Source organism: Chlorocebus sabaeus, chromosome 21, assembly GCF_047675955.1.
Source record: "Chlorocebus sabaeus isolate Y175 chromosome 21, mChlSab1.0.hap1, whole genome shotgun sequence".
NCBI classification, from domain to species: Eukaryota; Metazoa; Chordata; class Mammalia; order Primates; family Cercopithecidae; genus Chlorocebus; species Chlorocebus sabaeus.
In genome coordinates this window covers 47760833-47905011 of record NC_132924.1, presented here as the reverse complement: position 1 = coordinate 47905011, position 144179 = coordinate 47760833, and the positions used below count along the sequence as shown (strand labels likewise).

The following is a 144179-nucleotide window of genomic DNA, read 5'->3' as shown; positions in this document are numbered from 1 at the left end:
AAATACACCAATCAGCACTCTGTGTCTAGCTCAAGGTTTGTAAACACACCAATCAGCACCCTGTGTCTAGCTCAGGGTTTGTAAATACACCAATTAGTACTTTGTATCTAGCTAATCTAGTGGGGACTTGGAGAACTTTTCTGTCTAGCACTCTGTGTCTAGCTAAAGGATTGTAAACGCACCAATCAGCGCTCTTTGTCTAGCTCAGATATTGTAAACACACCAATCAGCACTCTGTGAAAATGGACCAATCAGCTCTCTGTAAGATGGACCAATCAGCTCTCTGCAAAATGGATCAATCAGCAGGATGTGGGTGGGGTCAGATAAGGGAATAGCGGCAGGTTGCCCAAGCTTCCAGCGCACTGTGGAAGCTTTGTTCTTTCTCTCTTTGTGATAAATCTTGCTGCTGCTCACTCTTTGGGTCCATACCTCCTTTACAAGCTGTAACACTCACTGCGAAGGTCTGCAGCTTCACTCCTGAAGCCAGTGAGACCATGAACCCGCCAGGAAGAACTAACAACTCCAGACGTGCTGCCTTTAAGAGCTGAGAGCTGTAACACCCTGAAGGGGTACCGTTTCACTCCTGAAGTCAGTGAGACAACGAACTCACCAGAAGAAAGAAACTGTGGACACATCTGAACATCTGAAGGAACAGACTCCGGACACACCATCTTTAAGAACTGTGACACTCACCTCGAGGGTCTGCAGTTTCATTCTTTAAGTCAGTAAGACCAAGAATCCACCAATTCCGGACACAAATGTATCTATAGTACAAATCACAGTAGTGGAGTCTCATTTCTGTATGTTGAAGGCCAACACATGTTTAACCACTGTTGAGAGATTCCAGCCAAAGTGTCAAATGTTCTCAAGGTTAAATTGACTTTGATTGCCTTACCCAGCAGCAAATGTGGTAACAATCTGCTTAGAGAGAGGAGGTACAATGAGAAGCTGTGGGTTGGCTAGCGGCTGGGAAAGAACAAGCTGTAAATTCAACAGAACTAGTTACTTCAATAGGACTTCCTAGTTCTAAATTACGAAAGATTCGTGTAGCCGTCAGAGTTCAGTTAATAAAAACAGAAGTTACCCATTGCATTCTAAGTTCGAAGGATTACAGTAAAGGAAACTAAAGATTTAAACAATCATTGGGAAGGGTGGGGAGCTAAGGTCAGGAAAATTGGTACATTCAATCTCAAACTAAAGCACCAAAGGTATGGTTCTCAAAAACTCTTCCAAACGGTAGTGTAATTCTCAAGACTCTCTGGAATGTTCTCACTCATTTCAGCTGCTATGGATTCGGGGTGTGCCCTCAAAATTCACATGTTGAAGCCTTAACCCCGCAATGTGATGGTTTTTAATGTGGGGCCTTTGGGAGATAATTAGGTTTAAATGAGATATGAGAGTGGCCCACATGATGGGGTTAGTGTCCTTCTAAGACAACACAGCTTTCTGCCTCTCCTTCAAGTGAGGACACAGTAAGAAGGCAGCCATCTGAGAGCCAGGAAGAGGGCCTTCTCCAGAGCTTGATCATGAAGGTAGCTTGATCTTGGACATCCTAGCTTCCAGAACTATGTGAAATAAATGCCTGTTGTTTAAGTCACCCAGTCTATGACATCTTGTTCTGACAGTCGGAGCAAACTAAGACAATCATCCAAGCTGCAGGGCGAGTAACATCTGTCCATGTGTCTGGCTGCTTCTTCCTGAGAAGAATAACAGCCACTGCTCTTCACATTCTAAATTTCAGTCAAGTGTTTCATGTTGATAAACTCTAACCTGGTGCCTTACAGAAAAGGCAATTTTGAAAAATATAGTTCCAATCTTCTTTCTGTGATAAAGTAAGCAATTATGATGCTGTGCTAATAGCAGATAATCCAGCCAAGCCAGATGATTAAACTAGCAAACAGATAATAATAAGTGCCACACGAGTATTACAAACTAAGTGATATGAGATTGATAATGAGATAAATGTACTTCTGTTTCGCCCACGATTTGGGATAAACTGTGACATCGTAGAGCAGAGAACATAGTTCAAACTGTGACTGATACCACTCTCTAGGCCCTTTGCACAAGGAGGATGGCTCCTTTGACAAAGCTGAAGACTTTGGTGGAACCACAAAGATGGGAGAATCTTCCAAGTCACTCTCAGAAATATCAAGGGGACAGAAGGGAAGGAAAGTTTTCAGGAAACTTGGGTCCTTCACCGGCAGGTAGTGGCAAGCACTGTCGAAACATTCATTCAAAAGTAAAATAATCCAGTTAGATTTAGTGATCCATTTAATGAATTACTCTACTAAAAAAAAAAAAAAAAGAAATAAAATAACAACTTTATTGGAAATGATGGGAAATGATGCTAGAAAGATGGTTTGTGAGATGAGTAAATTTGGAGGAGCAATGAAGGGCTAGGTTAAGGAAAATAATCTTTAATCTGTAGGAAAATGGGGAACAATTTAAGATTTCTGAACCAAGGAATGGCCCAAGCCAAGCAGTATGCAATGTGAACTGAGAAAAGAACAGATTTGAGGCAGAGAAATGAGATAACAATTTGGCTATTATTTTATTAAAGTGCATGATAATCAATGTTTGACTGCAATGATAACAAGAAAAGGGCTGAAGGGATTCTTGGTCAGCATTGTGACGGAAGAATCAACATAACTTAGTGATTTGAAAAATGACTTTTTCTGAACTTTAGAATGTCCATCTTCTAGTCTTAGAAACTTGTATTCATGGAAAGCAGTCACTCCTGATCTTAGATTTCAAATCCTGTTAACCACGATAGTGGCTTCATTTTTAACAGGATTCTCCTTCAAACACAAGATAGAAGCAGACTAAGCATTTAGCATTTCCACACAGATGTTATCTCTGCTTGAGTAGGCTGAGCTTATACTTGATCATCTCTAGATCTGAATAAGGCTAATAAATTATTTTTCAATTTCCCTAATATTTTTCTCTAATTACATATGTTCATGGTTTTTTTTTTGTTTTTTTTTGTTTGTTTGTTTGTTTGTTTGTTTGTTTGTTTGTTTTTTTGAGATGGAGTCTCCCTCCATCACTCAGGCTGGAGTGCAGTGGTGCCATCTCCGCTCACTGCAACCCCCGCCTCCCTGGTTCAAGCAATTCTCCTGTCTTTGCCTCCCGAGTAGCTGGGACTGCAGGCACATGCCCCCACACCCGGCTAATTTTTGTATTTTTAGTAGAGACGGGGTTTCACCTTGTTGGTCAGCCTGCTGTCCAACTCCTGACCGCAGGCAATCCACTCGCCTCGGCCTCTCAAAGTGCCAGGATTATAGGCATGAACCACTGTGCCCCACAAAGAAATTTTTTAAATTTCTTTTTTAAATGTATGGTGGTAAGAACACAGCATTAATTCTACTCTCTTAACAGATGTTTAAGTGTACAAAATAATTTTGTTGCCTATAGGAACAATATCGTACAGCAGATCTCTAGCACTTATTCATCTTGAATAACACAATTTTACACCTATGTATTAACAACTCCTCATTTTCTCTTTTACCCAGTCATCTGCAACGACTGTTCCACTCTTTGATTCTGTGAGTTTGACTGTTTTATATAACTTAATACAAGCGGAATCATGTAGTTTTTGTCCTTTTGTGATTGACTTATTTCACTTAACACAGTGTTCTTAAGGTTCATTCATGTTGTTGCATATAGCAAATTTCCTTCTTTTTGAAGGAAAAGTTAATATTCTCTTGTATGTATATAGCATCGTTTGTTTCTACTCATTCATCTGTCAGTGTACATTTTGGTTGTTTCCACATCTTGGCTATTGTGAGTAGTGCTGTAATGAACACAATAAGAGTGCTCATATCTCTTTGAGATCCTGTTTTCATTTCTTTTGGATACATAGTTAGAAGTGAGATTGCTGAATCCTATGGTAGCTCAATTTTTAATTTTTTGAGGAACCTCCATGCTATTTTCCATAGCAGCTCCACCATTTTGCATTCTCATCAACGATGTCCAAGGGTACTAATTTCTTCATATCCTTGCCAACACTTGTTAACTTTTGACTTTGGGATAGTAGCCATACTAACAGGTCTGAGGTGATATCTTGTAGTTTTTATTTGCATTTCCTTAATGATTAATTGACATTGAGCATCTTTGCATGTACCTGTATGGTCATTTTTTATGTCATTTAAAAAAAAAAATGTCTATTCAAGTCTTTAGCCCATTTTTAAATCAGTTTACAGGTTTTTTTTTTCTATGAAGTTGTAGAAGTTTCTTATATATTTTAGAAATTAGCCTTTTATCAAATATGTAGTTTGCAAAAAAATTGTCTCTTTGTATAGGTTACGTTTTCACACTGTTAACTGTTCCCTTTGCTATGCAGAAGCCTTTTAGTTTCATGTAGTCTCGCCCATTTATTTTTGTTTTGGTTGTCTGGGCTGTAGGTGTCCATGGAACTCATTAATCAGTAAGTGGTTACTGTAGCCACTTAGCCAGACACTGTGCTAGGTGTTAGGTATGAAAACATGTAAGAGGCCTGGCCCTGGCTTTGAGGGGGCCCACATTCTACAGCCAAGCACAAAAATATATCACATAATATTGTAAATAATATAAAAGAAGTGTACTTTTAGCACAAAGATGAAAATTATCAATGAGGGCTATGGGATAATAATTTGGGAAGGTTTGACAGAGGAAGTGATTCTTAAGCTGTACCTCAAAGGAAGAATAGGATTTGTCAAATAGATAAGGTCTGAGCAAAAGAAAGCCAAGCAGCCACAAAGGCAAGAAGAAATAAAAGAATATGGATTTAGATGCAGGGCATTTGCACACCTGATAATTCACACATTTCTTGCATACCTAACTCCAATTTCCATTGCTAGATAGTCCATTTTCAGATTAACTCGGGTCTAAAAAAAAAACAAAAAACAGTAACATTTGTATGAATCTTTGAAAGCATCTGTATATTAGAAGTGTCTATTATTCAGAACCATATGAAAACCAATAGTAATTGGTTTGAGCCCACTGCAGAATTGGGACACCCTAATGCTCTATTCCAATATTTAGAAATAGGGAGACCAGCTGAGATGAAATAGGTAACAATCATAGACTATTTCAATAGAGAACAGGTTTAGCTATTTTTCCATCAGATAATTTATAGTTATAGATCTAAATTATTGCTGTAGTTTTATTTTTATTCTTTTGGGTGCCATTTCTATGATGTCACATAGGAATATTATTTTAAATTTGAGGTTTACATTAAATCCAACCTTTACTTATTTTGTTTTGGTCTTTAATTGTCTGTAATTCCCTCTCCCCAGTCACCACCACCAAACCCCTAAATATTAACCTTGTTCATGTCACCAGAAAATTAGCGAACTCATTTTACAACCAGATTACTTTGTTTACTTTTTTCTTTCTTTTCTTTGTTTTTGTGGTCCTCTTCCTCTTTTCCTTAGTGTATTAGGGTTCTCTAGAGAGACAGAACAAATGGAATATATATATATATATATATTCAGGAGAGTTTATTAAATATTAACTCACGTGATCACAAGGTCCCACAATAGGCCATCTGCAGGCTGAGGAGCAAGAAGAGCCAGTCTGAGTTCCAAAACTGAAGAAATTGGAATCCGAGGTTCGAGGGCAGGAAACATCCAGCACTGAGGAAAGATGTAGGCTGGGAGGCTAGGCCAGTCTCTTTTCAAATTTTTTTGCCTGCTTATATTCTAGCCTGGCTAGCAGCTGATTAGATGGTGCCCAATCAGATTAAGGGTGGGTCTGCCTTCCCCAGCCCACTGACTCAAATGTTAATCTCGTTTGGCCATGCCCAGCCCATTGACTCAAATGTTAATCTGCTTTGGCAACACCCACACAGACACACCCAGGATCAATACTTTGTATCCTTCAATCCAATCAAATTGACACTCAGTATTAACCATCACACTCAGAAAGTTGTTTTATGTTTGGAGTCTCTCATTCCTCTTAGGCTATGTTACATTTTAGATTCTCCGTTTATAGCACATCGTCTTTTTCCTTAGAGTTTCTCTATTTATATGGCTGTACTGTTTTTCTAGAGCTGATGCAGAAAAATGCCAGAAACTAGGTGGATTAAAACAACAGAAATTTATTTTCGCACAATTCTGGAGACTAGAAGTCCAAAATCAAGGTGTTGGCAGGACCATGATCCTTCTGAAGGGAAGTCCTTCCTTGCCTCTTTTTACCTTCTGGTGGTTTGCTAGCAATCTTTGGTAACCCTTGACCTATAGCTATATAAATCCAATCTCTGCCTCGTTTGTCAAACGGCATTCTCCATTCGTGCCTCTCTGTCTTCACATGGCTGTCTTCTTATAAGGACACTAGTCATATTGGATTAAAGATCTACCCTACTCCACTATTACCTCATCTTAACTAATTACATCTGCAAAGAACCTATTTCCAAGTAAGGTCACATCCTGAGATGCTGGGGATTAGGACTTCAACATGTCATTTTTTGTGAGACACAATTCAATAATTACTGATATTGAGAAACAGTACAGGCTGTGCTCAAAGGCAAGGGCTTTGGAATGAAAAAGCCCTGGTTCAAGGCCTTGTTCCATCACGAACTGTGACCTCAGGCCATTTCTGTAATTTTCCTATTATAAAGTAGAAATAATGACAATACCTCAGAATTTTTAGAGAATTAAATAAGATAATACATCAGTGTGATTAGCACCGTACCTGGCACATAGCAAATGTCCAGTGAATATTAGCAATTGACATTATCTTAAGGACATAGGGGACTATTTCTAAATATATTCAGGAATCCCTATTTTGAGTAGTATAAGATCAAAAACAGTAGGAAGTGGCAAAAGTGTCACCACCTTTAGCCTAGGCTGTGTCATCTTTTGAAATTCTGGTATTTTTGGTACTGTCTGCCAAAACGATAAAGAGCAACTAGGAACACTCTGCATGGAGAACTGAGAATGTGCCACATGAAAACTCATTCCGAGAGAAAAGGGAGCTATCAATGACCAGCTTGATTCCATACTACATTTTATTTTCAGAAGGGAAGAGTGATTCTTAGGCTAGCCTCCCGTCAGACTGTCTCTGGCCGCACACTATGAATTTCTACCTAGGTCTTAATGGCTATATATGACCCTGAGTTAATACCCACAGAGCAATGTCACTGGAAAGGGGTACAATATACATTCTTTGGGTGATGAGTACCATAAAAGCCCTGACTTCACCACTATGCAACTTACACATGTAACAAAATTACACTTGTATCCTCTAAATTTATGCAAATTAAAAATAAATAAATAGAAACAAAAATTTGGAGCACAACTTGTAGTGTTTTGGTACGCATCTAACAAATTCTGAAACAAGATGATGGTGTGAGGCATTCTATCCTAAACTAGTACAAATATCTGGGGAATTTTGGAACTTTGAGGATCCTTGTAATGCCTGGTGGTCACAAAAGTATCTCTGAAGTGTCAACTTGGTTGATGGAAACTGCAGCAGTCCCTGGGAGAAAAAAACATGGAAAGAAATCAGTAGCCTAGATAGATGTGTACGTGAGCACAGCGGTGCTTAGATTGCTTAGATTCTTTAATTGGTCCTAGCAAGAACTCTATTCGTGAAAAACGTTTATTGTATCTGTTTTATACATGAGGAAAACTAAAAGTTGAAGAGTGATAAATATCAAGTCCAAGACCACAGAGTGAGTAGGCAGAAGAAAAAAGTATTTTTAACCCAAGCAGTTAAATTCTAGGTGCTGAGAATTTTCTAAAAGGTTTGTTAGAAACCCTCTAGAGCAGTGGTCAGAAGTCTTTCCTGTAAAAGGCCAAATAGTAAATATTTTCAGCTTTTGGAGCTGTATGCCTTCTTTTGCAACTACTTAAACCATTTTTTGCCATCGTAACACAAAAGCAGCCATAGACATATGTACACAAATGGGCACAGCTGTGTTCCAGTGAAAGTTTATTTCCAAAAACAGAAGTCAGTCAGATTTGGCCCACAGGCCCCAGTCTGTAATCCTTGACTCCTTTTAACTGCTATGGCAAATGATTTGTTCAGTCTTATTAAAGCATCACTTATGAAAATAGCATTTAAGGCTGCATCACCATTTTCTCTTCTATTGCTGTTAACCTCTCTTAAATTGGTAAGGTGTTAGTAATCTGCACTGATGTATTTCACTTAGTGCATCTAGTCTCCTCAGGTAACAGACACAAAAACAGACCCTTGATGTGACTTTTCCATAATAGATCGTTCATTTTTGCACCTCTTGCTGCACCTGTTCATCGCCTGCATGCCACTTGCTTACACTGACCTTCATCGTTTCCTACACCTGTACCTTTTTCTTCTTAGTTATCCTCTATCTATTTTTTTTCTGAAAGGTTACTTTGTTTCTGAACTTTTTACTTTAAAAAAAATTCTGTGACATGTACTTCATTTGTTGTCTTTCCCTTTTTCTGCTCTAATTTTAACACATTCATGTATGCTTATAGCATCTGTGACTATGGCCACACATAAATTCTATGAGCACTTCAAATGGTTAGGAAATGCAGATTTAGTGAGAAAATTATGAGTTCAATGTTATTCAAAAGTTTGTTTGCACTAATACAGAATAGAAACACTGAGAGAGAGAAACAAGATGAAACAGCACACATCTAAAGTGGAAGTAAGCTTACCACATTCCTTAAGACTGTTTATTAGAACTGGAAGGAATGTTACTACCAATACATCCACCATTTTCTTTCATTTTTTTAAAAAAAGAACACACACTGGGGTCTATTGGAAGGTGAAGAGTGGGAGGAGGGAGAGGAGCAGGAAAAATAACTAATGGGTAGAAGGCTTAATAATACCTGGGTGATGAAATAATCTGTACAACAAATCCCCATGACACAAGTTTACCTATGCAACAACCTGCACATGTACCCCTGAACTTAAAAGTTTAAAAACAAAAAGGAAAACTGAAATCAGAATATTCAGTCATTTATTTAACTGGTTATACAGTTCTTTGGCGAGCTGATTCTAAAATCCAGATCTGCTGATTCACCATCTAAAGGATCTTTCTAACTTCATGAGACCTGAACATGTGGAACAAGACAGGAGCATTTTCAAAGCATTTCTTCTTCTGTTGATCTAACATATTGCATCATTAGTCTTGGTTCTGACCCCTCAGGTAAAATGACTGGAACCTGTTTTCTCATCTATTTTCCCGCCCCCCTCCAGTGGTTTACAAACATAAAGGTCAGAGTTGATTAGTTCTTTAAAGAAAGTTCAGTTTTAAAAATAATTTCCTCACATCAAGCATCCTTCCCTTCGTTTTCACTAACTTGCAGCTACAAAACAGTCTCAAGGTGAGCTAAGTCTACCTTTGCTGGTCTTCCTACTTGTGATGTGAGAGTAACTTCACTAAAACACAGTTCTGAAAATGCCACTCTGCTGCTTACTCATAGACATTCAGAGGCTTCTTACTGCCTCCTCAGACTACAAACATTTCCTTGTCTTCAAGTTTTCCTTGTTCTTTCTTTCACATAAAAGCAAACCAAAACAAAGCTCTGCATCTCTCTCTCTCTCTACCATTATTCTTATCAAAACCCTTTCATTGGTTTGCTAGAGCTGCGGTAAGAGAGGACCCACAAACTAGGTGGCTTCAAAACCAGAAATGTATTGCTTCACAGTTCTAGAGATCAGAAGTCTGAAACCAAGGTTAGCAAATTTCCAGAAGTCTATTTGAAAGAGTTGGTTCCTTCTGAGGGTTCTGAAGGAGAATCTGTTCATACCTTTGCCTCAGTTCCTGGTGATTTGCTGGTGATGTTTGGCATTCACTGACTTATGGCAACATATATCCAAGCTTCACATGGTCTTCTCCCTGTGTCTCTCTGTCCAAATTTTCCCTTCTTATGAGGACACTAGTCAGACTAGGTTAGAGCCCACCTTAATGACTTCATCTTAATTTGACTACATCTGCAAAGGCCTTTTCTCCAAATACAATCACTTTCTGAGGCAAGAGGAGTTATCCTTTCAACATATGACACACATGTGACTTCGCGATGGATTTGTAAACAGACACAATTCAGCCCATAACAGCCCTCTTTGTATTTCTAGGCTTTATACAGAAGCAATACCTTCCACGAAATATTTCCTACCCCTAGGCTGAGATGTTTTCCCCCGCTGAGCCTCTTAGTAACCATTCCTTCTTTCCACTTCCTGACTAGTTTCTTGAAATCAGGGATTGTATATTTCTCAATTTGTTACTTTACCCTAAAGTCTATCAAGTTGCCTGATATTCAACAGACATCAAAAAATGTTTGCTGTAAGATGGGCACTGTGGCTCATGCCTCCTGTAATCCCAGCCTTTTGGGAAGCCAAGAAGGGCGGATCACTGGGCTCAGGAGTTTGAAACCATCCTGGTCAACATGGCAAAACCCTGTCTCTACAATTAAAAAAAAAAAAAAAAATACAAAAATTATCTGAGCTTAGCAACCCAAGCCTGTAGTCTCAGCTACTTGGGAGGCTGAGGTGACAGGATGATCTGAGCCCAGGAGGTCGAGGCTGCAACGAGCTGAAATAGCACTACTGCACTCCAGCCTGGGCAACAGAGTGAGACCCTGTCTCACAAAAAAAAAAAAAAAAAAAAAAAAAGTCTACTGGGTTGAAGAAAAGGTTTTGTCTTCTATACTCTAGTTCTATATTCTAGAGGTGACAGGGATTTTAATGCAGGTTAAGATCCAAGCAAGGCGTCTACACTTCTAGGTCCTATTTTCACCATAGTGATGAGAAATAGTACAGTATTGATTAAGAGAATGGACTTGAGTCCAAATTCTGATTTTGTCACATACGTCCATGTTTATATAACCTGATAAAATTAACCTTTCAAAAATTTCCCTCAAATTTTCTCATTTATAAAGTGTGACATGTAATCCCTACCCTAAAGTATTTGACTGAAAGTTGATTAAGATAATATATGCAATGTCCTAACCAGTGATAACTAATAATATTGTTGTCTAGGACACCTAGATAACCTATTGTTATATATAGTGCTGACAAGCTTTTTAAAGGCTTTCAAGAAGTTTTTAAAGACTTTCATATGCTTATAGATCACACAGAAGTCTCCCTACACACAGAGAAACTATTTGAGCTTGATTCATGAAGAGGAAAAAAACAATAAGAGACACTTTATATAACCTTAAAGAAACAGTGGTCACTACTGGTCAAGGAGAACAGATAGCAATTGTGCAGAATTAAACTACAGATCCTACCTTTGACTATTTAGTCACACCTCACAATTAGCCAGAAGAGCCATTTTCAAATATCAAGGGCAATACAAATAGAGTTATTATCATTATTCATTCTTCAAAGCAATGACCTTTACTTTGGGCTAGTTTCCTTGGCAAGGAAGTTTGGCATGAAGCTACTAAAGTAACATTAAATGGCAAAAATCTGTTCTTGTGACTATGCTATCTTAATGGCAATTTAACAGAACACCTAATTTCAGGCTCAGAGGTAAAAATGCTTAAGCAACCCACCTGAGACTCCCAAGCGGCATATTTATCAAAACAAGTTAAAGTCACCTTCTGAATAATTGTTGTGGAGGGGTTTTCACACAGCAGAGAGACACATTTTCTGTGGATTGAACGATTGATCACTAAGTTCTAGTAACAGGTGCATCTTGCTTCTGGGGCTTTGAAACATGACAGGCTGTAGAAAGACTATTAAAATCGCTTGCTAACAAAGAAAAATCAATTGTTCTCCACAAGGAGGTGCCCTCTGGCGCAATCAATATACAATAGTACAATGCTGGGCTGTAAAGCCTGTGAACAGATTTAAGCTTTTGATTAGGTAAAAGGTGGAGAGGGGAGCAGTTTTTTATCTCTGATGAACTCAGAAAGATAAAGATATATTTTGGTATAAGTTGCATTTGGTTTTTCTTCAGTAGATCAACTTGTTAAAAGCACAGCTGAGTTTTCTTTCAGTATAATGCTTTGTAAAGTATCATCTTACCTGTTTTCAGGTCAAGGTATGTGGTAGAGAGCTGGAGTTGGAAAGGGGCATACTTATGAGACTAGTCTAAGAATCAAAATGGAAGGACAGATGGGAACAAGAACGCTATCAGTTCCATTGTTACAAGTTGAAGAGTATATAATGTCTGTTATTTTTCTGCTACATATAAGAAATATATGAGTTTATGTGGCAGTCAGGTCTTGGAACTTTTTGTGCATTTTTCCACCAACAAATCAATAATCATCTGTCATTTACAGACATGTTTCAAGAATAGAAAAATGGCATTTACAACCTCTGTATTTTCATAAAGCTTTGCCTGTGTGCCAACAATATTTGAAGCAGATACAAAACTCAAAATAAAACTCAATTCAGGCTATTCAGACATGGGAAAAGCACACTCTCAGTAATAAAGAACTTTATGCTGAGAACATGAAGTGCTTTTTCACTCAAAGGAATGTTATAACTGAATAGTGTAGACAAAACCCATTGAACAATTGTCAGTAACTTTTTGTACTTAGAATGTGTATACATTGAACATATTTGAAATTCAATCTTTAAAAATGTTAAATGGTCTAGATTTTATAAAATCAGCAACATAATTCAGTATTTTCACAGAAAATTAATTTTATGTACTAATGAATAATTTGCATGGTGTTGGAGAATTTGTATTATTTAGAAGGTAATTTTTGTTCAATATAAATCATCTCACAAGTATCATTCACTAAAACTTCCAATCTTTTGAGTTTAACCAGATTAATCTTGTCCCTGTGAGTTTGTTTCAGCCATAGAGAAGTCAAGTAAATTGCCAGACATACAGCCATGCAATTTTCAATCCAGGCATCTAAAATAAAGTCTGGGAGTCTGACAGGGAGTATTAGGGACTAAGGCCAACATTTAAAGATAGCAGTGTAGTAGAAAGTCAAGAGCCACAAGAGATTCAAATGAGGGTTTGGCTGTGTGCTGTTGCCCACTCTTCAACTGGAACAGCTTAGACATAGGTATCAATGATCCCTCATCTGCATCTCCAGAAGAGGGCTGTATTCACTTCTGACCCACACTCTCAGAGTCCATACATTTTCCTAGTGAAATACTACAGAAAGTTCTTAGGCAGATGAAACTGATGAAAGAGGGAAGCATAGAAATGAGGAAAGAGTACGTAGAAGAGCAGCAGTAAGGATAAAGCTGTAGGGAAACCTAAATGAAAGAAATCCAATGTTTAGGTTTGTGTGTGTGTGTGTGTGTGTGTCTTTGTGTGCACACACACACATGCATGTGTGCAGTTTGGAAGTCATTGGTTTGTCTGAAAATAGTAAAAGTCTTAATTTACATTAGGCTTTCATTAGAGAGTATCATAATCTCTAGATGGATATTAATTTGTTAAGGAATGTTATAATAGTAAAAATAATAAAAGAATGTGTCACTAATAAGCAAATGAGTATAGAATTTAATAATTAATTTAAAAATGCATAGAACAGATGACAGAAATAGAAAGCAAATTGGAAGATGCTAGATTTAAACACAGACCATATAAACACTTTCAATATAAATGAACTAAAATTACAATTTAAAAATGAAGATTATTTTAATCTTTTTTATGCTTTTTCAATGCTGCTTTTAAGAGATGTTTTCAATTTTAATATTCAAAAACATTTAAAAAAAGATGACAAAAATTACTGAGCAACACTAAAAGAAGCTTGAAACTACACTAATATCAGACACTGTAGACTCTAAGCCAAGGCACATTATTAAAGATCGAAGAAATACTTCAAGGCACAAGGAAAATATGATTCTAAATGTGTATACGCTTAATAACATAGCCTCAAAAGATGTAATGCAGAATTTTACAGACCTTCAAGAAGACACAGTCAGTTTCACAAATACGTTGAGAGATTTTAAGACACCCCTCTCAGCAACTGATAGGACAAGCAGATACATCAGTAAGGTTATAGAAGAGTTGAATAATATGATTAACTAACTTGACATAATTGACAAATACAGTGTACCCAACCCAACAGTTGCAGAACGCAGGCTCAAAGTGAAGGGAGTTGATTTGGCTTAGTATAACAAGGAAGTCTGGACTTACATCTTCAGGTTTCAGATATCCTTGGACCCCGGGGTTTAAAAATATAATATGAAATTTAAAATTTTGTTCTGTCTCATTTATCCTTAATTTGGATATTGAATCTCATTATCTCCTATACAAACAAGCTGTCTTTTTAAGACCTGAGAGTATGGTGTCAAGCAATTGTAAGTTGCTCCTCATTTTTGTATGTTGATTCTGGAGCCTGCAGCTTTACTGAGTTTGTATTAGTTCTAACAGTTTAACAATGCTGGACATTTAGGTCACTCTTTTCTTTTTATATTCATTTTGATCCTATACCTTCTGTGTCTCTCTGTATACCTTATTAGACTATTGTTCTTGTTGCCTTCTGCTATTTCCTGCTCTCATTCTTTCTCTGTGTTGCTGCCATCAAATCTAAACATGTAACTGCTGTTTCCACTTTCTCCTGCTATAGCTACACCACTATGTTTATCCCCTTCTCATGCCCATAGTTATGCCTAGGTCTGCATGTACACTGGCTTTCTATGACTGTCTGGATATGAGATATTATATTCACTCTAAGAAAAATTATGTTTCCTCCAGGAGTAGAAAGAAGACAATGTTCCGAGGCCTTTTCCAGTGTTTCCCCTAAGCCCAGAGTATATTTACATCTCCCTGTAGCTAGAAATAAGTCAATGACTCTAATATTCAATAAACCACCCTGAACTTCCATAGTCACTTACTTTAACTAAAAAGATTTCATTGATTTGTTTTTGCATGGTTACCTTTTATTCAGAGATATGGCTTTGTTATTTTCCTCTAAAATGACCTTGACATGATTTGCCTCCTGGTTGATTGAACTTCAGCAAAAGTTAAATAATGGTACAGCAGCTTATTCTGTGACCCAGAATATTTCCTCCTAAAATTTTAACCAAAAAACTGTAAGATAAAAATACAAACAAATATATATTTTATAATGGTGCAAAATAAATAAAAACAACCCAGAAAAAACTAAATGCCAAACATTAGAAAACTGGTTAAATAAATTGCAGGACATTGGCTGGGTGCGGTGTCTCACGCCTGTAATCCCAGCACTTTGGGAGGCCGAGGTGGGTGGATCATGAGTTCAGGAGATTGAGACCATCTTAGCCAATGTGGTGAAACCCCATTTCTACTAAAATACAAAAAAAAAAAAAAACAAAAAAAAAACCTACCCGGGCATGGTGGAGCGCACCTCTAGTCCCAGATACTCGGGAGGCTGAGGCAGGGGAATTGCTTGAACCCAGGAGATGGAGGTTGCAGTGAGCCAAGATCGCACCACTGTACTCCATTCTGGCAACAGAGTGAAACTCCATCTCAAAAAAAAAAAAAAATTGTAGGAAATCTATGCAATTAACTTTTATACAACCTTTAAAAATTATACCAGCCAGGCATAATGGCTCATGTCTGTAATCTCAATACTTTGGGAGGCCAAGGCAGGAGGATTGCTCTGGCCCAGGTGTTCAATACCAGCCTAGGCAACATAGCCAGACTCCATCTCTACAGAAAAATAGCAAATTAGCTGGGCATGGTGATGCAAACCTGTAGTCCCAGCTACTTGGGAGGCTGAAGTGGGAGTATCACTTGAGCCGGAAGGTGGAGGTTGCAGTGAGCCATGATTGTGTCACTTCATGCCAGCCTGGGTGACAGAGTGAGACTCTCGTCAGAAAATAAATAAGTAAATAAATAAATAAAATTTAAACTGTACAACATTTAAGAACATAGAAAATTGTTCAGGTCAATCAATCAGGTTGTCAGTTGGTTATTCCAGAATTACTCCTAGGTTAGATAGCAAAAGTTGGGACTAGATAGAATTTCTTCCTCCAAAGGCAAAATGAAAGCAGAGACAAAAGCAAAAACTAGAAATATTCTTGAGGGAAACTGCAGACAACGTACATGGATTTGAAAATACTTTTCTGTTTTTTACCTTTTCAGGGCCAAAACCAATTTGACACAGTGCCTTGCATATTAATAACTTTACATAACATACCTTTATAAGAAGAGCCTCCCCATGGCCACTTCCCAGGTTCAGAGCTTCACCATATTCAGCCTCCCTGCTTGTCACACTAAGGATTCGAGCCAGGACCTTACCAAGCTCAGGGAGGAGCATCAGACTCTTTCAGCAGTGTATACAGTTTATATTCCTATTCTGTAGCCTATCGCTGTGGGCCAACTTTCTTAAGTCATCTAGCTGTCCATTCCAAGCAAAGTGATGAACCTCACACAATCTTCCTTTTACTTCCTCCAGCCCATGGACAAAGTTGGGCTATATCTTATGCCAGAGACAAAATGATTGAGTTCTCCCGAAGCTGCATGAAGAGGCTATATTACAGCCTATGCATAAGAGCCTTAATATACCTGTGAAAGGTAAAGAAATGCAAGTTAGATCTGAAACACCCAGTCAACACAGCCCAGGATAATTTTGCAATTGGTTTTCATGGCTTTTATCTTCTGCATCCAGATGACAAAGATAGGGGACAGTAACAGACCCTGTATTAGTCAGTGTTCTCTAAACGGACATAACTAATAGATTAGATGTATATAAGGGGAGTTCACTAAGGAGCATTGACTCACACAATCACAAGGTGAAATCCTACAATAGACATAGTCCGCATGCTGAGGAGGAGGGAAGTCAGTCCAAGTCCCAAAACCTCAGAAGTAAGGAAGCCGACAGTGCAGCCCTCAGTCTGTGGCAGAAGGCCAGAGACCCCCTGGAAAACCACTGGTGTAAGTCCAAAGTCTAAAAGCTAAAGAACTTGGAGTCCGGTGTTCGAGGGCAGGAAGCATCCAGCATGGAAGAAAGGTGAAAGCCAGAAGACTCAGCAAGTCAAGTCCTTCCATGTTCTTCTGCCTGCTTTTATCCTAGCTGCACTGGCAGTGGATTAGGTGGTACCCACTCAGATTGAGGGTGGGTCTGCCTCTTCCCGTCCACTGACTTAAATGTTAATCTCCTCTGGCAACACCCTCCCAGACACACCCAGGTAGAATATTTTGTATCCTTCCATCCAATCAAGTTGACACTCATTTTTTTTAAAAAAAACAGAATCTCGCTCTGTTGTCCAGGCTGGAGTGCAGTGGTGCGATCTTGGCTCACTGCAAACTCCACTTCCCGAGTTCAAGTGATTCTCCTGCCTCAGCCTCCTGAGTATCTGAGATTACAGGCGCATGGCACCATAGCCAGCTAATTTTTGTATTTTTAATAGAGGGGTTTTCACTGCGTTGGGCAGACTGGTCTTGAACTCCTGACATCGTGATCTGCCTGCCTCGGCATCCCAAGGTGCTGGGATTACAGGTGGGAGCCACCACTCCTGGCCAACACTCATTATTAGTCATCACAGACGCATAGTACCCTTCCTGGGCCATATGCAAACAAAAAGATTTACTCTAAACTGCCAATTGATTTATACCTTCTCCTCTTCACATCTATACACACAGGAAATTTAGAATTCCATTGTTCCACTGTCCTCTTGTGTGTTTATCAAACTCTTACTGGAACACAGTTCTTCAATTTGCTTGATATTTATTTAGTTATTTTTATTTTATTTTATTATTTTTATTTATTTTTGAGATGGACTCTCGCTCTGCCACCCAGGCTGGAGTGCAGTGGCGTGATCTCGGCTCACTGCAAGCTCCACCTCCCGGGTTCACACCATTCTCCTGCCTCAGCCTCCCGAGTAGCTGGTACCACAGGTGTCCGCCACCACGTCCGGCTAGTTTTTTTGTATTTTTAATAGAGATGGGGTTTCACCGTGTTAGCCAGGATGGTCTCAATCTCCTGACCTCGCGATTCACCCATCTCGGCCTCCCAAAGTGCTGGAATTTCAGGAATGATATATTTATTTTATTAAAGTATATCTTGTAACTGGTCACATTTAAACAACTTATTATTTCAATCAGTTATAAGACACCAATGCAGAATATAGATAAAAGAGGGAGATACAGTTGAGCATGAATTTTAGAAGACTTTCCAGAACTGTGTTACATGTTCATTTCTGCCACTGGAGATACCTCTGGATATTTGAAGGATCCCTATCATAAGACACTGGGTACTCATGCTGACCTGCTCAAGGTGAAGGTCACAAGCAAGTTCAAGAAAAAAGTTACTGTACGCTTACCTGTATTAACTCTTACGTTCATTCTACTCATATTCTTTAGTTGTGTTTTCAAAGGAGCTAACTAATTTCTGTAAGTCTCTTTACTTTCATTCTCAATTCAAATTCCTGGTTGAAAAACACTCCTGGAGCACATGTTTTATATAATTCTGTGCAATTAAAATTTTAATTTATTCTCTAGCAAGAGGTTTTTAGTAGCTGAACACAAAATGGTAACTGACAAACTACAATCAACAAATTCACATTTTATCTCCACTTCTTTGCATCTGGTCATTATAAAGATTATTAAGAAATTCAACTTACATTGTCCATCTTTTCATATCCTACAATTGGGACTCCCGTGAAGCTTTATACAACTAACTAACACAGGCATCTATGATTTTCTCCAGCTGGACAGATCAGTTTTAAGATCTATGGGCTTGGGGGTAAAGTAGATTTGCTGCTCTCTGGTTACCAGCTTCTCTGAGTCAAGTGAATACCGTCCCCCCCAACACACACAACAAATTATATGAAGAGAGTTTCTTACAGATAAGCAACAAAAAACAACAGAAACCTAGAATTCCTCATATTTTAGTCCCCCAATGCTCAGAAAACCTGTCCAAAATGGATGGAGTGTCATCTGCCCATACCCTACCTGAACTGCAGCTGAGGAACCCCAGAAAGCAGCCCACCTTGTGTTTTATAGCTCAGGGTGATGGGATGTGCTGGGCTGAAGTGTTGAAGACATCGTGTTCTCCTAGGGTACTGAAACAGAGCCCAGGCTGTTCCAGCCAATCCCTTGCTACCTCAAGATATTGCATTCCCAGCACATACTAGGACTAATTTTGAGAACCATAAGCAAGAAAGTGGGGAGAGCTGGATCAGTCCAAGATCACTTAGAAAACTATCTTGCAATCACCACTTACAACTGAAGTTGATTTAATTGACTTCTTTGTAAAAGTAGATCCACTTTTTTCATCTTGTTAATTTTACTCCTGATGATATTTGTAAATCTTATTACAGACTCCCATGATTTTGAATAACATTAATATTAGTAGCCCATTTGGCAAATTCTATTAGTCATTAAAATTGTGGACTTTCCTGACCCTATTCCTATAGACACCACCAATACCTGAATTTTCATTATATTCCTTAGAATGTATTGGTCATATTTTGCTCCTTTTAATATTTTACATCTAAGTGAACCAACTTTGCCTAGCCAACCTCATTTACTTTCCTGAATTCTAGAACTTAGCAAATGAGTTCATTTTCATTTGCTTCACATGTCCATGTTTTTGATCATGCTCTGTTTAACTACCAGTGAGTTTCTATTCATAACTCAGTGATTAGCTCATATATTATCTTCCTCACTAACTGTCAAAGAAGAATCATTCACTCCATTTATAGTCTTGTACAGTTTTTTTTATATGATAAGTTGGATGCAGTGCTTCCCCTGTTGCATTACAAACTCTGAGAGCAAGGACCTCATCTTATTCAGCTCTGTGTTTTGAGCATCTACTACACTGGATGACACAGAGGTGAAGATACACAAGTGTTTGTTAGAAATGAATAGATACACATTTTGCGGCCATCACCAAAGCAGGAGCAGCCAAAATGAAGTTCAATCCCTTTGTGACTTCCGACCAAAGCAAGAACCGCAAAAGTCATTTCAAAGCACCTTCCTATATTCGCAAGAAGATTATGTCTTCCACACTTTCCAAAGAGCTGAGACAAAGGTATAACGTGTGATCCATGCCATCCGAAAGAATGATGAAGTTCGGGTTGTATGAGGACACTATAAAGGTTAGAAAATTGGCAAAGCAGTCCAGGTTTACAGGAAGAAATATGTCATCTACATTGAATGGGTGCAGCGGGAAAAGGCTAATGGCTCAGCTGTCCATGTAGGCATTCACCTCAGCAAGGTGGTTATCACTAGACTAAAACTGGACAAAGACTGCAAAAAGATTTTTTTTAAAAAAAAATTATTATACTTTAAGTTCTGGGATACATGTGCAGAACGTGCAGGTTTATTACATAGGTATACATGTGCCATGGTGGTTTGCTGTACCCATCAACCCATCATCTACATTAGGTATTTTTCCTAATGCTATCCCTTCCCTAACCACCAACCCCCTGACAGGCCCCAGTGTGTGATGTTCCCCTCCCTGTGTTCCACAAAAAGATTCTTGAACAGAAAGCCAAATCTCGCCAAGTAGGAAAGGAGAAGGGCAAATACAAGCCAGAAACAATAAAAAAGATGCAGGAACAAAGTAATCTTATATACAAGTTTTGATTAAAACTTGAAATTAAAAAAAAAAAAAGAAAGAAATGAATAGATGCTCTACCCTGAAGCCAGTTAGGAAACAGGTAATTACTGATCTGGAAGAACACATGGTTTGGAGACTTCTTAATGTTACCACCTTATTGAGAGGTAGTGTGAAGGATCAGGATTGTTTCCCAGGATTTATTCTGAACTTGATGCATATGCATTTCAGCTTATGCTGATCTACTCTGTTAGACTCCTGTCCTAGTCCGACATTGCAGTGTTTCCTTTTCCCCATGGGAATCAAGGATATAGAGTTGTGGAAGAGAACGTACCAATCAAATACAAAGACTGTAAATTCTGGCCAGGATCTGACACAAAGTGTATTCTTAATAAATATTTGACAGTTTAATTCTATTCCCATAGGGTTGTCAAGCTGTCTAATAGTCCTTGATATATGACAAATAGAAGAGCAAAATAACACAGAGAGACCTTTGAATGCTATCTGAGCCATACTTTCTTCCAAACTGCTACTAAATAATCAATTTTTAAAATACCAGTTTTATAAAAGAAGAGCAAGAAAATACCTTTCTCCTGTGAATCAATAATATAAATAGCATTTGTGATTTTTCATTTCTAAACTGAGCTCAGATTCTATTGACCACTAGTAAAACACTCCTCGTAGGTAATGAACTCATTGGCTAAACTTGTAAACCAAGTTAAAGCTTAACAATTAGTTGATTACCTTCTACTCATGTTTCACTAGTGGCCAATAGAGTCTGAATTCCATTTGGAATTTAAAAATCACAACCATTTATCCTAAAAGTGTTGCAGTTCAAAACCAATACATGTGTCCAGTGCACCAGTCACCTAAAAAAAGAAGACATTTTGAAGCACATTTATGAAAAAACAAATATGAGGAGAAGAAGAGAGACATTGTGAAGAGACATTGTGAAGAACAAAACTGTTCTGTTGTCATTTTGTTTTCTTTTGAAATGTTGCTTTCTTTTAAATTTTATTTTAAGTTCCAGGACATATGTTCAGGACATTCAGGTTTGTTACATAGGAAAATATGTGCCATGGTGGTTTGTTGCATCTAACAACCCATCACCTAGGTATTAAGTCCTGCATGCATTAGCTATTTATCCTGATGCTCTCTCTGCCCCCGCCCGCAACCCACAGCATGCCCAAGTGTGTGCTGTTCACCTTTCTGTGTCCATGTGTTCTCATCGTTTGGCTCCCACTTATAAGTGAGAGCATGCAGTATTTGATTTTCTGTTCCTGTATTAGTTTATTGAGTATAATGACTTCTAGCTTCATCCATGTCCTTGCACAGGATATGATCTCATTCCTTTTCATGACTGCACAGTATTCCATGACTTACATGTACCACATTTTCTTTGTCCAGTCTATCATTGATGAGCATTTGGGTTGATTCCATGTCTTTGCTGTTGTGAATATTGCCAGAATGAACATATGTGCATGTGTCTTTATAGTAGAATGATTTATATTCCTTTGGGTATATACTGAGTAATGGGATTGCTGGGTCAAATGGTAGTTTTGGTTCTAGGTGCAAAGAAAATAACTTTTAATGGGAGAAAAGATAGAAACATGAAGTTGGTATCTGGAGTTGATCTATTATTGTATCAACCTACTAATGAATGAGCCTGTTTTTAGTAAACTTATTATATGTGACTTTTACTAATGCTTCCCCTGAAGCAACGAAACATCTTTCTTTACCAGGTCCAATAAGTAGCTCTCTGAGTTCAGCAGTTGACCTCATTTTAACATTCACTTAAAATTTGTATTCTTCTTTATTTTGTTCTCCTTAAATTTTACAGACTTCACTGACATGAGCCAGCAGAGATTTCATTCACAGATTTCTTTGTGTGTCCTCAGTGCAGAACGTGGAAGGAACTTGACAAGCTAACCAGGAGGTGTGTAGTCCCCCCAGACTGAGTAAAGAAGACATGACACGAACTCAGCAAGCCAATGATGGTGAGACACTTCTACTGCTTCAAGAGGGAGCTCAGAATTCAATTAGAGATGCCAGAAATAGCTTTCTACTACAACTAAAGTACTGAGTGGGAAACTACATGTCTCGGCACACGAGTGAAGGTCTTGCTATTCCTTTGTGTCATGGATAGAACAGAAAAAAAGAGAATATGGAGCAATGAAAAGGTAAATGTGCAAAAGTTTCCTCAAGGAACAATATTTAGTTTTCTACACTTGATAATGAGTGTCAAGATATATAGAAAGCAAAATTAAAAAGAAATATGAGGAATTTTCTTAAGAAGAGTTAAGAAGAAAGAGGTTAACTAAACCAAGCAAAGCATTGAGTGAGGACAAAAAGTGAAACAGATTTGCTGCTGTCACTGCTACTATATACCACAGAGTCTCCAAAAAGAAAAAAAAATGATATGGTTCAGTCTTTCATAATACAAACCACAGTCTTGGCAAAGGAGCAAGATATAGCAGTGCTGGGAAAACTTCAGTAATTTGCACAACTAAATCAACAGCTATGAACACATCTGCTAAACTCACAGTACATAAAACTGTCTTTTTTTTTTTTATTCTGAGAAAAGCATGTCTCCAGTAGATAGAGAGAGCAACAAAATAACAACTCTCTAAATTTGATTAAAACAGTAGTAATAATAACATCAGCAGCTATCATGTGTTCACTTCTTGCTACCTGGAAGGTGCTATGCCAATCCCTTTATGTGTATTTTCTTATTAATCCTCAAATTCCTCTACACATCAGGCACTGTTAAATATATTTTACAGATGGAGAAATCAAGCCTCAGAAAAATTGAGCAATTTAGGTAAATTTACACAGAGTGTTAGAACCAGGCTCTGATCCCAGGTCTGCCTGATTTCTAGTTTGTGCTCTTTACCATTATGCTGTACTGCACAGGGAGACAAAGTGCTTAATGATGTAAAATCAGAAGAAACATTTGAAAGAAAGTGGCAATACTATTCTAGAATTTCTTCTGGCCAAGGAACACAATTATGAGTATGCCCTACTGTATTAGTCTGTTTTGACATTGCCGAGTAAAGACATACCTGAAACTGGGCAATTTACAAGAGAGAGAGAGGTTTAATTGACTTGCAGTTCAATGTGGCTGGAGAGGCCTCACAATCACGGCAGAAGGCAAGGAGGATCAAGTCACGTCTTACATGGATGGCAGCAGGCAAAGAGAGAGAGCTTGTGCAGGGAAACTCTCCCTTAAAAAACCATCAGATCTCATGAGACTTATTCACTATCATGAGAACAGCACAGGAAAAGCCTACTCCAATGATTTAATTATCTCCTACCAGGTCCCATCCACAACATGTGGGAGTTCAAGATAAGATTTGGGTGTGTACACAGCCAAACCATATCATCGATAACATAGAAAGGCAAATTTGCTCTTCTTTGGAAGAGGTAGCTGGATGAAGACAGGCAAAACCACCTAATAATTATGGTTTTGTCTTAAAACTGGTATTATCCTATATTGATGTCTTAACTTAAAGGTACAATGCACTGTCTACAGTAGAAATAAACATAGGTTCTAACAGCACAGGCCCATCTCAAGTAAACAGTTATGTATCCACAATTTCAAATTTCATATAACATAGTAGATATATATTGTGGGTACCTACACAGCATGCATCTTACCCCCATTTTTCCCCAAGGCTTTATTGACAATCAATTTGGTTAGAATTAACCATCCCCAGTTCCAAAAATTGGCTGTAACTGGAATAAATTAATCAGATAAATTCCATTATCATTGCCTCAGTGATTCACCTATGGCAGAGCATGTGACCCAAGTTGGTCCAATCAAGGTGTACTAGTCTGTTCTCACGCAACTATAAAGAAATACCTGAGACGGGGTAATTTGTAAAGAAAAGAGGTTTAACTGGCTCACAGTTTTGCAGGCTGTACAGGTAGCATGTCTGTGGGGGCCTCAGAAAACTTCCAATCATGGTGGAAGGTGAAGGGGAAGCAGACATGTCTTATGTTTCAGGAGCAGGAGGAAAAGAGAGAAGAGGGAGGTGTTACACATTTTTAAACAATCAGATCTAGTGAGAATTCACTCAGGGTCATGAGAACAGCAAAGGGGAAATTTGCCCTCATGACCCAGTCATCTCTCACCAGGACCCTTCTCCAACACTGAGGATTACAATTCCACATGAGCTTTGGGTGGGGAGACAAATTCAAACTATATCACAAGGTAAAGCCAAGGATTTGTGTCTGGAGATTTGAAGGGAGACAAGAGTTCTTTCATCTGGGCAGTCCAGTGAAGGACAGTGAAATCTTGAACACTAACAGACATTTTGCTACCATAAGGGATGCCAACCTGTGATGGTTAATATTGAGTGTCAACTTGGTTGGATTGAAGGATGCAAAGTATTGTCCCTGGGTGTGTCTGTGAGGGTGTTGCCAAAGGAGACCAACATTTGAGTCAGTGGACTCGGAAACACAGAGCCACCCTCAATTTGGGTGGGCACCATCTTATAAGCTGCCAACATGGCTAGAATAAAACAGGCAGGAGAAGTTAGAAGATGCAGACTTGCTGAGTCTTCTGCTCTTCCTCTATTTCCCATGCTGGATGCTTCCTGCCCTCAAACATAGGATTCCAAGTTGCTCCACTTTTGGACTCTTGGACTTACACCAGTGGTTTGCAAGGGGATGTGGGACCTTCAGCCACAGACTGAAGGCTGCACTGTTGACTTTCCTACTTTTGAGGGTTTTGGGACTCGGACTGGCTTCCTTGCTCCTTAGCTTGCAGATGGCCTATTGTGGGACTTCACCTTGTAACTGTGGGATTCAATATTCCTTAATAAACTCCCTTTCATATAACATCTATCCTGTTAGTCCTGTCCCTCTAGAGAACCCTGACTAATACACAACACAAGGACGAAGCTGACACAAAAAGTAGGACAGTACTGGAAGAACTGCAGAACTAGTCATCTTGATCAAACCATGCCTGAATCATGCATTTCCTATTAACTCTTTTAATTCTCTATACCAACAAACTGCCTTTGTTTAAACTACAAGTTAAATACAAGTTAAAATCTGTTTAATACAAGTTAAATTTAATACAAGTTAAATTTGTATTTGTTTAATACGAGTTAAAATCTTGTATTGTTTTGGTTAATCCAGTCCGATGTAACAATATAAAGTGTTAAGAAATCAAGCTTATTACCATTCTACATGTTAAGAACTCAAGTTCATATTCCATGATGCTAACTCCTCTTCCTTAGCGTTGATATTCCCACTTTAACTGCTTCATAGGAAATAATAATCAAACACTTCCCACCACACAAAATGGTGGTTGTATCTACCTATAAATATCGAATATTCTAGCCAAGAACGAATTTTACCTCCAGTGGATGTCTGGTAGATATCTCAAACTTTACATGTCTGAAACTGAGTGCCTGATCCCTACTCAACATTTCAATTGTTGGCAATTACATCTTTCCAGTTGCTCACTTTCTGCTACTTTCCCCAACCCTCATTCTACTTCAGGCATACGGGCCTCCTTGTTCTAATTATAGGGCAGATATTCACTGTCTTAGCCTCTTTCAACTGGTTGCTTTCTTTTCCTGATATTTACCTGATTAAGTCATTTTCTTGCTTCAAGTATTTTCTGAGATGTCACCTTCTCCATGAGACTTATTCTGTCTACGCTAATTAAAATTGTATCTGCCTCTCACACACACACCCTTCTCTGTTCTGTCTTTTCTCATGTGACCCAACACTTTCTAATATACTGTTTAATTAATCTATTCATTTCATTGCATATTTTCCATGTCTTACCATTAGAATGTAAGACTCATGAGCATGCATTTTTGTCTCTTAACTGATGTATTCCAAATACTAGAATATACCTGACATGTGAATAAATCTTTGTCGTCTGAATGAGTGACTCACTCTGCCCTCAGCAACCTGGCAGTTATCCTGTCCTAAGGAGTGTAGGGCACACTAAGCTATGAATTTAAAATCTTTCCACAAAAATTGATTTGTGATTATTTCCTTTGGAAATTGGACCAAATATATGAAGAATTGAACTTAGAGATTCCAAAATCCCGTAAGCAGACACAATGAGATTCAGATGACTGAGTAACCCTCATAGGTTAGTCCCTGATGGCATATTAACTCATAAGCCATCTTCTCTGAATCTAGTGTGCTCTCTCCCTTCAATTTGGGTTTGCTGTAGCAAATAATTTAGAGTTTACAACATGGATCTCATATATTGTGCTAGTCCAACATATGGGTATGCATGGGATCATCCTGGATGTCATTTGTCAGACTGATAAGGTTTGGCTCTGTGTCCCCATCCAAATCTCATCTAACAGCTCCCATAATCCTCAAGGGTTGTGGGATGGGCCCAGTGAGGATGACTGAACTATGGGGGCAGGCCTTTCCCGTGCTGTTCTTGTGATAATGAATGACTGTCATGAGATCTGATGGTTTTAAAAATGGGAGTTGCCCTGCACAAGCTCTCTCTTTGCCTGCTGCCATCCATGTAAGAGGTGACTTGCTCCTTCTTGCCTTCTGCCATGATTGTGAGGCCTCCCAGGCCATGTGGAAGTATAAGTCCATTAAACCTCTTTTTCTTCCCAGTCTCAGGTATGTCTTTATCAACAGTGTGAAAACAGACTGATGCACAGACTACAAAGTGTTTCCAAGCCAAATCCATTGGCTGTGATGTTCCATCAATAATCTATTACTTAGTTCACTCAATCTTTCATTTGTTAATTCAAGAATATTTTTTCTGTGCATTGAGAGTGCTAGATTATATGATTGATACAATACTTAGATTCATTTATTATAATAATGTGTTTAGACTTTGATAAAACTAGCTAATGCATAGTTTCTAAAGATTAGTTGATCCATCCTGGAGATGAGGTCTGAGAGGAAATCTCAGATGTAGTGAAAATGTCTTAAAAGATGAGTAGGATTTAGAGGATAAAGTATGAAGAATTGCAGACAGAAGGAAGAGCATGAATGAAAGCATTAGGGAAACTAGGATATATTCAGGAAGCCACGACTTGTTCTGTAAGACTGGAGTGAAGGCGAGTGTGTGTGTGTGTGTGTGTGTAAAATAAAGTGGATGCCTCTAGAAACATAGTATAGGTCCGATAATGAAGGCCTTCAAATAATATCCTAAGGAATTTGATTTAGCTTTTGAGAATTATAGCCATTGAAAGGTTAAAACAGTGGAGCTACAGGATTATATGCTGATTTTAGAAAAAGTCTCTGAATACATTTCTGAAGAACAGATGAGAGAAGAGCAAAACTTCAGGCAAGGAGAATAGTTGGGAAGATATCAGAGAAACCAAGAAGATAATATGACAAGGGATGCTCTAAAATGCTCCTCAGATTTCTGTATCTGAGAAGGGCAGGTTGCCTATGGGAAGAGGAGTAAACATAGGGTGAGATAAGGGACCAACACAGTAGAACAAAGAGTGTGTTCAAAGATGATTGTTGAATTCTGTTTTGAATACACTAAATATGAGAGACTTGTGGGTATTGTGGAATATCTAGTTTGAGATTTCAAACTTACTAGAAGTTTGAATTAGAATTTGGAGGTAAAGGGTAGGATTTAGGTTTTTACAACATGTCAGAATAAGTGGTGGAATGCATGAAGTGAAACTAGGAGAAAGCCAAGGATGGGCACCAGAGAAAAAATGACTCACACAGGGACCTGAAGGCAGTGACTCAAAAGGCAGGACAAAGCAAAACCTGGGCACCTTCTAAAAGTGGAGAAAGGAGCCAAGTGTTACAAAAAGGCTTTGTCCCTAGATCCCAAACAAGTCATCCTAGAATCGAAATTTCTGTTAAGTGCTAGACACATTTTTGTCATAGCATGCCTTATCCATGCAGAGGAGAAACTGCCTCTTATGTTCTGAAGTATCTGGTACATGGCAAGAAGGTTCCTTCCATTTTTTCTTGGTGTAACCTGCTTGCCTGTGTTGACACTGGCTATAGTCAGTCTTTAGGCCCTGTTGTGAACCTTCCTGTTCCACTGGTTTCTATTCACCCACGATGAACCTTGGCCAGCTACACTTTTGCTTTGACTGTTCCACACTTTGTCCAGCCCCTATTCACTCCTGTTTATTCTGGAATGCCAAGAGTTGTGAGTCTATCACTTACATATTTCTATTGAATTGCTTCTGTGGTTCACTTTTTAGGTGCCAGATTACTTATTCTCTCCTGGATTTCAATTTTCACAGTTGCCACAAGTGATTTTTTGATCAAGCAGTTTTGGGAAATATTGGCCCAAATAAGTGATTCTTAAACTATGTTGTTCTTAAAAACTATCTGAGGACTATTATTAATGTATCCCAACTCAAAAGAGTCTAATTAAGCACATAGTCCTTAAGAAATAGACTATAATCCCTGCTCTTTACCTTGCCATTAAAAGACTTTTAAACTTTAGTCTCAGCTTTCACTAGTCTCCTCCCATGACACATTTCCCTTAATGACCCACTCACAATCAGCGAGGTCAATGAATCACCTATAGTAGAATTATGTGAGATAGTTTCCTGAACTTCAACCTAGGGATAAATCTGAAACTCAAGAATTTCTATTTTAAAATAAAACCCCAAGTAATTTGAATGTTAAAGAGCCCAGCCAGCCAGGCGCGGTAGCTCAAGCCTGTAATCCCAGCACTTTGGGAGGCCGAGGCGGGCAGATCATGAGGTCAGGAGATCGAGGCCATCCTGGCTAACATGGTGAAACCCTATCTCTACTAAAAATGCAAAAAGAAATTAGCCGGGCATGGTGGTGGGCACCTGTAGTGCCAGCTACTCGGGAGGCTGAGGTAGGAGAATGGCGTGAACCCAGGAGGTGGAGCTTGCAGTGAGCCGAGATTGCCCCACTGCATTCCAGCCTGGGGGACAAAGCAAGATTCTGTCTCAAAAAGAAAAAAAAAAAAAGAGCTAAGCCCAGAACTCCAGTTCAAAACATGCAGTGGTGGTGGCATTCATACAGGTTAAAGATTAATTAGAATCATCTTGTAAGTTTGATCAGAACAAGTGTACCTCCAGATTTCTGTTGTCTTTGGAGTTGGGGATTGGTATACATAGTTTAAGAAAGTTTTCCAGAAGAATCTGAAAATCCCAGATTTTCTCCGTTTTTCTCTCTCTTCTTTCTGCCTGCCCGACCCCATTATCCACCTGAAATTGTCCATCAAATTTATAGCTTCAGGTCATATATCAACTCATCTATAAAGATGTCTACATATTCACATTCGAGCAAGATTAACTGCTCTCATAACTGTACTCAAATACTTATTAGATATTTATAATACAAAATTTCCCACATTGAATTATAGTTGATGGCCTCTGTGTCTTTCTTGTCTACTTAACCATGAATTCTTCAAGAGAAGGTGCTATCTTCTTTACCTTTGTTATGTCCAGAGCATGCTCAGTAACTTATATTAAAGTAATTAAGAATTGCATGTTTTATCAACACAATAAAACAATTCTCTCAGTAAAAGTAATAGATAAGTAAGACAAGTTTCAGTTTTGCAATGTTGACACCCTTGTCTTCACCAAACTCTGTGTGGCTAGATGCAAAGCAGTTCTATCCATGTGTTCCTAAATTTCTAACTATGAATATTGGTGTAGTCATCATCATCTCCTTTAAAGGTGTCATCTCCGCTATGGGAAACTTTATGATGAATTCCAATATTATTTTCTTTTAAACTCAAAGAGAGTTATTAAAGGCTAATGGCAGATTTTTTTTTTCACATATTAATGCCCATTCCTGCAAAAAGATTGCATATCCCCACTCACTTCAACTCAAACATAGTCATGTGACATTCTATGACCAATCACTGTGAATGAAAGTGCTGAGCATTAACTTCAGAGCAGAAGCTCTAACAGCCAGCAGGTGATTACCAAGTTGCTTATTTTTTCCCCCATGCTGCAAATATCATCAGTGTTCTGGGTTGATACTGTACCATCAAAAGGAAAACTAAAACAGGACTGCAGTTGAGTCATGTGGATATGTAAAGAAAGAACAAAATACACTATGCTTTTGCAAACCACTTAGCACAGTTTGGTATATCCTGCCTGAGAAAATGCTCTTGTGACACTGAACTCTTGACTAATCATAAGCATCTTAGAGTTTCCCAAGCAGATATGACAATTAACATGAACATGGAAACCTCAGCTACTGGGTTTGCTATGGTGTATTCAACAGTGTTTTGAGCTTTTTTGTGGGGAGGGCGTGAACACGGGTACATTTAGAATTCTGTGTGTGTGTGTGTGTGTAGGGGCTTGGCTGTTATAGTTATGGGTGAAGTACTGTCATGTGGTACCTAGGGGCTACAGATGCTATACATCCTGCAATCCAAGAGAGAGCCCAGCTTAAGAATTGTCAAGCCCAAATACCCATTGCTTTGGTGGAGAGACACTGGCCCACGCAAACCAGTGACAAATGTGCAGATTCATTAGTTACTTTTATAGTGGGTTTATCAAAAGTGTGCACTAGAATTTAACCTTCATTTAAGCAGATTATTGAATCTACTAGTTTGTCAAGAATACTCTCATGTATTTTTCCAAACCCTTGTTCAGAAAGTCATTGCATTTCTAATGTTATGGTAAATTCTTGAGGCAATTCGTTAATCAAAAGGTCATGTATGAAGACTTTTTTCCTGACATATACTGTTCTCCCTCCCACCAAGATTTTTAATTGTTACTAATGTAGGTATAAATTTATTTATTCCCAGTTTTACTAGTTCTACGTTTTCCTGCCCTTTAGAAAATACTATCTTTTGCTGCTATCCTTAACAGATGTTATATTTCTGCAGACTGACGTTATAGCTCCTTTCCCCTTTGTTTAACAATACCATACATATTTTGATTTTTCATCATAAGCTGATCCTGCCACTTCATCATCATTCCTGTTGCTATGCTCTGATTTTCCTCTGTACCTTTTTGTTATTCTAGGAAGAAATGATTCTAAAGAGAATAAATTCTGCCTTCCAGAAGAAAATTTAATATTATACTCAGAAACTGATGAATCTTTTTCGTCTTCTAATAGATCAAACATTGTGTTATATCTCTTGGGTGATACCTGACACTGTAAACTTATATGCAAGTTGCTGTTTTCTGTCAGCTCATTGCATCCTTAGCATTGCTACTGCATGTTTCTCTCCCTTCCAAGTTACTCTTGTGCATTGCATTTAATATATGTATTTCTTACTTGTGCTGGGACATTGGTGTAATTTTACTGGCCTCACTGCTTCTAGCAGCACCTTGTATCAACTGTGAATTTGGTTGGAATACTTCTACTCCCTTCTCTTTATTTAATTAAGTACCACATTTAACTTTCACCTTGAGGGCAGTATCTTACATAAAGTATCCACAGACTCTGGTGGAATCCAAGTATACTGACCACTAAGAAGTCAAGAAACCAAGAGTGCCTGTCATCTTTTCCATGGATCCTTAGTATTAGACCAGGAAGATTGGATTACTGAAAAAATTGGCTTGTCCTAAGACACAAGAAAAGACGAATAAAGGTATCCATGACCAAATTTTAGAGCATGAAGCGAATAAATAAGTTAGTAATATAAGTAACTTTCAAAAACAGCAGAAGTCTTTGGGGCAAAATCTATTTTCTTCTTTCTCGAAATCTGGATTGATTGTGTATATTGTCTGTCGTCATGGGGTGCATTCTAAGTCCTTTATTCCATTTCTTTTTATCAAGCCCAAGAAAGCAGTGTGAATGTTAATAGGTACTGAATAAACCCTGTGATCACTGTAGTACCTTATAATGATGTGTTCCAAAGTTGCCATATCATGGTTCTTTTTCTTTGCAATCCTTCATTTAATTTCAATTCCTTACCTTGCTGTTAATATTCCTGACTATTTGAATTCGTTTTAGAGTGCATGAGATGCTGTATCAAATGTTTTTGCTGAAATCCAAATGTATTACATCTCTCACATTGCATTCATCCACTAATCTTGTAATTCAATAAAAAAAAAGCAATCAGATTTGTTTGGCATGATTTGTTCTGTGTAAACCCATGCTGCTTATTGCTCAATGGTGCTTAAATGATAAGTAGTGCTCAACGCAAATTTCCTCATCTAACTTCTCATTTTAGCTCAGAAAAGTCTATAATGTTTTCGTTCATAGATTTCTTTCTGGCACATAGCTAGTTTCTAGGTCCTAAAAACCAGAGAACAGAAAGACTACACTAGCTTTATTAGAGTATATATTTTTTTGCTTTTATATTATTCCTTTCCCAATTTATTATTCCTACATTTTCTTATTAGATTTTCATTAAATTTACTATGTGAGTAATTTCTTTATTATTATTTTCATACAACATCTATTTAAAAAAAATGTTAGTGAAGGTGCAAGAAGACTATGAGAATACAATTTATTTCAAGAATCTCCATCGAGAATAACGGACGATGCCTTGTTATATTTATACAATTTTTTTCTCCATATTAGTCATGTAATATAAGAAACATAGATTTGCAATTCATCTCTTAAACTCAAATGTACTGGTGGTAGTCATTTGATTATTATGGATCATTTTCATTTGGCCATAATTTAAGAACTTATCACTGCTTGTATTGTGTCTCTCAAAGAAGACACGTTGGAGTCCTAACCCCAGTACCTCAGAATGTGACCTTATTTAGAGATAGGGTCTTTATGGGGTAAGTTGAAATGAGATCATTTGGATAGGTCTGAATTGGTGTCCTTCAAAAAGAGGGAAATTCAGTCAGAAACAGAAATGCGTACAGGGAATATGAGAGAGACAGAGAGAGGATGTCATCTACAAGTCAAGTAAAGAGGCCTGAAACAGATCTAGTCCTCAGGAGGTACCATCCCTGCTCACACCTTGATTTTGGAATTCTAGCCTCTAGAATTACAAGGTAATAATTATCTGTTGTTTAAACCACCATCTGTGCTACTTTGCTACAGCAGCTCTGGCCATCCAGTGTAGTACCTATCTTTTTTTGTTGTTGTTGTCGTTGCTGAGACAAAGTCTTGCTCTGTCCCTCAGGCTGTAGCGCAGTGGCCGGATCTCAGCTCACTGCAAACTCCGCCTCCTGGGTTCATGCCTGTCTCCTGCCTCAGCCTCCCGAGTAGCTGGGACTACAGGTGCCTGCCACCTCGCCTGGCTAGTTTTTTTGTTTTTGTTTTTTTTTTTTTTTTTTGCATGTATCTCTTTTATTTTTATTTTTTATTTTATTTTTTATTATTATTATACTTTAAGTTCTAGGGTACATGTGCATAACGTGCAGGTTTGTTACATATGTATATTTGTGCCATGTTGCTATGCTGCACCCATCAACTCGTCAGCACCCATCAACTCGTCATTTACATCAGGTATAACTCCCAATGCAATCCCTCCCCCCTCCCCCCTCCCCACGATAGGTCCCAGTGTGTGATGTTCCCCTTCCTGAGTCCAAGTGATCTCATTGTTCAGTTCCCACCTATGAGTGAGAACATGCGGTGTTTGGTTTTCTGTTCTTGTGATAGTTTGCTAAGAATGATGGTTTCCAGCTGCATCCATGTCCCTACAAAGGACACAAACTCATCCTTTTTTATGGCTGCATAGTATTCCATGGTGTATATGTGCCACATTTTCTTAATCCAGTCTGTCACTGATGGACATTTGGGTTGTAGAGACAGGGTTTCACCGTGTTAGCCAGGATAGTCTCGATCTCCTGACTTCGTGATCCGCCTGTCTTGGCCTCCCAAAGTGCTGGGATTACAGGCTTGAGCCACCGCGCCCGGCCTGTAGTACCTATCTTACATGTACATTATTTTGTTATCATCATTATTCTGCTTAGATTACACTCTTCTACAATGTGATAAATATTTCTGGTTCTTACTAATCACTGCTTTTATGCACATGTACCACTATAGCAAGCTTTAAGATACTTTAGGAATCAAAATATTCTTGAAAAAAATGGAAGAAAAAAAGGATATTATATATCCAGCATTTTTCCACTTCTAAATTTGGATGATATTATTTTTAGTGACTTTGAGAAAGACTTGACATCCAGGAGTTAATTCTATTTCTTTTTAAGTTGTCAATTACTTGGGGGAAATACCTGTCATCCGTTGGGCAAGGGCTTAATGAAACGGTAAGATAAGATCTCACATCTTTTTATAGGTATGGGATGGGGACACAAATCAAGAGAAAATTTTTGGTTTCTCTCTTTTGGGTTCTGAATCTTGTGAGAAGTAATGCAAGAATGGAAAGATAGTTGGTGATCACTGATTTCAGCAACGGTAACTTAAATAGACCTATGATTTTTCTCCTGCTGGAAGAATCAATAGTAATAATCAATAAAAAAGAGTTTTTAAAGCAAAGTTCTCTATTATTCCATCAGTTTTGCCATCTATTCGCATCCTTCTGCTATTCTCCTTTTCTACTTAAAGCAGGCATGGCCATGCTACATTCATTTTCATGAAGATATATCCAAAATTTATAAACCTTAAAATCTACCCAGTTCAGCCTCACGCAAATTCAGATGCACATGTCCTTAATTCCTATAAATTTCCACAATTGGTTGGCTGATAAAATAGAAGATGAAAGCTATTATGGGACACCATAGATATATAAGGGGAAAAAAGGTTAATTTTACCAGATATAGAAAAGTTTTCCTGTTTGGGATATTTGTTCTGGAAGGATGTTGTGATAATTTAATCATAAAATTTCTCCTGCAAGGCGACTCATGAAGAGCATTTCAACCAGGTTATCCGATCTAGGGTGCAGGTAAAGAGTCCATTTATTTTCTAAACTTTAAGAGTAAGAGTGGGCACTGTTAGCAATATGCTGAAAAAATAGATGTAAACAGGAACTGTCCTGAGACAAACTGTTGTACATAGGCAGTACCAAGTTAGGAGCTTCCTTTTACAAAATACTCACTGCAGTGGACAGGTAGATCAAGGATTGGAATCCCTCACTGTCGGAAAGATCCTGTGACTCACTTCTGGTGCCCTTCCTGAGCATCGATGGTGGTGGGGTTGGGGCAGGGGGCCAGTTGTTTGGTGTGGTCCACGGCATGCACCAAATGGGGCCTCTTGGCTTCGAAAACCTCCTAACCAGTTGCTAATTGTTGCTTAGAACCAGCAAACACTCATTAATACAATGACCCCTTTAGAAAACAGTGAGGACTCCTAGTATGTATGTGTGCACAGCAAGTGGGCAGTTGATAAATGCTTTTAATCAAGACGCTCATGATCAAGGCAGTCCACAAGTTAATGAGTCAGTGATCTGCCCTGCCTTGATTTTAACTTAAATTTTCAACATCCTACTGCATTTTATGCCATATAGACCTACCTTAGTGATTAATTACTTTATTTGATAGTAACTGGTATGATTGAACTTAAACTCTCATAAATTTGAGTAAAAGTATCCAGCCTTTTCACTGCCATCAGCAATCTTAAAGCTAGTTATTTACTGTACTCCTTTTATATAGGGTTTAAACCACATTGTTGAGCACTAAATGAGATATGACATTATATATCATCCAAGTGTGTGTTAGATCTACGTGGGTTAGTCTCAGTTTGAGGACAGGGATCACTTTTTAATAACTCTATTATATCTTCCATAGAATCTACCTATGAATTTGGATCCAGAAAATACACAGTCCGCTGATGCTATGGTGGTGTTTAAAACTGATTAGGAAGATATTCCTATTTGGAGATTCTGAAGGATTGAGTAAACGGATTTCCTAACATAGAACAAAGTGAAATGAATAATCCAGAGTATGTTCTAATATGAGTGAATTAATACCCATTCAATGAATGAATCAGTGTTCAGCTTTTCTCCTTTAGGATCTAAATTATCCAAATATTTATTTTCATATTTCTCCTTGTTTTGGTTTTAGAAACACTGCCTCAGTCTTTCTACAGAATCACAAATTCTTGTGAAAATAAGTGAACAGTAAATGCAGGGGAAGAAGTCTTTTTTCACTTGATTCTGTTTCATAATTTTCTTGATACTGCATTTCAGAGGTAAGCATGTGAAATAATTTGAATGGCAATTTTATGAGTTACATTTGTAATATTTACTATTTATATCTGAAAAACAAGCTCTTCATAAAGCCAACAAGTCAGAAACAATGAACACACTTGGAATGCATCTCATTAGGGGTTGGTATCACAGGTGTCCCTTGGTATATGCTAGAGATTGGTTCCAGGACCTCCACATGTACTCATATCTGGGCATTCGAGTCCAAAAAGTCACAGAAAAATATTCAGTTTCTGTTTTAATTTAGCACGTTCTTAATGTTTAAACCAATAATATGGTGAGAGGATAGTGTAGAGAGGGCCAATTTGTCTTATTAGCCTAATTTTACTTTAGTTAAACACTGTTGTTAGATCTAGCATGTTTCTGTTTTGGAATTTTTTTTCCTAAACAAAGTTATCTGAAATTATTATAGTCCTAAAGAGTTTAATAATAATCTATAGTTGCAATATGTTTGTGTCTTTATGATACGTTAATCGAATCTATTAATTCAAACTAAAGAAACTTGAATTCAAAATATCAGTTTGTTGTTTGATGTAGTTTGTTTTAAGGGGCTGCTTGTAAATACAAATATAAAATGCTGAGTGATTTCAAAATATTCAACATGCTACTTAAACTTTTTTTCTTGCAATGTCTATTGGAACTATGTAAAATAGTGTTTTACACAACACTATTTATACACAATGTTCATTTTTTTCCTTAATAAAGCTATTAGGCCAGGCATGGTGGCTGACACCTGTAATCCCAGCACTTTGGGAGGCCAACGTGGGTGGATCACGAGGTCAGGAGTTCAAGAGCAGCCTGGCCAAGATAGTGAAACCCTGTCTCTTCTAAAAAATTAGCCGGGCATGGTGGGGGGGGGCGCCTGTAATCCCAGCTACTTGGTAGGCTGAGGCAGAGAATTGCTTGAGTCCAGGAGGCGGAGATTGCAGTGAGTCGAGATCTCGCCACTGCACTCCAGCCTGGATGACACAGCGAGACTCTGTCTCAAAAATAAATAAATAAATAAATAATAAATAAATAAATAAACAAACAAAGCTATTAAACTACAGTATAAAATCAAGACCAACCTATGAGTAAATAAATTACAATTAATTAAAATTATTAGAAAGCATAAATTTGCATATTTAAATTACTAATTGTAATATACAAAGAAGTAGTTCTCTGACCATTTTTATTTTTATTTATTTTTAGTTAATTTTTTTTTTTTTTTTGAGATAGAGTTTCACTCTTGTTGCTCAGGCTGGTGCGATCTTGGCTCTCAGCTGATGGCAGTGGTGTGATCTTGGGTCTCAGCAACCTCCATCTCTCAGGTTCAAGTGGTACTCCTGCCTCAACCTCCCAAGTAGCTGAGATTACAAGTGCCCGCCACCATGCCCAGCTAATTTTTTGTATTTTTAGTAGAGATGGGGTTTCACCATGTTGGCCAGGCTGGTCTCGAACTCATGACCTCAGGCAATCCACCTGCCCCAGCCTCCCAAAGTGCTGAGACTACAGGCATGAGCCACTGTGCTCGGCCCTAAAAAAAAAATTTTTTTAAGACGGAGTCTTGCTGTCACCCAGGCTAGAGTACAGTGGTGCAATCTCAGCTCACTGCAACTCCGCCTCCCAGGTTCATGCGATTCTCCTACCTCAGCCTCCCGAGTAGCTGAGAGTACAAGCGCATACCACCACACCAGGCTAGTTTTTGTATTTTTAGTAGAGACAGGGTTTTGCCATTTTGGGCAATGTGGTCTCTAATTCCTCACATCAGGTGATTCATCTGCCTCAGCCTCCCAAATTGCTGGGATTACAAGCGTGAGCCACTGTACCTGGTCTCCTCAACCATTTTTAATAATACTTTATGAATAAAAAAATCTAAACACTTTAGAAATAGATAATGGTGATGATTACATAACGGTGTGAATGTAATTAATGCCACTGAATTGTATACTAAAAAACGGTTAAAATGATTAGTATTTCATATACATTTTACCACATTTTTTTAAGGTATAAAAATATTTGTTTAAAGAATGTAATGTTTGCAAATATTTTTAAGAATAAAGAAAAATATTTCTGTGGTCATTGAAAGTAGAATAGAATTTTGCAGTTTAAAACGTAATGGCCAGGCATGGTGGCTCACATCTGTAATCCCAGCACTTTGGGAGGCCAAGTCAGGAGGATTACTTGAGTCCAGGAGTTTAAGACCAGCCTGGGCAACATAAGAACATGGGGAGACTCCATCTTTACAAAAAAACAAAAACTAAAACAAAAAATGACCAAAAAAATTGTGAGACCTCACCTCTGTAACAAATACAGATATTAGCTGGGAATAGTGGTGCACACCTGTGGTCCCAGCTACATGGGAGGCTGGGGTGGGAGGATCACTTGAGCCTGGGAGTAGGTCAAGGCTGCAGTGAGCCATGTTCGCATGAAACTCCAGCCTGGGTGATGGAGCGAGATCCTGTCTCACAGAAAAATAAAAATAAAAAAAGTAATGTCACATGTGTAATCTTAATTTTTTTCTTCCCACCAATCTTGCCAATTAAATTCCCACATTAAACTTTCTATAAGACAAATAATTTTAATGTTACCTAAATGTGTACGAGAATGCCATAGTCCCCTTTGCAGAAATATATCATTTAAAACAATTAATATTCTTTCATACAATATGAAATTGTATGAAACATACAATAATTTATATGTTTCTAGTCTTTCTTTCTTTCTTTCTTTTTTTTTTTTTTTTTGAGACAGAGTCTCACCCTGTCGCCCAGGCTGGAGTGCAGTGGCACCATCTCAGCTCACTGCAAGCTCCGCCTCCCAGGTTCACACCATTCTCCTGCCTCAGCCTCCTGAGTAGCTGGGACTACAGCTGCCCACCACCACACCCGGCTAATTTTTTGTATTTTTAGTAGAGATGGGATTTCACCGTGTTAGCCAAGAAGGTCTCGATCTCCTGACCTCGTGATCTGCCTGCCTTGGCTTCCCAAAGTGCTGGGATTACAGGGGTGAGCCACCGTGCCCTGCCTCTAGTCTTAGTTTCTATTTTAAAAACCATTTTTTTGGCTTTTTCTGAATCATTTGACTTGAATCTTCCATGCTTTAAAAGTTTTCTGAAAATTCTATTACTTTCAGAAGTCCTGTCTAATTATGTAAATTATGGGGATAGTGTATATAACTTTCTGAAGAGTTTGATTAGTATTTCTGTTCCTTCATTAAGCTGTACCAATCTCCGATAGAAAAAAACAAAGAGGTACTTCAATCAGTTCGGTTTCTAAATGCTTAAAGACACTTTTAAAAAACTCAGTTTATTGTTGTTGTTGTTTACATAGTGCTTGATTTCTTTTTAGATTTTTCTACAAGGACTATTCAAAAATGATAAAAAATATTAACACTGTGTTTTAGCAGAATGTGTTATTATTATAGATATTTTTGTCATTAGAAATTAAATCAGAGAAGCAGCTAGGTCCAAGTTCCACAAAAAAGGTAGAGTTCATGATTTGCCTGTGACCACGACATCTTGACACAAAGACAATCTGGTTTTGCCATTGGCTTCAGTTTCTCATCAGACAAAACCAAGCAATTTGGAGGCAGTAACATAAGTCACATATCTGTGCTGCCTGGCATGTGGGAGTCACTGAAATAATTTAGTTAGTTCCCTTCCCCAAATTTCTCCATGATATATTTATTGAAGGATTTATGTGAAACAAGGTATTTAAAGATATTAGAACATAGAACTGAAAAAGGATTTATCAGGTGTCCTGGTATCTAAATTATCTAAAAAGAGAATAATATATGGAAAAGTAGTACAAAGACATTACTTGAGTGCCGTGGTCATAAACTATTAAAAATGACAGGATGATTAGAAGGCAGTCAAAAATTTAGATGACATTTATCAGTTTTAGATGTGCCAACTTTCAGAGTGATCACGACAGTCCAATATTTTCAGTTTCTGGGCTTTTATTTTAGATTTAAATTTTGAGCATATTTAATTTGCTATAATCACGATTTTCATAGCATGTTTTCTCAAACCATAAGTATAATTTTAATACAACCAAATGAATTAAAAATGTTCGCCCCCATAGAAGCATAAATAAAATTTTAGAATGAAAGTAAATAAGAATATTGGAGTCTATATGCAAAAAAGGCCCTACCTTACATATGAATCCATAAACAACAGCTACGGTATATACACTTTTAATTGAAAATTCTAAAATCATTGATATTTCTGTAAAGATATCCACTAGTCTAATCAAATTCTCCTCTTAAACTACACTTTCCATAAACTGTTTTTTTTTTTTTTTAAGTATATCAAAGTGAGTCTCATGTATTAAAAAAAGAAGTCCTAAAAGTACTAGTTGAGCTCTGAATACACTGGGTGAAATTTTCTACTATCATGTCCAACTATTACCATCTTTTTGAAAGTTGAGTTTTGCAATTCTTAGTAGAATTGCTTAATACGTACATTTGCCTTCTTTATATTTTTTCCACCATCGCTTTTACCCAATTTATATATTTTTTGTAACTCTATTTCCTCTCTTCTCCATACCAAAAAGCAACTGGAAAACAGCTTACTCACTTCTTATTTTTAAATTTTAGTTTTTGTTTTCTAAGATTCCAAGTAATAAACATCCAAATGACCTTCTCCTCTGTAATGTTTTCTCATTATAAGCTCTGAAAAGGTTGCATGATAGACAAAGTGGCTCATTTTAGAAATCCCTATGATCTGGCAAGATTCTGTAACTTCTGGCAATATATTTCTTTCCTGGTTATATAAAGACAAGTTGACTCATTTTTACAATTGTTCTTTTGAGTAATGGACTTATTTTATACATTGTTCTTACCTAGTAAGTAATAATCAACTAGCAAATGATAAGATCACATAGTAACTCATATTAACACCAAAAGAAATGTATTAAAAAATAAAATCTGGATTAGACCACTGATTTCACTGTTATTACTGTTATTATCATACCTTCTGTTTTTCTCTCTCATGACATAGTATTTTCCTGGGGGCTGGGGAAGGATTTGAATAATCTAAAGGCTTGATGTGATTACCAGACATTTTAGTGGAATAGATGAACTTTAATATAGCAAACTTTCAAAATTATTTATGCAGAATAAGGGGAAAATATCTCAGTGGTAAATAAAAACGAACTCTAGTACTTTCAAATCCTAGCTCCCTCAGCAGAACTCTATTGTTCCTGAGTAAATCAATTAGAATCTTCGCTACACAGTCTTCCTCCATGTGGTGTTCTGAATAACAGCTCTGCCCCCATCCCTTATATCCATGTCCTAATCCCTGGGACCTGTGAATAATTATCTAGCCAAAGGGACTTGGCACACATCATTAAGTTAAGGATCTTGAGATGGGGAGATTGTCCTGGGTTATCTGAGCATCCCCTAAATGTAATCACAAGCGTCCTTATAAGAGGCAGGAAGGAAATTTGAGTGTAGCAGAAGAATATGTGACCATGGAAGCAGAGATTGAAGTGATGTAGACAGGAGCCAAGGAATGCCAGCAGACTTTAGAAGTGAAAGCTGGAAGAATCTCCCATGGAGCCTCCGGAAGGAACCAGAACGAACGACATCTTGGTTTTAGTCTCTTAAGGCTTCTTTTGAACTTCTGCCTCCAGAACTATAAGATAAATTTGTGTAAATTACTGAAGTTTTGGTGATTGGTTATAGCATCTACAGGAAACTAAACCTCCAAGATCCTTCTGTGATTTGAGAAAAATGTTCTGCACTGTCAGCCTTGTGGATTTTTATTTTGAAGCACTTTTCATGGACTTAAGAAAAATTATTTTTCCTTAGTTATTTGAGATATAAAAGTGTTTGTTGCAATTAATCTATTGGGTATTAGCAGGTCATCATCAAGAGACAGCAAACAGCAGTGAAGATAAAAGCTGAGAGAAGACATTACATCATTAACGAATGATTTCTATGTTTGAGTAGCCAATTCAAAGAGAAATTCAAAACACAAGAATCTTGCAGAAATCAGCTGCCAGATTTATTAATCTACCTGAAAATAAAAACATAAAAACACAACCAAAAAGTGGAATAAAAACAGAACTTAAAAAATTTTAGATACATTTTCCAAAAGAGTTTATAATGTAATATTTTCAACCCTTCTGTACTGGAAATACACTTAATGTTGGTCAATTATGTATTTAGTTCAGTGAGTCACTACCTTAAATAGCAAAACATATAGTTTGTCCTTAAATATTATATAATTAATACCATTTCTGCTATTGATCTCTTGTGGTAACGCATGGCCCAATTCTTCCTCACTGACTGACTAAAACTAGACTATTAAAAAGAAGAAAAAGGAGAAAAGGGAAAAGGAAAAAAACAAAAGAACAAAAATGAATCCTCAATACAGTTTTCCTTCAGAATATATTTTAAAGACTCACTTACATTTTCTCCTTCAATTTCACCAAATCTCAATTATATATCTCAATTCTCTTTCCAATAAAACTTTCACTGAATATTTTAACATCTGTTTTTATTCTAAGTGCTGTAGATGGCCACATAAGCATAGTGGGGGGAAAAGGTTCTGATTTTTAAGGCATAGTTTTCTTTTTTAGGCCCATAATGGGCCAAAATAATACATGATGTATATGAACAACAATCACTGAAATCGCAGGTTACATACATATTTTGAAATTGGAGTATTTTTTTGTAGGATTAAATGTGAAGAGTAGCAATTTTGGTGTTTGGGTTTCTCGATAACTGCTCCATTTAGAGAAATGAGCTGCGATCTGTGTAGTTTTGGAAAATGGAGAGCTGGGGGGATCATCTTTAAACAATCTTTTCCATGCTCATCATGAAATGCTTTTATAATAGGTTTATTTTGACTTTGTGTTGGAACTTTTTTTTTCTTTTTTTGCATTTTGCTATAGACTCTTTAAAAAAGTTGTTCTTCTGGGATATTATTGATAGACAGAACAAAATTCATGTCCCTTGCTTGAATATTTTAGAAAGCTATTCAGATATCCTATATCCCCATTGACTCATGTTTTTTTCAAGGTGAATGAAACAACATACCCTGCTTTCAATATTTTCTCCAAATGCAAAACAAAAACAAAACAAAAAACTTTTAAACTTTAAATCTTCTTTCAAACAATCCAATCACATTTACAGAAGTGTCCAAAAAGAGATGATGGATACTATCAGTGCCAGCACTATGTCATACAGCAACTTCCTCATATTCTTTGACAGTTTGTAAATAATTTTCCATATCACCAAAAGTTACAAAAGGTTCCACAGTTTCCCTTAGCAAGCTGAAGCTTACTCTTCATTTGTCAATGTGCATAAAAGCTGCTTATAGCATAGCATGGCGTAAGCTATTTTTTAAGCAATAAATGGTTTGAGTCATCTATTTTGTCCTGAAATGCTATCTGTAGTTAACTGCACTGCTTATAAATGGTCATAGTAAATTCAGCATGAAAGAGAATATTACAGAAAAGACAGCAGCAGAAGCATTAGCATTATCTAATATTTATATATGTTATCAACATAACACAGCAGTAAAAGGTTTAAATGCATATCAATGGGTACCATGTCTAAAAATTACTATAGTACCTATTTAGTGTATTGGATATTTTCCTTAAAGAGTGCTTGCTGTAACTAGAACAGCATAATATGTGATTTAGTACAGTTAATTCTTATTGATTAAATAATGTATTTATGTACTGAAGAAAGTGAAAAGGAGACAGATATTTTTTGCTTCATTTTGATTCCAGATTTAACATCTAAATGAAGGTTCCAAAGGACCATGACATGTCATTATTTAACTGAAATGGGCTTCAAAATATTTAAAAGACAGTATGATTTGTATCTAAACAGCAAGGTGGCACCAGATACACATAATGCTACTGGCCTATGACTCAGTTTGGAGCCAGAGTCCAAAATTGTGCCCCTCATTTACAGTCATGGTGATTATTCAACTTCAGAGAGAATTACCCATTTTATGGTTATCCTCTGCAAGTCATATATAAAGCAAAACAAAACAACAAACAGCAAATGCATCGCTAAATACCTTTTTACAAGAGGTGCAAAAAACAGTCATTTCTAACAATTAAACTGTCATTTACAGTAGATTGGGGTTTTTTTGTACACCTGCAGAGACTCATAAATGATAGAGGAAAATGCCCAAGGCAAATAGTCTCCAAGTGGATATTTACACAACGTGAAATTAACTGTACCATAGACACCCAGAGAAAATAAACATTATCTTATGTTGTTATGAAATCAAATAGACATGATATAGTTTCATCATACTCAAAACTTGTAGGACCCCATCCCAAGCCTAAGTAAAAAGTAATCCCCAAATCCCTCTGCCCATTCACCCATTAGCTTCCTGTTACACAGAATAAATGTTTAGATTACTCCCACCCACCCTCAAATAAAGTGCACAGTCCATGGCAGACCATAGAATAATGCAACAGGAAAAGCCCCTTTTTGTGTATTATTATTTAAAAATAAAATACAAACAACAGAAATAAAACAAAGATGCCGCGATTCTCTGTATCTTGCAGAAAAAAGGAAAAGCGCAAAAACGCCCTGCTTGACTGTCACTTGTGTTAATACACGTAGCCTTCGTTGTAGGGATGGGGGTTGCAGCAGCCCCCTTCCGGCATGTAGGCCATGCTCTCATCAAAGTGAGAGAGAGGCACTGTGTCCTCCTCGTTGATGTGACGTTCCATGTCTGTCTTCAGCAGTGGGCGCTGGTTATCTGGAAAGGCCATGGAGAAAAGGGCTTCTGGGTCACACACAAATTTGTAGACATATCTCTCTCCAGCCACCTGATGATAACATGGAAGAGAAAAACCCATCCTCACCATCGCCAGATGGGGAAGGACAGGGAAGGAAAAAAACAAAAACGTGGTTTAATATACCAGAAAGGATGGGTAACTCTGGCCCCAAAAAAGCAAACAACTAATAGCAAATACACATACAAAAAAAAAAAAAAAAGTCTCTACTTTGTGGAATAAACTACAGTTCAGTCAAGGGAAATGCAAAATGTTGATCTTGAATAATAATAGTTAATTCCAGAGATAGCTAGGAAGCACAGGAATTTGCTTGTTTTAATACAGAGGTAAACTTACATTGTTGTTTTGAAAAAAGTCATTATTTTATGCAGGCATTTCATATTGAAAGTTTTTTTCTGCATTTTGAAAGGGAGTATCTACAAATCTGTACTTTTAAGGTATAATCTCCCTTTTAATATTACATATCTGAAATGGTATAGAAACTAGATTCAAAATTTAAAAGAAAAATGTGCTTTATTCCCAGTAAGACTAGAGTAGTAATTCACTGATTCACAGAGTAAACTGATTCTTTACTTTTTTTCTTTTTGGCACTATGTGTTTTCACAAAGGAAAAAAAAGAAAAGAAAAGAAAAAGAAAGAAAAGGAAGGAAGGATACATAGCCTCATATAAATGAAAGATGGATCAAAAGGACAGTATCCTGGGTACATCACTTTTAAAAATGAAGGCAAGATGCATTAGACAGAGTTAAGGATGTGTGTAAAGTGTCAAATTGAAGTAAGAGGTGTAAAAAAGTGAAAGGAATTTAAAATACACAATGCCTAGGGAGGAAATGAGAAAAAGAAATGTGACAACTGCCTGGAATAAAGAAGTAGCATAATTTATAGGGTATGACATACCCCAAACTTAAATTCTGAAGAGTAATGCTTTCCTAGAAAATTATAAACAACTGAGTGAGATGAATACGCCTCTTGTTAATAGACAATGCTGAGATGCTCTCAAAACCCAGGGCGGGTGGGTGGATGGATACAGTTCTTTGTATTAACTTTGATAGTCACTTTGTATGGGTGTGTAGAAGTATGACATTTTAGAAAACTGAAGGTGACAGGATACCTCCATGTCCCTGTACATCAACAAAGGCATTTGCTAGTTGATTTTTGATGTGGGGCAACAGTGTGTTCCTGGGTTATAAAGTATCGCTGTATCTTTGGGGGAAAAGGAACAGTTGCCAATGAACACTGCTGCTCTGAATTCAAATTTAGAACTTTTTTTTTTCTTTTGCCTTAAATGTAAGTAAGAGGAACCACTTTAGAGAATTCAAACAATCTGAATGTTCCTAGGTTTGAAAGAAAGAACAGTTAGTAGTTTTTATGAATTTGGACCTGTTTCTTAGACTACCTCTCAGTGGCTTTTCCCGTGAAATGGAGACAGGAATGGCGCCTTAGAAAGCCCGTTGCGAGATTGGGATGGAAGTCTCCAGCACAGAGCACTGTGGCATAAACAGAGGAGTCTGGCATACATTTATTTACGTTATTCCTTCATACAAAGAAAATTAAGATCTTAAAGGTGAAGTGATGAAATGACCATAAACATAAAAATAGGCACTGTCAGGAACAAAGCTGAGATAATAAATCCTAGTTTTCCTTTATTTTTTATTTGTTCAAAGTATATGGAGAAAAAATAAAATAAAATAAATGGCCTGCATACCTCTGAGTGTTTTATAACATGTTTTGTTTTGTTTGGGGCTGTGGAGGAAGAGACATTTGCTTTAAGTACTGGACTTCCTTTGACGGGTTGCTATTGGCTATACTTAGAAATGATGTAATAAATGAATTAAAATGTGTAACATGCAATCAAGCTTATACAATCTCTTAAAGACTCTGCCTTTCCTCACTGCTTCCTTCTGTATTCCTTTTGAATAAACATTTTTAGGGCTACTACTTCATTTACTGGACTATGTTAAATGCTACTGAGTCTAGAACAAGGGATGATAACCAACCAAAGGAAATGATGTCTTCCATTAATAGTAATACTACACTAACATGGAAAATGCTGTACATTAAGTATAGCCAAACTGCAACACTGAGACAGACAGAAAAAACGGAAATTTTTCCAGGGAGATAAATCAAAAGTAAACAAGGAGATAGCTTTAGAGCTGTGCTTTCAATGGCTGGATATTTAAATTATGTTTTATCTCATAAAATTTCAGAAGTAATATGCGGATACTGAAGGATAAATTAGAAATTAACAATTAAGTTAAAACAAAGGGTCGGCCGGGCGCGGTGGCTCAAGCCTGTAATCCCAGCACTTTGGGAGGCCGAGACGGGCGGATCACGAGGTCAGGAGATCGAGACCATCCTGGCTAACACAGTGAAACCCCGTCTCTACTAAAAAATACAAAAAAAAATAGCCGGGCGAGGTGGCGGGCGCCTGTAGTCCCAGCTACTCGGGAGGCTGAGGCAGGAGAATGGCGTGAACCCGGGAGGCGGAGCTTGCAGTGAGCTGAGATCCGGCCACTGCACTCCAGCCTGGGTGACAGAGCGAGACTCCGTCTCCAAAAAAAAAAACACAAAGGGTCTACAATTATATCATTTATATCATCCAGAATATAATCACCATTAACATATTGGTATATATTGTTCTAGGCATTTCCAAATTTTGAAATAGAAGTACACATAGGCATTGTCTGTAAGGTAAATATACACTATTCTATTGTTTCTTACTTCTTCCGTAATTACTAAAATTAATTACCAGTTGTCAATTTTTTTAACATGTTTAGATGTAAGTTCTTTTTTTCTCTAATCTTCTAATTTTTTATGTCACATACACCACATATGCCCACAAAGTTTTAAGTTAATGAACAAATATGGCCATATAAATATTTTCTCCTACTTGTTAAAATACATAATTCAACATCATAGTTTTTGCTATTTAAAAAAGAACAGCATAGTTTTCCTCTGAATGACTCTACTAGAATTTACTTGAACATCAGAATGTTACACATGTGAGAATGTGATTAGCTGGGTGCAGTGAAGAAAACCTGTAGTTCCAGCTACTTAGGAGGCTGAGGCAAGAGGATTGCCGGAGCCCAGGAGTTCAGAGTCAGCCTGGGCAACATAGCGAGATTCCTTCCCTAAATAAGTAAATAAATGTAATTTTAAAAATAAAGAATATGAGTGATGCATTGGGGGAGTCGGTGTGTGGCAAGAAACAGTAAGAAGAATGCAAATGAGAAGGGTAAATACAGTCATAAAAATTGTAAGGGGCCTTGATCGTTATGCTAGTTACAAGTTCTGTAGACTTGAACTACTGCATGTCCATTAAACAGCTTGCCCTTTCCTTCCTTCCTTCCTTTCCTCCCTCCCTCCCTCCTTCCTTCCTTCTTTTTTTGAAACAAAGTCTTGGCTCTGTTGTCCACGCTGGAGTGCAGTGGCATGATCTTGGCTCACTGCAAGCTCCGCCTCCCGGATTCATGTCATTGTCCTGCCGCAGCCTCCTAAGTACAGGACTACAGGCACTCGCCACCATGCCCGGCTAATTTTTTTGTATTTTTTGGTAGAGACGGGGTTTCACCATGTTAGCCAGGATGGTCTCGATCTCCTGACCTTGTGATCTGCCTACCTCAGCCTCTCAAAGTGCTGGGATTACAGGCGTGAGCCACCACGCCCGGCCAACAGCTTGCCCTTTCTTACATTATACAGTGACACCCCAAAAGGTCTATCACATTGCACTTTCCTATATTTGCTGATTAATGAGTTGTAAATAGTTTCCTCTGACAGTTACAGCCTAATGGGGAAAAACGTGAGGAGCAACAACACTTTAATCCATCATTCAGTATCTATGCCACCATTATTTGGTAGCATTTTGCTTTATTAATTCATTAAAAGAAAACACACATAAATGTGATATGGGGTACAAGGATGAATAAAGAGGAATATGGAAGTGGTGATACTAGTAACAAGTTTGAACACATTTGAGAATATTTAAGGCCAGGCATGACAGCCTAGACATACCCTGTCTACCACTGTATGTAAAAGCTGAGGTGTAATTAGGGGTCTCATAATAATTTTTAGTTCTCTGCACATGCTCCCTTTAATAAGAGACTTGATGGTCAAGAGAGATACACCAAATATGCCTTGGTTTACACTGACTTCAGGAGATGAGATGCACTGAAGCTGCCCTTTATTGGAGACTCTTACTGTGCCAGTTACAATGTAAAGTATCTCAAGTACATTATTTCATTTAGTAATCACAGCAACTTTAATGAGGTAAGAATATCACCATTTACTAGGAAAATAATCTGTTCAAGAATGTTATCTGGTGAGAGGCTAGCATTCAAACCTAATTCCTGACTGCCTTATCTGTTACTACTGTGCAATACTGCCCAGGGACACTGCTGAGCACCATCTGTGACAGCCCAGGTGATGTGCCCCTGCATTAGGAGGATGGTGGTGAAAAAAAAGGAATGGAACGTATTTGAAGGATCTGACTACAAAAAAGTAGTTGAGAGAAAGGGAGGAATTAGAAATGACCCCAAGGTTGCGATGAGAAAGACAGGAGGAGCAGGTAGTGAACAGTTACACATTTTGAAGGCATGATTCAGAAAACAGGAAGCAACTAAAACTGGAAGTCAGCCTTTTCTTTTAAGGATCATGGAAGTTCTAACATCTGAGCCAGCAAATTCTACAGCATTAAGGTAATAAGCCTCTTGTTAATAGACAATGTTCGAGGAAAGTCAACAGTGCTATTTTTCGCTGCTCTAATAAGCTTCATGTAGCAACTGGTCTAGTTTTTCTCAGTATAACTATGGTGACATAAAAATATGCCACAATCTATAACATGTAACTATGTTTACAAACCCTAAAATAAACAAACAATACAAAATAAAACTATAACATTCACAATAGGTAAATCATAAACTTGGTTCATAGTCAAAGCAATTAGATTTCTGTAAACATGCAAAGCTAAAGGGTGTAATAAAAACAAATATCCATGTTTTATCTTCATTCATTTATTTATTCCTTTCTTCAAAAATTTTATATTTTAAGTGTAATTCACTTGTTTTATCTCTACTCTTTTTTAAAAAGTTACTTTTGGCCCCGTGCATTGGCTCATGCTTGTAATCCTAGCCCCTTGGAGGCCAAGGCAGGCAGATCACCTGAGGTCAGAGTTCAAGACCAGCCTGGCCAATATGGAGAAACACCATCTCTACCAAAAAGAAAAAAATGAGCTGGGCGTGGTGGTGCGCGTCTCTAGTCCCAGCAACTCAGGAGGCTGAGGCAGGAGAATTGCTTGAACCTGGGAGACAGAGGTTGCAGTGAACCAAGATTACACCACTGCACTCCAACCTAAACAACAGAGCTAGAATCTGTCTCAAAACAAACAAACACACAAAAAACTACTTTCAAATATTGTGGGAAGCTCATTTGAAATAAAATATATTGAACTTCCACCAACCAAATAAGATCAAATATTCACTTTTTAATGAATGGTTTAGGATGTCAAACTATCAGATGATAAAACTAAGCAAGATTTGAGGCAAGGAAAAAAATATTTTTACAAATGAGAAAAAGAAATGTCTGTTTTAAGAATCAAAACAAGAAAAAAGTACAAATTTATTCTAAGACTCTTTATTGCTACAAACAAAAGCATTTCAAAATTATATAATTGTGGACAACGCACAATAAAAACTTCTGAAGATAGATGTGATATTAATACTAAAACAACCTTTTTTAACCATGTGCAGCAAAGTAGGACCTTCCAGAAAGCCTATTATTTTGTATATAACATCGCTGCACATTTGTCTACAATGTCTATGCATTTATACTCAGAAAGGCTTGTAATACCAAAACCAAGAGCTAAGCATTTGTTAAAATGAGTGAACACCTTGCTTCAGCAATGCAATGATATGTGGCGTTTAAAGTATGACGTGCAGATTAATGTGCAACATTTCAATGAATTTTAATGCTGTATTAGCTGCTCACCTTTTGCATAATTCCTTTCTCATAGTAATAGCGGAGTGAACGGCTAAGTTTATCATAGTTCATAGCTGGCCTGTTTTTCTGAATGCCCCAACGTCGGGCCACCTGCCGCCAAAACAGAATTACATTGTAGTGTTAAGTATTAACTTATCAGCATATTTCATAAAAATTAATTAACTAATTACTTCCAAACCCACAAAAATGTCCAAGTCAAGGATATAAGCAAAGTAGAAAAAGCTATCGTAATCTGGATTTCCCGTGTCCTGGTTTGCTTTTGTTTTTGTTTTTTTTGGTTTTTTTTTTTTTTGAGATGGAGTCTTGCTCTGTCACCCAGACTGGGAGTGCAGTGGTGCAATCTTGGCTTACTTCAACCTCCGCCTCCTGGGTTCAAGCAATTCTACTACCTCAGCCTTCTGAGCAGCTGAGATTACAGGTGGGCCCCACCATGCCCGGCTAATTTTTATAATTTTAGTAGAGATGGGGTTTCACCATGTTGGCCAGGCTGGTCTCGAACTCCTGACCTCAGGTGATCCACCCACCTTGGCCTCCCAATACAGGCGTGAGTCACTGCGCCTGGCCTGGTTTGCATTTTAAACCAGGCATGCAGTGATCCTACTGAAGCACCACAATGGAATTATTTGTCACTATTGTTTTGGATACAAAATTAAATGGAAATAAGGAAATGTTTTCACAACAGGAATGAACAAGTTACAGTTCACCAAAATAAGGCATGTTTTTCATTCTGAGATATACTGTCTGTTTTATCCTTCTTGATTTTTCAGACAAAAACTATGGATAAAGAGCAGCTTAGTGATCTCCTTGTAAAGGTGTTTTACTGAGGTTATGATAAGTCAAAGGAAAAACGATACCCTGCTCAATACTATGTGAAAGAGTGAACAAGTGACAATGTGTGTAGCAGAGGAAACAGTATACAAATTAATAAACTGACTGCAAATACTTTTTATTGCCTAAAGCAGCAGCAGAATAAAACTGTGGGCAATATTAAACTGATGAATTAAGCATTCATTTAGAGAACAGTAATTGGATGCTAAAAATAAGAAGGAAGTGGAAAAGGTCACCATGTATATGAGTCTGCAAACAAAAATCTCTAAAGCAGAATGTCTACTCTGTTGTTTAGTAAAAAATCTCAGAGCTTTTTATTACGTGGCTTTGGAGGAGCAATGTATCTAAGAGTTCTTCAATAGAGTTTTTAAAAAATCCTCTCTCCTCAATGTATATATATCCCTACCTCATCACCACCCCAGGCTAGCCAAAGCAGTATACAGAATAGTGTAGCTTGCTTTTGCTACCCCAGCTAAAGTCACTCTCTCATTAATTTCCACTTTTTATTAGTCTGAGCAGAAACTGCAGCTGCCATGCAAACCTAGGCAACTGCAAGAGGACATTATCTAATAGGGCTAGGGAGTGCCTTCATTTCCATAAAATTCCAAGTTGTTGCTATGTCACATATACTAAAATAGAATGCTTTTCAAAGAGATCATTCTGTCTCTCTTCGCTTTATTAGTAATAACCTTTCTCCAGAGCTGTTTTTTTTTTTTCTTTTAAAAATACCGATCCTAGCTATTTTCTCTCTCGGTAATTTTTATTCTCTGAGTGAAGACATAAAGTACTTTAATGACATACATCAGTATGCTTTTTTAAGAGTAGAGAGATGTGATGTAACAGGGACAACATCATATATCCCAGCAGATAATCACAGTGGCAGGTACATCTTAATTTTCCAAATATAAACTTCATTTTAATGTAAATCTTCTGAGCAACAGTGAATTGAAAAGGGGGTGGGGGGCCTGAAGGGGGAAGCAATAAGAAATGAAAGCATTTTCTAAAGAATATTTCATTCAAAAACCTAACTATGGACATCAGTGAACTTTTAATAGGCATAGCAGCCGAACAACATGCAAACCTGGAGGGGATGTGAAAATAAAGTATTAGTAACTCCTTAAACAAGAATTTCTGAATCCTTATTCATTTATAAATGATTATTTTCTAGAAACTCACCAGTATGCACCTAGAAAATAAAATACTCGCCACAACTTTAAGACAATGTTGTGGAGGTCTCTAGGGAGAGAAATATGATTTCCAAAAATACCACAGAGTTTGATGCTTATCATGCCAGTTCACTCTCAGCATCATGGGTATTAGAGGACATTTAAAAACAATAAAATGTATTCTTAGCATTGTTTTAGTGTGATATTCCTCAGAAAGTTGAGGTAAATGGGAGAGAGCAATATGCTTAAGAGATGCAGACAAGACAAAAGTTTTAAATTAACAGCATAAATAATTCCAGGCCAGGTAGACCAACCACCAACTGAGAAAGTTCATTCAGCCTTCACATATGACCCACCAATCGCCACCATATCCAGCACCACTCAAAGTCAAGGCATAATTTCCAACATGGAGTGGGAAACATGGTGGGAAAACTTCCAGTGACTTCCTTATAATACACCTTCAAATGAAAACTCAAGTTGTTAGCAAAGAGAGTAAAAAGATGATAGCACTAATGGTAGCTTGTTTTCTTTTAATGAATTAATAAAGCAAAATGCTACCAAACAGCTTCATTTTCACTCTTATTGTCAAATAAATTACATAAGACAATGTAATAGTTCAAGCATTATTCAACTTATTTTAAAATATCATGCTCCAATATGTAACATTGAACCTGAAAACAACAATCAGGGCCTGGCTATCAGACTTCCTGGTAACTCTTCCAGCTCAACAAGCTTCAATTTCATCAAGACTTTTATACTGAGTCTTATAGATGACTTACTATGTTAATAATTGTTTCCTGGCCAGGCAGTGTGGCTCACACCTGTAATCCTAGCACTCTGGGAGGCTGAGGTGGGCAGATCACCTGAGGTCAGGAGTTCAAGACCACCCTGGCCAACATAGTGAAACCCTGTCCCTACTAAAACTACAAAAATTAGCTGGGTGTGGTGGTGCGCACCTGAAGTCCCAGCTACTGGGGAGGCTGATGCAGGAGAATCACTTGAACCCAGGAGGCAGAGTTTGCAGTGAGCCAAGATTGCAACAGTGCACTCCAACCTGGGTGACAGAGTGAGATTCCATCTTAAAAAAAAAAAAAAAAAAAAAAAAATTGTTTCCTGGAACAATTCCCTAGGAGTCATGACTAATCCAAAAATAACATTTCATTATCTCAAATATCTCAGAAAAAGAGACTTTAAAGATCATGTGTTTTCTAAAGTTACCCTAAACACATTGAGCAGATAATCTGTGCAGGTCTGGAGTCTCACTCAATATCATTTTAAACTGCAAGTTGAAAAATAAATAAATGGAACCTATCAGTAATTCCAATAAGATGGCTTCAGAGACATCTTTTACGGATTGTGCTGACACAGGCACCCAATGAGCTGCTAGGCAGTAGAGGGAACAGGGTGACCACAGGTCACACAGACAAGAAATTTCACAAACCCTTTCCAAAGAAGAAATTTAAACAAGACCCTACAGTCATTGCCTGATGGAAGTAATAGCAACAGTCAGCAATGCAGCAATCAGATACGGGATGTTTCATTTTGAACAAAAGCCTTAGGAGACATTCAGTGCTTATTGCACAATTCCCATTGAGTTAGTTATTATTTGGAAATGCTCTACTGACTCTGAATTATCCAGCCTCGTTTTAACTTTGTGAGGCTGTTACAGAAAAGTTGTCTAAATGTCAGTCTGTTGCATGGAACAGATGTAATTCTACTTCTTCCCTCCATTTAAAAATCACAATAACTCAGAATTTGATGAAACTTAATGGTCATCTGGTCAAATCTCCTACTTATTCAAATCTGAACATCATAAAAGTCAACAGTTGCTACATAAAAAGCTTAATTAGTTGCAAAAGAATTTTTCTTCTTCTGAGTGGATCAAGAAATACTGGCATAATTCAGTAATGTTCCCTATCTTAACAAATATATGACAAGAACAACAACAACAACAAAAACCTCTGCTCAGTTTATTTTAATCACAGGTGGAGGGAAATAACTGTTTAACTGATACAAATCCCTGTTGAAAGTGCTCAGTTCCAGCATGAACCAACTCTTGCAGTGATTATTAACATCTTCCATGAGGTGAAGAGCACACACTCCCATCATGAGCAAGGGCTTTCAAATTACTTTGTTAAATGCTTCTAGTCTCAATTTGTTAGTGCTTAACATTTTTGTGGTTCTTTCACTTACATCATTTAAGTATATCTATGAAAAACTAATCTTCTTTGATAGCTAAGTTAATTTTAAACACACTACAGCATTCAAACACCCAAACATCATCCTAGATAATGAGAATTTTCAAATACTGACATTAAATCTTCTGTGTGTGCGTGCTTGATGTGGGGCAAGGGAGATACCGCAAAAGTAACCCTCAAGTGTTACTAAAGTATTGACAGGAGATTTAACTGAAGGAGACTTAACTGTTCTAACCAGTGCCTTTTATTTCATACTTTCAGTATATTCTTGAGTCAGATAATCTCTTAAATTTTAATACATTATGTAACTTTATCTTCTGGACATCAAATTAGGGCATATTATCTGATTATAACTGAATACATGGTTTAATAAAGGCAGAAAATTCAAGATGGATGGACCCAGTAGTCAAGGGTGTGGATGTTCACTGTATATGAAAATCACTTTGGGTTCAAACATTTTTTTAAACTAACTGAATTTTTCAATATTACTGAGGTGTTTAGATTCAATACCTAATATAACCAGTCAGGGGTATGCTAGCTAAAATTTTCCATTGCTTTTTTGGCTGATATAAACTAAAGTTAATTATAATAGTAGCAGAGAAAGTATCTTTAGTAATGAAGACACAACAACTTGATATTAACTTTACCTTTCCATCAGAAGTCCAAAATGCTATTGATGAATTATGCTACAGGAACAATAGCAGCCTTAAGCCTAAAGCTAGTTCTAGGAAGAGTAAATACTGAACTGAGAAATTCTTCATGGAAATACTACATTTGTACATGGGGAGTGGGAAGGAGGGGACAATTGAAGTTAGTTGAAGGTGTCCTCCATTTGTCCGTACAGTATTATCTCTGTTCAGGCTCTTCTTATTTTAGTAATTTCCTATGTGCTATGGCAACATTTTAAACTTCATTCCACCCTTCCAAAGGAGTATGCCAGTCCAGCTGACTTGGAACAAGTGTCACTAACAAAGGAAAATGTTTCTACCAAGCCTGTGTCTTATAAGAGACACTTAAGGGCTGAGAATTTTCCACTGTTGCCCTTGCATCCCTTTATCCATCACAGCTGTTTTTCCTCCATCTTCTTTTGAACATAACTTTGGCCTCTAAATGCTCCTCTCCAACCCTCATGACAAAATCCAGGTTGTCCAAATAATGATTGCTAATTTCAAAGAATCATTTGCCCATCCCCCAACCAGCTGACTTTTGCAGACATCGTTTCTCTCCCCTAAGGACCATAAAACCTCCTGCCTCTTTTCTCTAATTCAGATGCTCTTTGAGAAACCCTGAAGCCAGACATTCTTAAATAAAGGTGCAAAGGATGCTCTGGTTAATTTTCTCCAACATCAATTTTGTAGGATTGTATTCAACTGGAAGGAACATGCAATACATTGGTGATTTTAAAAGTAGACATGTTTTATCTTTGCATGCTTTTTAATTCAGAAAGTTTCCCTAAAGTCTTAAAATGATTAAGAATACATTTTTGGTATATTAATCAAATATGTCAGTTTCTTTACGTTATAACATGCCTGAGTGCCCTAATTAAAATCTATTAAACTAACCTCTTCAGGCTCAATCAGTTTAAATTCCATGCCTCGACCAGTCCAGGCAATAAAATGAGAATTTGAAGGGTCATCCAGAAGAGCTACCAAAAACTGCCAGAGCTGAAGTGATCCTCGCCGTTGGTATGTGGGTCCTTCCCGATACATTCCTGGCTCTTGTTTGATGTCTCCTAAATTAAAACATTTTTAAGTTTCTGTTATTAGCAATATTATGCTATTTTATATAAAATTCACCTTAAATCAATCACTAATATGGTTAAACCACGATCAACCACTTTATAGGTTTTCATGAAACATACTGTTACCATTAAAAAGGAATTTAAAATGGTAAAATGGTTGAATATAAATGAGCAAGCTGTACAAACTTACAGATAACTATATATAACACAGGTGCAGAATAAATCCTGTGTCAATATGAATGACACACATCATTTACTTACAAACATATTGTGGAACTATCTTTTTTTAAAATTGATCTCTTTAAAAACCATCGTATCTAATCAGACTTCTTTGCTTTTATTGTTAATGCTATTATCCACTGCTCTAAGCAACACTGAAGAGGGAATAATCAATCTTAAGCTCTGGACATTTTATTCATACAAATTAAATTCTGTAAACTATAATTTATAAATAACTTATTGACCGGCTCATGACAAACTATTGAAAATTTTAATGCAAATATTTCAAAGCAAATTTAATAGTATCCTAAACTGAGTTAAGTAATCTTCACTTCATACAAATAAGGAAAATCTTATGGGTAATTCAAGGCATACTGCATTATCATGTTACTATTACTACCCTTCCTTCACCGCATCATATACCTTCCTATTAAAGCTACTACTTTTTCAACTGGTAACAGAAATTCTCTCTCATTTTTCTTTATCTCTTGTTTGTCCTTCACTCACTTGAATTTAACTTGATATTTTTTTTCTAAAAGTCCAATTTAAAAATGCATGCATGAGAGATTTCTATAAGTATGTATTTTTAAGCACAAAGTTTGTGTTACATTTATTTGATATTCATATCTAGTGTGAAAATCTGTTAAATAGAGCACAGCAATAAAAGTGTTTGTGTTGCAATGCTTCTGGTATAAATCTGGTCAGTTATATTAATTTTACAAAAAAAATACAAAGTTTTATGATTTCTGATTATTTACTTCTATCTGCAGCCACATGTCTCAAAAATATGTGGAACTGCTCACATTGGGGATTGAGTATCTAGGGCCCTGCAAGTGTATCATTGTTAATGCATAAATTACTCTTCTCCACTAAGAAACAATTCAGATAAAATATATCTAAGCCTATGTAGTCATAAGTGTGAATTATAAAATACACCAAATTGCACACTTTCTAAAACTTACCTATGGTCAATAGAGAGACATATACCTCTTAAAATAATTATAGAAAGGGCAACATTTGAAAAACCTAAACCAAAATATAAAATGTGTGAGTCAATAGCTGCTAAAATCATTATGTTGTTTTGTTCTTAACACGATAATATAGAAGTGTATCTTCATATTGATTTCAATGACAGTTTTATTTATCTCAGTTTTTCCTTCCGAGATTTACAATTTTTGTTTTATGGGGGAGTAACTAAGCAATTATGCAGATAGAGTGAAACACTGTTAAATTTTATAGTCTCTATATTGCTTCTGCCTATAAATGTGACTGATCACACTGACCATGCACAGTGAAAAAATAACCCCCTCATTTTTCTTTCTTCTTGTTCTACATTACTTATAAAATACAAGACAAATACTATCTTCCAAAAAATGTTTTATTAGTATAAAATTTAAGAGTATTTAAAAGTCGAAGGGAATAAATAATCAAGGCAGCTAGTTCCCTAAATATTAGTGTGACTTTGGCCTGTCAGATTATATTGTAATTCTATCCATAATTTTGAGATATTTTTCTTTTTCTTTTTTTTTTTTTTTTTTTTTGAGACGGAGTCTCGCTCTGTCGCCCAGGCTGGAGTGCAGTGGCCGGATCTCAGCTCACTGCAAGCTCCGCCTCCCGGGTTTACGCCATTCTCCTGCCTCAGCCTCCCGAGTAGCTGGGACTACAGACGCTCGCCACCTCGCCCGGCTATTTTTTTGTATTTTTTACTAGAGACGGGGTTTCACCGGGTTAGCCAGGATGGTCTTGATCTCCTGACCTCGTGATATTTTTCTTCCTTATATGCCCTTACTAATTTTCAAGATCTCTGAAAACATGAAGCTCACCAAACACGAAAGAAACTAACGAAGGTCATTCCAAGAATAAGAGGCTTTATACTTTGTCTCAAGAGAAAAAGCTGTATTTTAAGAATTCTGATGGTCTGCTAATGTTGCTGAATAGTACAGTTCACCCCTCTGAAACACAAAGCTTAAAAGCTAACATGTATTGTAGAATAAAACCAAAAATGTGATTCCTATAGGTTTGTTTGTTTTTTTTTTTTTTTCCTTGAATGCATTTAGAAACTTAAAGCCTGGATAAAGAAGCAGATCTTCCCTAGACTTACCAGCCCTTCTGAGAAGGGTAAGGGCAGCAGAAAGCTTGGGAACATAGGGTAGTCTTCAAGCAACTAATTAGAAATTGAAAAGCAATCTGACCATGTACTTTGCTGTTTAAATAATGACAGTTTAAAACCTCAGAGAGCGCCCAAGTTGTTAAAGCCCAGATCCCCAAAGTTTGTGCAATCAGCTAATCAGAGGGCCCCTGCTTATTTTCTGTCAAACAATCAAAGCAGGAAATATGAAGACCACTCTGAAGATCCACTAAACCAATTAACTGTTTACTTTTAACCCAAGCTTCCTCAAGATGCCAACTTTTGTCACCTTTGTCAAAAAAAAAACAAAAATCAATTTAGTTTGACACCCTTTTCTAACATCTGAGACCTTTGCATTTCAATAGCAAGTGAAATTAAAAAGGTAATGCTTTCCTAACTCCCTTTTAAGCAATTACAAAGTCATGCTACATTAGTAACATACATCTTCCCCAGGAAAAAAAAAAAAAACAGGGACTAACAATCACTAACTAAATGGGCAGTTATGTTGTTCCTGTGTTCCATAATGCATCTTTTCATGAACAATAAAAGAAGAAAGGTTGCATTAGTCATCAGTACATCCACAGTAGCACGTTTTCTGTTCTGCTTTGCTAATTACAGGATCAGCTTTCAATAAATCTCGAATAACAAGCTGCATGTGCTCAGCAGGGCAATGGAAAGCCCCCTCTAACTCTACACAAAGCTCAGCAAGAATGATGCTCTTTGGTTATTTCTCCAAAAGGGAACTCTCCCCTAATACAAAAGAAATGGCTTCTTACTGGGGCAAGGAAAGAGATAAATTGTAATAGGTCAACTTTAGCTAAAATTAAGTGCATGATGAATTATGTGCATAGAAATCTTTAAGTAGGGATGTCCACTGTTTTCAGAAGAGGTGAAGGTAATCACCCCATCTTTAAAAAAATCAAAACTTGAAGCAAAGTGTAAAACCTACCATCGAATTTTTCTGGGACAACACAGGTGTCATCATAAAACTGCCTGGGGCCCTTTTCGAACATACAGCCTGTGGATGAAAAAGGGATACATTTATTCATAACAGAAATAAAGCCCACAAACACTTAAAATATAACCATTTAAAATAAAAATTGTGATAGAAAATGACTCTGCCAAAACCTTTCAGTTCCTTGACTCTGGACACATTATTTAACCTCTGTGCCTCAGTTTTGTCTTCTACTAAATGGGATGACAGTAACACCGCCTACCATGTTATAGCGCTGCTGTAGTTTAGAGTGATGCCTAGTACACAGTGAAACATAAAAGTTAGTTATTTATATTGCTAACTCAAGCCAGAGCTCACCTAAACATCGGCAAGGATTTATCATGCATTGTCTCCTTTTTCAGATTCATCTAAATTTTATTGTTCAATGAAAAAGTGAAAAGCAAGGTGAATTACTGGTATTCACATTATATTATTAGTCTGATGCTCTGAGACAGATTTATTTTTATCCCCTTACTCTCTTATAAAAATATTTAGGTGGGTTAACCTTCCTGTACTCAATTAGCAAGATAAGAGGAAAGAAAAGTTTCCTTTTTTTTTTTTTTTCTGTAACATAAGTCCACAGGCAAAATAAATCAACAGCTTTTTATAATAATTTCCTCTCTGAAATATCCTTCACTGTGAACTTTCGTTGTTGCTATCTGTAATTACCAGGAATAAATTTCATAGAGTTTACTTTTATTTCTCAAATTTATTGGTCTTTATGGTGTGTATATAATACTAACAACAGAAGCAACGATAATTACATTGCATTTGTGCAAAACTTTTAATTTCAAATATTTTACATTTACCATCTCATACTACCCTTTAAAATTCTACTAATATCATTTACACAAAATAACCAATATTAGACCTAGCCTCAAAGGATGCATCCAAGTCAATCCTACTAAAGAGACGTAGAGTGTTTAGGTTAGGAACCATGGACATATTCCAGAAATCCTTTACTGAGGATTATATCCAGACAAAATCATTTTTACCATTACTTTTTAGGTATCAAAGTCCTTTAGAGGCAAAGCTTTCCTACCACGGTTATCACAAGCCTGTCTATGAGAAAACTCCTTCCCGAGGCCTCCTATGTGAAATCTCATTCATATAAATTATTTGTCCAAAAATATAAAATCCAGAACATTTAAAGGTGACAACCTTTAAATCGATGGTATTTTACTCCAAAACTATGACTAGGTCTGTAAAAGCAAAACCAAATATTCCTCAAAGATACATTTCAGTAGTAGTAAAGGGGGCTAATCTATAAAGCATATGTTCTATTTTAAAAGGATGTGATTGTTGGCAAAAAAAGAACACAGAAATCCACTTTTCAGTTGTTTCTATGCATATGACTCATGTTAACAACCCAATACAAGATAGCACTACTTTGAAACATCTTCTTTTTACTTTGGAAATAGTCTTAAAACAATTGCTTAGGGAACATAAATAATTTTTCCCAAATAATATAATGATTAATTAAATGATGTCATATTTGGGATGTCTGATTATTCTGAATGGTATTTACACGGAATTTTAATGGTGGATAACTTAACTTCTGTTCTGCTGGGATGAGCCAGGAAGCCTTCTTGCCTCATATAAATGGAGTGGCAGCTAGGCACTTCTGAAAGAGGAAACAACATTGGTCAAAAAGAGTCTGGAGCTGAAACGCTGTGGTTATCAATGGACAGGGTGCAGACAGAAAAGTTACAGAAACGGACACAGGTTCCCATGTGGCGAACATGTCAACATATAATCAACATTTCAGGCAGGGCCCACACATGAAATGAAAGAATGAAGAGTATATATCCTGGTGAATGCTGATTCTCTGGAACAGGAAGGTGAATTCAAAGTTTTACCCAAATAAACGTTGCTAAAGAACAGCTCAAACAGCAACCCACATGAATGTGATGGTGTCCTTGAAACAGGGTCACAAGTTTTAAATATGCACCAGGACATTCAGCAAATAAATTTGTATGATCCCATAGCATTCTATGAATATAGCAACATTTGAAATATTTAGAAGGTTGCAAGTTGAAAATACTGTAAAATGTATTATCAAAAGTTTTATTATGCTACTATACTATGCCTTCTTTATATGAAGTATTACGATGCATATAATTCTGACCATATAAAAAACAGAGTTAACACTGTTTCCTGATATCTGCATTTATAATAGGGTTGCAGTATAGTTAATCTTTCAGGTTACCAAATAGTTAGCAATCCATTTTAGCCCAGCTTCTTAACCAATGGTACTTCAAATTAATTTTTAATGCTATTTTGATTTATTCCCAGACATAAGGTCCCTTAAAGCAGCTGGGGCTGGAAGGGACAGTGTTAATAACTCTGCCATCAGCTCAGCAGCTGCTTTGAGGCAAGCATTTTGTTGAACTAATGTTGACACCCTGCCACAAAATACTTTTATTGACTGCTGCACACCTGGATTGCGGCTATAAAAACAGCTGGCTGACTCTGGAGGCAGCTAGAGAAAAACAGATAGGCTAAACTCTATTACATGTAAGTGTGACTAAATGCAGTCTTTCCTTCCCAGAGTGGGAGAAAAGGAAGGAGAAAGGAAATGCAAACATTTCTGAGAAATTCACTATTTAATGTCAAAGAACACCTTATAAAGGTGTTTTAACATATTACAAAATTAGCATAATCCTGGAAAACTAGATATTTGACATCAAACTTGAGATCTGATGGATAATTTCACTCATACCTTCCTTATTCAAATGACTGATTTGTTTGTTGCTATATTTACTTCATAATATTCTCAATAAATTCAAATTGATGATATTGAAGATATACTGACTTATAATTCATAATAAATTAATAACTTATATGATGAGGCTAATGCTGGAATCTCCATTACACCTCCAAAGGCCCAACTTGTGAACTAAATTCTCAAAAAAGCAATGGATGGCAATTTGGAAATATATGGAATATGACTGTGTTTTTGCCAATTCCTATGACCATTTATATTCTAGTGTAAATAAAGTTAACATCTACCTCTTAAAATGGACACGCTTGGCTAGCATTGTTTAAATCTGGTCTATACTTAAAATTGGTGTCCTTTATACAGTCCAGAGAAGCCCGAAAAAATATGGCTAAGAGGAGATTATCCCCATAAAGTAAGTAAAGTCATGTTATCCTTAAGTGATATCAGTTAATTTATGACTATCAGAGTGGGTCAGACTCTAATCAAATTGTAGAAACATTTCCAAAGTGATTATTCAATCAAATGACTAACATGGTTAATTAGGAGCCATAAACATTGCTCTGAAGTTCATCAAAGTAATGACTCGCCCTGAAAAATTACTGCTAATTAAATTGCCTGCTGCTTTCATTTCTACCTTATCTAATAAAAAATCCAACCAATGAAGTTTGGCATTACATTTTAACTTTTGTTAAATGCTTGACTATGATCCAAACTAACTAAGCGGCGACTTCAAAGGCAAATGTTTTGTGGCAGAGAAAGGAGGCATTTCATATGCATTCACTTCTGTTTCTTCACGAATAAAATGTACAAAGTTCAACAACCATAACAAGCTGCAGTTTAACCCATGCAAAAATATTAAGATGACTGCATATTCACACTGTCCTATTATGCATCCACAGATTATAGTTTAAGGATCATTAGTACAAGTACAGCACAATGGTTATAAACATGCACCTAGTCATCTGATAGAACTGATTTTGAATCTCAGTTGTGATATTGCACGGGAGTATGACATTTTGTTGTTAACATCTCTAACTCCCAACTTCCTCATCTGTAAAATGGGAATAATAATAATAATAACATCCTTAAAAGAGTTGTTGGGAGGACCATATGGAGTAAGTTATGTGCAACATTTTGCACAGTATCTGCACACTGTAAGAATTCACCATACGGGACTTATTATTAATAACAGACTCTATTTTTAAGTGATCCTCACAAGTTATTTAAACTTAGTACTTTAACCACAGTACTTAAAACTAGAAATAATTATATATCTCAATAAGTTACATTTGTTATCTTACTTTGTTGTTCTTAAATTATATAAGTGTTTTGTCGATTATTAGTGTACTTATTCTGGATATTTTCCACAAATCTATTAATCTATGATATTTAAAATACAATAACACTCATTATAAACATACAAGGTTTAAGCCAGACTCTCCAGTAGATGCTTTAACTATTTGGGGGTACCTCTTTTTTTTGTTTTTTGAGACAGAGTCTCGCTCTGTCGCCCAGGCTAGAGTGCGGTGGTGCAATCTCGGCTCACTGCAAGCTCTGTCTCCTGGCTCACGTCATTCTCCTGCCTCAGCCTCCCGAGTAGCTGGGACTACAGGCATCCACCACCATACCTGGCTAATTTTTGTATTTTTAGTACAGACAGCATTTCACCATGTTGACCAAGCTGGTCTCGAACTCCTGACCTCAGGTGATCTACCTGCTTCGGTCTCCCAAAATGCTGGGATTATAGGCGTGAGCCACTGCACCCAGCCAGAGGTACCTCTTTTGAGCTTCTTTTTACAGTATTACCCCCTCATGTTAGCTCCTAAAGTACTCTGGCTTTAAAAGTTTTAAATTAAATCTAAAAATTAAATTATGTAAATTTAATTTAGGACAAAGAATTTTATTTGTTTCAAAACTTGTGGATCAAAGAGCTCTATGACATATTAGTACTGGCCAAATCAGTTTACAGAAATTAAACTGCCTACAATTTGTTACAGATGAGTTCATGGTGATGAAAGCTGATCTAATATGCTGCAAAAATTCAAAGCAACAAAGTGCTGTTGTCATTTTAAAGTGCTAATCAATGTAGCAGAAGTTAAGAAGAATAATAAACTAACACTCCAAACTATCTAATTTGATTAGTCTTCACGTTTAGCAACACTAGTAAAGTTCTCTTCAAATTAAAATACCCAGACAAGAAACTAAAAAAAAAAAAAAAAAAAAAAAGTTCCTTCTTCTCTGTCTCTTGATTTGCATTTTCAGGCTATGCTGGGAAACATAATATTGATTTGGGAAGCTTTACCAAAGGTTTGACCACAAAGTGCAGTTTTGAATTTGCACATTTAAAATTTCTAGGCACTCTCTGATTTGCATATTTACTGCCTCTAGGGCAGAATGGAGGTTCTCCTTTAGGGCAGAGTTTGTTTAAAATTTCAAGGAGCTACATCAGGCCAGGGCAAAGAGAAAAGATTTGCCCCAGTTGTCTGAGATATCTGTACAGAACTGGCTGAAATTGCTCTGTTATCAAATAGTGTGTAAATCTGGAATTATAACATATTATAACCTCTAAGTAAGGGAGAAAAACAAGTCTCTTTCATTTGATGCTTTTGGTTAAATTCCTCTAGCAATAAGGAGTGTATACCTTAATTAAGCATCCGAATCTCTTAGAGTAAATGAGAAATCTCAGTAAAATATAAATATGTTTGATGTTGTATTTTAATGTGGTTTTGCTTTCCTACAAGTAAACAGTGTAAAGTTGGATTGATTATACACTTGACTAACTCCTTGTGGAGGTGATATGACAAAATCAAGTCCATATAAACTTGTCTGTTGTATACTGATGATTTCTAAAACTTGGCACATTAAATATCCAGAGCCAAAATATATATGTAAACACATATCTGAAATTATCATATACTCATTAAAAAATGTGTGTATCAATGCATACCTAGGAGTTTCAACTAGTTTTTCAAAAACGTTTGTCTATTATCTAAAAAATACTGAGTTGTATTAATAATTAATGTCACCAATCTCATTCAAGAAAGATGACCATAGTGACAGATCTTGCCAATATTTTATCTCTTTTAAACTTAGTACTTTACTAGATTTTTTGTTTGCTTACTTCTTCTCATTTCCTGGTAAGCTCACAGTTTATGTTTAAAATCCAAAAGTTTTCAAGAGTGCATAAATAACCTGTTTTATGCAGATGTGTTTAAATGCAAAGGCATCACATATATGCCATACTTTTAGCCTGTTTTCCCAATTGACACATCTCAAACTGAGTGTAGTCAATTGAGAAAACTTATTTCATAAAGTTTCCTAGAATGAATGATAATGGAAATACATTTTTATACCACTTTTACCATATAACCACTATATTGTAGAACAAATCTAAAAGTAATTATCTCCCAAAATAAGGACATATATATATATCTGAATTCATGTGGGAATGATAGCAAAAAAGTCGTTTTATGAGACCTAGTTGCTGTTTATTGGGAAGCTCAATGTGAACATAACATCTTAGTTACTAAACCTGATGTGAATGCAACATCTTAGATACTGAACTGGATGTGAATATAACATCTTAGTTACTGAACTTCACATGAATGTAACATCTTAGTTACTGAACCTCATGTGAAGAAGGCAGTAAAGCTGGAGAAATCCTGACAAGAGAGTGATGAATTTAGTATTACCTCACTCACACTTAGATGGGATCTTTCTCTTTAGGGTTTTAAGTAAACTGTGAATATAAATAATGTAAAATCTGCAGAGATATTTACTTCACCATAGATCAGATGTACTGAATCTACTATTGATTGACTGAGTATAGAGGGAGACCTATGTTATGGTTTTAATACGCTTGTAATAGCATTTGCAAAATCTTAAAAAAAGAGAGAAAAGTAGGGGCCGGACGCGGTGGCTCAGGTCTGTATTCCTAGCACTTTGGGAGGCCGAGGTGGGCAGATCGCCTGAGGTCAGGGGTTGGAGACCAGCATGGCCAACATGGCGAAACCCCGTCTCTACTAAAAATACAAAATTTAGCCGGGCATGGTGGCACGTGCCAGTAATCCCAGCTATTCGGGAGGCTGAGGCAGGAGAATCGCTTGAACCCAGGAGGTGGAGGTTTCAGTGAGCCGAGATCGCACCACTGCACTCTAGCCTGGGTGACAGTGTGAGACTCTATCTCAAAAAAAGAGTAGGCTGGGCACAGTAGCTCACACCTGTAATCCTGGCACTTTAGGAGGCCAAGGTGGGAGCACTGATTGAGCCCAGGAGTTCAAGACCAGCCTGGGCAATATGGTGAAACCCTATGTCTACCAAAAATATTTAAAAAGTTAGCTGCGTGTGGTGGCACGCACCTGCAGTCCCAGCTACTCAGGAGGCTAAGATGGGAGGATAGTTTGAGCATAGGAGGCAGAGGTTGCAGTGAGCCCAGATCATACTATGCACTCCAAGCAACAGAGCCAGACCTTGTCAAAAAAAAAAAAAAAAAGTAAAAGTAAAGTAAATAAACAGTAAAAGTAAAATAAGTAAATAATGTAGTTATCGCAGTTATCTGAATTTAAGTGCTTTTGAAAATTTAAGGCTACATGGCAAAAAATAACAGTATAGAATTTTATCTATACAATTAAAATCTTCTTTTGTAAGCACCTAGGGTTTTCTTTTGGACAGTACCCCACACAAATAATGACCAGATCCAAACAACATTAGATTATATGATCTACTAGGCTTACCCTATTACAAGTTTTACAAGCCTGTGATAATCTTATTAAGCTGAAATTTTAAAATAAAGTTGAAGTGATAGAAAACATAGGCACAATTGTAACTTTGAGTATTGATTGATTGATTGATTGATTGATTTTGAGACAGAGTTTCACTCTTGTTGCCCAGGCTAGAGTGTAATGGTGCGATCTCAGCTCACTGCAACCTCTGCCTCCCAGGTTCAAGTGATTCTCCTGCCTCAGCCTCCCTAGTGTCTGGGATTACAAGCATGCACCACCATGCCCGGCTAATTTTGTATTTTTAGTAGAGACAGAGTTTCACTATCTTAGTCGGGCTGGTTTTGAACTCCTGACCTCAAGTGATCCACCCACCTCGGCCTCCCAAAATGCTGGGATTACAGGCATGAGCCACCGCGCCTGACCCACTTAGAGTATTTATTTCATACTACCAAACACTGACAATTAACAGAGGTTTAAAAGAAAATATGATACAGTATGCCATTAGCTGCCAAAATGGGCCACACAAAATTCTGAAGAGATAGTGGTTTTAATGTGGGATTTCAATGCCAAATTTCTCTCTTGCTGGAATCTACATGATTTGGAAAAAAACATACCATGAACGGCTTTGCCCTCTTGTTTTCATCTCTCCTTGGATCACCAAAATATTCAGAAAACGTTTTCTATTTGCTTTGAATATGAATAATACTAGTAAGAAGTTCAGCAAGACTGTTTCCGTATGTCAGAAGCAGTGTAACACTACAGTATCTTGCCGGACTAGCACAATATGATTGCTTTAAGAGTATCGTCTCTCTTATTTTATCTTATCCTCTAGCCCCAAATATTGTACTTTTAATTGTTAGAAATAATAATGGCATCTTAATAAAGGACTAGCAGTCTTTGAAGAAGTATCTAGTCAAAATAAAATCACGTCAACGGAAATCCTTTATTATTGCCTACACCCCATTACATGCTAGAAACTGTATCAGTAACTTTATGAACATAACCATATTTAACCCTTACAAAAATACTGAGATGAGAGTTATTTGCCCTTTTATAAATGAGGAAACTGGAGGCATAAGGGGTTACAAAACATGCTCAATATGACACAATTCGTAAATGGATGTCAGGCCCAGGGTTTAGTTTAATATTTCCAGTGTCATACTACGTGAGTGGTTTTAGTTTTTAATACTAAGAAAAACAGATGAACTGTACAGTGAACTGTACAGACCCACACACTAAAAAAAAAAAAAAAAAAAAATTACCAGAATGGAGAGTTCAAAAACACTTTTAAAGAGAATAGTTAAATGAATCACAATAACACATGCTTGTTTTTCTTTTGGTTTTGTGTTTTTGATACTTTTCAGATTTATCTTTGAATTACTCTCCTGTAAAATTTTCCAGACTGTTAGAAACAACTAAACAGAAACCACACACACACACACACACACACACACAAACACACAAAAGAATAACTATCTATTTAATCTGATAAAAACTCCTTGAAAATTTTTTCAAGTTGTTCATATCCTAGTTGAAAATGTTTTATGAAATAAAATGTCTCTTTTCCTCAAAGCTATTAGCTAACTCACTTAAATATAGAAATCACGTAAGTGTAAAAATTCTACAACTATATTCGAAAGCTAAAATCATACACTTAGTTATGTAAACACTTTAAAAAATGTTATATGTTCTTCTTTTGTTCACATTCATAAAACAGACAAAAACACACAAAGACACACACACACACACAAAAACACACACACACACACAGAGAGAGAGACATCCAAACATGTATCTTTAAACTCATTTAATTTCAAATCTCAGTTCCACTTAGAAAAACAGTTGTATGTTCACTTTACTCACTTGAAATAAGCAGTTCTGGGCCTAAATATCCTGGTTGTTTTATTAAAAAAGAAACGAAAAGTCCCACACTATAAAAGCACACTCCACCCCCTTCTAATTGCCTTTTTCCAAGCTAGTACAACTCACAAGCAGATTATCCATCCCTTCCCCCTTTCCTGCCTGTAAAATCCAAGTTAGACAAACACTGTGAGGCTGAAATGACATATTTGAATGGAATTCAGACCCACCAGTTCCTGTTTATGTTTCTGATTTGAGAATGTTGTCTTCTCATTCACTATACATTAGGAACACTGCAAGGCCATAAATAGTGTCAGGTTACTTGCAAGCAGGACCAATGAGCATTAATCATTACTTCCAGTCAACTGGCAAAAGCAGCAGCTGATGGAACACTACACCCTTCAGCTCTGTATAAATGGACATTCCAGAGAGAGAGAGAGAGAGAGAGAGAGAAGGAGAGGGTGAGTGTGTATGTGTGTGTGTGTGTGTGTCCTTTCAGTCTCCATTTTATGAATGAAACTCCAGGCTCTATAGCGTCCATTCATGTAAGAGAAATGCTTACAGGGCTCTGCCCCTAGGGATCAATCAGTCATGGGTAAAACTGGTATGATTGGTTTAAGACAGCCTTCAGCCTTCCATTACTGACTTAAAATGCAGTCCCTGTCCATTTGGCCTGTGTTAATGCATAAAGAGTAAATCCAGACTGTACTCTCAATTCTCAAATCAAATCACTAGAGCCAATGCCACTTACTGTAACTGTGGATTTAGAGCATATTTAAGGATTTCTTATAAAAACTGATATAGTGGGCCAGAGTACTGGTTTTGGAGATTTGCTATTTTAACTCCAAAAGGAATGAGGAAAACTTATAAGAGACATGCTAAGGAATAAAAGGCAAAGTCAAATTGTGAGGCCAATCTATGACCTCTATTATAATAACAAAATCAATTAGGAAGACATCACTGTCACTTTTCACAATTAAAGCACCTAAAAATCAGAGATTAAGTGATCTACTAGTCCACAAATCACTGGCTGAGTAAAAGAAAATTATCTTTGGATATTGAGAAAGAGCTAGGACGTTAACATTTTCTGAAAGTTCAATAGCTCATTCTTTAAAGTTCCCAAGTGATCCTACACTTGCATTTCTTTAAGCAATAGTTTCCGAGTTAGGAGGGAAAAAAATGAGTGGCCATGTTTCAGGAGAAAATGTAGCCATAAGCAAATGATGTTTTGTAATGGAATAAGGCCACGGTTTGGCCTTTGGAAGTGTTACATATCAAGTACAAAAGGCCAAAGTTCATGGAATCATAATCATTGCTGCACTGGAAATTACTGAAGATGGCAATATTTAAAAATATCCGGAGTTTTTAGTGGGAGGAAGCAATATATGAGTAATTATGGAAATGGAAATACTTTATGAAGAGTCAGTCCTATCCTGAATAGTGTTAAATATGGAATGGGTTTTATCAGTCATTTGTAATTTGGTCCTTGACTCCAAAGGGGAAAAAAATCACTTTTTTCTTTCAGTGACCTGAAGCCATGTGAGAAAAAAGTTGCAGTAAACAGTCCCTGTGTATATCTCTAAACCACTGATCAACAGATCCTTACCATGCCTATAGAAAAGGAAGAGGATAAACATAAAAATTGCCCAGTCTTTGGTTTTAAACCTGGGAAGGATTATTTACTATGGCATTATGACAAATATTTAACCTCCAATTTCTAATATCTGATAAATAAAGTCATACAGAATAAATAAATTTATGGCCATATGTTAGAGCTCAAAACTAAAATACTTAACATAGGCAGGTGGGAGATGAACCCACCATTCAGAAAAAATATGGGACAGAGGAAAACCACTAAAGAGTGAACGTATACAGAATTATTAATTTTTTGTTAACTTTTTTTCCAGGGCTTTAAAAATATTCAATATTTTCTAAGGAATTACTCCTTAAGGTGGTTCAAAAATATGTAAATAAAAATGACAAACAAGATGAATATTTTCAAATGTAATATTTCATATTTAAAATAATTGTAATATGTTGCCTAACTTATATTATTCAATGTATTTAAAGTCTGATCAATGTAATACATGAATTACAATTTTATAATTATTAGGATATAAAACTCGTAATAGATTGATTTGAGAAGTATATGCATTATCTATATTAAACTAATTTGTTTAGGTGTTCAGAATTCTAGATATTGTGGTTTTTATAATTCTAGGCCTTCTCCTATAACTATATAAGAGGGAGGTGGGCCTTGAGACTGTTAGGTGGTTGCTGAGAAGAGAGGAAGGCACACATTCATAATAACTTGGTGACTCTTCCACACTTTCAAAGGGAATATGAATGGAAAAATACTATCCTACTGCCTTTCCTCCTTAGCTGCCTAATTAGAATCCCAGCAATAATACAATTTTAAAAAAATAACTATGACAAAATAATTTCTTCAGTGTGAAAACACTGAATAGTAAGTGACACTGGAATGTTCAAACAGTGGTGGTATGTGCCTGTAATCCCAACCACGGTGAGGCTAAGGAGGGAGAATTGCTTGAGGCCAAGGGTTAGCAACTTACCTGGGCAAGACAGTGAGATCCCACCTCTTTAAAAAACATCAGCCAAAACAAAACAAGACACACACACATAGAATGTTCAAGAGGGATAAATTATTGATCATGGGCTTTTCATTTTGGAAATAATGAAGCCTGCTAGTTTATGGCAAACCTTGGTTATTCAAACTAAGTATCAGTTACCTTTATTTCTACTCCCTGTGTTCCATCTGACTTTAATTAGTATCTTTCAACAGCCTTCCTTTTTGTAATCACTGTATGCTTTCTGTTTCCTGGATAATATTTTTGGTTGTTTATATGTGCTCCAATTGTTCAGAAAGGATGAAAGAAAAATGTATTGGAAAATATGAGGTTCGTTTCCCTAGAATACATATCTCCTCTTGTAAGTAAACAGTAATAAATTGTTTTTTAAGGTAAAATATCCTGATGACACAATTTCTGAGATATTGCTAGACGAGTAGTAGTAATAAATGCAATAGTAATCGTTTAGAAATAAATAACTGGGATATTTTAGCCCTCTGAATTTTGTTATTTTTTTCTTAGGTTTTGTGCAAGTTTAGTCAGTTGATTGAGGCTCTGACACCTCATCTCCAAACCTATAAAACACTACTCATTTATATTTTCATATAGATGCAGAAAATAACCGTGTTGTTCTTGCTGCATTACCCAATGATTTAATCCTACAACTTTCACTTTCAAACCATATTATAAACTCTGCAAGAGGAAGTCCAAGCAATGCTTACTACTACAGGCAGCATTAGGAATTACTTCACTACTTTTCCTACTATTTGATTAGGATGAGTATCCACCAACACAGCAAAACATAGAATAACATTTACAATATAAAAACATTCCTCTCTTGCCATTTCAGAAACCCAAGAGTATTTAAATTTCTTGATTAAAGTGCCAGCTTGGGCCTATGTGAATAGCAGATAGATTTGTCAGCTCTGACAGATGAATGTTAAACATATTCCAGTTTTAACATATTTAACATGAGGTAAATATTTTTTCAGTATTTATTTCATCATTTTTCTGCCTACACATAATTTTTCGATGTGCTGAGGACAGATAACTGTTCTCTAAATTTACAGACTTTTCTGCTGGCTTTTGTCAAAGCCCTAATAGGGTAATAAAGAAGCATATGAGGAGCTTGGGAGGGGTTGTTGGGGTGAATAATGGATGGATTTTAAATGAAGAATGGGCCGGGTGCGATTGCTCACGCCTGTTATCCCAGCATTTTGGGAGGCTGAGGCGAGCGGATCACCTAAAGTTGGAAGTTTGAGGCCAGCATGACTAACATGTAGAAACCCCATCTCTCCTAAAAATACAAAATTAGCCGGGCATCGTGGTGGTGCACCCCTGTGATTCCAGCTACTCGGGAGGCTGAGGCAGGAGAATCGTTTGAATCCGAGAGGCGGAGGTTGCAGTGAGCTCAGATCACGCCATTGCTCTCCAGCCTGGGTGATAAGAGTGAAACTCTGCCTCAAAAAACATAAAAAAATAAAAAATAAAATAAAGTGAAGAATGGGAAAAGCACCCTATTCCTCAAAACCAGCTTTCTTTACATCTGTTTGAGATCCAGTAGTCCCTCCTAAGCTTACTCGTGAAAAATGGATTCAGCTGACAATGGTCTGAAAAGCACAGCTCAAGGTGAAGTGTAAGCCACTGAGCCATCAAGGGCATTAAGAAAGAAAGAGTGAGGTCCAATGAGAAGACTCAAGCTCTAAGTTCATGCAATCAAGGACTTAGAGCTTGGAGGGGTCGTTAATTAGCCACTTTTTCTTCTCATTATTTTTCAGCCTTTTTCAAAAGAGCACTTCTTTGATAATCTCAAAAGATCACAAAAGATCACTTCTTTGATAATCTCTGTTCTTAAGAATGCTCGTGGTATATTTTTTAAAAGAAAGCAGAATGCATCTTCCTCATTTATATCAATGAATTGCTATATTTTTCTACCTCACTGCAGTGAACACCTAACATTTAGAGTAAAATGCGAACACTATTTAATGTGAAATGTGCTCCTCCCAAATTAGTGAAAGCACACCTCACATCTTCAAGCAGATGCTCTTACTGCCCTGGATTATGAAGAGCCTTCTAAAACCATACAAAAACACTCAGTATTTCCCTTTAATCTGAACAAGTACGTAGAAAGACAAATCATGAACTCTGTACTAAACTAACAAATAGAAAATCCTAATTTTAGTTTTGGCTGCTTCACAATATATGTGTGTAACTGACGGTAAGTTACTTCAGTTGGATGAACCTTGGATATTTATCTGTAAAATTTGGGTGTGGAGAAGAAGTTTGAAGTAGGTGAACTTCAAGAGCTTTCATGATAAAAGGATTTAGAATTCTATGAAACATTTATTTGTATCAACTTCCCAATTTAAAATAGGGCGAACAACATTTGCCACCAAAGAGTTACGTGCCTCCAAATTGAAAAAAGGCCTCATCAGTAGGGGCAGGAGTGGCCTTAAGAAACACAATTTAAAAATGCAAAAACATTTTCTTTGGCAAATATATGATGTTGAGTTCTCACCCCTACCCTCTGCTTTTATTTTCTATTCTCTCTAAGCTCAAAGTTCGCAGCATTGTCCTTCATTTTCTTATTTTAGCTATCTTCCTCTTGCCTTTGAAAGTTCTTCTTTTCCTCTCTTCATTCCCTACCATGATTAAGTTGCTCCACCACAAGGCCAAGAAGCATTGTTTAAACTAATTAGGATAACAGAATCGGTCTTAAGGGCTAAAAACACCTTATTAATATATATTATTCCTCCAACCAACTCCTGGGTTAAGATTTTTAATACACTACAATGTGCAAAGGAATAAAATCCTAATGGTAGGATTGCAAGCACTGTGCAAGGGGAACATGAATCCCACTAAGTAGGACATTATTTTCCCTCCCTCCTCTAAGGCAGTCCAAGACACAAACCAATAGAAAGTCATTTACGCTTACAACATACGAGACTATAACATCCTTTACTTGTTTTCACTTATAGGACTGACATGATGAGTTTGGACACTTATCTTCTTCAACTATAAATGGATTGATTTTTTTGGAAAAAAAATACTTATTCTGGTTGATTAGGAAAGCAGAACATAAGCATTGTTAAAATATAAAATATTAATACTTCACAGATAAAAAATATCACCTATAATATCACCACCTATATACAGCCACGGTGTTTCTGCACTGGCTCTTAATTTGCATGAGTTATGCTTTATGTTATGCTTTATATACTTTTAAAAACTCAGTAGTCTCATTTCATTAAATATTTTTCAAAAATCTCACTTCTAATGGCTGCATAATATTTCTTTTACAGGTACCCATAACTTACTTTACCATTCACCTAGTATATATTTTTAATATTTCGCTTTCTCTCTGTCTCTCTCTAACATTCACTATGCATCTTTCACTATTTCTTAGAATAAATTCCTGAGAGTGAAATTACCCCCATCAAAACATGTGACCATTGTGTGCTGATATTTTCTAAAGTGAAAGTTTAGTTTCATGTGCCCACTACCCCTCTACAAAAAATCTGCTGTAAGATATCAACAAGTAAAATAAAATGAAACAAAAAAAGCAAAATATCAACCAACCAACTAACACATTCAGCTCTAATAAAATATATTGCTATAAACATCTAAAATATTTGACTCACTGGACATTATGAATTTGCAAAACCTCATATATGGTCATGAAAATGAGAAAACAGTTTTGACTCTAAGAAAATAGGATACTTTGTACGGGAATCTCCATGAGGCACTCCAGATGAAACACTCAATGTGTGTTTAACACTTCTTATGTGGGCATTTGGCCATAAAGGCATGAAAAAAAAAAAAAAAAATGTTGTATTTAGAAAAAAACAACCAACCAACAACAACAACAAAAAAATGTGTACTGCTTTATGCAGCACAATAGGCTAGAGAAGAGAAGGAAAGGGACAATAATAGATGGACTGGATTGGATCTTTTAGAACCTAGTATGATACAATCATGATCATACTGTACTGGTTCATCAAATTGGCCCTAAATATCTATTTCTTGTTTCCTCACTGTCTTCTGATCAAAGTTTTTTCCTTTTCTCCTGAATAAAAATTCCTACTCTACTAACATAGTATTTTGCATTTTTTATCTTAAATATTAGGCAGTTGAAATTGCATTCCTGTAATTATAATTATAACTAATAGACCTTCCATTTCCCATGTCATAATTAATGTCAGGCTTTATTAGAGCACAATCATGCTACCTTTTCCCTTACGAGGCTTCTTTTATTTTCACAACATTTATGGTGTATAGAATTAAGCAATAAAGAGTTCTAAAGGCCTTCCATAAGAATAGCCTTTGGATTTTAGATGCTGAGATCGTAATTGACTTAGAAAATGCTTTTTACGACAGGGCGCAGTGGCTCATGCCTATAATCCCTGCACTTTGGGAGGCTTAGGCTGGCGGATCACTTGAGATCAGGCATTTGAGACCAGCCTAGCCAACATGGTGAACCCCCGTCTCTAATTAAAAACATAGAAAAATCAGCTGCGCATGGTGGCACATGCCTGTAGTCCCAGCTACTTGGGAGGCTGAGGCAGGAGAACTGCTTGAACCTGGCAGGCGGAGGTTGCAGTAAGCCGAAATCACACCACTGCATTTCAGCCTGGGTGACAGAATGAAACTCCGTCTCAAAATACAAATACAAAAGAAAATGCTTTCTACATTGTTTTTAAACCATATATAAATCTATGTGTTTCCTAATGTGCTATTTGTTCAACACCAATAAGTGAAAAAAGAAATCAGTGATTCAGTGATAAATACATTAGATTTCCTCAAAGGTTATTAAGTGTACTTTCAGCAGGGATGAAAAAACTAACAACAAGCAAACAAAATATCTACAGATCATACTTGTTGATTGCAATGCATGATATATACAGATGTGTCAACTTAACTGCAGCAATTTCGTGACCAGCAAAATACATTTTGATACCCACAGATTAAGTTTTCATAGGCCCTGGTTATGGGGTTACTATATTTATTTTAAATCCTATCAGAAAGATATAATTTTACCATTTACCTATTCAAGTAAAACACAACTGTATCCTACTGGCAATATTGAAATTAGAACTCAAAGGTGGTATACAACTTTGGTAATTTTAAATATAGTTTAAAGGGGAGAATACAATATAAAATTAACAGCTTTTTAGGTAAGTATTTTACAAGTAATCTCCAAGACATGGCATACTTAACAAAAGAGATGCCATACATACCTTCAAAAACCGATGCTGGACTATGTTTTGAAGATTATGTATGACTCAGTCTGTGCTTTTGAGGGTCAAAGAGTGACTGGCTCTGAAGTCCGTATTATGTACGAATGTAATTCTTACAGCACAAGATTCTATATTTCGCCCTTATTAGAATCATAAAATCTCTTTTCCATTAGGTTCACATCTTCTTAAGAAAAGTTATACATTCTCAATACCACACTACATATAACTGTATATACAATATAAATATGAGGAGAAGATATACATGGAGCAATCACAGAATCAAGAAAAGAGTTTCAGGCCAGGTGAGGTGGCTCACACCTGTAATCCCAGCACTTTGGGAGGCCAAGGCAGGCGGATCACAAAGTCAAGAGATTGAGACCAGCCTGACCAACCTGCAGAAACCCCGTCTCTACTGAAAATACAAAATTAGCTGGGCATGGTGGAGCATGCCTGTAATCCCAGCTACTTCAGAGGCTGAGGCAGGAGAATCACTTGAACCCAGGAGGCTGAGGTTGTGGTGAGCCAAGATTGCGCCACTGCACTCCAGCCTGGCAATAGAGCGAGACTCTGTCTCAAAAAAAAGAAAAAAAAAAAAAAAAAAAAAAAAAGAGAGAAGAGTTTCAATGTTGCTCTTTTTGGTATCATACATATAAAAACATTTCTAGGCAGGGCATGGTGGCTCACACCAGTAATCCCAGCACTTTGTGAGGCCAAGGCGGCTGGATCACCTGAGGTCAGGAGTTCGAGACCAGCTTGGCCAACGTGGTGAAATCCCGTCTCTACTAAAAATACAAAAATCAGAGGGGCATGGTGGTGGGTGCCTGTAATCCCAGTTACTTGGAAGGCTGAGGCAGGAGAATCGCTTGGATCCGGGAGACAGAGGTTGCAGTGAGCTGAGAACGAACCTCTCTGCACTCCAGTCTGGGTGACAGAGCGAGACTTCACCTCAAAAAAAAAAAAAAATTTCTAGAGCACAAAAAGAAACATTTTAAGTGCTATGCTATACATGTTCTTTGGAATGATTATTTGAGATAATTTATATGATTTCCACATAAAGTTTCTTGAAATCATGATTAATTTAAAAAACTACAGCAAATTAAAATGTGGTTTGGGGAATAAGGATAATATTAATTAACAGTATTTGAAATTTACAGAGAGAAATGTATACTATTTACAATAAAGCCCCCTGTATTGCAGGGTTCTTCATTACAGACACCAATGGACAGATACAAAAGATTCTAAACTGAAACCACAAGGGGAATTTCAAGATAGTCCCCAAATTACAGTCCCTGGGGCAAAAATTCAAATAAAGACCCTTATATAATCTGCTAAAATTTCTTAAATTATAAGTCAGTCAAGCAAAGTGATAAATAAGATGTCTCCTCATCTTTGCAACTATATGCCATAACAACAACCTTGCAGCTATGTCAAATTTAGTAGTTGAGGAAATCTCTAAAATGATCCGGGAAGAGTATGGTATGAAGAGAGCCAGTACCCAGTCTTCAGATCCTGGCACACCCTAAATTTTGTGTCTCTTCCTATCCTTGAGCTCAATATTGGGCCACACTGTAAGAGTCTCACACATCAAGATTCATCCTCATGCCCTCACAAACAGCTGCCCTTTAGCCACCCTTGAATCTAGGGCTATATATAGGAGCAATGTGCTCTGCTTTTCAGAAAACAGGGCCTGGGATGAACTTACTCAGGCCCTGGAAGTAGACTTAAGGCCACTTGGGCAGAGAATTCATAGGTCTCGGGGAGCCCGCATGCTTTCTAGAAGTTGAGGCATGCCTCAAGGGGGCCAATTCCCCTCGTCCTTTGAACTTATTGGCCAGTGTAGAAGGATGACTAGAAGGAGACTTCTAAGTCATGGGGTTCTCTGTTGAAGAGCCTTAAGGACAGTTCATTATCAAGTAGGTAATCTTATATGCAAACTGGTAACTCAAGACCTGGAGATAGTTTTCTTTACTCAGGTAGACTAATGATACAAAAATTGAGCAGAGGGGGCTGGGTGCCGTGGCTCACACCTGTAATCCCAGCACTTTGGGAGGCCAAAGTAGGTGGATCACGAGGTTAGGAGATGGAGACTATCCTGGTTAACACGGTGAAACCCTGTCTCTACTAAAAAATACAAAAAATTAGCTGGGCACCTTGGCACGTGCCTGTAGTCCCAGCTATTCGGGAGGCTGAGGAAGGAGAATGGCGTGAACCCAGCAGGAGGAGCTTGCGGTGAGCCGAGATAGCACCACTGCACTGCAGCCTGGACAACAGAGCGAGACTCCGTCTCAAAAAAGAAGAAAAAAAGAAAAAAAAAAAAGAAAAACTCAGCAGAGGAAGCAACAGTCGCTTCCTAAAGAATGCCCAAACTTTATATCTAGACAAAACGAAATGATACTGTTCTCAAATATGTCCACATCCACAACTATCTATTGACCACAGATACAATAATGTTAACAATATTTTACAGGTACATGGTAACCTTATAAACATTAGCTTGTATTTCATAGATTATTTTTCAAACTACCTGAGATGTGTTAAAAACAGATGTCCTGATTTGGCAGATTATAGAAGGAAGAACTCAGCAGAGTTAAGTAATTCTTCTAAAGTCTCAAGGTTCAAATGTTGGCAAAGTTGGTGGTACTATTTGGAATTTTGTTTTGTTTTGTTTTGAGACGGAGTCTCGCTCTGTCACCCAGGCTGGAGTGCAGTGGCACGATCTCCGCTGACTGCAAGCTCCGCATCCCGGGTTCAAGCGACTCTCCTGCCTCAGCCTCCTGAGTAGCTGGGACCACAGGCGCCCGCCACCTCGCCCGGCTAATTTTTTTTTGTATTTTTAGTAGAGCCGGGGTTTCACCATATTAGCGAGGAAGGTCTCAATCTCCTGACCTTGTGATCCGCCCACCTCGGCCTCCCAAAGTGCTGGGATTATAGGCATGAGCCACTGTGTACGGCTTGGAAAAGATTTTAAACCCTCCCTCCTTTCAGGAAACCCCTCTCCCCTACTTGACGTGCTGCTTTGTACTACTTTCTAGCTCACAGAGACAAAGCTAAGCTCTATGAATAATCTGTGTTATTCCCCTCTTAATATGTGAGAATTCTTACTTAAGAACACTTAGAATCGTTGCCACCAATAATCTTTTTTTTTTTTTTTGAGATAGAGTCTCAGTATGTCACCCAGGCTGGAGTGCAGTGGCGCAGCCTTGGCTCCCTGCCTCCTCCGCCTCCCGGGTTCAAGCGATTCTTCTGCCTCAGCCTCCAGAGTAGCTGGGACTATAGGCACTTGCCACCACGCCTGGCTATTTTTTTGTATTTTTAGTAGAGACGGCGTTTCACCGTGTTAGCCAGGATGATCTCGATCTCCTGACCTCATGATCCGCCGGTCTCAGCCTCCCAAAGTGCTAGGATTACAGGCGTGACATGCCACACCAGGACCTCAGTAATTTTTTTAAAAATGTTATAAGCAATATGTGACCTAGTTCAGAAGAATATTACTTTCTGTAAACAATGTTATTAAGTAGCACTGTAGTAGCAAAATAAGAAGAAAAAAAGTGCAGAATTAAGAAAAAACATTGCAATGTCCCTCTCAAGCTGAGACTGTGCATGATTCTGTAAAGTGTATTTTTCTTTGAACTGGTTTTGTTTCCAGACACTATTTCAACCATCACCTCATGTCAAAATGACTTGATAGTCTAAATCTTTACATGTAGATGAAGTTTCAATGAAGGGACAATATCTGAAAGATCTCATTAAAAAATGGTCCGGAGCTATCCAGTCTGATACCAACACTAACCAATGTGACAGGGGAGGTGAAAAGGTGCCTTGAATGTAATTTGAGTAGAGTAGGGGCCTACCTGAGTCATATGCAAAATCTCTGGGTTCCTGTTTAATCATCAGAGGAGGGGGAAAGCTTTGGCTGGCCGCACTGCCAACCATGGTGTTGTGTTCATACACTGGGTCGTGGTACTCCTGCTTAAAGCCTTGTGGTGGGAAGGGGATGTTTGGCTCAGACATCTGGCGTTGGTACATAGGACGTCCTTCCCTTGGCATTGTCGGCAAAGGAGGAAAGGAGTTACAGGGTTCAGAAAGCTGGCGGCGAAATCTAGGGAATAAGAGAGTGCGTTTCAGATGAAATGGTAACATGGAACATTCTTTAAAATACTGATACAGTTTTTCATTTCTTAGTGAATGAATATGATACTAGCTGACCTGAAGTGTAAATCTTTAACAAGCATTACATTTTTCTTTCCTGGATTAGTAGCTCTAGTTTTTTAATCATATGACTTATATTCCCCTTCTAATCAGTCTCTTGCAGCACTGTTGCAGTATATGAATTAAAGATGTACTTTGAGTAAAGATTGGAGAGCAATGAACAACTTTGAGGATTTTACACACACACACACACACACACACACACACACACCCATTAATGGCTAAAACAACCAGTTCTAAATCAATTGGATCACTGATAATTTCCACACAAAAGGGTCTGAAATGACTATATACAAGAAAAAAAAGGGGAGGGAGGAATAGAGTCTGATCTCAAACTACATCCTCTGTCTTTTAATTCTGTTACCAAACTGATCAAGAAGCAAAAAACCAACCAAACAAAAATCTACTTATTGGTTTTCCTTCCATTACTATCCATTGCTGAGGAAGCAAGAGAGGAATGACTCTTCTTAAATCAGCAGGAGTTTCAATTCCTCAACAATGTCCTAGTTAACATTGTCTTTTAGCAATGAACAAAACTGTTTATTATAAGGACTCAAACCCAAGCTGGTTTTAAAAAGACTACCTCTTTACTGTCAAACAGCAATGCAGACCATATTGGCTTCCAATAGATTCAAATACATTATCAGGGTGATAAAAATAAGCGTAAATACACAGCTGATCTCCAAAGGTGAAAATAACATATAGTGTTGTATAGATTTGGGGCAAGTCCCGCTGTTAGGATATGAGGAAGTTCTGAGGCCTCGGCAGAAGGCTAGAAATGAGTCCTATGCCTCTTTGTTCTTGGTTATACTTTATAACGATTGGCTAATCACATAATCGTACTGTTCTGTGTTTCTCATCCATAATATCATTGACCCACCACAAAGATGTGGATTAATTAAAGATTTAAAAGTGCTCTAAAAATGCCCCAGGAGTGCTTAAAAATAACCTGTAAAACATTTCTATGAGCAAATATAAGCCTATTAACCCCCATACTAAAAGCATTCCTGAGACTTTAATTTGGAAAGTTAGCATTTAATTTCGGTAATGTTAAATGAAAATAAGGTAAAAGCTAAAGAATGGCAAAGCAATTGCTTTAGCATTTCTAAGAACACTCCATCCTGTGATTTAACTCTAGGCTCACTGGCGGTCATGGAAAGCACTGAAATTCCACCTACACCTGCAGAAAATAAACTTAGAAACTCGGATATTGCAGCAGTTAGGCTGACTGGCACTGCATTCATTTCCCTTCTCTTGCTTATTTCATTAGCCAAAAAAAGAAACAGAAATTATCATTAAGAACTGTCAAGGAGTGAATCAGAAAATTGTAACTTAAAGTTAAAATAAGAAACTGGCTTACTTGTGAAGCCTTAAAAGGAAGTTAATAATACTTGTAACTGAAAGCTTTGTAAGGAATCAAGCCATTTGTTTTTACGAGTCGACCTGATTCCAGTTGGAAGTTGCTGGGGAACATGTATATATCAAACTCGCATGCTTCCCAGAAGTTGCAAGGTTTCGGTGCAATTCTTAAGAGCTGCTGACCAATGGTAAGGAGAAAGTGATTCAAGAAGCTTCTGGAAAGGAGTTAACAGATACAGAGAACATGCTGATGAACTCCCGGATAAAGAAAAACAGGGTGTAAGTGGTGGAAACACTGAGAAAGAGAGACAGGGCTCCTGCACAGTGGGTTCAGGAAAAAGTGCCAAAGGGCTGGCCCGAGGAGCAGAGTGAGGCTGAGGAAAGGAAGCAGGGTGCAGGCCAGTTGGCCGTAAAGCGTTCCCAGAGTGAAGTGGGGTGCCTGGCTGGAGGGGGTGTTCTGGGGAAAGGATCTGTTCCCAGAGCAAATTTGCCATTTATAACTGAGGGACTGTCATTTGTTGGCCAGAGCCCTCTAAGAAATCCTCCTCAGAAACATACGGCTTTAGAGATTTTCCCGGGACTGGCCAGCTGGTACTGTCCTCAAAACTCAGTCAGGGGTCAGTGGGAAAAGACCCCGAGCTTCCCTCTTGGAGTTCCGGGCCGGCTGTTCTCAGTCTCAAATATTTGACTTCAAGTAGAGAAACTAAAATGGATTTGGCTAAAGCATTTCAAGTTAGGTCACCTAAAACCAGGCACACTGCTTATTCAGCAGTCACCTTCCCTAAGAAATAACCAGTTTGCACAAAAAGTGAATTATACAATCTATAATTCTGGCACTGATCAGAAGAGTGAGATTCAGTTATCGAGAACTCCGAGAAGTCACCAGTAGTGGAGAAAATAAAACTTTGTTTGTTCATACTTTTGTTCCCTTTTAGCTGTGCACAATGTGCATCTGTTTAATGGCCCACCCTGCAATAAGAATTCTTTCATCTGTATTTACAAAACTGTTTACACAGATGCACATACCATGGCACTCTGACAAAGTCTCAAGGCTACGGGGTGAGAAGAAAAAGATAATAAGAAGCATTTAATAACTACCCCACAAGAGGATTTAGTGATGGATACAAGGGTGGAAAAGATAAGGCTTTGTATCACATTGTAAAGAATGCTTTCATCTTATGCCCTTTATAGCAAAATGAGTTTCTGAATCTGAGATTGAGTCCCATGAAAAAAACCTATAAAAAGCAGACTTGAGTGCTCCCTTATTTTCAGAAAGTTGCCAGTGGCACATCTTCTGCTTTCCTCTGCTGATCTAGAAGATTCCTTTGGCTGAGTTATTTTTACAATGGTGTCTCAGAGCCAGTTTGCACTGACTTATTGTTAAATTTGCAGGCATTTTTTGAGCCAGTTCTTAAACACAGCCACTATTAAGAGTTAAATTATACAACTTCACAGTCAAAAAAATGTTAAAAACAAAAGATAAAAATGCAAAACTCATCACTTTCTAATTATTTTACTACATTTCATTACCAGTTAAACACCTGAGGTTACTTATGTCTCCCGTATCCGTATGCTAGAAATAATACATTATGCTGTGCTATTGCATCTTTGCAAGTAGGCATTCAGTGTTGTCACAGTGATGGCTCATCATGGGCCATGAAAGCAATATGTACATCACAGACCCAGCAAAAGCTACTGATGAGGCCTTTTTGTTTTTCTCCCATGCAGGCTAAACATTTACCAGTAAATGGTAAATGTTGCTAAACATTTACCAGCACACCACTGCATATAGCAGCACAAGGCAGAAGTGATAAAGAAGGAGAGCTGCTGTATATGAGCAACCTGGATTTTAAGCTGTATATTAAGGTAGTACATCTCAGAACCTCTACAGGTTTCATTTCATATTTTATTTAAATACGAATTTCTTAATCTCAAGGAGTCACAAATTACCTAACACAGTATTCTCCTTAGATCTATGCTATGTTTCCTGTCTTGCTCCTTTCTAAGTAATACTAATTGAGTCTCTATCTCTTTAATTGTATATTCTCAGTGTCCAGAGTCATGTGTCTACTGATATTAAATATTCATCACTTGGAAAGGATGGTAAACAGTTTTAATAAAATAAGTTCTATTCTGCAAAACTATGTACAGCTGAACCATTCAATATAAGGTAAAAAACCTAATTCCATAAGCTACCTACTAAAATTAGTCTCCTAACTTTACAGAAGAAGTACACACATATGCTCATAAAAGTGGGATGATCTGATTTAAAGTTTAAGTGAAGCAATTTAATTCAAGCAAAGCGAAAGGGAAATGCTCAAATGTCAGTAGATAGATTAATTTTCCATTTTAGCAACCAATTTAAATGTTTATAAAAGGAATGTTTATAAATGACTTTCTCCACAAATTATAAGTATAGATAGAGTGAGATCTTTCTAAAAATATTTTGCACAGATGTGCAAAATTAATAGGCTCACCTTAAATCTACTCTAGGTCTTCAGAACTGTTAATAGAAATTTTTTCCAAGAATGCAAAAAACAGTTTCTAGAAAAGTGGTATCTGCAGGTTACCTGTGGTCCATGGGGTAGCTGCTATCTGGTATGGACTGCGATGGAGGGAGGTGAGCTGGGAAGGCCCGGTCAGGTTTCGGTGTATGAGTTGAGTTTGGAGATGCATGATGCAGTGGGGACACTGGCGTGCTGGATGGTGTGGGGGGATTGGAGGGCCTCATTCCCACTTGTGGCTTCTGATCATAGGCACTACCCAGGGGACAAAAGAAAAGAGAACATTTCTTTCTTTGGAGCTATTTTTTAAAAAAGTTTCTAATCCCAAGGAAGAAAAGATATTTTAGACTTAAGTCAAATGGAAATGAAAACTTTGTTGTTGCTGTTGTTTTTTAAATCCAGAACAGATAAACTTCAAAAATCACAACACCCTTAAACAGAAAATAGGATAATTAATGCAAAACCTTGTAACAGAACAAATATTAAATGTGTATTTTTAATGCATATACAAACAACTTAGTATAAAGAAAATTACTGTCCAGAAAAGTAGTGGTATTTTTTCCATTTACTCTTGATATATCTATTTAAGAAAGTTTGATAGATCTTTCTTGAATCATTAAATAGTTCTAACACTATATTTTTCTTTTATATTACGTAAGATTTTAAAACGATAACTAACATCAGCTTAATAAGGTAGAGACTATACCTGGCTTGCTTTTATTTGTGGTGGGATTTTAAGAAGGCAATGCTTTTACTTTATTTTCATTTTATTATATTAAATAAATGATGCTTGGCCTTAACTTCCTCACATGGAATAATGAAGATTAATGAGGTAAATTAAAATGTCTGATATATTTAAATTTTCTTGGAGAATAAGTACAAAATAATGTTATTAGGAATAAAATCCTATTACAGTCTAACTCCTAAACACTCACAATTATAAAATAATAAAATGAGTAAGCTTGATTTTGTATTACGATTTTAAACTGCTTTCCTATGTGTAACTTTCAAGAATGTGATTTAACTAATTTTTGTCATCTATAAAATATTTTACTAAAACTAAATTTCCTTAAATTTTTTTTAAAACAGGACATTTCTAAGTTACAATGATGTATTTCATTTTGCTGGGCACAGTGGCTCATGCCCGTGATCCCAGCACTTTGGGAGGCTGAGGTGGGAGGATCGCTTAAGCACAGGAGTTTAAGACCAGCCTGAGCAACATGGTGAAACCCCGTCTCTACTAAAAATACAAAAAATTAGCTGGGTGTGGTGACACATGGCTGTAGGCTCAGATAGTCACAAGACTGAGGTGAGAGGATCGCTTGAACCCGGGAGGCAGAGGTTGCAGTGAGCCCAGATCGCGCCACTGCACTCCAGCCTGGCTGACCGAGTGAGACCCTGTCTCCAAAAAAAAATAAGTAAAATAAAATAAAAAGCAATCATCAGTACACTTTTTTTCCTTTAGAAAGAAATATTTCTTTTTGAATTAAATTATGTAATAATTTATTCTATTGCTCCATCAATGCAATGGAATTATATCCACCTGCAAAAATCTTTTACAAGGAGTAAAGGAATACATGCTGCACAAGCCCGCTCTTGCTTTAAAGCAAAGTCAACAATGTTCATATAATGAAGTGCATGTTTGGTTACACATATGTTCTTTACCAGTATTTCTGAAGAAAAACCCACTTCTTTTGTGAAATGGTTAACCTAACTCATTCTCATGAATGAAGAAAAAAATGAAACTATTCCCCCATGAAATGCTGTACTCAATAATATTTTCTGTATAGAGATGGAAGTACCAGAATTTATTGCATATTCCATATATCACTGTGGAGATTATTCATCCCCCAAAAGAAACTCAAAATATTCAGGCGATTCCTTTATTATTGATTTATGGATGTCAGATATGGCATATAAAACAGTGATGATTTCACAATCACAATTCTGATTAATGCTGAAAGGCAATGACAATTCTATATCTAACTGGCATTGACTAGAAATTCCTCAATATGTTAAATAATTATGTTGTGGATACACAGTACTTGTAAGAAGAAAATGCAAAAACAAAACTGAATTATAAAATAAAACTCAGATCGATCCATACTGTCTTATCTGAACTCAGTATGCTTTAATAGTTAGCTTCCACAAGAGACCTGTTTTATAAAACTTTGCAGTTTCAACTGAGCCCGCTCATCATTTCGGGCTCTGGTGAACCTCTTAGAAAAGCAAACATAAAAGACAAGACATAAAAAAACATAAAAGTTTGCGAGAACAAATGGTAATAAAATATCTGAGCATTGGTCAGCTGCCATAATGGCACAAGTCTGTTTCTTTTTTATTTTTGAGATGGATTATCTCTCTTGTTGCCCAGGCTGGAGTGCAATGGCACGATCTTGGCTCACCACAACCTCCACCTCCCGGGTTCAAGCGATTCTCCTGTCTCAGCCTCTGGAGTAGCTGGGATTACAGCATGCGCCACCATGCCCGGCTAATTTTGTATTTTTAGTAGAGACGGGGCTTCTCCAGGTTGGTCAGGCTGGTCTCGAACTCCTGACCTCAGGTGATCTGCCCAGCTCTGCCTCCCAAAGTGCTGGGATTACAGGCATGAGCCACCACGTCTGGCCTATGTTTCTAGACTCTTACATATCTTGGACATAAACAGTGTATGCAATAAATATCTGAGGAAATATTTAATAGAAGACTCCTTTGGGTCATAATGTATGATGAATCTGAATTGACATAACTTATAAAACAGTACAAATATCTGGAATCATTTGTGTAAGTTTCCAAACTCCTTGTAAGAACTAAGTTTCTACTGTAATTGACAGTGATAACACTCAGTAGAAACAGCCAACTTTTTCTTTATACAATTAAAGGCCAATATGAAAAGTAGCATCATGTAATTTACTTTGAAGGGTTTTTAATGAACATATATGTGATAAAATTTTCTAACAAATGAACAATGTACTTTTACTGCACCACCCTTTATTATCATCATCAGAACAACCAGCTTTTTAATAGATAAAAGCCTCTGCTAAGTCTTATGAAATTCCAGTTTTATTGCAAATTGTCCATGAACTCATCTTATAGATCATCTGCAAAACCTGACAGATAACTAATGTACTGCTTAGACCTGCCAAATGTTTCATTTTTTTTTTCTACAAACTCTATCTAAAGTGTATAATGCATTCATTCTAATTGGAACTTTCAAAAGCTGCTTGTGCCAAGTAAAACTCCTTTTTCAAACCCAAGATGCATCCCTACAGTAGAAAAGCAACTAATGATCTGGATAAAAATTATTGCTTTAAAATGAATCCAAAGTGTGTGTTTGGATGGTAAATGGTTCTTTAGAATTCTGCTAAATGCATTACCTAATTAGCTTGTTACATATTAAAGATGTAACTCATAAAATATGACTTGAGATTTCATATTATTCTGGACTTTTTGATTCAATAAGAACCACTGTCTTATATACAAACACCTGGTGGCTTTACCTGACATTGTACAGGCACTTTTCTCCATAGCTGAATTTAAAGGGCTGTTCTTGACTGCAGGCAGAGCCGATTTCTGAACACGGACTGTGGGGTTCTTTCTTGATTTTCAGGGGTAGGCCATGAAAAGCCACTAGAAAAAAGAACAAAATACCCACAAAAATTAAATGCTGTTAGGAATTATGGAGATTAATGTGTTCTACTTCTCTTGTTGAAAATGTCATTCACATATTATATATGTAAGAAAAATCACATTTGATGAATTTCAGTAGCAGAAGATTTCAGAAAATCTTCATATACTCCTTTTCTGCCTTTATTGTGTAACAAAATGCATGCTTGAATTTTCTCTCATTACTTAAGTGAGTCACTTGTAGTTTGCTTAACTGATATTAACAATGCTAGAAGCTCAGTTTCAAGAAAGTACATTTTGAAAACATATCAGAAAGGTTTACAATGACTAAAGCAGAAAAATTACAACTGATTAGCCAAGAATCAACTAAAGACCAAAATACAATTTTAAGCATTATTGAAAGTAAAATATATCAACTGCATCAATAATAATAGTTTAATGAAATGACAACTAGACTAGGACAAAGAAAATCCAGGCGCAGGTCCAGAAGTAACTGATATTACTTTGGGCAAAAAGTCAACATCTTTGAGGCCAGCTCTCATCTATAAAATAGAGATTAAGTATCTGCTTATCTAATTACCAGAACTGTGAAGATGAAATCTGAGAAATATGTAAATGTTGTTTGTCACATGTAATCTACCATGAAACAATTATTCTATACGAAATGATGTTTTCACCTTTTTACTGTGACTTAAAGCATATAAATGCTTATACGCATTTATGTGCAATAACATACAAAGCTACATCACAAAATATGAAAACTTAAAAATTATGTATATGGGGAGGGAATCACAGTTTTAAATCCAATAATTAAAAAACATGCTATAGGCTGGGCGCTGTGGCTCACATTGGTAATCCCAACACTTTGGGAGGCTAAGGCAAGTGGATCACCTGAGGTCAGGAGTTCAAGACCAACCTGAGCAACATGGTGAAACCCTGTCTCTACAAAAATACAAAAATTAGCCGGGTATGATGGCAGGTGCTTATAATCCCAGCTACTTGGGAGGCTGAGATAGGAGAATTGCTTGAACCCAGAAGGTGGAGGTTGCAGTGAGCCGAGGTCATACCATTGCATTCCAGCCTGGGCAACAGAGTGAGACTCCATCTCAAAAAAAAAAAAAAGCTATATATTTTTTATTCTTCAATATGAAACTGAAGAAATGCCTATTAGAAATCTTATCAGAGTAATTAAATTTTTGGTATAAATGAGAAATTGGTTTAAAAAAGGAAAAAATAGTCATAAGAATATTGATTGGTTTATGATGTCATTTGTCATTCAATCTAATTATGCCATTACAGAATTATAAACTTGCATTAGCTTGAATGTTATATATAATTTTTAATATAAAAATTTGATATCACAAACTACCAAGCTTCAGGAAAACAAATACTATTTGTTTTATATGCATATAATTTTGATACAACTGTTCAATGGCAATCAAGAGTCATCTGAAAAATTCTAGAAAATAAATTTGCCAAATAGGTAAACTTTACTTAAGTGATCTAAGAGAAACCTAACACATAATAATAAAATAATTATCCTAGGTATACAATTTCAAAGCATGTTTTAATGTTGTGTGTGTGTGTGTGCACGCATACATGTTTAGTACACCTATTCAAAGTAAAGAAAAAACAAAAGAGAAATTTTGTATATCTCCATATGTCAAGAATACTCATGTGCATTAACTTTACCAAGTCAGAAAGCTCTAATTCTTCTGACAGAAGAGGCTTAAGGACCTCAAGAATCAATTATGAGGACTTGTTTGAATTCTGATTTGAACAAGCCAACTATAAAAAGACAACTCTGCAATAAATAAGACATTTTAGTATAGACTAGTTATTAGAGAATTTAATAAATCATTGTTAATTTTCTTGGATGTGATAATGGCACAGTAACTGTATTTTAAAAGTTTTAATTTTAGAGGTTCATAAAATATTTACAGATAAAATATCCAGAATTTTCTTTAAAATACTCTAGAAAAAATTATTTATGAGGAAAGTGATGAATAAGATTAGAAAAATTTTGATAAATGGTAAAAGCCAATTGAAGGGCAGGAGGGAATTAACATTATTCTCTTTACATTTGTCTATGTGTCCTCAATTTCCTGGGTAAACATTTTTTAAATGTAAAAAGAAAACCCACGAAGAATTTAAAGTAGTGTTCTAGGCCCAGTACGGTGGGTCACACCTGTAATCCCAGCTCTTTGGGAGGTCAATGTGGGGAGATTACTTGAGTCCAAGAGTTTGAGACCAGCCTTGTCAACATGGTGAAACTCCATTTCCACTAAAAATACAAAAATTAGCCAGGGATGGTAGTGTCCACCTATAATTACAGCTACTCAGGAGGCTGGGGCACGAGAATCACTTGAACCCGCGAGGCAGAGGTTGCCAAGATCGTGCCACTGCACTCCAGCCTAGGTGACAGAGTGAGACTCTGCCTCAAATAAATAAATAAGCAAACAAACAAATAAAGTAGTACTCTATAAGAAAATTGTCTCCCAGTGTATATCTGTGTGTTGTGTGTGTGTACATGACATCTTAGAATAACAAATACTAAATGACACACCTTGGTAATACATTAACCATGCATGTCTTTTTTTTTTTTTAAACAAATGGTTTTCTATTATTTATTACATCTTTGAACATATTTAGCAAAACGTGTATTCTCAAGTTTTGTTTTGTTTTTTAACTTTCATTTTAGGTTCAGGGATACATGTGCAGGTTTATTATATAGGTAAGCTCGTGTCATGGGAGTTTGTTGTACAGATTATTTTATCATCCAGATACTAAGCCTAGGACCCAGTAGTTATTTTTTTCTGATCCTCTTCGTCTTCCCACCCTCCATCCTCAAGTAGCCCCCAGCGTCTGTTCTTCCCCTTTGTGTCCATGTGTTCTCATCATCTAGCTCCTACTTATAAGTGAGAACACGCATACATCCAAGTTTTAGCACTTCAGATTAAGTATTGGGTTTTACATTTTCATAAGAAAAAGCAGTAGCAACATATAAGGAATTCAAGTAACAAATCATATTGTACCTGAGAGATTAGATCAAATTTATATGACTAAAAATTGATGACCTCTATAGCTAATAAATATGTATGCAGTATGATGTAAAGTTTATCAAATTTATCAAAATGTCAGCCATATTGGAGACTATAATATTTAATATTACTATATTTTAAGTCTTGAGTACCATCAAGTAGGAAAATATTTATAAACAGGACACAAAAAGCACTAACCATAAAAGAAAAAATATCAGCAAATTAGGCTTCATTGAAATCAAGAACACTTTTTCAAAAGACACTATTAAAAAAAAAAAGGAAAGTAAGTCACAAGCTATAAGATGTTTTAAGTAGAAAGATCTGACAAAGAACTCATATTTAAGAAAATAAGAATTGCAACATATCAGTAAGATAAGACAAATTCCCCATTTAAAAAATTGGCAGAAAGTCTTGAAACAGGCAGGCAGTTCACAAAAGAGGATATCCAGACAGCAAAACAAATGGGAACAACAATAAAATATATGCAAAGGTATTTAAAATCTCTATTCTTCAGAAAACTGCAAAATAATTCACATGAGATTATCACTATATCATTGTATCAGATAGATATAGATATCACCAGAATGACTAACCTGCAAAAGATAGACATTATGAAGTTTTGGTGAAGACAAGAAGCAATGGGAACTTTTATACAAGCTGCTGAGAGTATGGATTAGTATAACAAACACTTTGGAAAACTTTCTGGCAATATCTACTAGGGCAACAGAAATCTACTCTATGATTTAATAATACACCCTTAGGTATATATCCAAGAAAAAGGAGTGCATATATTCACCAAAAGACATGTGTGAGAATGTTCAAAGAAGCTTTAATCATGATAGCAAAAACTGGAAAAACTCAAATATTCACCAATGGGCAAATGGATAAATAAATCATGGCATAAGCATACAATGGAATGAATACTATACAGGAATAAAAAGGGACAAATTACATGCAAAAACACAGATGATCTCACATGTATGAAGTTATAGAAATGCATCTTGCTAGAAACATTTTATATCTTGCTCTGGGTGGTGGTTATGTGGATATATACACATGTAAAATTCATCAAAATATACATCAGATTTTTGCATTATAATGAATGTATATCAATATAAAATTTAAAAAACTCTGAGGGACATTAATCAAAGCTACACTAATTAAGTTACTTGAACATGTCTGGCCTTTTGACGCAGCTGAGACATCTGAAAATGCGCTTCAACTTCACAGGAGAGATTATTCCAGATGGGTAGGGAATGGAGGGTGGGGAGGAATGGCATGTTTTTGGCACCATCATGAATGGCTGCTAGCATAACAGCAGCCTTCTATCAAAATGTCCGTTAGTATGGACCTAGAAGCAAAAGGCATGATCCATGCTAGTGGAAATGCTATTCGGTGCTCTACTACTTTCAGATTGGCCCAGTGAGTTTCCTGAAGTGACCTCAGAAGAAGGGGCATGTCTTAATCTGTTTAGGCTGCTGTAACAAAAATATCATAGACTGTATGGTTTATAAACAACAGGTATTTATTGCTGACAGTTCTGGAAGCTGGGAAATCCAGCATCAAGTCACCAGCAGATTCAGTGTTTGGTGAAAGCTCACTTCCTGGTCCACAGATAGTCATCTTCTCGTTGCAACTTCACATAGCAGAAATCACAAGTGAGCTCCCTGGGATCTCTTTAGTAAGGGAATAGGGGCACTAATCCCACTGGCTCCATCTTCATGACCTAATCACTTCCCGAAGTCCTCACCTCCAAATACCATCACACTGGGGAGTCAGTTTCAATATCTGAATTTGCTGGGGCGGGGTCAGTGAGAGGGGGACACAAACATTCAGTCTACTACTGCAGGGCGTAAGGATTCTCAAAGGGTTATCAGAGGCGAGCTGATCCCTGAACACAGGATCCCCAAATCTGGCACATCATCAAATTATCTAGGGAGCTGCTGGAGAAACACAGATTCTCAAACCCCATTGGTTATTGGTTGGATTGTGTCCGCTCAGAATTTACATGTTGAAATTTCAACACCAGAATCTCTTATTTGGAAGATTCAATTTACATAAGGTCATTAAGGTGAGCACTAAACCAATGTGACTAGTATCTTTATAAAAGGGAGAATCTGGTTAAAGAGACATGCACACAGGGAGACTGCTACATGAAAACGAGGGCACAGGTAAGAGTGAGGCCTCTACAAGCCAAGGAATGCCAGAGGTTCCCAGGAAACTACCAGAAGCTAGGAAGAGGCAGGGAATAGATTCTCTCTCACAGCCCTCCAAGTCCTGCTGACAGCCTTTATCTTGGATTCCCAGCCTCCAGAACTTTGAAACAACAAATTTCACAAAGCAACCCAGTTTGTGATACTTTGTTACAGCAGCCCGGGAAAACTAATACACCACTCCCAGAAATTCCATTCATTAGAACTGGGTTGTATCAGGATTCTGAATCTTATAAAACTTTCTAGGTGATTGCTCATAATTGGGCAAATTTGAATCCACTGTGATCTGATGTATGCTGCATTCAAATAGGTCCAGTAGTTGAAAAGAGTTTTTTTTTTTTTTTTTTTTTTTTTTAAATCCAGTAACATCTTCCTTTTCCTTAGATGCCAACACTCAAGGATTCTTACAAGTTCTCCCACTCCAGCAGTTTTGGGATACCCAGCTCTCTCCATAACAGGTTCAACCTATGTGGGTCTCAGTCACTATGGGCCCTTGAAACTGATTTTTTTTTTTTCTAATCATAAGCCAAATAAGTAATCCAATGAATGTGAGTTGGCAAGATTTTTTTTTTTTTTTTTTTTTTTTTTGAATTGCTGCATGTGAGGAAAAAAGAGAAAGCCAACCTAAAAATCTTCAACTTACAGCACAAAAGCCGTAGGCTACATTATTTTCCTCATTTTAACTTTCCTGCTTCCTGGAGATTCTGTGTCACAAAAATGACTTCTCTTATTTATTCTTAAATAAGAGTAGTGTAGAGATTCCCATCAGAGAGGGCTTTCACAGGGCTGAGAATCTGAGTCTGCGTTTAACAGGCAGTTTTCCAGTTCATTGGCACAGGCACAAGCAAAAGCAGCACATTCATTTTGTGCAATTTGCTTTACCTTCCCACATGGAGTTGGTGCATGTAAAAGGCTGTTAAGTACTAAATTATTCCTTATCAAATCACCATCATCTGGAGTCATGATCAACACTAATTAAATTACTTTCGTTGAACACGGCTCCAGCCTGCTGCCGAGGCTGCTAGGTACTTTTCATTTCTCTTGCAGTACCATCCTTGCTGGGTCTGGAACAGAGTTACAGGCATCTGCATTGTTTGTAGTTTTAATTAAAGTGAATCTTTCCTTCTTCAAGTGCACCAAATCAAGTGAGTTAACTCCTTCATTTCATTTGCAAAGTGGTGGTTCAAAATGATATTATATTTTTTATCCCTGACTTCAGACAGGTCAGATAATTTATCTAGAAAATCTGCAGTCTTCCTCTGGCATTCTTCAAACACATTTTCCATGGAAACTTTTACGATTCACAACTCCTCCGGACAATCAAATTTTTGGGAGGAAAGGCAGAAAGAACGCTCAAGAGATGTGTCTTGCATTTTTTCTTTGATGGAAGCTTGACCTTTAAAACCACATCTTAAGACTGACTAATGATCACTTGAGTTCTTCTAATGGTTAAATTTAAGAGCTCCAAAATACCAAGACTTTAAAAAATGCACTTCCAAAATAAACTTAACCACTTCTTAATTCGGAAGTTTACTTGGGGTTATGGTATTCCTCATGAAGTTTTTGCTTAATTAGTAACTGTTTTCATTTTAGAACTATGAACTATGACACATCATTGCTTTCAATTTTTTCTACCTATATTTTAGAAAGAGGGCACAATCTTATCATTATTATTTTACCAGAGCATAGAAATGCCCTGAGCTTTCTAAGAGCAACAATGCTGGTATACAACTACATCTTTGGCTGAGGGTAGATACATAATGTAAAATCACATTTGAACCCTTGAAATATAAGTGGAGAATATGTATTTATTTACTTATTTTATTTATTTATTCATTCATTTATTTATTTTGAGATGGAGTCTCGCTCTGTCTCCCAGGCTGGAGTTCAGTGGCACGATCTCAGCTCACTACAACCTCCGACTCGAGGGTTCAAGTGATTCTCCTGCCTCAGCCTCCCAAGTAGCTGGGATTACAGGTGTTTGCCACCATGCTCAGCTAATTTTTTTGCATTTTTAATAGAGACGGGGTTTCACCATGTTGGCCAAGCTGGTCTCAAACTCCTGAAGTGCTGGGATTATAGGCATGAGCCACTACACCTGGCTGAGAATATGAATTTAAAATTTGCTCATAGGAGAATATTTCCCAAACAATCATAAGATTGGGGCATTATTTGTATCCTTACATTGAAAACAGATAATGTTTGTTACAACTGACTGGTTAATGTAAATCCAGAGAATGAACAATGAAATCTATGATTCATGTATGTTTTTGTTTATATTTTTACAGTGAAGATGATGTCTTGTAAATTTAACAAAGATAATATGTTTAACTTAAGTGTTAACAAACTCTGATTGAGTTTGGAATCCTAATAGAAAACACTAATTGTAATCCTAATAGAAAACATTAACTATACAAAAAAAAAAAAAAAAAAACCACTCAAACACACATAACATTTAACCAATTTCAAAGAATTGTCCCATACTCTATTTGATTCTCATCATTTAAGACAAGAACATATATAATCATTCCCATTTAACAGATCTTTTTAAAAGGCACAAAGAAGCTAAGACCATGTCTGACTAAAGATCTAACACTAAATCATAGCACATTAAGAATTAGAGCCCTGGTCGGGCACGGTGGCTCACGCCTGTAATCCCAGCACTTTGGGAAGCCGAGGAGGGCAGATCACGAGGTCAGGAAATCGAGACCATCCTGGCTAACACAGTGAAACCCCATCTCTACTAAAAACACAAAAAATTAGCTGGGCGTGATGGCGGGCACCTGTAGTCCCAGCTACTCAGGAGGCTGAGGCAGGAGAATGGCATGAACCCAGGAGGCGGAGCTTGCAGTGAGCTGCGCCACTGCACTCCAGGCTGAGTGACAGAGGAGACTCCGACTCAAAATAAGTAAATAAATAAATAAATTAGAGTCCTGGGCTCAATCTTAAGATTGTAACTGTTCAACTCTTGAGTATATAATTCAAATTTATTTATACACACACACTCATTATTTCCTTCATACATGAGCACTACTATCACATTATATGAGATTTTTATTCATTCATTTCTTCAGCAACTAATTCATTAATTCACTCGTTAATTCATCTACCATGCCCCAGACACTATGGCAGGTCCTGAGAGGGTGAAGGAATGCGGAGCTATGGAATGAAGATAAATAGTGAGACATAGTCCTTATTATCAAGAGCTCACAGAAGTCCAATTAGAGCTTTATTTGGTGTTTTAAATATTCCCTAATAAAAATATTAGGCAGTATTCTTTAAGTATGACTAATTCACGTGTGTCTGATACATGTATCTGTATGTATGACCTTAGTACTATATTCTTGGCATTTGTATCCAAATAAAAACGCTTCTCAGAGTATTCATGTTTGCTTTAAGGCAATCTGCCTTCTTTCAATTTATTACTGTGACCAAAGGCATTTAAAAATTCACACCACTCATATTCCACTGAAGGAAGAATGTTGCTATTCAACATTTGAAGCTTCCCCTATACTCTGATAGCCAAAATGTCACAATGATGGAAAGGTCTCCTTCTATATGTGGACAGCGAAAGTAAATACAGTGATAAGTTGTCTTGGCTCTGACCTTTCACTCTGCTTTCCTCCCAACTCTTGTCATAAGAGTGAAATAGGGTAGCAGTTTCTGTGAGTAGCAAACAATTACCCTGGGAAGAAAAACACATCACATTTTTAATTCTTCTCTAAACAGAAATAAAATCTATAGTTTTGGAGGAAGAGACTTGAATACAGTCTCTTTATTTTGAGGTTGCGATTTCTGGTCTGTTCAAAAATTATGTTTTAGAATAGTCTTCTGTATGCTGTTCTAGAACAGAGGTTGGCAAATTACAGCCCATGGGCCAAATCTGGCCTTCCACCTGTTTTTGTAAATGAAGCGTTAGTAGAACACTCTCCCACCCATTCATTTCGGTCTAGTCTAGGGCTACTTTGAGCTACAATGGCCAAATGGAGTAGTTGTAACAGAAACCATATGACCTACAAAGCCCGAAATATTTACCATCTGACTCTTTACAGAGAAAAGTTTGCTGATTCCTGTTCCAGAATATAGTCTACAATAAAAAAGGAGAAGGAAAACACTAAAGTGGCTGGACGGAAAGTGACACCTGCTAGTGACAGAGACAGCTCAACTAGTCAACAAAGGACACTTAATTTTAATCTCTTAACTCTTGGTTTACTCTGACTCTCAAAACCAAAAATGTGGAGCCTTGTGTAGCCAATTTTACAGCAATATACACAAACTAGCTGATTAAAAAAATGACACAAAATTGAGACTAAAAATCTACAAATTTATGTGCTTTGAGAAATTTCAAGGCATTTACTTAGATCAGGGTGATGATGTATAACATGGAGAATTTTTTGCACCTGTCTAAAAAATGTAACTGAAAAAGTCAAAACAAATCATAGTGTGGATACTAAAGTGCTTATAAAAAATTTTCACTTGGCTATAGCAGTGATTTAAAAAAAAAAAATCTCTGTAAAAGGGAGGGGGGAAGTAAATGGTATATATAAATTAGATTATTTAAGACCAGATACAAGCATGGCATGAAAAATGCACACAGCCTTTTATACAAATATATGTAGTTAGGAATACACTCAGTAGATGAAAAGCATTCACTTTAAGTTAATATGACTTCAATTTCAGGTAATAAATGGATCGCAATGACCTCAATTAGTGCTCAGTTAAATTCCAGAAGCAAAGGGGAAGGCTTGAGTATAAATAAAGACAATGGTGTCACATGCTTTGTGAATCCATCTTCCAAGACACACAGAAGCAGAAGGCACTTTCAGCTGCATCTGAGGCTCTCAAAGATTCTTTCTAGTACATTTACCTCTTCCAAGTCCTCCCCACCCCCACTGTGTACATATACCACTCACACATACACACACCAATATCCATTACTAAAGGGCCTAATCTCAGCCATCAGCAGAGTGCCTTTATGGGGCCATTAAACCATTTCTCTTGTTTACAGTGCCTGAAGAAAGATGTGAATTATGTCTGTGACAAAACAAGCGATAACATTTCTAAACTGCTATCAAAATGCAAACTGAAACACATTTAAGGACAGGGACACTGATTCGAGTTTTCATGATTTTCCATTATTTGCAGCATCTGGAAATACATTCACCTATAATATTTCCGAGACAGGAATTTAGACCATAGCACAGCAAGTTGATATGAGTTTTTTTCTTAAATAATATTCTTTAAGGAGGGCAACTATTAAAAAAAATGCCACCAAGTTTTAAAGGAGTACCGTCAGTCTGCAGAGATCAGATACCCAGTTTGCTCCTAGAAGTCACTTTGGCAACACAGGGGAAAAGTAATGTGAACTCTCCTCCCTTTTTAGGAACATCAGGGTTTTTAAATTGAAGCAGACATTAGATATGATTAAGTTTTCAGGATTGAGTCAATGTTTGTTTTAGCTTCGGAGACCTTTGTACTAAGGGAATCATAAGTGGAAGCCCAATGTGTAAAACAGGTAAGAGTGGAGCGACCTTTATGGGGAAAAGCAAGCAGTCATCAATATGCCCCCACCTTGCTTCCTGAAGTAGATCCTTAGCACGTGCAAGGATCTTCCTGGGCAGTTCAAAAACCAGTGCTGAGTCTCAGAACTCATTTCACAGAAGGAAGCATCAAACTTTTGTGAGTGTGTGTGTGTGACAGAGAGAGAGAGATCCCAAACTCCTATCAGTAACAGTAACTTCACACTCTCTTGCAGGGATCCCTGAGTAGTCTTGCCAGGGTGTACCTAAACGAAGGAGGTACAGTTTGAAAAAGTCCTGGAAGGGATCAGGTGTCTACAGACTTGGAAACTAGTGCTGAGGACAGAGCTGAAATCAGATGCCAGGATTCCTCACTCTGCAGATTGGGGGCCTTTGGATGAATGCTGCAACCTCACAAGGCAGCTGTTTCTCAAAAGCAGACTTAAAAATTCAACTGTCTCTACATTGCACAATACCATAACATGTTAATAGAAGAGAATGGATAAGTATTCTGGATTGGGGTCCATCTTTCATCTTTTCCAAAAGTAGTGGGGATACCAAGATGTGGCCAAGTCTCACTTTCAGAAGGTCACTTTCCCCCAGCCCTGATGATCTAAATCAGAGGTTGTCAATATTTCTTTCTTTCAGAGTGGTTGCAAATAACTTCAATTAACTGTGATTATTTAAACATCAGCTTCAAAATCTTCTTCTGGTTTAAAAATCCAAACTGCTGGCCTCTCTAGGAACAACACACATACACACACACACACACACACACACACACACACACAAAATATCCAGCAACACTGGGTCCACTTTCCTGCTTGAAAAACAGGTCAGGAGTTGGCTGAGCCACTGTCAGCTGCCCCTTTGGCCAGGACCTGTGCTTTCCTATATGCCACAGTCCCCACAGTCCCCACCACCCCATTCCCTACACCACTTGTGCTAAGTTCACTTCACTCATTTATCTGCCTGCCTACCCCCTATTTAACACACAGATAAGAAATCATCATGTTTACAAGTAAATGTGCATGTGCATGTTCTCTTTCTCTCGCTCTCTCTCTCACACACACACAAAACATCATCTCTAATTAGCAAAAATAAATATTATAAAATTCACGTTACACCCATGGATTAAATACTCAAGTACCTACTCTCAGGCAATAAGACATAGTGGCAAAGCTAGCAGGCACTTAAATCTGCCTAGTTCTAAATCTTGCCACTGCCACTTACTTAAGACTGGGCAATCCACTTAACCTCTCTGTACTTCGATTTTCTCATCTATAAAATGGGATAATAACAGCACCTGCCTCATAGAGTTGCTGATAGGACTAAGGGAGTCACTACATAAAAAGTGTATATTGAGTCCTTAGTGACATTAGTTGTTGGTGTTATTATTCAAACCCAGAATCATCAAGTGTTACAGCCAAAAGAGAAAATGTAGATGATTCAGTCACATAAAAGCTGACTGGTTACGAACATGGAGACTAAATCTTGGCTTTGCCACTTACTAAACGAAGGACCTCTGGTGAGCTGGGTAACCTTTGTGTTACTGAGTTTCCCCTTTTGTAATATCAAATATTGTAATATCAAAATTATTAATTATAATATCAAATATTGTAATGTCACAAATCCCACAGAACGTCCTCATGGGATTTGTGTAAGAATTTAATGAGGTAACACCTATGAGAACTTAATAGTACCTAACATGTGGCAAGTACTCAGTAAAGTTTGTTACTACTAGTATTAGTCCAATCACTTCCTTATACAAAAGACAGAGTCAAGGATGTACATTGACTTGTAGAAACAGAGTTTCAAGCCATCAGATGTTACTTCACTGCTTTTTCTGTTTAATCTGGTTTCCAATTTCTCTATCAGTCAACTACACACTAAGAGCAAAAATAAATAAATAAACATGGAAAAAGTCAATTTGGACAAGGTATCCTGACAGAAGGAAAAGGAAAAGGTGTGGCCTGGTAGAAAGAACATTGGATTCGGAGTCGAGTAATCTCTACCCAGCTCCCAGCCCAGCTAGCTGCATAATCATGGACTAACTGTGCAACCTCCCTGGGCTTCTATTCTTAATCTGCAAACTAAAGCCATTAGGCCAAATCGTCTTTTTTATCGCTCTGAAATGTAGTGCCTGTGTGTAAGTGCTTGCTTACTTACTGATGTAAGAGAGAAAAGTAAAATGGCAAAGGTCTGATACAAGAATTCCAAGGGCATAACATTCTAAAGTCATTTACTAATAAAGGCACAGAGCTCTACAAGCCTCAATAATAACTGAGGGCATTTGCTGCATTTTAGCAAAGGGTGGCAACCAACATTCATAATGACAACCCTTAATCATCATGAAAAAGCAAAATTGGGTATAAGTACTATATTTAAGAAGGGAAGGAGGGTACATAATGCACATTAGAAAGAGGTACATGCAATATGGTTAACATTTTAGAACACTTGATGCTTTAAAATTTGACTACAGGGACCCCCCCCCAACACACTTTTTAGTTGGAAATGTGGGAAAGTAAGATGTTATTATATTAATTTTGAAAAGGCAGAATAGAAAGACAAAGTTAGATTCCTAATTTTAAAAGCATCACAAGCATCATTAATTGAAAAATAAAGAGACCAAATGCAGAATATGTTGATTCATTCCTCTAAATTTTAAAGCCTAAACTTAATATAATGGTACTTCAGCAGTAGTGGTACTAAATGATCCTCGTCTTCACAGTCTAATTGCCAGGAGAAAGTGCCCTGGGAGGAAACTGGTTCTTCCATCTGGAAAAAGGATAAGAACAGGGAAAGGAAGGCCTAATGTATGAACAATCCAAATCTAATCAGTTTTGCATTTTGCACTGGCTTCAAATCAGATCTTCCTACCCCTACTGGTCCAGTAGATGGAAAGCAGCACGACACTATTTTTTTGGAAACAAATTCTGTACAGGGAGCCCAAACATACAGTACTTCATATCCAACTGGCAGGAATAAAACCTGAACAAGCTGCAGCTATTTGAGAAACAGATCTAATAAATTGAAATGAAATGCCTGAATCAAGATACCCATCCAAATCCACACCTCTCAAAATTTGCTATACTTAATAAATTATCTAATTATGACCTTTATGAATATTGAAAACACCTCTTCTACAGAAATTGTCCCACTTTGCTGTAATAGGGACACTCTTTAAGCCCTGCACATCTCCAAAAATAAAAATCTCTTCTCTGCCTAGCAATTCCGTAATTGTTTTCAAAGAATGGACAATATGTATTTAGAAGAGACTGGGAAGTATTTGTTATTATTCATAGCTGAGTAGGGGCTGAAAGATCCCAACACTTCCTGGTGTTTCTCAGGCCAGGATGAAGTACCGAGGAATGCTACGGCAGATGGGCCTGCAGAATGTGCAGACACCAAAGGTGCTTTGTCCTGGCTACTGAGTGACTACGAAGACAGGTTCTTACCATAAGAACACGAAAAAAAAGAAAAGAAAAGAAAAAAAAAAAGGTGGGCTTCCTTCTACCCTGCATCCCCCACACCTCCACCAGGATGCCAGAACAGATTCCATAGTGCTATCCTCTGTAGGCAATCTGTGTAGATCTCTAACAAATAGTTTAGAATAAAGTGGTAAATATATTCCTTGAAATCCAGTGCTACAAAAAAGAAAGCAGATCATAACAGACAATAGTCGATGAAGATGTAGCATCTAAAGATAACTTATTCAGAAATAAATGATAAATGTGATCTTTAATTTTCCTTTTTTATTAAATCACAAACACAGGAGATCACCTTAAGATTTTATATTAGTTATTTTATCTATGCACCATAGTAACATACGAAACAAAATTAAGATAATATTGCATTGCCACAGAAGACTACAAAATACTAATATGCCTGTCATCACTTTGAAATGATAATTACTAAAAAGGCATTTCTAAGGTTTGTAAGTTTTATACACTAAGAACAAGTAGTCAAATAAGTATGTTAACATGAAATAAAATAAAATCATTTTCTCCAGCAGTATTTTAAAGGCAATAAAATAATTAGTGATGCAAATACTTGCTTAAATGAATTTATTACAGTGGTCTTCAGAACCAGAGCAGTATAATTCTAAATTTAGAATTCATCTCACATGGATTAGCATGATCTAAACAATTCTTCAGATAAGCCCAGAGGTAAGAGCAACGGTACATGGCTTACAAAGTGGAGAAGACCACCACCAAGACAACTAAAACTCCACATCTATACACCACACTCATGAATCTAGGGAAACACTATTATTGTTCCATTCTTCAAATGTTTGTGCAGTACCTGTTTTAATATTTAGCTCCTGGAAAGGATCTTTCAATTTCAGTTTGGTGATCCTATATTGCTTAAAAAAAATTTATTGTCTTTTGAGTTATTGAATCCTCACTTTTGATACATCATTTCACTTATTTTTCTTCCAGTCTGTACGTAAAAAGAGTCTGTAGTTCGAATGGTCGTAAATTGACTATTTTAGCACCAAAGTGGCATGCTGGATAAGTGGGAAACAACCCTCAATGGTTGAAGTACACCTGCAGCATTCTTATGTCACCCTACTGAAGACAAGATTGAGATCAATTCAGACATCACTAGTCACTTGGCTCCTTGTTCAAAACAACCCCATTGGTAGACAATCAAAGCTGAAAATATGTTCTGAATACCAGAGCTAGGAAAGTTTGCCCAAAAAAAGAAAGCCAGCTGGCTAGGGCCAAAAAAAGTACCTTTCAGTAAATGCCAATAAAACTTTACAAGCTGCCAAAATAACAAAGATAGAGTAATTACAAAGGAAACTTCACAATTTTCCTGACAATAAACACCTTCTTAAAACAAATTTTTCTGTCACCTGGCCTCAATTGTTACAGCTGTTAATACTGACTGGGGTAAGTCTTGCAAAAACATTTCATTTGAACCAACTACTAATCTGGCACAACATTTCTATAATTTTTATCCCAAAATAAATTTGGAAAATGTTCTTTAAAAATCCCTTCTAATATTTAATTCAATGTATATTAAAGGAGTTTCCATGAGGAACCGTCACTCTTACAGAAAAGCTTCTACCCAAAGTATTTCACCCAACTTGAAAATTTTCATTGAATTCTATAAGATTAAGAATCCCCCCCCCCTCAAAAAAAAGGGAGCTGCTATATGACATACAAAAGTAAAGGCTGTGATTGGGCAGGGCCACTTTTTTTTTTTTTAAGCAGTCAAGTCCTTTTTAAATTTCTTAACAATAAAATAAATATTAACTTAAAAACATTTACAGCACAAGAGCTACATCAGAATAATGAACTATAAGAGTCTCTGCTGACGCAAACCGAGCCATTGCCAATAAAACAAGAAGCAAACAAGCCAAATGCTGACAAGGAAAGCCAAGCAAGAAAGCCTTGGATAGACTTAACCATGGCCATGAAAAACACAGTGAGGAGACACTGTGTAAGATACCTATGTAAGAAATTAATTTGAATACCTCTTTAAATACTTTGCAAGTATTGTAGGAACTAAATGTAGGATCAGTGAATGCACAGATCACATTTCCATACCTAAAGGATATAATCCCAAGAAAATTATTATTGGAATGAAGAATTTTTGAATTATATTAGCATATCATGAGTAATTTTTGTGATTTCTTAACACACTCATTTTTTTCTACAAGAACATATCTCTAATTTCTCATCGGGATCCATTTGGGAGTTCTGAATCACACATGAACCAAGCCAAATTACAGTATTTCATAAGGAGTTTAAGAGATTACTCTTGTCCACCTGCACAGTCTTTAAAATGAACAGTTACTGAGAAGTGCTGTAATCATAGATACGCAGCTTGTTAAATCTGATTTCAATACCAATACCCTGCATGCAGTTTATACTAAGACATATTTATACAAAGTTATAATTACATTTGACTTAGTTGATATGATCTAGTGATAAAGAAATATTACAATAGCTGAAAATATAAAATCAAATATTATACAACTATTCTTTAATTACATACACTTGTAACCTAAGAAATGTTCTTAATTTTCACCCTATTTATAATAATCCACAAGGGCTTCTTAAATGTTCCTTAAATTCTTGTTACACTTTATAGAGTTGTTGATATAACCTCCCAGCTGCTAGTTCAAAGGATTTTTGTTTCTTTTTTATCGGCTCTAGAGTCTCCCTATTACACTATTCCAGGAGCGTACCCTTAAGGCTATATTATAGGAGAGAACTCCGTATAATAAGATCATTGCCATCCTTCAGGAACCAAGCCTTGTCTGATGGGAACCAAGATAGTTCACCTGTTACTAAATTTGCCTCCATAGCAATAGTGTCATGGCAACATTCCAATGTATATTTTTTACTTTGACTTGCTAACTGCAAATAAGGGGAAATTAGATTACCACATTAAGCATAAAGTGTAGAGCATAACTAGGTAGCGGTGGTGTACAGGTGTTATTAGAAATAGAAAATCTCAGCATGGAAGCAATAATACTTCAACATTACAAATCTTTTTACTTCTATCTTGGGCAGAGCATTTTGTAGTAACATCAAAATACCTATCAAATCATACTAATCCTTGCACAATGCAAGTATTTATGTTATACATAATATACAGTATACAGAGGCACTACATAGGAAATAAACTGCATTTGATTTTATTGTCACATAAATTTCATTTAAGTAAATACCAGTTACTAATTTCTGTGGATCAATAAAATTTTTAAAAGACTCCAAGGAAAATAGCAAAATGTCAAAAAAATTAAGATGTGATTATTAAGGTGGATCTCTATTATTAAATGAGGAGGTATATCCAAATACTCAAGTGTTCTAATGTTTAACTGCCTGTTTTTAAAACATCAAACTATATTTACTGCTACGTAAATCTAAGGCACCTATTTAAATGTAACCTTTTGAGATGCTTAGATGGTGGCACCAAGCCCTTTTGAATGGACAGGTATTACAATGTTTGCTCTAGATCACAGATCAATTATAGGGATAATCAGTTTTCTATAACTTGGTGATCAAAGAGGACGGTAAACAATGACAGCAAACAGCATTGGTTGTCTACCAACACAATACAATGGTGGAAACTTGCACATGGAATGAATTTTTTAGTATTTCTGTCTTATTTTATTTTCTGCATTATAATCTAATTCTTTAAAATACTGAGCTCTGCCAAAGCGTCTGCTGTAACTCCAGGTGGAAGGTGCATCAAATACTGTAGCCAGCTGATATATTCAGCAGCTTATATTAGCACTTAAACACACAAAGAGGATTTATACAGCACTCCTTTGTAATTGATAGTTCCAAGAAACTAGAAAAGTATGAAGATGAAAGTGCGCTCTGCTCTCCTTCCAAGTGTGCAAAGAGAAAAGATGAGCTTTGGAGAAACACATGGATACCACCTGCAAAACAATCCTATGATCACAACCATGATAGGCCTGGTTTGCATTCTCCTCCTCACGCCTTTGAAGTAAATAGAAGCTTTGTAAATTGAGGGTGTGCAGAGGGATAAAAGTTAATTCAGATAAAGCCTGATTCTCCTCTTCCCATACAGGGCATGCATAAATTCTTAGCCAGTGACTATTTCTTTGAATTACTACATTAGATTCCACTGACATAAAATATCTGGTATATATGCATTATTTAGCATGTATTTGTTTTAAATATGGTTAAGTAGAAGTGTGTCTATATGCTAAAATCCATTTACAAAAATACATTATACTCCTTTGCTTTTTTCTTTCCACTTTTCCTCCCCAATAACATGACATTTTCATCCTCAGAAATGTCCAGGTTGGCCCATTTGTTGTTGTTCAGATAAAACCTGAATACATCTGACTTTTGCTAACCCACAAAATGACCTATCAAACTTCATTCCCATTGCTATCCAGTGTGTATGTCTATATTCAAACACTGCTACCATTCTCTCTGATGGACAGAAAATGCTCATTCTTACTTCAGAACAATTAATACCTGGTCTTCTCCCGACTTAATAGGCCCTCCCTTCATCACTGGGTAAATCATACAAATGTTGAGAAGCCCAGTTGATGTGTGGTAAGCACAGATATAATAAAAATCAGGTGCCAAGGAAGATCTTTCCAGTTCTGTTGCTACTTGGGTACTGTTTGTTACTTTGAGCAAACTGTTTTGCTCCTGACAATCTTAGTTTTGGCACACAGCTCTATCTAGGAGACAGTGTAGCATCATGGTTAACAGTATAAACTCTGGAGCCAGATCTACAACTTTGTTGCTGTGTGACACGGGACAATCCACCTAACTACTCTGTGCCTTGATTTTCTCACCAAAAGAAGGAGATAATAATAGTTTCTACTAAATAAGGATGCTATGAAGACTGGCTGCATTAAGATATTTATAAAGTGTTTAGAGGATGAATTAGCATATAGTGAGCATTACACAAGTATTAGCTATTATCCAACAAATACAGAGACACTGGGTGAATAATCTCTAGGTTCCTGTCATTTCTAATATTTCTCATTCTATTGTAGGTCAGGCTTCATTTTCTTCAATTTCTTCATGAGGTCTTTCTCAAGTACTCCAATCTGTGTTGATCTTACTCAAAAAAAAATCTACAGAATTTAGTGTCTGTAAGGACCGTTCATTTAATTTGTAGTCAGGTAGTATTTTTAAAATTGTTAATACAATAATAGTATTAATATTAATAACTATGAGTGATCTATTTTATCCTCCTTACACATCTGTAGTATCCTCACTCTTCAAAGTCCCTTTGAAAGATGAGGAAGTACTAAGAGATTAATTGACATACCAAGGTTACCCGGCTATCAATAGGAAGTAGTAGGTGGACCATTGAGCCTAACTAGTAGGACTCCAAAGGCTGCACTTTTAGGTGCTATTTTAACTTCCCACTCACTGTACCTTAAGTAGTCCCAGCATATGCTTCCCCTTCTTCCATACTTCACAGTATGCTTTTACAAGGCAGGAATCATGTTTTTTTAAATATTTTTATGCATAAGAATTGTATCCCATATAAATAGATACTTAAGTACCTATCTATCTTTATCCTGGCATGATAACTATGCAAGTAATTCACACAATGTCTAAAATGGAATGAGTCTCAAAACGATTGCTTAAAAATGGCTTGTTCTGGCTAGGCACAGTGGCTCACAGCTGTAATCCCAGCACTTTGCAAGGCCGAGGTAGGTGGATCATTTGAGGTCAGGAGTTTGAGACCAGCCTGGCCAATATGGTGAAACCTCGTCTCTACTAAAAATACGAAAAGTAGCCAGAGTGGTGGCACATGCCTGTAGTCCCAGCTACTCGGGAGGCTGAGGCAGGAGAATGACTGGAATCTGGGAGGCAGAGGTTGCAGTGAGCCAAGATAATACCACTGACCTCCAGCCTGGGCAACAGAGTGAGACTCCATCTCAAAAAAAAGAAAAAAAAAAGATTTATTCCCTGGAATCTTTTTTTTTTTTTTAATTGGGAGCCATACATAGATTATTTATCTTTCTTAAGTTAAATACTTAGAGTACTGTGCATAGACAACTTGACACATAAAACAAAGATCCGAGTCTTCCACAGATCTGTAATGTATTTACTGCTACATCTACAGTACTTCTTCTTTTTGAGTTGTTAGTGGAGGACAATGGAAAGGAAGATGGTGTTCACCTCTTAGAGAACAATCTATAATGAATAATTACATCTATCTAGGGAAGATATGCTACCAGTATGTGGCAGCAGTAATGACATCACAAACCAACTCTTTCATGGCTAAATTAATCAAATGCAATCATCTTACATTCTTTTAACTATATTATCAACATTGCTATTCTGAATCTTCATTACTGTTATCTGCCCTCAAAACAGTACATAAATTAAGTAGATATTGATACTGCCTGAATTCTACAGAGTTATTGAGTTATTCAATACTCATCTATGTTCCAAACTCTTCATACATATTCCTCATTTAATCATTACATTCACCCATTTATTTTCCCCTTTAACTTACACAACTTAAAGAAGTTAATTAATTAGTTCAAAATCACAAAAATGGCAAATTATAAAACTAATACTTAAACCTAGACATGCTGTACTCCAAAGCTCACATGTTGCCATGTGAGCTTATAGCTACTTCAAGATTTTACCTTAGTGCCAAATTCTCTGATGTTAGTAATTCTTTTTGGAGAGAGAAAAACTAGAATCTATTTTTCTTATACTTAGCATGCAGAATCCGATTGATGAAAATCAAATTCTAATTTGTTTTTTTTGATGTTATTGATTTTCCTTGGGAGCTGAAAATATAATAATCTGTTATCATATGCCAGGAGTGTTGGCTCATGCCTACAATACCAACATTTTGTGAGGAAGGATCACTTGGGTCCACAAGTTCAAGACTGCTGGGCAACACAGCAATACCTCCTATCTACAAACAATAATAATAATTTAAAAATAGCTGGGCATGGTAGTGCACACCGGTAGTCCCAGCTACTCAAGAGGCTGAGTTGGGAGGATCATTTGAGTGCGGGTGGTTGAGGCTGCAGTGAGCCATGATTGCCCCACTGCACTCCAGTCTGGAAAACAGAGCAAGACCTCATCTCACAAAAAAAAAAAAAAAAAAAAAAAAAAAAAAAAAAATCTGTTATTATATAAGAATGATTGCACTAATATTTGTGAAATACTTTGGGTCAAACAAATCTTGTCCTATAGAAGCCCAGCCATAGCCTTATAATTGATTCATTGGAAAAGCAGCTATTTTATAAGGTGATCTTTGGTCACTCACAATTTAAGCAGCCCATTAATTTTAAATGGGCTTCAAGAGGACCATTTTAAAGCTGAATACCACTTCATTGCAAATAGTCTTACAGCAAAGGTCCTGTGGATTCATCTTTATTATTTAAATAGCAATGATCATAAAATTAGCACCCTTCTAATGTAGTTCTCATCTTGATTATTGCTATTTAACTAGTGAAATTTTTTCTTCAGGTTGAGTGAACACTATAATTATTATTGCTTTGCCTTGTAAAGGTTGCATCTTAATTGAAAAATCAACACTTTTTTTTCCCTTTCAATGAATACATCAACTTTGAAATCAACAAAATATTGAGGATAGAAGCAATTTTGCTAGACCCACAAATTAGGGTGTCCTTGATTGACCACAATTCATAACCCATAATCTTATACATAAGATGCTAACTGATCCTGTAACAGGGTCTGTATTACAAGTATCAGAATGTTTCCAGCACAACACTTTTTGTTTATGAATTCCTACGGTCAAAGTAGATTTGAACAAATAACACTTCTGAGTTTCTTTTGACAGTATCATTACAGATATGCACTGAACTACTTAGTGTGATCAACAGCAAAAGGTCAAGTTGTTACAACTATTTACAGTATGTGTGGATATAGTAGATAAAGCCCACATGTTGGTAGGTGTAGACATTATTTATGAGTATGAAGAAAAACACAAAATGGTAAGTTGATCAGAAATTAATGCACTTGTGATATATTATGAATGGTATGTTCTGTGTATTTCATATATCTATATATTTTTGTATATACAGAATAAAAGCTTATATAGTATGTTCTATGTGCCAAATATATTACTTACATATTTCACATAAACATATACAATGTTACACACACACACATATATATACATATACACATATATATATTTATATATATATATTCTCATTTAGTACTGATTTAGTCACCCTAGGGAAGATATTTATCCCATTTTTACGCAAGAGGAAACTGAGGTACAATGATCTTAAATTGCTTGTACAAGGTCACACACCTAGTAAATAGTAGAGATTTGAACTCAAGAGGCCTAGGTCCAATGTCCTACTCTTATACAGTACATTGTACTCAGTCCCATAAATAAATCTCATTATGTTTATATCATATGGCTTTAGTGTCTTCAACATCAACACCATCAGTAGCATGAAATAATATAAAAAAGACGTATCAGACAAAATGCAAAATGTGATATTCAATTAATTTCGGCACATTAGCAAATGTTCCTGGTCTAATTATGTGTTGCCAAACAGAGTCCAAACCAAAATTTAAAAATTCTCTTTTGAGAACATCTTTATTTTGTTAAGCAAACATTCAGGATTCCTGAAGCTGAAGACCTATGTATACATAGACCTTCACTACATTCCTGCAATCCAAAGCACAAGGATAAAGATTTTCATAGAGAAATAGGGAACTTCAGGAATTGTCTACTCCACCCTTGCTTTCCATATATGTATTAGTTTGTGCATTATGTTATAAATTAGAATAATTCCATGAAGAATAAAAATCATTTTTGATAAATTTTCTATTTTTCTTTTATTGTATTACACAAGCATACAAATTTATGTATGTATGTATTACACAAGCATACAAATGTATCCATGTATGTATATATGGATGTGGCAAAAACACTTATTTTATGTCTTTAATTCACTTGTATAGTCATGGCCAATCAATGAATAACAACTTTGTACATTTTACTGGAATGCATACAAGGGAAAATGTTACAAGGTGAGTTGGTTCTGCCATTCAACACCTATGAATGTAGTTCCTTATATAGGAACCACACTAAACCCGTATGAGCTTTGTCTACTCTGTCTATATCCCAAGGTCATTGTGAGAATCAAATGAGATGTAGGATGTGAAAATGGCCTATGAAATCTAAAATGCTAAACAAATATAAATGATTAGTATTATTGCTAGTATTGTATTCATCTTTCAGTTCACAGCACCTAGCACAATGCCTGGCACTATGAATATTTATGAACACAATTTATTTTTCATTATGAAAAAAAGCTATGGTAGGAATGTAACCAACAGGACAAGCTGTATGTTACCAAAATAAAGATGCCAAATCTAAAGAGTCTAAAACTGCTATTCCCTTAATTATTATAAATAATATGAAAATAAGAGCATATTTTTCCAATTTTGTAATTACAAAATTCATGTGTGTTTTACTATATTCACAACTATTGAAATTTTACATTAAGGTTTTTGAAAGCATTTTAATACCAATCTTGGCAAAAAAAAAAATGTAATGCACACACACACCTATACAAATATATATAGAGAGAGAAGTTTACTAATGACTTCTCATTTTCTTAGAATTTAACAAAACTTCTAAGAAAAGAATGTTACAGTTTACATAAAATTCAGATGTTTGTATCTATTAGCCTGCATATATGTACATCACACACACATAAACTCGTATGTCCATCTCTACATAAGACCAATACATAAGAGGACAGGTCTATATATTCCATAAGCACATTATCCGAACTTTCAGAAATTGCTGTGTAAAAGCTAAAAGCCTAAATTTCCACTTTGATCAATGGGACAGCTTCATCACAAAATGGGATGACTGATGTTTATTGATTAGCTGATAACTTTCTAATGCATCAGTCTTTAATCTGCAATAAAACTGTGAATGAAAATAGAGCTTTCACAGAGGAAAACAGGGATGATTTTCCCGAAAGAATACAAGAACATGGAGATTTCAGATGGCAAAAATATCCAGAGAAACACAGCAGTGACATCCAGCTATTTGGCTTTCCCTGCAGACCCGTGAGTTGAGACAACTACATCACCTGACATTCTGGCCCCAGTGCCAAGGACTACGGAATCAAATCAAATCAACATAATAAGGCTGTTGTGTTCATAAGGATGGAGAAAAACAACTGCAAACAGCAGTAGAAGTTCACTTCACAGCATGACCACCATTTCAAAGGAAAAGCTGACACTACTGAGAGGTTTGCTTCAACACTACCCATACATCTCGATAAGGATGAGCCATTTTTAACCATGTTGGGTGGCCTTGATAGTATTTGGCAGAACTTTTGCTGATAACTCTGTAGCTGGAAATAATTCTAAGAAAAGCATCTTACGGTTAAGGACTAAATGTCAGTGTTGAAAAGTTCTGGGGGATAAATGGAGAAAGGGGTGCATATATTTCTAATCAAAATTTATCCAGAATTTTGTATTGGTTTATAGATCATGATCATACTTAATGTGAAAAATCTATATAATACTAAGCTAAGAATTATGCATAGATACATTAACATTGATAAAGGAGACAAAACCTGGCATAAAGATACTGAATTGAATTTATTCTTACATCCAACAAATATACATTTGTGCTAGTGATGTAGCAGAATTTTAAAATACCCTTTTGAATAACAAAATGAGTGAGAAAAGTATTTCTTATTCCAGTGTCACAAATAGTGACTCTGATAAAGAAAAGAAAATCACGAATTAGTGAAAGTATCCAGGTTCATATTTTTCCTTATTTATTTTCCCAACACACAGCTAAGGGCGTACAATCTTTCTTTTAAAATCATAAAGAGCCTGATAACCTTTTTGTTTTTCAGTTTCTCATCTTTAAATGAAAGGTGTTGATATCATTAATCTTTATCATCTCAAGCTGCAGTTTTGAAACTTCTATGAATATTTACTACTATAATGGGAATTCCATGATCACTCGTAATACTCCTCCTACTACTACTAATACCTCTGCTGCTGCTGCTACTACTACTACTGCCTCCGTTCCCAAACAGCTGTTCTTCTCCATGAAAAAAGTACGCCATGTCTGAAACATTCTGGGGCCAAAACCTGTGCATAAACAACACACAAATATACAGTGTTATCATAAACATCTCTCGAATTCTGATAAATAAGAGAAAATCTTTGAGGCAGAGAAGCGCACACACTGCAGCCTAGACAAGGACTGGAATAGTTCCTAAACACCATGTCCTCCCATCTATTTTTCTCACAGCTATTCGCTCAGATGAGTTCACAGAACATCTTTCTTGAGACAAACCTCTATTGGAAGGTCCTCTTGGTCTCTCTTCCTCTGTCATATCTTGATGAGAATAATTTTCAAAAACTATTAGCAAAACACATTCTTTGTTAGCCATGCAGATTTTTTTTTTTTCCAGAATAGAAACAGTTTTGAAGCTTGTACATGTAGTCTGAGTATTGGCTATCAGGGAGGGAAGATTTGCACACACTAAGCAACCATGAGCTGGGATTCTCAGCTGTGTCATTTCAGTCATCGCACGCCTTAGTTACTTGGTTATTTTATGCCCTGGGTTTCTCTTCATGTAAAACAGGAACAACAACAAGTTATTTCAGAGTATTTGTCCTAACTGAGAAATGTGTGGTGAGATAGGAATATCTAATAATATTTATTACAGTGCCCTAATCTGATAACTGAGATTTAGCTCTAATGTTACATAAATGCAAACAGCTTTCCATTAGCCCTCAAAGAAATATAAAACAGAGGGAAATAAAAGCAGCTATTGGCATTCATTTTCAAACAATTCAAACCACCTGTGCATGAATATATTTTTTTAAAAAATAAGATTCTAAATACTCAAGAAACTACTCATTCAATTCAGTATTCAATGTGAATAACACACACAAATAGAGCATGAACCATCCTCTATAAGCCAATGAAAATAGGATTAAAATTAGGATGTATGGATTAAAATTAATATGTATTGGCACACAGAAGTTGTTAATTCTGACTAAGATAATCAAGGGAAAAATAAATCTTAAAGAACAAATATGATCTCAATGAATAGGACAATACTCTGCATATAGTAATAATTAACATTAGAGTACATCATTTTTAAAAAGTCCAAATATATTCTTCTTAGTCCCCTATAAGATGAATTTTAGCATAGGTCAAAAGGTATTAACACAGACTCTGATAGCCATCATCCACTGGGAGATCCAGTGGCCTCACCTTTGGACAGAGTACATTTTGTTAAAATAATCATAAAATTGGCCGGACGCGGTGGCTCACGCCTGTAATCCCAGCACTTTGGGAGGCAGAGGTGGGCGGATTATAAGGTCAGGAGATCGAGACCACAGTGAAACCCCATCTCTACTAAAAATACAAAAAAAAATTAGCCGGGTGTGGTGGCGGGCGCCTGTAATCCCAGCTACTCGGGAGGCTGAGGCAGAAGAATGGCGTGAACTTGGCAGGCAGAGCTTGCAGTGAGCCGAGATCGCACCACTGCACTCCAGCCTGGGCGACAGAACGAGACTCCGTCCCAAAAAAATAAAAATAAAAATAAAATAATAATAATAATAATAATATAAAATTAAGTCCGGGTGTGGTGGCTCACACCTGTAATCCCAGCACAGTAGGAGGCCGAGGCGGGAGGACTGCTTGGTCTCAGGAGTCCAGACGAGCATGGGCAACATGGCAAAACACCATCTCTACAAAAAAATACAAACATTATCTAGGGAGGGCGGTGCACACCTATGGTCTCAGGCTGAGGTGGGAGGGTCACTTGAGCCCAGGAGATTGAGGTTGCTTGAACTCAGGAGATTGAGGCTGCAGTGAGCCGAGATCATGCCACTGCACTCCAGACTGGGCGACAAACTGAGACCCTGTCTCAAAAACAAAACCAAAAACCAAAAAAAAAAAAAAAAACCCAAAAAAACCTCACTACAATTACATGAAACCTAAGCACGTTTTCTTCAATATGTAATAGATCAGAGTCTAAATACGCAGTGATTATGCATAGATTTCACATCACTCATATAATTTCACATAAATCAATATGCAATAAATACAACTTCATTTATCAATTATATGCAGTAAGAACATAAGCTAAATGATAGCAGATATTTTTCTGACTTTTTTCACCACTGTATCACCAGTGACTAGTACAAAACCTGGCATATAATAGGGACTCAAAACACATTTGTTGAATGAATAAACATCAAGAGTCTTATAAACCTACTTAACACCTGTATAGACTACAACTGTGGAGCATATGTACCCAATAAATAAATTAATTAAACTAAAATCTCATAGGTAAAATAAGAATTGTTAAACTGTTAAGATTTATTATTCATATTTAAAATCATAAAAATAACGGTAATGGACATGGATCTCATTTGCAAGAATATAATCATTCCAATTTTGAAAATAGAAATGTGAATACAAGATTCTGCTACAATAAGAGATAATTAAAGGGTCCATCACAATTCAAACCTCATCAACAGGACCTAAAAACTAGTCAAAACAGGATTGTATACGCAATAACTAGGAGTAACTATGAATCAAATCTCTGAATAGTTTAATAATGTCACACCTACAGCAAAACAAACCAAAAAAACCTTCTTTGCTAAACTTTAGATTTAAAAAAGATTCAAAAGATTATGTAGAAAACCATTGCACAAAGGTACTTTTCTGATCTTACAGCTTAATCAGACATTATATAAACAGTATTTTTAATCTAGCCTTTCCGGATATATTGCCAATAATGAAGTTCTTGAGTTAACACTACCCTTAGCTACTGTCAAATGCAAACAGTGCTTTAGATTTTAAAAAACAATAACATCTAACCAAAACTTTTACCTAGTAAGACACGGCACCAACTCTCATTAGGAAAAAATTCAATGACAGACAGAAGCAAATATGCACTGTGCATCTTAAATAGATGTTTATTATGATAAAAAGAAAAAGTGGAAAAATGATACCAATAAAAACCCATAACAAACACTAAACATACAATTACGATGTGAAGGTCCACATGTAGTAGTTTAGCTCAGGTTACTTCTTTTTTGTATCTTATTTCATGAAACTTACATATTCTATGAGGTAGTAGCCCCCAAATATATTTATTTTCATGACTGCTTTTATTTTAGTTCCAAATACTAATAATTGTTGTGTTTACTTTTTTACATATCAGAATATATAGATGTATGCATATTTATTAAAAATATGGGGACAAAAAGTACAATATTTGGTTCTGCAAATAATTTTCCACTGACATCCTTTACCTAGATTTTTTGAATAAATATTGTTTGACTTATATTTCTATCAAGTCCATTCATTGTATAACAAAATAATTATTTAATATGAGGTCAAGTTCAACCAAAGAAGGTATAGATCACTTTCTTCAAAATAACTTGTGACTAATTACAGGGAGGGTAAGTAAAAAATATTTGCTGACATACTTCCTTTGAGCACATTTCAAAAGTCAATTTCTATAATATCTTGTTATATTAAGGACAAAATTAAAGAAGGAAAATAGGAAAGAAAAAGCTGAAGACTTGGGTTAATATATATATATTTTAGCTTTCAGCTTTGGAAGAGCAAGCACCAGTTTTGTAGGCTTTTGAATTTTATTTTTTGGTTTTCGTCTGGGCAGAAGTCTGCCCTATCTACCTTAACAAGAGTAAACCAAAAATAGTGAAATGTATCTACTAGAGCATACTTTATTAAAATCAAGACTAATGTAATTTTCTCACTGTAAGTATACAGAATATAAGTATTGGCTGCACCTGTCCAATACTTACATTCCGTATACTTACAGTGAGAAAACTCTAAGTATACCAATAAAGGAAAGTGCGTCTACTTCCCATAAAGGAAAGTGGTCCTTCATAGTAAATTCTACATACATTATTCCCCCATGAGTTATGTTTTTTTCTAAAACCCTCTTTTCAATTTAAGCATGCATGCACCATATTTAGATAGTATCCTTTCTCTTTTCCTTCTGGCACAAAATCATAATGTGGCTCTGGGCCTGAAAGATTTGTTTCCCTGTCAACTTATAGATAAGTAAATAAAGGTTAAGAGACATACCCGAGGTATATGATTTAGATTTTATTTCTTTTGCTGGACTTGATGGATTCCTGGGAGGGTATCTAAAACAAAAATTCTTGCAAGGGAACCTACTTGCAAGATGGAGAGTACTTTTCATTGGATTTTCATTTTGATTTAAAAAATGTATTCCTTGAAAAACAATCAAGCACCAAACTAAAATTTTTGCTTTACTGGAAAGGGGGCTGCTGGGCTTTTAATTGTGACAGACATAGAACGCATCTGCACCAATGGAAGAGTAGAACATCTAAAGACAAGAATTCCTACCAGACACACCTAGAACAGGGTGTGTCTCTCTAATCAGCATTGGGAAGTTCCTTCTAAACTAGAATTGATTCCAGTATAACAGAAATCTACAATCAGCAATGACTGTCTCACAGCAAAAGTAGAGAATAATCTTTGGAAGTGGAAAATATATATAATTCTAGCAAAGATAACAAAAAATAAGAATATATTAAAAACATTTTTATATAGCCTTCATTTTTTGATTCCCTAGTATATTTTAAAAATAAGATGACAATATGTTACTTAAATAATATTTTCCAGAAACTGATTGCCTCTATTACATAACAAATTGTATATGGGTATGAATGGCAAGATCCAGCTTACAATTTAATTGCAAAACAGTGATACTGCTGTCTTTATTTTACAATTAAGTACATGACAAAATATCTAACCTTGCACTTCATGAAAAGCTTGCATCAGAATCACCTAACAGCTCCTTAGAGATTCAGAAGCCTAGTTCTAGGCCTCTAATGTCAAGTTCTCACAGGACAGGAAACATGAAGCTGCATTTGCACTAGCTTCCCAAATGATTTTTATTCACACCCAGGTCTGAATAAGATTACCAAACTAAAGTAGAATAAAACAGCTGATTACTAGCATTAAAGTAATTAAAACCTATCCAAAATGTTTTTCTATCTCCATAGAACAACAGGTAAAATCTAAAACTGATAAAACAAGAAGTTGCAGTGCAAGCTATTTAGTATGTAGAACAACTAAAAGGCAGTTGCTTCTAGAGAGGACTGTGAGTTGTGGAGTTGCAGGAATGGGGAATAATTTTATTTGCACTTTTTCCTGTTCTATAAATATACTGCTTTGACAAAATATTTAAACTGGGCCAGGCACGGTGGCTCACGCCTGTAATCCCAGCACTTTGGGAGGCCAAGGAAGGTGGATCACGAGGTCAGGAGATTGAAACCATCCAGGCCAACACGGTAAAACCCCATCTCTACTAAAAATACATAAAATTAGCCGGGCGTGGTGGTGGGCGCCGGTAGTCTCAGCTAGTCGGGAGGCTGAGGCAGGAGAATGGCGTGAACCCGGGAGGCGGAGCTTGCAGTGAGCCCAGATCGCACCACTCCACTCCAGCCTGGGCGACAGAGCGGGATTCCGTCTCAAAAAAAAAAAACAAAAAAAAAAAACACAAAGCAGCAACTACAAAAAGCATACCCCAAAGAAACTCAGAACCATCAAGAGGTAGCTATCGTATAGCTCTCAGGAATACTAACTTGGGTGGGAAGGTATGCAACTAGTATTCCTTGAAATGGATAGTTTGAGTTTACTTGGTAACATGTTTAAATAACATGCCTCAAAAAAAGTTTTAAATTTTTTTGAAACTGAAAACAAACCAAAAAACTCATGTTCTTAAATCCAAAAACTGCCATTTCCCTTTCAGTGTGTGCTCTCATTTTGGTAAAAGCAATTAGAAAGACGAAAGAAGACAAAGTTTTCTTGACCAATCATATCAAAAAAACTTAATCGGGCAAGAAAGTTTTCAAAATTAGTATAAAAAAATCAAATTTATAAAGTACTCACTGTATGTGTTGAAAGAAACAAGATGTAGGAAGGTAGCTTAGTAAAAAGGCAGGAAATTATGAAAATAAACCATAAATGGAATTTTTCTGATCCTGGACAAGTACATGTTAACATAAATTATTCAGTCAGGGTCTACATAGACCTGACTGACTTCAGTTTTCTAAGAAGCAGATTTGTAACAGTAATCTAAGTATTTATTTTTTCTACTTCATTGCAAAAAAAGAAAAAAAAAGTCGAATGCTATTATTTTATTTATTTATTTTTTGAGACAGAATCTTACTCTGTCACCCAGACTGGAGTGCAATAGCATGATCTCGGCTCACTGCCACCTCTACCTCCCAGGTTAAAGCAATTCTCCTGCCTCAGCCTCCCTGAGTAGCTGGGATTACAGGCATGCAACAGCACGCCCAGCTAATTATGAAGTTTTAGTAGAGACAGGGCTTCGCTATGTTAGCCAGGCTGGTCTCCAACTCCTGACATCAGGTGATCCGCCCTCCTCGGCCTCCCAAAGTGCTGGGACTACAGGCAGGAGCCACTGTGTTCAACCCAATGCTATTCTTAAAACCAGAAATTCCTAAAGAAACAAAGTGTAGTTTTGATTTTCATTTACTTAAAGAAAGTGTCAGCCGGGCACGGTGGCTCAAGCCTGTAATCCCAGCACTTTGGGAGGCCGAGACGGGCAGATCACGAGGTCAGGAGATCGAGACCATCCTGGCTAACACGGTGAAACCCCGTCTCTACTAAAAAATACAAAAAACTAGCCGGGCGTGGTGGCGGGTGCCTGTAGTTCCAGCTACTCGGGAGGCTGAGGCAGGAGAATGGCATAAACCCGGGAGGCGGAGCTTTCAGTGAGCTGAGATCCTGCCACTGCACTCCAGCCTGGGGGACAGAGTGAGACTCTGTCTCAAAAAAAAAAAAAAAAAAAAAGTGTCATCCATGTAATAATAATAGTGGTTTTAAACAGTTGAGTCCCCACACACGGGTTTGTCAGCATGATTTTTGTGTGGTCCACTAGTATTGTATTACAGATATCTGATAAAGTATAGAAGTTTGCAAAAGATTTACTTTTGTAAATAGTGAAGAGTCAGGGTTATTATTATTTCTGTAATAACATTTTTTCCAATTGACTTGCCCTCCAGTGTGTTTTATTGAGTGTAAGACAAAACAGTAGAGTTACAAGGATCTATCCTGTTAGGAATTTTGCATAAGGAGTTATGCATACTCCTGGAAATGCTCTGGAAGAAGATAAAATGTAAATGTGAACATCATTATCAGTGAATCACTATAGAGAAAAGACTGAAATGAACTAATGTAACCAAATGGAAACAAACTAGCTGTAAAAATAACACATAATTTTGTTGCGAAGAACAAAATGAAAGGTGGTAGATTTTTAAAGATTAATGATATAACTGCCAGGCGCGGTGGCTCACGCCTATAATCCCAACACTTTGGGAGGCTAAAGCGGGCGGATCACTTGAGGTCAGGAGTTTGAGACCAGCCTGGACAACATAGTGAAACTCCGTCTCTACTAAAAATACAAAAATTAGCCAGGCATGGTAGCGCATGCCTGTAATCCCAGCTACCTGGGAGGCTAAGGCAGGGGACACTTAAACCCGGGAGACTGGGGTTGCAGTAAGCCGAGATCGTGCCACTGCACTCCAGCCTGAGTGATACAATGAGACTCTGTCTCAAAAAGGAAAAAAAAAAAAGATATAGCTAAATTTAAAATATATGATTTTATATGATTTAAGGCTGGGCACGATGGCTTGTGCCTGCAATCCTAGCACTTCAGGAGGCCGACATGGGCAGATCACTTAACCCAGGAGTTCAAGACCAGCCTGGGCAACAGGACAAAACTACATCTCTACATAAAATACAAAAATTGGCCAGGCATGGTGGTGCGTGCCTGTAGTCCCAGCTACTTGGGAGGATGAAGTAGGGTAGAATGCTTGAACTAAGGAGACAGAATTTTCAGTGAGCCAAAATCATGGCACTGCACTCTAGCCAGGGCAACCAAGCGAGACCCTGTCTCAGAATAAAATAAGATTGAAAACACTGATGTAATTAAACTTAAAGTATACAATTTAGGAAAATTCTCTTTAAATACAAATGTATATCCACTTCAGAAACGTAAGTTTCATCTGTGTTTGAAATACTCCTTAATTTGTCCTTTTTGAGAAGACACACTTCTATTTCTTCTGGACTAAAGCACATCCTAACGTAATTCTATTTTTTCCAACAGAGTTCTGAGTTATGAAAAGATTTATTGCTAAGGAATAAACAATTTGTCAAAAGCATGTTATTGTTTCTCTTAGCCTTCATCGATTTCCTGCATGCACTTGTAGGAAGTTGTTTTCACTTGGTTTTTATTTTTATTTTCTGATAGATATAGGGTCTCACTATGTTGCCCAGGCTGGTCTCCAACTCCTGAGCTCAAGCAATTCTCCACTTCAGCCTTCCAAAGTGCTGGGATTATAGGCACAAGCCACCAGGCCCAGGCTCTGTTTTCACTTATTTTTAATGCCTATACTTGCTTCAAAGTTAGCATCCTTCAAAGGTTAGTAATTTATAGTATACCATCACTGGATTCCACATTTCCAATGAAAATATTTTGTAAACAGCAATAAATAATGCTCAGGGAAATTTTTAGAAAGTTCTCAAATGTTATGGTTTAATCTCATTTTCACAATTTTTGGATGCTCTGATCCTTATTATTCTACATGCATTTAAACATGTTACAGTCAAATGCATGTTCTATAATCCAGTATTGAGCAAAATTTTGTTCTTTATTCTCTCAACCTTCATTCACCAAAGGACTAAAGCAGTAAAAGCTAAGGCAGAAGCATCTTATTTCATTGAGGTATGCAAGGAAATCTGATTATTCACATTTTCAAAACTATCCGCATAGAATTTACAGACAGGCCACACAGAGGGGATGGAGTTTCTTTCTCTTTCTAGAGATAGGATCCCTCTGCCCCCACTAAGCATACCCAGGCAGACGAGAATCAAGCATCTGTTTAAAGACATTTTGGAGACCATCTAACCTCTCAATTCCAATATTTGATAAACCTCTGCATCCAGAAATCCTCTTTAGTATCTAATACAAATGCCTTATTCTTCTTTTTAAATCATTTCCCTCTTGTCCTTTCTTCAGTGAAGACTAAAATTAGTTGGTCACTGTGATCTGAACAATCACATGTCTGTGAATACTTGAAATAACATATATCTCCACTTTTTTTTTTTAATTAGGCTATTTCAGACTTATTTTTGCCTCTGTTTATAGGTATTTTTTAGTTATTATGTATCTTATTTACATGTCCCAAAGCCATATTGGTTAAACTGTAAATATTCTCTAATTGAAGTAAAATAAACTTTCACAATTCTGAAAACCTTTGGTTAAACTTTCCCGGTTTCGGCAAGTTTTCCCAGAATGAGACTATATGTGCAGTTTTAAGGCATATCATATGTTTCTACCTTAAGAAAGGAATTAAGACTCTTAAGATGCTTAGGAGGAAATAAGCACTAAGAAGTTGATCAAGAACACAATAATAATTTTACTTATTATTCTTCTATAACATGCAAGCCATGCTGAACGTGACATGCTTTGTATACCCTCAAGAAGTTCACAATCTTATCAAAGACACAAATGTATCTAAAATACTATAATATAATAAATATACCATACAAGATGCGGTGGAGTCCAGCTAACTCTGTGGGGCTAGGGTGGCAAGAAAAGGCTGAGAAAGACTTCAATGAGGTGAAATCTCAGCAGAGTCTGAAATAGGAGGTTCACCAGATTGCCAAGCAAAAATGAAAACTTTTAAAGCAAAATGAACATATGCAAGGGCAAAGAGACTTAAAACAGCTCAATCTGCCCAGAGAACTGAAAAATTAGAAGCGCTAAAGTACAGAGGAAAGGAAAAGACACGGTACTGGAGTAGCAAGAGTTTAAACCAAAAGGATAGTCAAGGCCTGGGTTATAGAACAATTTTCTGTACAGCTAAAGAAATAGGACTTTGTCCTGCAGACAGCTTAAGAAGAAAACTAACAAGGCCAAATAGCTATGTGTTAATGCTACTGCACAGGGCGGCTTGCAAAGAGGGAAAATCAAAAGGCAAGAAAACCAACAAAAAGGCTGACTCAGAAGTTCAGTGAAGGCAGAATATAGGTGTGTGAACTAAAGCAATGAAATAGGAATGAAGGAGAGGCCATGAAATTAAGATATTTTTGAAAGCTAGGATCAACAACTTGGTTAGCAATTTGAGGTTTATGGTAAAGAACCGAGTTCTCTGAGGATAAATATCAGGATTTCAGTTTGGATGGTGATGCCACTAACTTAGAAAGGCAACAGAAGTAACAGAGCAATACTGGTCAGGAAAAATCGTGATTTCACTGTTGGACTTGCCGAGTGTAAACTGTCTGTGGAGCATTGCGTTAAAGATTGGAATTGGCATGTAAATGGTGTTTTGTGCAATGCACAGCCGAGGGCTGAGGGAGTGAGTCCAGAGGTGTTGCCTTTTTCTCATCTGCACAGGGACACTAGCGGGGGGTCAGGTGAGGATGTCCAATAGACAGCTTCAGAGGGAAGAACCAGGCTGGAGACAACAATGTGGAAGACATTGATGTTCAAAGCTGTGCAGCCCAATATAGTAGCCAGTAGCCAGACATGTCTAAATTTAAAATAATCAAAATTAAATAAAGTTAAAAATTCATTTCCTCAGTCCCACTAACCACATTTTGTGTGCTCAACAGCCAATGTGGTTAGTGGACACTGTATCAGGTGGCACAGGTGTAGTCATGTCCATCACAAAAAGTTCTATCGGACAGTGATGGCATGGTGCACGTGAAATAAGAGGAAAGGGGCTCACGCCTGAGATACCAAAACTTTGGGAGGCCAAGGCAGGTGGATCACGAGGTCAGGAGATTGAGACCATCCTGGCCAACACGGTGAAAGCCCGTCTCTACTAAAAATACAAAAAATTAGCTGGGTGTGGTGGTGGGTACCTGTAGTCCCAGCTACTCGGGAGGCTGAGGCAGGAGAATGGCGTGAACCCGGGAGGTGGAGCTTGCAGCGAGCTGAGATCGCACCACTGCACTCCAGCCTGGGCAGTAAAGCAAGACTCTGTCTCAAAAAAAAAAAAAAAAAAAGAAAAGAAAGGAAAAAAAAAGGAAAGGTTTGGGGACAGAACCTTAGGGAAAGAAGAGGTCCACAAAGAGGAGGGAAGGAAAATGAGTTGAGTGAGAAGGAGTGGTCAAGGGATTAAAAAAAAAAAAAAAAAAAGGAAGAAAATCATGCCCGTGTGACCTTAAGAAGAGTTCAAAGAGATTAAATATTCAACAATAAGAAAAGGTGAAAAGAGGTCAAATAAGAAAAGTAGTAAAAAATTACCTCTAGGTGGTTCATTTTACCCTGACAATTGCTATAGTAATGGAATTGTTACCAATTACTTTAGATGTAAAATATCAACAAGTTTAATTCTTTTACTCAGACGACGTGGTTAGCTTTTAGAAAGAAGAATTCAACTGCTCACAGGCAGGGAAATGTTGGAATATGACCATTCTCTTTCCAGACTTTAATCAAGAAGGGGAGGACTTGTGTGAGCCATCGTCTGCTGGGAGTGTTTCTAAGGGTGTCTAATTAAGTTCTATATATTTGCTGAGTAAGTTTCTTAGAAGCCTATGTCAAATACCTGCATTTAGACATCAAATAGCATTATACAGTCATCTTCTTGGATCAAAAATAAAGCTAATAGAACAGCGGTTACCAGGGACTGAAGGCAGAGAAATGGGAGTTATTGTTTTACAGGTACGGAACTTCAGCTTGGGATATAAAAAAGTTCTGATGTTGAATAGTGGTGAAGGTTGTACAACAATGTGAATGTACTTAATGCCACTGAACTACAAACTTAAAAATAGTTAAAATGGTAAATTTTATGGTACATATATTTTACCACAGTGATTTCTTTATAACCAAGCTGAGCTAAAACATGTAACATGTTAGAGAATCTGGACAAAACCTTGCACAACCCTCTATGCCTGAGAAATTTAATATACCAAACATAAATGCTGAAAATATTGCCCACAAACATCTGTTACTTGAAGTAATGCAGGTATTTGTATTAGATTTATGATATAAAGATGTGAACATATGGGTTTCATAAGTTGTAAGACATCAAGCATCTCTTGTTACTACCAATATTGCCTCCTCTCATACTATCAATGGTCTGAAAAAATAAAACAAATTTAGATGTCACCAACAGAACAAAAATGCATTAGGCCAGTTTCATAAATAAGATGGCATTTATACCCTTTTCCTTAGTATTTGCTCCTTTGGTCAGTAGCGGCAGTTAGCTGGTAGAATGGTAAATTATAAATATCAGCAGTAAACCCCGAGGCAACCACGTTTGTACGGGCAAAATGCTCACTCTGCGATTAAGGGACAGTGAGTATTCCATGAATAACTCCTCATGCATTCTCTGACAGACCTGGGAGCAAGGCTCGGGGAAAGGAGCGTGGAAGGAGGAACCCTGAGAGAAGCCAATGGCTGTTTCCATTTGTGCTACTGCAACCAGGAAGCAGAAAATTTCAGGTTAAAAATTAAATAAAAGCAGATGACAATTCATGAATTTAAAATACTACAATAAGCCAACGAATGTTTGCTCCAGAATCTTTTATAAATTATACAATAACTAATCTCAAGTAGTTTTTAACTCTATCTCCCATCAACATCCAGGCATTTCTCAGTAAGCATATTGGCAAACTGGAAGTAAACATGTGCATGTTCATGGATCACACCCTATTTCCTCCCAAAGATATTTACCGATATGAAGAACAAGACCATCTTTCAATCAACTCAGTTTTCCTTGCCTACTATTTGGAGTTCTCTTCCAATATACAGAATTCAGGGATTCTGCTCAAAATAGAGTTTCTGCTGATGTCACAACCTGACAAATCAAATCATCTTATGGCTATAAGTTAAAAAGGCGCTTGTACAATGTAAGACAAGACACTGGACGTGAAAACCAACCAAAGAGAAAGAAGGAAAGAAGGAAACCAGAAAGACAGAAAAATACAAGAGATGAGTCATACTATACTTACAACTTTCAGCCTGATAGTCTGGTACAAACTGCTCATCATTGTCAGGTACCTGAGCTGAAGAAGAAAAAGAAAATTAAAAAAAAAAAAAATTAAGAGAGAAACTGCCAAAAGCATAAGGAATGTCAAGTAAAATCTGTCAAGTAAGATCTTCTTAGGCTGAGATCAAACCTATGATTATTTGCCAGTGAGCTCCTATTTAAAATGGTATTGACAACACTACTTAGGAGGGGAAATGGAAGGGGATCACTGATGTCAACTAGGAACCATATATATATATCAGAAATAGGACTATAGCAGGTGTATTCCCTCTGAATTTCACCTGCCAGATGGAATTAAAAGAGATTCAAAATAAAGAAAGCTACAGAATTTCCATTTCCTACAGTTTTTTTTTTTTTTTTTCAAGAGTGGAGCAAAAGCTATTTCACACTGCCAGTGTGTAAGCAGCCCATTTAAATTAACCACACAATTATTTTAAGTGATGTGCAGTTATCACACACATCCCTCCGCTTTTTTAGAAACGTCTGCTGGTATGTTCCCTGTCCTGCAAAATACACCATATTTTAAAATGCCTGCCCTGAATTTTGCCAGAGTATGCTACAAAGATTTTTAAAGGGAAGAATAGTCCTTGATTTGGCTCATATATAATAAAGTATTATATTTCAAAGATTATATTCATATTAATAAAATAATAAACAATAACACAAATGTCATCTTTTCATTCAAAATATTTTCCTGGCAACTACTAGGCATTAACAAAAAGAATATCACTATTTCGTCAGTCCTAATGTCAAAAGACTTTCCTATTTTTAGTAAAGGAAAAATACTGAATAGCAAGGACTTCATACATTTGGCAGCAATCAAAACACAAGTGCATTTTTCACTTCAAAAACGTTTTCATCACAGTTAATTTAGACATCGAAGTAACCTATTCCAAACTGAATATTAATAATAAACTTTCACAAACTCACATAAATACACACACACACCCAAAAAATAGAAGTTAGGTTACCTTTAATTTGATAAAAATACAATGAATTATCATCCTAATTAACTTTAGCTGCGATTTGATTAGCTAGTATTACTTTATTAGTGTTACGTAATACTGAAACTTTTTTATGCAGCCAAGTCATATTTAAATAGATGTTAATTAACTTTTCAAAATAAGCCTATTCTGTATGAGGAATGCTTATTAAAATAAACAGTCTCTTTTGAAAATGCTTTAGGTTGATAATTGAATGGCTTAAGAAAAAAATCTACATAAAAAGGAATTCTATATTTTAAAAAATTTTTATATAAAAAAGAATACAGTATACAGAATTAGAGTTCTTTTTATTAGTTTAATATTATTCTTTAAAAACAGACATTTGGCTGAATAAAATTTATGTTCTATTATGAAGACCATAACAATCTGGTAATTGTGCCTATTATAAAAATGTATGCAGTTTGACATTCAGCTGTTTTCTAACAACTCTCTTCTGTATACCAATAATTAACTTTATTACGAATGCACTCTATCCCCACTACCAAACAAAATCAAAAAAATTAAGAACTTTTTCAAGTTTTAACTGATGCCTATTTGATCAGCCTATAGTGCAGGGAGAATTTTTTTCTCTTCATATTGCTCTAATATCTGATAATGTGGGTAACAACTTTAAAGTCAGCGAACTACAAATCTTAATTCTATGACATGCTAGCTGTGCAACTTTGGTTAAGTTACTGAACCTCGTCAAATTGAATTTTACTCATCAGTTTAATAGTGACCAAATACAGGTTTTTTGGCAAGGATTAAATGAAACAGTCTAAACACAATGCCAGCTACTCGAGAAATGTTCCTTATTTTCTTCTTTCCAGTCCTCTACCCACCTACCCTTGTCTTTCAAGTCATCCACAAAAAAGTACTTGTCATTAGATTGCTCGGTTTAATATCTTTACTTCTAATGAAGTCTACTGGAGAGGCAAAGAAACAGCTAAAATCTGTACATTAGCATTCTCTCCGCTATTAACACAACATATTTTTTTGACATTGCAGAAAAAAATGTTCTAAAAGATTCATAAATTACAAGTCGAAGGGTGCGCTTTCAAGTAAGTCTTCATACCAAAAAATTACAAGCATTTTAAATATATATTTAATAAATAACAGCAAGTACACAGAATCAAATCCTGCACATTTTTCCCATTATATCCTTGTTTTAGTTCTCCCTCAGAATTAACAGCTAAACAGATATAACTATTGAGATGCAAATTTATCAACCACAACAATTACTGGGCTTTTAAAAAGCCAACATTTACAAGAATCTGATAAAAATATAATATCCCTTTACAGGAAAAGTTAAAAATAGCTGGTGAGTAACAAAAGTATATTTGTAACTGAATATAATGGTATGAATGCCCTAAAGGTCTTTTGTTCCTTTTTGTAGTAAGGTAAGCAAATTTGCAACTTCGTAATATATGTCACTGCAAGAGTAGCACGGAGTCATTGATGGGAGTGTGAGGTGTGCTGGAATATGTGTGAGGAAAAAAGGGCCAAATTTTAGGAGTAGAATAATCTAGAAGTTATACCTCGCAAATATACAGAAAATAGCTGCACACCAACAATCTGTAAAGAGTAAGAATAAGAATTCCTATTTCTGTTCTAACTCCTTAACATACTGAATAAATACTTCACACTTATTCCTGAACATATTACAGAATTTTAACAAAAAACATATGACTCACATTTTCACAGAAGCTAATCTTAAGAAACTGAATAGACCAAATGAAGCAGCATGCTACTTAAATAGACAAAGGCTTAAGTATACCTCTAATTTCAAGTTAGCGTAAACGGAAAGCAGTTAACTAAAAACACAAGTTGGATCTAGGCAAGGAAAATATGACAAAGCATTGCCACACTTGTATCATACATTTCCTTTTTTCTTCAATTCAGGGGAATACTGTGAAGGAGCAAACTACAGCTGCCTGAAAATTTGCAGCAAGTCATACCAACGCCAAAGTTGAAAATTAACAGTAAGGGTCAACCTAAAAAAGCAATGTTTTTTCCACTACTATCTATTATAAACTGTGCTTGATATAATCACCTTTGGGGAATGAAAATGTTTCCCCACACTATGTAATTAAAGATGAAGGGGAAGAGGAGGAAAGGAGAAGGGGAGAAAGTATATACCAAAAGACCAATAAAATGCTTTCAAAGAGATTAAGCATGTGGATTTTATTGGTAATAGCTGGAGCGGCTCTATCAGTTCATTGCACATTAATAGACAAGTTGCCATCAAGTCTCAGGATCTCGACTTTAAAAGGGTAGTATCTGCACTCTCAGCTATTTGCTTTACCTAGATTATTATCCAAAGTTGTTTTACTGTGTTCTCTGTTTTTGCTACATATCAATACATATTATCAGAAAGAAACTCATCAAAATATTAATCATGACCTATATGTCACAAACTCACCAATTCTCCTTTTTAATTTTAATATCCTTTCTTAACTAATATTGCCTTGGGGATGGGTAATTTTAAATATAGCTTGCCTTTATGTTATACTTCTTTTTAACTTTCAAATGAAATAATAATCATTACTTAAGAAAAAGTAAGCAATGAAAAATTTTCCAAGGTTGGCTGCAGGAAAGCGAAAACCCTCCTATTCTGACAAATTATGTGCCTGTTGGGTTTTCTTTTAAAGCTAAGGAAAAAGTGGAAGAATTACAAATAAAACAAACATCAAGTATAAAAGGGGTTAATATTTAATTAAAACCAGTTCTATCCACTGTAACAATGACCTGGAGCCAAACAAGGCGGAAGATGTATGAGTCATTCTTTCTGCCCGTGAATGAGACAGCTGATCTCCTCAGCAATTCCTCAAGACAAGCAGGCAGAACTGGAGTTCTGCCTCCATTCACAAAAACACAGTCCAGCATATGAGCCATGTGGTCCAACCACAATCTTTTCATGTCACACCCATCCAGGGAGCTAAAGCAAGTAAACTTGGACTTGCAATATAAACACACCAGTTTTATTGCTCTGTCTCAGAGCACAGATCTATTAAAGGAACACATTTAAATAAATGACAAGTTTACAAAGTTACATACATACATACATCTATATACACACAAACACATACATACACATGTCCCATCCTGCTTTACAGAGTAACTTGTTACAGAAACTTGCATGTATAAAACTAAGGAAGAAAAAAGGAAAAGACAGAAATGCAAAGAAAGTTTCAAGAAAGGGAAAAGAAAAACCATTTCAGAAATGCCTTATTTGTCTTGCCTATTATCCTAGTATTTTTATCATAAGAATACTGTAGATTGTTGCTGAACTTTGTAGTATTTCTCTTTGAATGAAAGAGTTAGAAACAAATTTCTTGTGATAAATTTAAATTTTATTTCAAATCAGAAGTAAAACAAGAAAAATCTGCCTTCCTACAGTGGTATTCTGTTTAATCCTAAAGTGAAGCTACAGGCCATGGAACAAAATAATCATGAGTCCACTAAGTTTGGTTTTATACCACAACCACTTTTAACAATAAAATGATTGTACAAATGTAAAAATATTAATTATGCAGAAATATAAACATATTTAAACATACAAAAAAAGGAGGCAACTTTCCAATGACAAAAACACCTTTACTACTTGATTAAGGCATTATTTTCATATTTCTATATTCTCACTGTAACAGTAAAGTTTTAGTTGTGGTGAGTGTCAAATCAGCTTAAATTCCTAACTAAACCTGACCTGTAGTAACTTGAAAACTTAAGGGAAGCTCAGAGCCAACTAGCTGTTGTTTCTAGCCAAATATTTTCTCTAATGCTACAGAGGTCTGACTCTATTATTATTTTTTTTATTATAACATTATACACAAGTCAAAGGGAATAAAGTTATACTACAAAATGTAACAAACTGCAGATTTCCTATAACTGAAATAGAAAAGCTTAGTCATATTTTATTTATTAGGATCCTCTGGAAAAACTACACTATACTATACCAAATCCTATTTTTCTAGTAAAAAAAAAAATTCTATTTTGTAAATAAAACATGTGTGAAAAAACATTTATGCAATTCCAATGAATGTTTAGAAATAAAATATACTTACTCTATTTGCTATCTAAGTCAAACTCAAATGAGAAGTTTTTCTCTCATATTTTAGATTATTTTCTGGTATAACAAAGAGAAGGGTGATAGTCCAACCTCTCCCTGCCCACACACACATGAAATGATTGTTGTTCAATTATAAGAAACTATATGGGCTTCTCTAATTCAATGCTTAATTCTAAAGTCATGTTTTATGTAAACCACATGAAATAATGTAGTTTTTAAAGCCTTTAATCCTTATTGCACCAAGTGGGGCAAAATAATTCATGAGCACATAACCAATTTTATGTTCCATTAAAAAAAAGTAGGATTTTTGAAAAATAAAAATGAGTGTATTATGACTGCTGTATATTGTGGATGACATTACACATAGTGAGTAACAATAGCACATATTACTTAAGAAACATCACATAATGATTTTGAATATAAATTTAGCATCAGCCATTAAAGCGAATTGAGGGGAAAGTAATGACATCTCTGCTTTTAAGTCAACATGACTGTTGTTTGAAGGTCACATAAAACCAAAAGAAAAAAACCCTTCTTTGTATGATGTAATAACCTTTGCTGTAGAAAGGTTGTTCTTGGAGATAAAACTCCTACTCAGAGTGTGGCGGCAGCACTAAACTTGACTCAATACGAAACCACTGAAAAACATTTTACCCTGAAGACAGAGAATACTGTTGATGAACGTGAACCTGAAAGAACATCTAGACTGGAAACAAAATAACAGTCAAGAGAGCAGCTATACATTTACATCAGATATATACTGAAAATTATTATTTCCCTTTAAGTTGTGTTAGTAGGTGAGCTTTAAGAAGCAAGTTTGTAAGAATGCAATCCTTTCTTAATTTTTTATATCTTTCTATTTTTGTTCTGGATACACAAGAGATTCCATTTTAACTATGACTTTCAGGCTGTTATGAATAAGACATCACCATGATGTTGATAGGATTGATATTTAAACTCATTATTTCATGGGATCAAATAATTGCAACTGCCTTTCTGTCAGTAGCAGCCTAATTCAGAAGACAAAGAATCAATAAAGAATTGCACATAGTGAAATTATAACATAAAGTGACTATGGCAACATTTTAAAATTGGCATGGTCCCTGACTGTTTTTTGTTTTTTTTTTTAAACTACTGTGGTCACGGAAAATATTAACTTTTCAATTTTCTTCAGAATAAGATAATTATTTTAAACTGTGTTTAGATGTTAAAAAAAATCTCTAAATTGCAGTGTTAGTTCTTGGGAAATGATATTAATGTAAAGTTGTATTCTCCACCAACATATTTAAATCTCTGTATGGGAATTAACTTTCTTAGTAGAATGCAAGTATATTTTTAGAGGACTTTACTGAATTGAAAATACTGGTTCCATCCCCACCCTTAAACAGTCCTGCCTTATCTATTCCAATTTCCCCTTAGAAATAAAAAAAAAAAAATTTATAATCCATAATAATTTACCCATGACTAATCCATATGTTGCATTTGGGGTAAAATTTATGAACAGTCTTACAGAAAAAACAAACTAAACATGCTAAGATATCATTTAACAAATATTTGAGGACTTTTATAATTTTTCAAAAACACAATTATCATATGACATATGACAACTAACTTGACTCTCATGTCTAATAAGGTTTTTAGACCTGTTTAACTTCCCAGTGGAATTCTAACTCATGGGAGAAACTTGGTAAATTGCCAATGATCTTTTTTAAAGGGGTCAAGATGTCTTAAAATTCCATGGTCACTTTCTTGGCTATGGAACATTATGAAAAGAAATATGTAAACGGTTCATAGTCTGCCAATTTGGCAGTGTTTTAATTTCTAGATGTCCAGAAAGACATAAATGGGCACATCTCACCACAAATAACTAGGGTAATTTGAGGATCTCTTCTTAGCTAAATACTGTTCAAGACGTGGGATAAGTCAAGTTAAAACATCAGTGTAAAATAATATATTTAATTTCTCAAAACAAAAAAAAAGTGGAGTCTAGAAACAAGAAGTTAAAAAGATCTCTTTTCTCGCTATTAGATTTTAAACACCACATTAACAACTTTTTGCTTACATCATGATTAGATAAATTAATGTAAACTATTTTGAAAATGTTTAAATTATTCTAAAATGAAATCTTATCCATAGTTTGTAAATAGTAGTCCTCCTGGGAATTCATATAAAACACTCATGATTAATTCCTGAACTTAATTGAAATTACAATTCTTTTCTAAGTAAAGGTCCATGTTCTTCCAAATACATTGATCATTTTCTAGGTTTATTTTTTGTAATGCTAAGTCTTCAGGTTTGATTTACAGGTATGTTAATAATCCCGGAGAAAGACTATTCCCTGCAGAGTTTTAAAAGATAAATTTGGATAAATTATTCAAATCACTTATCTGAGCTACAAGACACAAAACAAGTCAAAAGTTAAAAAAAAGAAACGTACTGAAACTGATTATAAAATGGTAAGAGTCTGTCACAGATTCCACATTTTAAAATTCCAGGAACAGAGTTGCTATGCACATTCAAAATCTGCCAGCTAGTGCACTGACTTGGAATCAATGAGATTTAAACATCTAAGAACCAACAAACCTTCCAGAACAATTAAAATAGATATTTTAAGTTATTCTGGAGAAGCAAATAAATTCTCTCATAAAGGTAATGTTCTCACAACCTTTGACTTTGCAAAACTAATAGGCATAAGTTAATACAAGACTCTCCATGCAGATTTTCCATGAAAAAGTTATATCTGAATATGACTTATGTTGCAATAAAAAGTAATCTATTGCAGTAAGTTTCATTTACAGAGACTAGCAAAATGATCCTTAAATATAGCCAAAACTTTCAGTAAGTCTTACCTTCATTAACATGTAAATACAATCATCCTTTCAAAGGACTATTAGGAAAGCTATTTAACTTTAAAGACTGATAAAGATTGAAAAAGCTCTTTGGAGAACTAGACTATCAGCAAAACAAAGAAACTTATTTTACATGCTAACAGCAACTTGATCAACTGCATTCAAGACCACCGATAAAACACATCAGTCTGCCTCAAAGTAGCTACAGCAACACCGGGGTTCCATTTAAAGAGACCCACTCTCTCCTTTTTAACCATCTTAAAATCTGTTCCAAAACTTGCATGTTTCCCATATAATGTGAACACACAAATAACACTGCCATATACTCAATGCTTACATATCTATAATTTTTCTCTTTGTATCTCCCACAAAACACATCATAAAATTAACATTTCACATTTTTATGCCAAATCCAAAAGAAAAATTTCAAATTATGAATGCCAACAAAAGTCCCTCAATATTAGGCATTTTCGAAGTTGTATAAAGCTTTATGAAGCAATATCTCATTTTCCTATAAAGTTGCATACAATAAAATATGTAACAGATAGAACCACAGAATTTTATCATAAAATAATCCAAAATAAAAGTAATGCCTTTAAATGTACCCTTGCTCTATTAAATAAATCCTAATAAAACTGACAAAATAGCAAAGGTCAATTTTAACAAACATCACATGAATAGTAACACATGGAAAACATTTTAAAAATCCTCATATCTCCCATTTATTTTAAACCCATAGATTTCCTAAGTATTAGATACACACCTAACGTTCTGTGTTGTGAACAAGGTGGAAAGAAGACACTTGCACTTAAATCTTGAAGCATCCCGTCCTGATGAACCCAGAGAAACTAATTTCTGCCATCAGAAAAGTCCTCCACCAGAACACCAAATAATGATATGCGCTGCTCTAAAGGAAACAGCAAGCCAGCCGGGTTCTGGCTCTAGGAGGTCTCTGGAGGTACAATAATATAAACCTGATCAATTGCAATTAAAATCTGAACAGAGGCTTAGAACTTGAAGTCTTGGTGCATTAGTTCTTGCCAAAAGCAGATGTGATTGTGAGCTGGAAGCAATTTCTCCTGGTAATTTGTGATGACACTGGGTAGTACAGCCCCAGAGTCCCCAAAGACAAACTCATCAGAGGCTCTAATGTATGCATGACACATGAGGTGGCTCTTTTAGAGCTCAATTAATTGGGCTGAATATTAAGACAGCAAGTTCAGGACTTCTTTTTTTCTTCTTCTAGAGTTGCTTTTCCCCCCTTTTAAAGCAATTTTTGCCTTACCTTCTGCAAGCCATGTTTCCTGTAATTGACTTAGATCTTGAAAGAGTTCTAAAAAACAAGTCAAAGACATAAACATAAGATTTGCAAATCTTTAGTCTTCATTAAATGGAAATGTTTGTCATGAAATTGGTATTAAATAAAAATTTAATTTCAAGAGATGCAGTCAACATAAAAATAAAAAAGGAGGCATAACTTAAATATCTCAATAATACTGCCTACTTTTCATGCCTATTAAGCAACTCTTTAAGAAATTATTTTAGTCAACTAAAGAATAAAGTCAATCATCTTTTCTTTTTCCTTTTTAACAAATAGCTTAATAAGCTCAGGGATACCAGAAGTCACGAAAAGACTGAGGTGAATGTGTGTCTATTCACTGAAATATTCCTTAAATATATTTAAGTCTTGCTAAAATAGTAGTAGGGGGGAGATTAGAAAGAATGAAAAGCATTTTATTCATATCTTCTAAATCTTACATAAAAAATACAACGGCACATGGTACAACTGTCAAAGTACTATGTTTTCAACTGTAATACCTCAAAACTAAAAGAAACCACTTTAAATACAAGTTTTTGGAGGAAAATGTCTACATTAATAGGTTTGTAAAAGTCAGAAAGACAATTCTTTGGCACCACGTTATCATCAAGTTCAAAACTATATGGTCATGTTAGGGAATGAGGGAGGTATTGAAATAGTATGAAGATTTGAGGAAGTTTCTGAATCCAGTATATCTAATTAAAATTGCCAACTAAACTTCAATAATTAAATCTAAGTATATTAAGTTTATTATGAATGTCCTCATATAGCTAAAATAATTTGTAATATATTGACTTCCTACCAGCAGTTCATCAAAAGAATCTGCAAACTAATTTCCCAAATAATATTATAATTATTAAGTAGGCCTTAAGTATGATTCAGTGAACACTTTATGGTCAATAAACAAGGTATTATGACCTCACAATTTAGTCATCAAAATCACCCTTGAAAATTCTGTTAACAGTAGATGGTTTTAGTGTAAAGGGGGTGGGAAACCAAACAATCACTAATATTGTTTAACTTGTAATAAAGGAGAAAGAAAAAAGTAAGCAGTGTACATAGCTGCTGAATTTGTCCCACTGTATTGGATATTTTTAAACTGTTATCTTAGTGAATGGGGTGGGTTATATGCCATTTGGACAAAAGTATTTAAACACAAAACAATGATTAAAAGAAGGTTGTCATTGTTAAGATTTTATTTCCTTCTTTCATTAGTTTGTGATAGGACCATAAAATAGTCTCCCATGCAAACTGCCACATTATATAAATTGTTCCAAGTTGAAGTCTCAGTTAAATTCAGTAATTTCAAAGTTTATTATTTTTAAGATATGACTGAAGTGCTCCTTTTCTTTTAGCAGGGTGGAGAGTGTAGGTAAAAAAAATGGGGATTCAGCCCAAAATCAAACCTCACCTTCTGAATCATGAGCCAGATCTCTGTTAATGAATTTTCTTTTCCTGACATTTGTTGGTTTCTCGTTACAATTTCTCCCACGCTGACTCTACAAAGGGAAAGATAAAATCCTTTAAAAGAATGTAAACCTCAGATCACACACACACGCGCGCACACACACACACACACACAGAGACATGCATACATAAGTCTAATGGATCTTCTCTCTGAATAGAAAAATAAAAGTCCATAGTATCAATTCTAATATTCATTTTCTCACTTATTTGACAGTGAAAGCTTATGTTAAGCAGACAGGGAGAGTTGCTTCCCAGTGCCGATCCTAGCACATTACTATTTATCAGTCATATATTCATGGTATCTCAGCATCAAAACAACCTTAAGCATTTACACTTAAAGTTGTTTTTAGGCTGGTTCAATGCTAGATTAAAACAGTGGATTTTATTCTCTTTTGGAGAGCCCCTTCTCCCAACCCCCCCCCCCACAAAAAAAGCAAAAAGGGTAGAGAAATGAAAAAAAGAGAGAGAGAGAAAATGAGGGAAAAAAAAGAGAAAGAAAGAAAAACACCCCATATAAACAAAAAGTGTCAGCATTTGTCTCAACTTCATTCTTTTCAATGTGGCAGACAAACCCAGCCAAAAACTTTGAGTGCAGCAGCTGCTGCTGCCCTCCATCTCCTCTTCCACTCATCTTGGGAGCTTTAATCAGAAAAAGGGGTCTTAAAAACAAAACTATGCCTTATCCAAATCACTGAAAGGTAAGCTCATTTTGAAGACTGGGCTTCTAGAAGCAGAGTCGCCCTACAGTGGCAACAAAGCAGATAAGTATCTGCAATCCCAACCCCGTGCCCCCTCCTTTCTCATTTTCTCCCTCTCCCCACCCCCGTCGGAGTCAAGTTTATAAACAGCAACTTTCAAACTGATCACTCACATTGGTGACCATGTAAGGCACTTGCTGGTCATAAAATCCATCCATGCTGCTGCTCTTCGCAAATCTCAGCTCAGTATTTTATATTTTGAGCATTTAGCTGGAGATTTCCTCAGGATCTGGACTTCTATCAACCTAGAGGGGAACAAGATGGCTTTTAGGCTTTAAAAAAAAAAATCATGAATGAAGCTCTTGAATTTGCATAGCTAATTACCCTCAGACAGTCCCATTCACAAAAATAACCCTCCCTACACCGCCTCCTTCACCTGGATCCAAAGAGAGCCAAGAGAGTTCACAATTTACATATTTTCGGTAGTAGCAAAAATCCGAACAAGAGGCGATGTATTTATTTACACTCTCGATGTTTCCCTGCGCGGTCGGTGTACCCCGGGCAGCTCTGATTCGCAAACGTGTGCAAAACTAGCAATGGCGATCAACGAGACTTGCTTTGCACCTAACGGGACTAAAGAGACGGAGACACCTCTTTCATCAGGATAGTTTTTGCGACCCACAACCATGCAATTATCTGGAGAGACATAAAAAGTTGTTGGAAAGACCCACCTGAAGGCCACGCTAGGCGAAAGGCTGCAAAAACTTCCCTCCAAATTTAATAAAAACATTAATTATTGCCCAGCACTTCCCCCTTGGAAGCCGAAAGCGCCTCTGACAGAGCTCAATTCGGTGGTTTTTCCTCTACTTCTCCTCCAGGGGCCTCCAATCCAAACTGATGGATCGCTGCCTCCCATTGGCTCCGCGTCTCTTTCACAAGATCAGATTTCGGGCTGTCAATCAGGCGGCTTGCTGCCCCTTCCCGCGGGTCTCCCTCGCCCCTCTGCCCTAGGGGGTGCTCGGCCGGTAGGCGCTGAGTCCTCAGCCTGGAAGCACCACGGAGAGACTCGACTTCCTCTGTAACCCGCTGCTTATTGTTAAAGCGCCTGGGGATACTGAAACCATGTGTTTCGAGTCGCCAGTTCCCATTATTGGGGTGTTAGGTCCACTATTGGGCTGGTTCCCTTAAAGCACTGTTGTGCGGTTCTGGTATACACTTAGAGGCGCGATCCACAAAGCCCGTACCTCCTTATTCAGTCGCCCTGCCCACAGGATCTCCAACCCCTCTACTCTTGCCCGGACTAGGAGCCCACCTCGCTCTTTAGATTCTCATTCCCACTAAGCTTTTGGACCAATTTATTTTCCTGTTTTTCAAAACCCACCATCACCATTATGATTTATCAAAACATTTTTTTTTAACACTCATCCTCAACTAAAATTAGATCCTATCGTTCGTGGGACAGAAACTAAAGAATCTATAAGGAAGGCACCTAGGAGATGCAGAACTGCTGATTAGCAGAGGTTGTGATGGGAGGACAACAGAGCAAGCTAGGTGAAAAAGTGTAAGTCAAAATTGTCCCTACGTGTGCACCGGGAAAAGGTACTTCCAGTCCACTGTGGCTGTGGGGAGTAGGAGGGAGGGCGTGGGGTGGCTCGTTTATCCTAGAACCCGCACGTTTCCTGAGCTTTTGTTATGTATACACGGAGGCGGAGGGTGTCACTTATTGTACTTGACGCTTTCACTTCCTCTACAGCTCTTAAACAGCCAGAGCCCAGGGTTGGGGGCGAGCGGTGAGACGACTCGGGTTTCAAGGACAGTAACTAGGACGTTAAGAATTGAGGGCTGCATCTCTGAAGCCACTTGCCCTGTCCCTCGTATGGGACTCAGAACAGTAAAGCGTCACTTTAAGGAGCCAGTGCCCAACAGGGGACGGGAGGCCGCGGGGATAGGACCACGGACTCAATGCTGTTGAAATTGATTTGTGACCAGAACTAGTGACCAGAAGACGTTTCCGGCAGCTGTTCCGCCCATTAGGAAACGTGCTGCAGTTCTCAATTTCTATTTGAAAGTTTCCTTCCTTAAATGGAACGTTATGGAGACATATTAAAATGGAGTGTAAGAGTGCACAGCACTCAACCCCGGACCTATGCAGGAGAAATATCTATTTAAAAAACAAGCAAACAAACAAACAAAATCAACACTTGTTACTGGGAAAACAACCAATAACTATGGACAGCAAAGACAGACCCCGCGCATTCCCTGAAACTACTAAATCAGAGTTCACAACGCGCGCACCTATAAGCATTTTGAGCGGGAACTGCATTTTAACCCCGGCCAAGGAGAGATTCCAGGAAGAGCCTGGGCCGGGAGGCTGGAACAGTGAAGCTCATGGGTATTATCTGAGGGTGCAACCAAGCAGGAGGTCAATAACAAGGGTGCTCCACCACCCTTCACTCCAGGAATAACCCAGCGCCTGTAATCTGAGCAACAGTTTCCAAAGACCTTCTCTGCAGCCGGAGCCTGACGGGTATCCAGGGTAACCGCGAGGGGGCGGAGCTTCGGGTTAGGTCCCTGCGAGGTTCTTCCTGCAGCCAATAACGAGCCGTAAATCCCCAGCCCATTGTTGTTTATTGCTGACCCCTCAGCGCTCCGCTAGGAGATTGGCCGCTTTAGGGAAGGGGGCGGAGTCCCGCCCGCCCCAACAGCCACCTTTCGTCTCCATTCACAAAATTCCGGCCCTTCTTGGTCACGTGGTTGGGGGCGTGGAGGGGTAGGGGGAAATGACACAACAAAGGCCCAAGTCGCCCAAACCACAAAACTTTTTTCAGCTCGCTGACTTCTCTTTGTCCCGTCCCCGAAACAGATACTAGATGAGGAAAAGGAGGTTGGGGTCTGGGAGTAATAACAAGAGAGAAAAAAATTAAGACCGAAATTAAAGGAAGGCTCACGTGGGGATCATTCCGGCATGCACTGCTTAAGGCAGCTTTTGCACTAGAGGAAAGAAAGAATTGAGAGTGGGGAGAAAGTCTTAAGGACTGGGAACTTTTGCTTGCTGCTTCAAGTCCTTGCTTTTAAAAGTGCAAACTGTTCGACTGTAGATGGATTTCAGTTTTTTCACTTAACATTCTGTAATTTTCATTTCTACCTTTTTTTTTTATCCCACAGTGTCTTGTTAGTTTTTTAAAGCTTTTATTTATTATTATTATTACTATATATTTTTAGGAATATTGATGATTTTCGCTGGCTGATAGTTTTAGTTTCCATTTCCAAAGTCTTCTCACTCCTTCCCAGGCCCCCATAAACTCTGTGCCCCTTCTCCCTCCCTTTAGTGGACCTGGCACTCTCAGGCGCTGCGCTGTAAGCCTCAGATTTTACTGTTGCGGTGGCTTCATATTTTCCCTTTTGAGTTCTTTAAACGAACTCTTATCTTTTAACTCTGATCTTCATAGTAACTAAAAATGATGTTCTCATGTGAATAAGCAGCTAGTCTCACTACAGCTCGGTTTCGTTGAAACAGCCTAAAATTTTGAGATAAATGTGTCCCTCTTGCCTGTGAACGATTGAACCATGCTCTTTTCTTTCTCCCACTTTCTCTTCTGTCCTTTCTCTGCATTGATACTTAATGAAACACTATCTCTTCTGTCCTTTCTGTGCCTTGATACTCAGTGAGACACTAGCTTCTAGTTTGGCAGTTGTTTATCTTCTATGCTTGGCACTGGGAAAAACCAATAGACCCAGTTGCTGAAGACAGTGGAAGCGCTGAGAATATGTTTTTCAGAAAATGTAAGATCTTGGAAAATATCTGCAGAGGCAGCTGTTCCGTCTACAAGACAGGAACATAAAAAGCTGGACAAAGTTTCCACTACTTTTTGAGAATGTCTTTAAAAAATCAGTTTAGTAAATGCCAGTCCTTTTGAACGGAAAATTTCATTTTGGCAGGATTTCAGGCATAGAATGGCAGAGCAGAGGCCGAGAGGCTTTGACATTTATTTACTTGTATTTTGAAATCCCATTTGGATTTTGAAATAAGAGTTCTTGAGAGAAAGCTACCTCCCTCCAAAAAAAGTCCATTTTTGAGTTTGGAAAGTTTTTAGGTTGCATGTAAAATGATTTACATCTTTATAGTTCCCTTGCTGTTATTTAATAAAGTAAAATCATATTCATTAGTGACTTCTCTACAGTTAACTTACTATGGCATTATGCTGAAAATGCATGTTGTTAAAGAAAGTGAATTTCTAAAAGCAGTTACAGAAAGGAAACAAGCTAAAATGGCGCTGCTTTTTTTAAATGGTTGCTATGATTGAAATCAAATGAAGTTTGCTCAAAATTGAGTAGAGTATTAAGTAAAACGGTAACTTTTAAAATTTGTTTTATTAAAACAGTATGTGAGGCAAATTGTTAAAGATCTAGTTTGCACAGAGTTACATCAAATAGATAAGAAAAAGATATAAAATTAAACAGCAAAATTGGCCAAGAAAATGAACAAGTGAAAATAATTTCAAAGGAAAACATGGAGTCCTCACAGGAGGGTGAAAGATAATCAGTGGCTTTATGAACACTGTTTGGGAGGAGTAACAGAAATTTGGGAGGAGGGTGGAGCCTGGGAAGAAGGTAAGGGTATCAAGGAAACTGATACTATGTAGATGTACCCTCTCTCACTCTCAATACTGCCATTTTCAGCTGGTGAGTGTCTGTAAACTCCCTCAAGAAGAGGAATTGCAAACAACTTATACATGTGAAAAAAAAAAAAAAAAAAACAACTTTTAACTGTCCCCCAAATCAGTACATTATACTGTACACTTAAAAAATGTTTTTATTTTTATTATTTATTTATTTAGAGACAGAGTCTCACTCTGTCGCCCAGGCTGAAGTGCAGTGGCACAGTCTCAGCTCACTGCAACCTCTACCTCCCGGGTTCAAGCGATTCCCCTGCCTCAGCCTCCCTAGTAGCTGGGACTACAGGTGCCTGCCACCATGCCCAGCTAATTTTTGTATTTTTACTAGAGATGGAGTTTCACCATATTGGCCAGGCTGGTCTTGAACTACTGACCTTGTGATCCACCCACCTCAGCCTCCCAAAGTGCTGGGATTACAGGCATGAGCCACCATGCCTGGACTTAAAGAATGTTTTTAACTCATCAAGTTGGAAGGAAGTTTCTAATATACTTAGAGTTGGATCCTAGGATAAAGGCACTCATGTATATTGCTGATTGGAATGTGACTTTTTAAA

At 36.7% G+C, this 144179-nt stretch overlaps 1 protein-coding gene and 1 pseudogene across 4 annotated transcripts; one reads left to right on the top strand and one right to left on the bottom strand.

The window, feature by feature from the left end:
• The first annotated feature begins 19728 nt into the window (after positions 1-19728).
• LOC119626188 (large ribosomal subunit protein uL24-like) lies at positions 19729-20475 on the top strand (annotated as a pseudogene).
• Positions 20476-40611: 20136 nt separating this feature from the next.
• Positions 40612-139955, bottom strand: ETV1 (ETS variant transcription factor 1). Of its 4 annotated transcripts, XM_073009092.1 has the most exons (14): positions 139681-139955; positions 139386-139582; positions 139123-139254; positions 138196-138283; positions 136752-136799; positions 127528-127581; positions 89094-89223; positions 85663-85851; positions 81376-81623; positions 61954-62020; positions 60352-60422; positions 56877-57046; positions 51111-51212; positions 40612-45161 (listed from the first exon to the last, which is right to left on the bottom strand). In XM_073009092.1, the coding sequence occupies exons 3-14, from the start codon at positions 139165-139167 to the stop codon at positions 44940-44942; spliced, it is 1434 nt and encodes a 477-aa protein (XP_072865193.1). In that variant the 5' UTR covers positions 139168-139254; positions 139386-139582; positions 139681-139955; the 3' UTR covers positions 40612-44939. The 4 variants fall into 4 exon arrangements, with proteins under 4 accessions (XP_072865193.1, XP_072865192.1, XP_072865191.1 ...); XM_073009091.1 differs by lacking the exon at positions 139386-139582; XM_073009090.1 differs by lacking the exons at positions 139123-139254; positions 139386-139582; positions 139681-139955 and adding an exon at positions 138796-138984.
• Between the last annotated feature and the right edge of the window lie 4224 nt (positions 139956-144179).

What these genes read in the sequence shown, in the direction of transcription:
- ETV1 (XM_073009090.1), bottom strand. Translation starts at nt 138,882, where the DNA reads ATGAGTGGAAGAGGAGATGGAGGGCAGCAGCAGCTGCTGCACTCAAAG. An exon ending in AAGTGCCTGTACAATGTCAG is followed by an intron (nt 85,852 to 89,093) that starts GTAAAGCCACCA and finishes TCCCCTGGGTAG; the next exon opens with TGCCTATGATCAGAAGCCAC. An exon ending in AACTGATTGAGCCTGAAGAG is followed by an intron (nt 51,213 to 56,876) that starts GTTAGTTTAATA and finishes TTTTGGCGGCAG; the next exon opens with GTGGCCCGACGTTGGGGCAT.